General features: G+C 37.2%; 1 protein-coding gene across 1 annotated transcript; it reads right to left on the reverse strand.

The window, feature by feature from the left end:
- Window positions 1-9,531: 9,531 nt before the first annotated feature.
- Window positions 9,532-114,413, reverse strand: LOC150087510 (lysosomal cobalamin transport escort protein LMBD1-like). The gene is made up of 15 exons (XM_090372106.1): window positions 114,169-114,413; window positions 105,118-105,294; window positions 83,493-83,556; window positions 71,163-71,260; window positions 65,787-65,854; window positions 65,532-65,620; window positions 62,919-62,992; window positions 56,722-56,847; window positions 54,764-54,978; window positions 45,440-45,542; window positions 42,759-42,863; window positions 37,363-37,506; window positions 19,369-19,429; window positions 13,290-13,393; window positions 9,532-10,391 (listed from the first exon to the last, which is right to left on the reverse strand). Exons 1-15 carry the CDS (start codon window positions 114,226-114,228, stop codon window positions 10,278-10,280), a joined length of 1,602 nt encoding a protein of 533 aa, XP_090228232.1. The 5' UTR covers window positions 114,229-114,413; the 3' UTR covers window positions 9,532-10,277.
- Between the last annotated feature and the right edge of the window lie 7,475 nt (window positions 114,414-121,888).

Below are 121,888 nucleotides of genomic sequence, written 5' to 3' on the forward strand. Positions count from 1 at the left end.
TCTGTACTTGTTCTAGCAACTCTACATCCTTCCTAAAATGAGGCCTTCAGACCTGTGTACTCAAGGTGTGGCCTGACCATTGCCTTATACAAAGGGATAATCACCTCCTTGTCTCTGCTAGCAAAATTCCTATATATCATTGAAAAAACTCCATGACCTGCCCTGGCAGCCTGTCTACACTGCTGAGAGAACTTCATATCTGACTGCACAATTACTCCCATGTCTTTTTCATTCTCCACCTCCCTGAGTGTAGTATCACAGAGTTGGTATGTTTCTCTTGGGTTACTGCTACCCATATGCAGTACTTTGCATTTGTCAATGTTAACTTCAGTTGCCACTTCTCAGCTCATCTGCCTAACTTTTCTAGATCCTGTTGCAGTAGCATACTGTCTTTAGTGTGATTAACAATCTTGCCAACCTTTGTACCATCTGCAAACTTGGACATTAAGCCTTATATACCTTCATCAATATTGATAAATACATAAAACAACAATGGGCTCAGCACCAAACCCTAGGGAACTCCACTAATAACATTAGTCCATGTAGAGCAGTGTCCATTTATTACCACTCTCTACCGTCTCCCACTCAACCATCCCTTTATCCATCGCAGTAACTTGTCCTTAATGCCATACCACTCCAATTTGTACAGCAGTCTTCCATGTGCAACAGTATCAAAAGCTTTCCTGAAATCCAAGTATATGATATCAAAATTATTTTTAGCATCCAGTTCCTTTGTGATCACATCGTAGTATCCAATCAAATTGATCAGACAAGACGTCCCTTAAAATTAAATCATAAATCAGTAATCCCTGATTAATTCCCTATTAATCAGGGATTACTGTTACCCATATGCAATACTTTGTATTTCTCAATATTAAACCTCAGCTGCCATTCCTCAGCCCATCTGCCTAATTTTTCTAGATCTTGTTGCAGCAGTATACCTTCATTACTTCATCAATATCATTAATAAATATAGAAAACATCAATGGGCCAGGACTGAACCCTAGGGGACTCCACCAATAACATTACTCCACAAAGAGCAGTGTCCATTGATAACCACTCAACTATCTCTTTATCCAGGGCATTAACTTGCTCTTAAAACCACACTGTTACAATCTGCACAGCAGTCTTTTATGTGCAACAGTATAAAAAGCTTTTCTGAAATCCAAGTACTGTATATAATATCCAAATTATTTTTTGCATCCAGTTCCTTTGTTACTGCATCATAGTATGTAATCAAATTTCTCAGATAAGATTATCCTTCAACAAATCCATGCTGTGACTGCAGTGTAACTGGACTCCTGTCCAGATGGTCCTGCATTATTTCTTACCCGGTAACTTTCTTTGGAATAGAAGTTAAACTACTAAGAGATCTGTAATTACTCCTATCACCTTTTGATTCTACTTTGAAAATTGGAGATACGTTCATACTATTTCAGTCTACAGAGATGTACCTTGAGCCCAAAAATGCTCTCATGATTATGTTTAGGGTGTGCTTATTCTAACCAGAGGATGATCAGTAGCATTTCTAAATCCAAACCTTCCTCCATATGAGCACTCTGATGTCCTGATCCAACTGAAATGGGCAGTGTTTTGGTGCAGGATTTTTTTTCTTCCTGGGAATCTCTTGGAGCCATCATACCCCTAGACTGCACTCTGAATACTAAAACCGCCTATGCATCATGGCTGGTATTGTTCAAGGGTGGTTTGCCAAACACGAAAGTTTCTTCCAGGTGTTACCTTGGCCAGGAATTCACCAGATATGTACCCCATAGAACATCTCTGGGATTACGTGGATTGGCAAATCTGTTTTCATCCTCAACCAGACTTGTAGATCTATAGGACTCAATCCTGGCAACACATGATATGATACAATCAGTGATCACTGAACTGCAACCACCCAATCCATAATGGACAATTCTGCATAGCACAATATAAAAATCTGAACAGCTAATACACTAGAGCAGTGGTAATTTGCATCTGGTCGTGCAAATCCAAGTGATAAAGTAGTAGTTATGGGACATAGTAAAGATATCACCAAGTTTCAAAAGAGCATGATAATGCAAGCTCATGCATCGGGTGCTTCCATATCGAAAATGGTACATCTTGTCAGTTGGTCATGGCCCGCTGCGGTTAAGGTGTACAAAGAACGGTGTCAAATGGGTCAAACCACTTCCTGCTCACAGAACTGTGAAGGATTACCCAAGGTCAACGTTCACAGTGAGTGAAGGGTGCAGTGTGTTGTATGGGCTCAATGGTAGGTCACTATGTCAGTTGACATTGTAACACAACATGGGGAACACAAGAACAATATCTCAAATGACAATGTGCTGCACACTCAGATGTATGGGGGTTCCACAGAAGACAATTCAAAAGACATCCTCTCCTCCACTGATCATCGTCGACAGCAAATGCTGTGGTGTCAACAACTTTGGTTGGACAGTGGAAATGAGTGTACTAGCTGGTCGAGTCCAAATACCTGGTGCAACACACCAATGGATGTCTTCATGTGTGGCACAAGCAACGAGCCCATGAACCCATCATGCATGGTGCCCACTATCCAGGCTGGTGGGTGATGGTTACTTAATATGGGGTACGTTTTGCTGGCAAGAACTAGGACCCCCCATTGTGTATGGACCAATGTTTCACTGGCAAGTCTACCGGCAGCTTTTAGATCATGTGCACCTTGCCATGTTGCATTTTTCCCGGACAGAAACAAGATATTCTAAAGTGATAACGCAGCATGTCATTGGGCCTGCACTGTGTATGATTAGTTTGATGAACAGTGAAGATATCACCAAGCTTGATTGGCCTCCAAATTCTGCCCTCTTGTCAAAACTTTGACTAGAGGGCAGAAATGCTAATTCGTACATGTTCTCTCCTACCTTTACTTTATTAACTGAACACACCATGAATATTCACACTAATAGAAAAACTTATCAGCAAAAAGGTTTAAACCTCCCAGAAATATAATTTCTCAAATATATGTGGTATCAGTTCCAACCTAAATGATGCCTATTTCCACCTCCAAACTTTCCCCCCACCCCCATTACAACTTGATGGTTCTATTGCATCCCCAATGGTCATCAATATGAATTTGGTCAGTGTCGATCCATTGGTGATATATTGGCTTGTTACTCATCTTTGAAAAAAAAAGTCAGTGGAAAAGTCTGATGAAACAGGCAGTTGCACTTGATATGTCTAAGGCTTTTGAACATGTTTGGCAGCCTTCTAAACAAGCTCTTTTTACTGACTGCATCTTGTAGTTGGCTATACAGTTCTCTTCTGATTGCTTACCACATGTGATGATAGATAGCTAACTTCTTCACTGATGCTGTTTCTCAAGGTTTTTTCTTTCTCCAACCTTTTCCTCTTGTATATGAACTAGACAAATTCTTAGAAAGGCCAGGTGATGTAGGAAATGTTTTCGGCTGCACTGTTTAAGCATGCTTTCTTGCATCATTTTCCACTGTTAACACTAAAGAGTAATAAAGTTTAATTTCAATAATGATTAATTTTCAAATAAAATGCACAGAATGGCAACTCTAACTCGTATTGTCAATAAATGGAAGTTTAAAAATGTGAACCAAAACAATGCCCTCACTTTTTGAAAATTTCGTGAAGGCCACTTTCTGATTATAATTAAAGACTAACAAGAGAGGACTACAGATACATCATGATCATCTCGGAAAAAAATCAGTGATCATAACACATCCTTTTATGGCAAATTCCATTGCTTATAAATATGGTACAGCCATGTTTATATGCAATTTCCCAAAAATATTAAAAAAAAAAAAACAATCATAAACAAGCTTTTGATTGCCAACTGCTTTTTTGCAATTGGGTATCCAGCTTACTCTCTCTCTCTCTCTGACTGCTCACTTCGTGTGAAGGTGACCATTTATTGAATTTATATATTACTTATATAAAATGCTTTCTTGCTTCTTCTAATTTCTTCACTTAGGTTGTTTCTCAAGCTTCTGTTCTTTCTCGAACTCTTTTCTTCTTGTATATGAACTAGATAAATTTTTAAGAGGGGCCAAATGATGTAGGAAATGTTTTCCTACATCACCTGACTCCTAATTTTGTGCATTGTTTTATGGCCAGCAGAATATCTGTCATAAGTCTGTTCACCTGCATTGGCTGAAGTGCTGATCATCAAAAATAAATGCATGATGTTTTTTTAAAAGTCTTAAGTCTTAAGTTAAATATTGTGTAACTTTTATGTAACTGAATTTGGAGAACCAATTCTTTCAGTGCTATTTGGGGAATAAGTTTTGCAACAAATTGAAATTGCCATTTTGCAGAAAACTGGATTTCAGAAAATTCCAGTTTTTGGACAGCCAGATTTCAGACATTCTAATCATATAATGAAATTGCCACCCTGGCTGCTAATTGAATTGGAGATTCTGATTCCTCTAATTAACAGGATGAAACTGAAATATAGCGGAAAGAATGCAAATTGACGGTATTCAAAACACTGCTCAATTTAACATTTGACTGATGATCTTGAGAAATCTTTTTTTTTTTTTTTTGTTTGTAAATTCCCAATATATTGAGGGGATAAATATGTATTTATTTATGTTGTAATCAGGGCTCCCACGCCTGGATTTTTCCACCCAGATCTGGGTTTTTTGATTGTCATCTGGGTTGATAGGTTTTTTTCACAAAAATATCTCATTATCTGGGTTTTTTCGGTAATTTTTAATTTTAAGTCAAAATTTATTTTTATTTCTTGTAAATATAATTTAATATTTAATTTAATACATTTAATAATAGTTTACAATTTTCTTAATTGTATATTCTAACAATACTGATCATAATTTGTAATATCTCAAGTGCTTGTACAAAATACTACAAATGTAAAAGGATTTCAAAGTTTTCGCAGGGTTCTACACTATGGTTTTCGTTCGTGTTACTAACATGTATGCGCAGCCTATTGAGCAGGCAGAAGGCAGTCTTTCATGATCGTTTGTGGTATTATTGCATTATTTGGTGTGATTTTTACATTTATGTGTGTACTACATACAGTGATATAATAAATTTAAATTGTAGTGACTATTTCTATTTTATGTTAATGGATTAGTGCTTTATTTTTTATTTTATAGAACATTTTTCATTAAGATAACTGCTAACTAGCCATACCCACAAATTGCCCACAATTTCTGAAATTTGTTCCCCACACAGAAAGATGAGTAAACGGTGGTATACTCAAAATTTAGAAATGAATGGTTAGAAGATCCGGAATTAAAGGATTGGTTGAAAGAAGACAGTAATGAAAAAGGTGCGTCTTACTGTATTTGTTGTGAAATGAAATTAAAGAATGCCAATAAATCGATGTTACTAGCGCATAAAAATACAGTTAAACATAAAAAAAGTGAAAATATTGCTAAGACAAGTTCAACGTTAGACACGTTCTTCACAAAAAGTAAACCTAAGGAGAATGAAGAATTAGCAAAGGCAGAGTTAACAATTGCTGCACTCATTTCTGAGCATAATATTCCATTTGCACAATGTGATCACCTTATAGAAGCATGTAAGAAAGCATTTCGTGATAGCAATATTGCAAAACAAGTTCAGATGAAGGCGACTAAAGTCTCTTATCTTATACAAGATGGTATAGCCTATCATGAAAAAAATATACATTTCTAACATATGCAGAAACAAAAAGTTTTCAATGATAATAGATGAAAGTACAGATTTATCTTTATCGCAAGTTCTAGCTGTTGTTAGATATTTTGACATTCAAAAACTTGATGTTGTAGATGTGTTACTTGACATTGTTTGTGTCGAAAATGGTACTTCAGAAGGGCTTTATCAAACTGTAAAAGATCTTTTCATAGAAAAAAAAAAAACATTCAAATAAGTAATCTCGTTGGCTTTGGAAGTGATAATTGTGCTACTATGATGGGTACTAAGAGTGGATTCCAGTCGTTGCTAAAAAAGGATGTACCATCAGTATTTATAATGAGATGTGTTTGCGATTCTTTTGCATTACGTGCTAGTCATTCAGTCACGGTACTACCATCATATCTAGAAATATTTATAAAAGATTTCTCTTGTTATTTTTCCCGTAGTAGTAAAAGATTAAATGAGTTCAAAATGATTCAAGATGTTGTAGATACTGCTAAGCATAAAATCCCCAAATTAGCACAAACACGTTGGTTATCCTGTGGCAATGCAATAAAAATTATTATTGAGCAGTGGGATGCGTTAGTTCTTTATTTTCAGTCTCAATCAAAAATTGACAAAATCGATGGTGGAGGGAATATTTACAATACTATGATCACAGAAGGAACTAAGCAATGGTGTTGTTTTTAGGATATGTATTGGAGAAAATAAACTGCCTGAATATGGAATTTCAATCTGAGCATTTCAGATTGCACTTACTTCATTCAATGGTTTCAATTTAGTATAAAAATATTCTTAGTTTTTTCATAAAAAAGAAGTCATTACTTCGTGCAAGCTGGTTGAAATTGATCCAAGCAATGCAATAAATCATAAGCCTCTGAATAAAATATATTTGGGAGGCCGTTGTATGGCTTTATTAAATTCAACACCACTTCGTGACAGTGAAAGCAGGCTTAAAAATGATTAAAATTTCTTGTTGAACTTTGTATGGAAATCAGAAAAAGATTTTCTCTAAATGACGATGGAATTATCGCCAGTCTCAATGTTCTTGACCCAGCAGTGATACATGATCGTGCCAAATCGTCATCCTCAATTTTCCATTTAGCAATGCAGTTCCCTCACCTTGTTTCTGAAGACCAAATAGATCTTCTAGATGATGAATGGAGATCATTTCGTTCAAATCAAGATTTAGATCTCTCTTACAAAACCATCCCTGAGTTTTGGTATCTGTTACGTAATGTGAAAGATGGCTTTAATAATTCGAAATATGAGATTTTATCTAACTTTATGACCAGTCTAACTATTTTACCTCACTCTTCGGCAAGCGTAGAAAGAATCTTTTCCCAAGTAAACCATATAAAAACAAAACCCACAAACTCCCTTAAACCAGAAACAGTGAAAGATCGACTAATGGCAAAACAGGCAATAAATAGATCTAATCAAAATTGCTATACATGGAAACCTAAATCAGAATTGGTAAAAGAAGTCATACAAGGAACTTGTCATAAAAGATACGAAGAACGTTTGAAAAAAATGAAAGAACTTCAAAAAATAAATGTGGAGGGAACTGAATGGGATGAAAATTCTGAATACAATTAAATAAAAGATATTTATGCATGATAAGTTTTATCTTATTTGTGTTGCTATACTATATGATGAAAACTAGGTTTTTTTTGGGTTTATTTAAGTTGCAATCTAAGTTTTTTTAAATTTGTGAGTGGGAGCATTGGTTGTAATATATGTATTTTACTTTTTAGTTAATAAATGGAGTTTAATATTATCCCCACCTGTACCATTCCACACCAATTATTTTAAATTTCAGCATTTTCTGCTGTTTCATGGAACAGCGTTACTTTAGTTACACTGTTCCACAGTCAATCTCATAAATGGCAAGATGCATTTAATATCTATATTACTTTTAGATACTAATATTAATTACTTATATAAAATGCTTTCTTGCTTATATCACTAATTTTAAGATCCCAAGAAGGAATGAATCTGGTTAAACCCTCCAACTCTTTCTGCTAATTTTAGTTTCTAGATAGAGGCCAAATGCCTGGAACCATTTAGTCTGTTTATTTTGTACATATTTAACATATTCATACATATTTCAAAGCTTTGGAGGTAGAAATGCAATCCTTTAAAACTCCGTGCTTTTCTTTTAAAATTCAACACTGTTTATCCATTAATTGTGGTATAGTTATATAGTAATCAGTATCTTTGTGTGTGTTACTTGGCATTAATAAAAACATTCAGAAATTATTTTTGTTGGCAGGAAAATTACTAATTAATTCAAGAATGACAGAATTATTATGATTTGCAGTTTAATAAAATCTTTTTAAAAATTTCATTCTTAATAGCAAAAAAAAAAAAAAAAAAAAAGATTGAAGAGGGGGCTGTGCACCAAGGTCCTACACTGAAAAGGTCACAAAACCCAACAGTGCTTTACAGCTTTCAAACTCCTGGCCACATTGAGTATTATTGTTCCTAGTACCTGTATCATAAAGTAAAGTAAAGTGCAGCCATTATCAACCCACTGCAGGGTGGAAGCCTCCTCAACAATTCATGCTGAGGGAAATGGACCATAATCTGCCACGCTGGTCCAGTGCGGGTTGGCAGATCGACCGTATTCAGCAGTCAGGGGCTTGAACCCCAGTCTACTCAAAGAGCATGTGCTACTGCACTCCCGCTCCTGCCCACTCGGCTACGGAGGCCATACTCAACAGCAATAAAGAAATTTAATTAAGTTTAGTACCCCCCACCAAGAAAGTGCTATAATGAGTCAGGTGAGTATTCCTGTTGCTATTTTTGTAGATGGCCAGATAGGTGGAGGAAATAAGTAGAGAAGCCCACTGTACCGAGCATTATATAACTTGGAAAAGGGGGGGGGGAGAAAAAAAAACAATGTGATAGAAGTGAAGATATAATAAAGTAAACAAGTGGTAAAACCAATAACCACAAAAACTACTTTATTGACAAATATACAAATATTTTATAGAGACTTGACTATTTCTGCAATGTAGGCAGGAAACGGAAATGCTTTTCTTCATATTTTTTTTTTTTTTTTTTTTAATTAAAAGGACAGTCTATATATTTCAAATCTTTTAATGGGGTGGGTTTTATTATAACCAACAGCAGGATTTGAGCTCATGGCCATTTAGTGGCAGAACGATGCTTTAGCCAACTAAACAGTAGTATTGGAATAACTAAATAAAAAACACATTTTATAAATAACACTTGACATCAGTGATGCATATATATAAACATACAAGTGTTATATACAAAAAATAAATATGTATTAAAAAACATGGAGAAATGCATCTATTAAACAAGAATTTCATACATTTAAAATATTTTTCTTTTTTTAACAAACTACAAATATATGCAAGTTATTCTGTGCAAATTTCAAAAAATCACCCATTTTTAGTTTTTGATATAAAAGGTGCCAAATTCTATAGGGACACTTATTTGTCTTTACTTCTAAAATAATTGTGGATTTTTTTTAGAAGCAGGAAGTGCCAAGTTATGCTTTCCAGAATGGCTAGAAACCTGACGGCATAATAGTCACTAAGCAAAATACATTTTAGGATTAATATAATTATGTAATTTAAAAAATTTCAAATAAATTATGTTTTTGATATGAAAAGTTTTATTAACTGTGGCCATTGACACAATTAACAGGCTTTTAGATGTTTAAAAAAATAATTTTTTAAAAGAATTAAACATTAATGCTATTTCAAAAACTTAAAACATTTTTTCTCAGTAATAACCACTCGATGGCAGATGTCTCTCTCTCTCTCTCTCTCTCTCTCTCTCTCTCTCTCTCTCTCTCTCTCTCTCTCTCTCTCTCTCTCTCTCTCTCTCTCTCTCTCTCTCTCCTTCCTTCCTTCCTTCCCAACAATATATCAAGAAGGGCAGATTTTTAAATTAAGAATGATTTCGGTGGAACTGTTTTCAGAGAGATAAACAATACTAAACTTAACTATACACTTAAATGATAACCTACTAAAAAGCCAAATATATCTATTAACAACTATAATAACATATATCATCACTTACCATTGCATGTGGTCTTAATAAGGATAACTTTGAAATCTTTTATCTACTGATATATATATATATGTATGTATGCTTAACTTGTTCCATAAACTAAAGTACAGTGAACAGACAACACTATTACATATTTAGTGCTCTTTGACTCAGCAGCTGCCATTCAAACATCATTTTTATTCATACAAGAATAATAGCTACACACATAACATACAAAGTAGATCAAGTATGTAAACACAACCAACTTCTGCCAGTCCTACTAAAAGACACCATGCTCTAAATATTTCCATGATGTTTCTAAAATAATTTCCAGTTCAATAAATTTTAAAAATAAATTTATATTTTATATTTGTGACCAATTTGAATTACACGTACCAATGAGCAGGTTAGCTGACTACTTAAAATTATAATAAAAAAGAGAAACACTATGTTAGGAGTCAGTGAAAACTTACAAAGTGGGTTGCTTATTAAATATAAAAGACTAATTAGAATTTCATCTATATACAAATGTGTCTTCAAACTAAAGTTCCACTTCCACTCTGTAATTCTGTACATTTCACTTGGCTTTTACACATTACTCTACCTACTGTACAAAGCTATGGTCTGATTAACTCATCATCACTTTCTTCCAACTCATCACTGTCTACCATGCCATGGATAGAGGAGTAACGTCCACGAATCAGACAAATAATAAAAGAGAGTACCACAACCTAAATTGGAACACAAATACATTAGATTAAAAAGTTTTAACATCCTTATTTATAAAATATTTCATAACAATTCAAATGTATTGAATATATTCTGAATAAGATTGATATTCTTCTTTTCCTTGGTTGGATTACTGTTTTTAAATCTTCTGATGTCAATGTTTGCTCAGATCGTGTCAGTGAAATTATACTTGTAAGGATGAAATTCTTTATTCTACCTTAAAATCTTGTCCTTTAACTAAACCTTGGTTTTCCAATAAATAACTGTTTATTTGGTTTTTTGGAGCATTAGCAACTAAGGCCATATTGCTCCGGGATATGTGGTGGTCATTCCTTGACCTTTCCGCATCTTCCGTATTTGGTGGTGACGGGCTCGAACCCCGGTCTAATCAAGAAGTGTGTGCTATGCACTGCTGCTCCTTCCCACCTGGCTACGGAGGCACCTCCAATAAATAACCAAGGCTGGTGTATTTATTGTATTTATGTTCATGATAAGAATCTTGCATAATTTAATTGGCTTGCATCCAAATCTTCAGTTTCATTTTCTACCTACAATAATGCTCACAACAATTGTAAAGCACTTATTAATCAAGTCTAAACTAGATTTTGAACAGACTAAGAGTAGAAATGGTAGTCAAGCATTCTGGCCTCTTGCCAAAGCTGTTGGCCAAAACTTTTAACCATCTCTACTCCAACTGTTAAAACATGATGGTTCTATTGTCAGCTCAGCTAAAGATAAAGCCGACCTGCTAAAATCCTACTTTTCTTCTAACTCTCATATTGATGAACTTGATAAACCACCTTCTACCATTCCCAATACACTCCATTCCATTCAATGTCTTCTGTGGTTTTCCAGCAAAAGGATGTTAGAAAATTTTTTAACAATCTTGATGCCAAGAAAGCCAGGTACTGATGGTATTTCTCCAAACCTGTGCTCCTGAGCTTACTCCTGTTCTGTGTCACCTTTTTACAATCTCCTTCTGTTTTGAAATTTGCTCATATCCAGCCAATTCCTAAAAAGGTGACAAATTCCTGCCATCCAGTTATTGTCCAATTGTACTTCTACTATTTCTAAAGTAATGGAGAAATCCATTAACTGCCAACTCCTAAACTATCCAAAAACTTTCCATCTGATCAATAATCACCAATATGGATTCCATTAGCGTTGATCCACTGGAGATAAGTTTCCCATCTATGGACAAATTCATGGAAAACTTTGGAGGAATTCAAGCAGTTGCTCTTGACATTTCAAAGGCTTTCAATCGTGTCTTGCATAAAGGTCTTCTAAATAAGCTCGAATCTTATGGTTTCCAACTGATTTTTGTAACTGGGTATTTAGTTTTCTCTCTGATCGCTCACTGTGTGTGTGATGGTAGATGGCTCTCTGTCTCCTAACTTCTTCACTAACATTGGTGTTTCCCAAGGTTCAATTATTTTTCCTACTGTTTTCCCCTCTTGTACTTCAGTTCTTTCTCCAACTCTCTTCCTCTTGTATATTAATGATCTTCTTCCATTGACTGGAAATCCTATCCATAGTTTTGCTGATGACAGTACATTGCATTCCACCTTCCAAGCTTGAGAAACCTTGTCCTGCACAAACAGCTTCAACTTCTCAAATATTCACTACCAATTCCTTAAATTCTGATTTCCAGGTAATCCTCCAGTAGGACAAAGATAATTTAGTAAATTTAAATTCTTCAAAAACTCAGTCCTGTCTTATATCTTGCAAAAATGATTCTTCTGCTTATCTTTGAAAAAACTCAGATTTTCAGACAAGATCACATATCATTCTTAGGGATTACCCTGACTTTTAATCTCTCTCTTGACATAAGCACATCAAAAATATTGCTTCCTCTGTATCCTAAAAACTGGGTCTCCTCTTTTGCTCTCGGCATTATTTTTCTTCTCAACTACTCACTCTGTACAAATCTGAAATCTCCCCTACCATGGAATATTGTTCCCACATCTGGAGATGTGTCCCCAAAATCTTTCTCAGACTTTTAGACTCCATTCAAAAGAGGGCAGTTAAGTTAATTAATGATCTATCTCTAACAGAGTGTCTCCACTCTCTTTTCATAGATGTTATATTTCTGCTGATGCCTTTTCTATAGATATCTCCATGAGCACTGTTCTTCTGAATTGGGTTCTATAATTCCCCCCATCTCACTCTTCCAAACCAGTCTGAACATGTGCTACAACCAGTCAGCATCCTTTTACTGTCCAACTTCAAACTCACAGAACCAACTTTTCTTCTTACTCATTTATTCCTTCAACTTTTGTTTTCTGGAACAACCCTTCACACATATTTCCTGAAAATTACAATCTACATAAATTTAAGTGTCAATAAGTATCTTCTTTCGTTGTCTTCCCAACCTTCAACTCATGCACAATACTAAATACTATAGGCTCTAATATCTTTTGTTTGGAATTTTCATAAAAAATTGTTCTTAACTCTGACATACTGTATGGCTGGTTCCTGATTATGTTCCTTCATACAGTTTGCATAGTTGTCAGTGTTGTTACTCATGAGAGAAAGTACTCTATTTGCACCCCCAATCAATTTTCTTTATTTGTTTTTAATGGTTTGTAGGGATTTCCAGAAACATTATGACAGTTTCATTTTTAATGATGACTTTCTCAAAGAAGATAGGGGATAATCAAAAATATTTTTTATTGCTTGATTTTATTGTTTTATTTCTGTCCACTTACACCATTTCATGGACACATTTATGCTCTGCATCAATAAACAGAGCTAAACATCTGCATTCTTGTTTTTTTGGTTATTGTTATCACTCTAGCTGAGTCTTGAAGTGATTACAATAGGTAGCATCCACTGTATACATATATATATATATATATATTGGTAATTACATAATTTAAAGTTATGTCAATACTGCTTACCCCTAGAAATACCCATGTTGCCCAGTAATAGGCACTTCCAAAAAACCAAGCCTTGTAAAAAAACCGAAGGAGAAGAGAGCTACCCCTTGTCATGATGCATTCATCTGTAAATAAAACAAGTATGCAAAATTAAAAAAAAAAAAAAAAAAAATCTCAAAACAAATATAGACAACAAATAATTCATAAAATATAATCTCTTAATGATATAAAAATTCACATTACAAACTTTTATTTAATCAAAATACTATTAACAGCCAAAGTTATTCACCTGCACTGAATTCGATTAATTTTCTTTATATAGCACAAAAGCAGGCTAACTCCAACTGTATTGTTACTTTATCTCCATATTTTTGATATTGGAAAGTTGCCATTTGCAATAAACTACAGATATACTGATAATGAATAGCATACAAATCATCTGAGTATTTCAGCTTAAATGTAGGGGGATTCTTAATTAAGTATCATTTACTTTGGGCTGAGAAATTCTGGTGTTTGGGGATTTCATAAGAACTGGATGTTCTTCTTCTTCTTCTTCTGTGTTAAGTTATGGGCCTTTTTTTTTTTTTGTCATCAAACCTTTTTTTGTTGCATAATAGTATTAGCAATATAAAAAAAAATCCACTTAATTTACCCATTCTTGCCAAGAATTTGTCCAAACCTTAAAATTTATTCATTTACCCACTTCCACAACACCTAGTGGAAGATTATTCATACAATCAGTTACTCTTTGGCTGAATACAAATTTCCATGGATCTATTCTGTAACCACCTCTTTTTTATTTATATCCCCTTGTGTTTGTGCCTGAGTCATTTGTTGCTTTTCTGTGCACCCTTTCCAATAGATGTGTCCTTTCTAAAATAAGGTTTCCAAAACTATATTCCAGATGTGGCCTAACCACTGCTTTATACAACAGGATAATCACCTCCCTGTCCCTGTCAAAGCTCCTGTACATCACGGACATAACCTCCATTGGCAGTTCTAGCAGCCTGTTTGCAGCACTGATCAGATATATACATACACAGGGTGGGGCAATTTTAAAACTGTTTTCTGGATACCAGTGGGTGAAGAAGATTGCATTACCTGACAAAACTCTTGTTCATATTATGCCATTTAATAACCATTGAACAGTGGAGAGGTGCACACGCTTTCACCATCAAGGCATTTTACAAAAATGATGACACTTATGCGACCACTTAATGTTTACTTTAAGGTGAAGCATCAACATCTTGTGCTGCCTGCCCATACCATTAAAATATGGGCATGTAATTTTGAAGAAACTGATTCTGCTCTCAAAAAGAAGCATCCAGGTAGAATAAGAAGTGCCTGTTGACCAGAAGACTGCTCTCATATGGAACCAAAGTGTCCTGCATGTTGGCATGTACTGTCATTGAACTTATCCAACAGGAGTATATATACAACAAATACTGCTGCAGAACTTAAATTTCCAACCTTACAAGGTACAGGTATTGCAAGAATTACCCTTGTGATCTCCTTATCTGTAGAAATTTTTTGTCAAGTAATGCTAACTCAAATGGATCACAAAGACTTTATTCACAATATACTGGTGACTGATGAAGCTCACTGTCACCTAAATAGTTTTGTGAACAAACTAAAACTTTGTTATTGATTGGAAGGAAAACCAATATGTATTACTAATTGTGTTAACAATGGTAACACAACTGCAAACACGACTGCAACTTTTTTGAGTGATGAACTAGCTAGTTTCCTCAAGTTAATGAGGCCAGTTGGTTTCAACAAGTTGGCATGACATTCATACCCCCCCCCCCCCAAGAGTCAATGGATGCCATATAATTGCTTTTTCATAACTGATCTCCAGGAATTGTGATATTTCTTGGCCTACAAGGTCCTTAAGACCTGTTAGCATGTGACTTTTTTGTCGCCATTCACAGAATACTGAAGATCTGAAAGAAAAAAATTAGTGGAGAAATTGCCGGAATTCATTTGGAATACTACACCGCATCATGGGAAACATGCATGCATGGAAGACTAGAAGAATGCCTGTGCAGAAATGGAAGTCACCTTGAGGATATCTCCCAAAAATAAACAGCATTACTATGTATTTAAGATGGCATATTTGTAATTTGGCAAATACAAATTCTTTAACTACTGATAGTTTAAAACTGCCCATTTCTCTGCTTCACCCTGTATTATACTGCACATATATTTTTATATGCAACTAAAACAACAATTGGTTTAGCAGATCATATATTTGTTATCTGCTGCAGGTAAATTAATGAAATTATTTTAGTTCACATAAGAATAGTGTTTACTGCACAAAAAAAATGTGTGAAATGATTGTTTCAAAGCAGGTTTCTTTTACAGAACACCACCCAAGTATTTATTGCAACAATTATTATTATTATTAGTGAGAATTACACAAAGAAACAAGCTTATACAGCATCAGACAGAGGGGGGGGGGAGAACTCATTATTTACTACACCTGTCCATCCTCTCTAACAATATCTAATTCTTCCTTAAATTTATTCAAACTACCCACTTCCACAACAACAGATGGTACTTTGTTTCAACAACCAATTACTCTCTGGCTGAAAGAAAATTTGTGCATATCTCTCATGTAGCCATCCTCTTTCAATTTAAGTTTATGTCCCTGTGTCATGTGTGTGTGTTTACTTGAGGAAGAGTAAGAATACCATAATCATTAAGTGTACTCAATTCATTTAAACACATCAGATTTTCTGGCAAGTGTGTAGTTTCCGAGTGCTGCAATTTGCAGAACCAAAGTGTTTTGTGGCAAGAATACCCCTTTGTGCTCTTCTTTGCAGCTGTTCCAAGATATCCACATCTTTCTTAAAATGAGGCTTCCAGACCTGTATGCAGTACTCAAGATGTGGCCTAACCATTATTTATACAATTAAGAAAATTTCAAGAAAGGAGAACTGTTTTAAATCAAAACACATCCTACTTAGCCAATTAGGCTGTACAGTGGTTATTCTAGTTGGTAATATGCTAATAATAATAATAAACAAGGAAGTAATGGTCATCCAACAAGCTGTACATCAGAAGATATTTACAAGCTGAGGCCTACCATCACAAATAGCACCAAAAATCAACTATAAATTTATTGGTTAGAAATTTATGGGAATATAATGCTAACCTTTACCTCTTTCCATACAAAACTCAAACCATTCAAGCATTAACAAATGAGAAAAAGAAAGACAAATGGAGTTTTGTGAAACAATATTTGAAATGTGTAACAATGATAATGATACCAGAGAATGTAACATGGCAAAGTGTTATGGTGGCCTCAGAGGCTCAACTATCCCAGAAACAGAGGAAATAGCAATAATTGGTAAATCAGTCCACAATACAAGTAAAAGTGCAATGACCTTCATATAACTGCCACAGATGTTCTGCAGATAGCAATCAATATGTGGAACATACTGATAATATAAGTTTCCGCCATTTCATCAGGATGAGACAGAGGTATTGAAGTTATATCTATACCTACACCAGAGGTATAGGTGGCCTCAGAGGCCACCTAACACTTCGCCATGTTGCATTCTCTGATGAGCAAAAATTTGTTGACATTTTTTGTTTCTCTTCTATTTTTGTCCTGTACTGATCGATAAAATGGAATTTGAACACAAAATTGAAGAATGGTGGTTATTCACTGATTCATCTGAAGTAAGTTTGAAGACTTCAATACCTCTGTCTCATCCTGATGAAATGGCGGAAACTTATATTATCAGTATGTTCCACATATTGATTGCTATCTGCAGAACATCTGTGGCAGTTATATGAAGGTCATTGCACTTTTACTTGGATTGTGGACTGATTTACCAATTATTGCTATTTCCTCTGTTTCTGGGATAGATGAGCAATAGAATAGCACTATGTTGTTAAAGGCTGGCTAGCAAGAGAGGAATTTATTACTGAGAAAAATAATTTCAAATATGTGCTGTTAGCAGATCCTCAGTGTGTCCTTCTCTCTTGCCTACAAAACTGGGCTGAATGAAAAATAGTGATAGCACTGAACAAAGAAAGTGATGGTTTAAATTATTTAAAGGAAAACTTTCTAAAAAATTAAGATATATAAAACTCAAAGGAAACTTCATTATCTGCAAGTCAACCTAAAATTACAACTTTTGTTTTTATTTGACATTACAAAACAGGTGAATGCACTATTCGATTAAAAAATTAAATTAGTAATTTTAAGTTGACTTAAGCCCAAGCCTGTTGCTATCAGCAGGGGGAACATAACTTCCCTAAAAAAATGATAGAATAATAGAATATAATGTAGGGTAGCATTTATTATCATATTTCAACTTCTGCAGTGAACACCACGAACTTTTACTAAATATAGGAAGTCCTTGTTTGTTGCCCCATTTTTGTCATTCATTAATCCATTTCAACTTGTCTATCATGTGATGTGATAGCTCACATCAGGTCATGTTGCTGTTAAATCAGGTTTGCTTTTGTGTATTTATTGAAGGTTTCTCAAAATTTCTTATAAATCTCATTGGAACTTTAATGCTACTTTCAATTATTTAAATATTTTTGAGAATAATTAAAAAAAAAAAGTTAAAAATATCTTCAGACATTTTAATATACTTATGATTATTAATGATATTAATAAAAATTTTCTAATGAAGTTTATAAGTAAGCATGAAACTATACTCTACTTAATCTAAACAGCCTGGAACAGCAACTAATAATTCTGTTGGAAAAGAAAAAGACTAAAAACATGACTTGGAAAAACAGTTGAACATTTTTTGCAGAATTGAAGCAAGCCAGTGGACATTGAATGGGATTTATCCATGCCACAAATTTTGGTGGATCTGCTTGCAAAAAAAAAAAAAAAAAAAAAAAAAGGCCTGTTGGTATTTTTTTTTTTTTTTTTTTTTTTTTTAGAAGTGCTGCACAATGCCATAGCCAAGTGGGCAGGTGCGAGGGTGCATAAGTACACGTGACTGGGGTTCAAGCCCATGACTGCTAAATACAGTACTGTTTCTTGTATTCTCTCTCTACCTTGTGAACTTCTTTGATCATGTTGTCATCCTGGAGTATAAACAGACAAAAAAATGTTACTTCATGGGTTCCACCAAAGTGACAAGAACAAGAAGCAATGTGGTTATGGAAAGAATAGAAAACTTTTAGCCACCTGGATCGAGGATATGAATTAACAACATACGCCCATTAAGATGAGGATAATTATGAACAAGACACTGAGTTTACACCTGACTGAAAAGCAAGAATTTGGCACAAGTACAAATGAAGCAGCTTTTAATGCCAATCATGGTTACTTCGATCAATTTCTTGTTAAAAAGAATTTTACAAGAGAAAGATAAGAAAATAAAAAGATCGAAAATCAAATCTTTCTTTAAGAAAAATAAGGCCACAGTACCGAGTCTTTGCAGATATAAACTGATGAATTTTTTGCTTATTTATAGCTTACATTATATGAAGTTTATACTAAGGAGAAAAACAGCTGGAAATTTAAGAACACGAATTATGTAGGAGGGAAGGAAAGATGTCCACAGAGTGAGGAAGGGGTTGAGCCACCAACTGCTTTTATATTTAGTAATATTTTTATATTTTATTAAAAGTGATATAAAAGGTAAAGGTAAACTGCAGCCACTATAAACTCACTGCAGGATGGAAGCCTCCTCAACAATTCATGTTGAAGAATATGGACACTATCTGCCACACTAGTCCAGTATGGGTTGGCAGATTGACCGTATTTAGCAGTCAGGGGCTTGAACCCCGGTCTACTCAAAGAGAGTGTGCTAGTGCACTCCTGTTCATGACCACTCGACTACATGACCTTAAAAGAACATTTGTGCTTTTTATGCACAAAAATATATTCTTCCTCCCTTTGGAACATATCTTTTGTACAATGCATGTCACATAAGTTAATACATATGGAGGTTGATCGGCTTCACTGTTAATTTTTATTGTTTGTTGTGGTTCTAAGAATGTAACTATAACAAACAATGAACTTCCTGTATATGACAGTGTTTCATTTTTTCAAAATAAAGCCTTGTTTAATCATTTGTGTTTTCAAAATAATAGCATATGACATAAAAATTCAAAGTACCTGGTGGGGCAGTGGCATCACATCTTACAACTGCTGATGTTTGATTTCCTGAAGCCTTAGTCTAATAAGAAAAATAAACATATATAAAGCAAAAATACCTTCCTTAATATTAAAAAAAAAAAGAAGCAAATAAAGTACCTTCTTTTTAAATTCTCCATTTTTAAGATACAAATGTATTGCATTAAAAGTAAAATGATAGCTACATATTGATTTATGCTGTAGGTTGTAATATTTTTGATAAGCACTCATGTGGACAGTTCATTTTAAAAATGAAATGTTCAAGAAACTAAAGGGCAATAGCAACAATTTTTCACAGACTGCTAAATGGATATCTATATAATGAGATCAAATAAGACTGATATCATATTACACTAGCTGACAGCAATTACAGTTGAATATAACAGTCATAGAACAATAACAATACCAGTATAAACACTAATTTGTTGGCATTATGCTTTTGGAATGTAATGAATTAACGAATTAACTGTATGAACAACTATGAATAGAAGAAGATAATAAAGGAGATAAAAGTTGTTTGAAGAAAATATTATCAGTATAAAGCTGAATGCGTGAGTAATATTTTTGCCTTAATGAGATACAACTTCACTACAATGATATAAAACAGTGGGCAATTATAAAATCTCAGAATATTATCGCATAAGATAAATCATGGATTAGACATTATTAAACTTTATGATCCAAAATAAACACAACTAAGTGTCAGGAAACACAAACACTTCCCAATCACAGACAAAATTTTATACTCCTCTTTCTGCAGGAAAGGTTATGCTGATTCTAGGTGCTCAAGCACTTTGTTATACTTGAGGAATGCAACTTGACAAATAAGGGCTAGGCAATAGCTAGTTTCTGCAACAGGATAACTGCTAGACTGACTGCATATCCAAGAGATACTAATGACCACTGGACATACATCACTGAAACATCCATCCTATATTTCAATATAATTTTTGGGCATTGACCTTAAAATAAAAACTAAGAGCACAAAAATTTGGAGTGATATGGACGGAAAAAAAAAAAAAAAAAAAAAGTTGGCCATTACACTGAAGAGAACATTGAAAAATGGCTTGTTGCACATTTGTGAAGTGCAACAAGCTGCATTATAGTAAAACACCACTAATCTGGACTGGACTGCTTTCTTTTTTTGTGTATGCATTTTATTTATGCAGAAAGATTTTTTCTAACAAATTTAATAATGCAATTCAGAACTTCTTTCAGAATGGTTGCAAATGGTTAAAAGAAGTAAAATCATTTAAAAGGAAAAAGTAAATGCAAATGAAAACATTAACAGATTTTTAATTGTTATAAAATGCACATCCTTCTGATGAAATTTTATCATGTGCCTTTTTTTACCTTCCATTAAGAGTCTTCATTACAAACTACATGCCAGGAAGCTAAAGGCAGCTATGAACAATTATACCAAAGGAAACAATTGAAGAACTTGGTTTTCTTAAAGGATCCTGACAAGAGGAGAAAAGAAAATGGCCAACATTACAAATTATAAAATAAAATGTACTATTTACTACTGGACTGCTAGTTGGAATGAAGTATAGCAGAGCATAATAGTAAATGCATGGAAAAGCTATTAAATCAGGAAATGTTCTTATTTATTTTGATGGAAACAAATATAAAATGTCAGAAAACATTACACAACAGTGGTTTTTGTTTGTTTGTTATTTGGATTTTAGGAGCATTAGCAACTAAGGCCATATTGCTCCGGGAAATGCGGTGGTCATTCCCTGACCTGTCCGCATCCTCCGTATTTGGTGGTGACGGGCTCGAACCCCGGTCTAATCAAGAAGCGTGTGCTACGCACTGCTGCTCCTTCCCACCTGGCTATGGAGGCGCCCATAACAGTGGTGAAAAGGATATTAGCACTAACATTAGTAGTGGAAAAGGATTCAAGAAAGCAAGCTTATATAGCATCAGCCAAAAAGGGGAAAAAAAATAAATAATAATAAAACCACACCCCACGACACCCCTGGCAACAGTTTGTCCGATTCTTCCTTGAATTTATTTAAACTATCAACTTCCATGACAACAGATGGAAGTTTGTTCCAGCAATCAACCAACAGCTGGCTAAAGGCAAACTTCAGCACATCTATTCTGCAACCATCCTTCTTCAGTTTCAATTTGTGCCTCCTCGTATGTGGTCTGATCAAGAGGAAGCATTTGATCAGCACTGAGCTTGCTCAATCCATTCAAAGCCTTAAACACCTTAATCAGATCACTTCGCAGGTGCCTAGTTTACAGATGCTGCAATTTGCAGAACTGAAGCCTTTTTGGTAAGAGCACCCCCCTTTGTTCCCCTACCAACCTCGTTGCCCTTTTCTGTATTCATTCCAGCAGCTCCATATCCTTCCTAAAGTGAGGCCGCCAGACCTGTATGCAGTACTCACGATGTGGACTGACCACTGCTTTTTACAATGGGATAATCATCTCCATATCCCTACTGGCAAAATTCCTATATATCACTGACAAAGTGATATACAGGAATTCCCCATGAGCTGTCCTGGTAGCCTGTCTACACTGCTCAGAGAACTTCGTATCAGACTACACAATTACCCCCAGGTCTTTTTCATTTTCCACTACCCTGAGTGTAGTGTACCCCACAGTACGTTACTCTGGGGTTATTGCTACCCATATGCAGTACCTTGCATTTGTCAACACTGAATTTCAACTGCCATTTGTCAGCTTGTCTCCCTGATTTTCCTAGATCTTGTTATAGTGGTTTACCTTTATTAACATTAATCACCCTGCCAACCTTTGTATCAATTAAAAACTTAGATATTAAGCCTGATATACTTTTATCAATAAATTATAGAGAACAACAATGGGGCCAACACTGAACACCAGGGCACTTCACTAATAATATTAGTCCACAAAGTGCAGTGTTTGTTAATAATTACCCCGTCTTCTATGATTCAACCATTCATTTATCCATAACAGTAACTTTTTTTTTTAATGAAAACCCCAAATGAGTAATTACAGACCATTTAGTTTAACTTCTGTTCCGGGGAAAATAATGGAGTCACTGGTTAAAGATGCATTGCAGGATCATCTAGACAAGACTGCAGCAATAATTCAGACACAGCATGGGTTTGTTAAGGGAAAGTCTTGTCTGACAAATTTGATAGGATATTATGATGTGGTTACAAAGGAACTGGATGCAAAAAATAATTTTGATCTCATATATTTGGATTTCAGGAAAGCTTTTGACACTATTGCACATGGAAGACTATTGTACAAATTGGAGCAGAATGGTATTAAGGGTAAGTTGCTACAATGGATAAAAGGATGGCTAAGTGGGAGAAGACAGAGGGTGGTTATCAATGGGTGCTGTTCTTCGTGGACTAATGTTATTAGTGGAGTCCCACAGGGTTCGGTGTTGGGTCCACTGTTGTTTTGTATATTTATCAACGATATTGATGAAGGTATATCAGGCTTAATGTTGAAGCTTGCAGATGATGCAAATGTTGGCAGGGTTGTTAATGGCAGTGTGCTACTGCAACAGGATCTAGATAATTTGGGCAGATGGGCTAAGAAGTGTGAACTGAAGTTTAACCTTGACAAATGCAAAGTACTGCATATGGGTAGAAGGAACCCCAGAGAAACGTACCAACTGTGTGGTACTACACTTAAGGTGGTAGAAAATGAAAAAGACCTGGGAGTAATTGTGCAGTCAGATATGAAGTTTTCTGAACAATGCAGACAGGCTGCAAGGGCAGGTCATGGGGTTTTGTCAATGATATATAGGAATTTTGCTAGCAGGAAAAAGTAGGTGATTGTCCCTATGTATAAAGCAATGGTCAGGCCATGCCTTGAGTATTGCGTATAGGTGTGGAGGCCTCATTTTAGGAAGGATGTAGATTTACTTGTGCGTGTACTGAGAAGGGCAACAAGACTGGTGAGGGGAATGAAGGGATCCTCTTACCAAGAGAGGCTTAAGTTCTGCAAATTGCAGTGGCTGGAGACTAGGCACATGCACAGTGATCTGATTGAGGTGTATAAGGCCTTGAATGGGTTGAGCACGTTGAATTCTGATGGGATCCTTCCACTTGTTCAGATTATGAACCTAAGGGGGCATAAATTCAAATTAAGAAAGGACAGATGTAGAATAGATGTGCGGAAATATGCCTTTAGCCAGCGGGTGGTTAATTGCTGGAACAAACTTCCATCTGTCGTTGTGGAAGTTGATAGGTTAAATAAATATAAGGAGGAACTGGACAGGCATTTGGAGGGAATGGTGTAATTTTTTTTTTTGGCTGATGCTGCATAAGCTCATAACACTTGCTTTCTTGCATTATATGCCACTACTACTACTACTATTAGACGTGAACTTCTGTAGACTGTAATTTTCAGGAAATACGTATGAAGGAAGATTGTTCCAGAAAACGGCAGTTGAATGAATAAATGGGGAAGATGAAAAGTTGGTTCTGTGAGTTTGAAGTTGGACAGTAAATGGATGTTGGTGGGTGGCAGCATGTGTTTGGACTGTTTTGAAAGAGAGAGTGGGAATTATAGAAGCCAATTCAGAAGAACAGTGCCCATGGAAGTATCCGTAGAAAAGGCATGCAGCAGAAACAGTGCGTCTATGAGACAGAGAGTGGAGAGAGACTGTTAGAGATGAGTCTTTAATTAACTTAACTGCTCTCTTCTGAATGGAATCTAGACGCCTGAGAGAGGTTTTGGGGGCACCGCCCCAGACATGGGAACAATATTCCATGGTAGGGCGGATTTGTGATTTGTACAGAGTGAACAGCTGTTTGGAAGAAAAGTAATACCGAGAGCAAAAGAGAAAACCAAGTTTTTTAGATGCAGAGGAAGCAATATTTGTAATGTGCTTGGGCCAAGAGAGAGAGGAGAAGTCAGGATAATCCCCAAAAGAGATATATCATCTTGCCTAGAAATTGGAGTGTCACCAAAGATAAGCACAGGAGTAGAAGAATCCTTTTTGTGAGATTAAGACAGGACTAAGTTTTATAAGGATTGAAACCAACTAAGTTGTCTTTGCCCCACTGGAGAACCACTGCAGATCAGCATTTAAGGAATTGGTAGCAGATATTCAAGAAATTGAAGCTGAATGAGCAGGGCGAGGTTTCTCAAACTGGAAAGTGGAATGCAATGTGCTATCATCAGCAAACCTATGGAAAGGATTTCTGGTCAATGGAAGAAGGTCATTAATATACAAGAGGAAAAGAGTGGGGGAAAGAAATGAACCTTGGGGGACACCAGAATTAGTGAAGAAGTTAGAAGACAGACAGCCATCTACACCCTCAGCGAGTGGTCAGAGAGAAAACTGGATAACCAATTACAAAAAACAGTGGCAAATCATAAGATGGAAACTTGTTTAGAAGACCTTTAGGCCAAACACGATTGAAAGCCTTTGAGATGTCAAGGGCACTTGACACCTGTGTTTCACTGAACTTTTCCATTGAATTTGTTCATAAATGGGTAACATACCCCAAGGGGCTCACATCTGGTGAGTACGGGCTTGGCACACCCAGGGTTCTGAGCATATCATCATACTTCTCTTTCTTGGCGATTCCCTTCTATTTCTGACTCTCTCTCTCTCTCTCAGGGGTAACTCAGAAATTTTTTTTGGCTGGTGCAGCAAAAGCCACAGGCTTCCTTGCACCATATGGCTAATTATAATAATAATAAGCCAGAATATCACCAGTGGATCGACACTGACTTTTTTACACACCTGTCAGGCCTGCCTGAAGAAGGTAAAACACGTAATAATATGCAATGGAGACTGCAGCCGATCCCGATGCGGAAATTGCTCAGGACGGTCACTAATTTCTAAAATGACAAAGGTAACTAAAGAGCGTTACGTTTGTGCCCAATGCCAGTGCAAACCTGCCCCGAGGGTCGCCACAGAAGCTAACATGCTGCCAGAGCAGAATGACGACCCCGAAGACTCTACATCACTGAATACAGATGTTAACACCGTACAGTCACTAGATGGATCTATAACAGAACAAATCCATTCACTGCGCCTAAACCTGGAGGCAATAATGGCAGAACAGAGCAATCAAATCACTACCATTGTCAGAGGATAAATCATAGAAGTATGGTCCCGAATGGAGCATGTTCTGGTAAATCTTCATGTAGAACATGAGACAACGAAGGCTAAGCTAGAAGCTTATCTTGAAGGAAGGGGGAAAGAAATGCCACAGCGCTCCCTATCCTACGCCCAAGCGCTGAGGACAACTCCAGATACAACCGCAAGCATCAAACTACCATCAACAAAGAAGAAAACACTACTCAGCACGCCACATCTAGTCATAATAAAGCCAGTGGAAAACTCGACAATAGACAGTAGCGAAGCAGTAAAAACTACCGTTGTCCAGAAACTGGCCAAGGACTTTAAAACCACAAGAATAAAGTCCATCTGAAAAACAAGAAATGTTGGAGTAATCATTGAAACAACAACCAAGCAAGAGGCTCATTCTATCATCACCAATCCAACAGTCAGTACCCTAGGTCTTACAGCAGAAATCCCTAAAAAGAGAGGCCCATCCATACGTATATTTGATGTGGGCAAGGATATCACTCCAGAGAACATCACAGATGAACTCTTCAACAGAACTTCCAAGAATTAACTGACATAAGTAATGCCAAGGAACACATCAAACCAAAATATCACACTAGCTCCAAGTGTCCCCAGCTATACAATTGGGTGGTGGAGCTTTCTCCACAGGCATGGAACATCCTCAAACTACAGGACAGAGTCTTTATGGGTTGGAGCAGTCACCGCTTCTAGGAGCACGTGCCTGTTCCAAAGTGCTTCCGATGCTGCCATTTTGGGCACACCACCCACACATGCATGCAAACTGTGTCTACCTGTGGGCACTGTGCCCAAAAAGGGCATGACTATAATTCTTGCCCAAACAGATCCACAGATGCAGTTTGTGCAAACTGCAAAGCAGCAAAGCTCGATGCAGCACATTCTCTCAGGGACAGTAAGTGCCCTGTTTATCTAAAAGCTAAGAGGAACCAACAAATAAAGACCGATTATGGCAGCACGCCCTAAATCATTCAACAGCAATATCATAAAGTTTATCCAACTAAATGCCCAGCGAGCCCGTGCAGTAAGTGCCCAAATTAGAATCAGGGCCGAAGAGGAAAATGCTGACATATTAATTCTACAGGAGCCACATACCCATTCAAAGCTAGTCAGGGGATACCTCCTGACTTTCAAAATCATACATACAGATGAAGACACGCCCTGGGCTGCCATAGCTGTCCGTAACCCTAACATCATGGTTACAAGGATTTCCTCCCTATGCACTGCATGGGCGGCGTGTGCCCATGTAATTTGCCCGTTGGGAGCCTTCTACCTCATCTCCCTCTACTGCAGACCTGGCCAAGATATCACTCCAACAATAAATTATCTACGTACAGTCCTTGCTACACTTCCCAACAGCAAGATTATCCTTGGGGCAGATGTAAATTGCCACTCTCCTACCAGGTACAGCCTGACCACTGATCGCTCTGGGTGCCACAATGGGCAGCTTCTTGAAGATTTCCTGGCCACTTCTCCCTTCCTGGTTCTGAATAAGCCCAATAACCTGCCTACCTATTCCAGCACTCTGTGGGAATCCACAATAGATATCTCCATAGCTACATGATCCATTTCCAGCAAAATTTCTGGGTGGCAGGTCAATGAGGCCTGGACCACCTCAGATCACAGAGCTATTACATTTCAACTCAAGATCCATTGATCCAACTCCACCACCTCACTACAATATTAGTCGCTATGCCATTAACAAGGCCAACTGGGAAATCTTTTGCTCCACGCTGCAGTCCATGATCCAGAACCACAACTCTTCTGATCTTCCAGCACTGGACCCCAACCAACATCAAAAGCTCACAACAGAAATCATCATCCAGGCATGCAATCAATCAATTAGAAAGAAAAGACCAATGCCTAATGCCGTCCCATGGTGGTCCCCAGAGCCGGAGCACCTTCGCCGAATTGTACACTCCAAAAGAAAAGCCTTTCAGAGAGCTCGTACCTCTTGGCCCCCAAATGAGGTCAACACCCTCCGTGAAGAATATCGAAGAGTCAGAAACGACTACACCTCCCTTATAAGGCAGTGTAAAAGATCATCTTGGGAACGACTCGTCAAAACGACTGGCAATACTGAACCCTGGGGGGTGGTGTACTGCATCACCACCAACAAGCTCCCGAGGGGCGAAGTTATCCAATCCACCCTCACACCAAACGGCACTATGACTACATCGTGGGAGCAGTCTATGGCCAATATTCTGGACACACTTTTTGGTACAGATACTGATCCTCTGACAGTACAACAGCAAGAAATATGCCAGGCAAACAACATCTACTTTAACAATGCTGTAGAAGATCAATTTACCACCGATGAACTGCAGCAGGCTCTTACCAAAATGAAAGAGAGGAAATGTCCCGGACCAGATCTCACTGAACCCGAAGTCCTTAAAAAGACCGCCCAAATTAACATCCAGTTTCTACTCGACCTCTTCAATAAGTGCTTGTCCCATGGATCTTTCCCAGAAGAATGGAAAAACGCCAATGTAAAACTGATCATAAAAAATCCGTCTAAACCGCTCCAACAACCAGAGTCATATCGACCCATTGCCCTTTTATCCATGGTCAGTAAACTGAACGACTACTCCTAGTATGGCTCCAAGACCATTACACCAAAGCTGGGCTCCAGTCCAACTTCCAGTTTGGATTTCGACCGGGGCGTTGCACAGAAGACGCACTGCAAATGATCATCTCTGCAGTCTCAACTTCTACCTCCAAATACTACCTACTAATAGCAATAGATTTCACAGGAGCATTTGACAGGCTCTGGTGGGCAAGTATCCTTCGCAGACTTAGGCAAGTATACCATTAAATTTATACAAATGCATCGAAAACTACTTATCAAATAGGAAAATTACAATCTCCTCAACGTACCGAAGAATTACCAGGTCAATCTACAGAGGTTGCCCCCAGGGTTCAGTCCCTGGTCCTTTTTTGTGGAACATTGTCCTGGATGAGCTCCTTGGACTGGACTTAGGTCCTGTAGCTATACAAGCCTTTGCTGATGATGTGACCATCTCGATTGAGGCTGACAGCAGAGCTTCTCTGGAAGCCAGAGGAAACCAGGCACTTCAAATCCTTCAGAACTGGGCAGCCCTACACAAACTAAGACTCTCACCCCAAAAGACACAATCCATTCTCCTGAAGGGATCACTGCAGCCTACTAGAAACCCCACTATCAAACTTCAAGGCCAAACCGTCAAGCTAGTTTCTACGTTAAAACTACTGGGAATAGTACTTGACCCTAAGCTCACTTTCTCTCCGCATCTTGCACACCTCCACGCGAAAGTGAGAAACTACACTGCTCTCATCGCACGGGTGAGTCGTCGCGATTGGGGATTGAACCGACGCACCCTTAAGATTCTGTATAAATCAATCTTCCTTCCCTTCATAACGTATGGATCAGGGGTCTGGTTTCGCAGGGCAACTCTTTACAACAACAAACGTAAACTGGGAACCATCCAGCACACCATCCTTCTTACTATTACAAGGGCATGCTGCACAGTTAGCAACCCAGCCCTTCAGGTTCTTGCGGGCGTCCTTCGGCTTGATCTGGAGGTTTTTCGAAGGGGCCTCCACTACTGTCTATCCAGGTTTATACCAGCAACTATCCTTGGACACTCCATCAATAACCTGAATGAAATCAGGCAGGAAAAGAAAAAAATTGCCATCCTACTACTTCAGACCTGGCAGGACAGATGGACTGCTACCGACAAGGGCCTAATCACCAAGAAATTTATACCGTATGTGAATGCCGTATTTCCTAAATCTCCAACTTGGTTTTCTCCTGGTCTTTATACCACCTACCTCATCACTGGACACAGATCAATAAACCATAAATTAACATCCATGGGAATCATTGACAACCCCTACTGTGCATGTGGTGAAATAGAAGACTGGAACCATCTAGTATATACCTGTCAACACTATGAGGACCTCCGCAGCATCCTGTTTACTCGTATCCAAGATAACCCTCAAGGAAACGAACACTTATTCATCACAGAAGAAAACTACTACTATGAGTTTACCAAGTTTGCACAAGCCCTCTTCACAAGACGGAGCACCCTATTGCCAACACAAAATAGGAACAACCCAAACATCTGATCCTAACCTAACTGGCAAAACCGATCTTAACCTGGATAGGATCAACTGGCGCATGGACCACCTCATTCTTCAGTGGCAACTTGCACACGGCTCTCTTGCTGTCTTATTTATCGTCCTTCCCGGGTTCCCCTTTCAACTGATGGCGCTTATTGCTCCATTGATAACCTGGAGGATACCTTCGCCTACATCTTCCATATTTCTAGCTATACCCTCCTTTCTTGCGTACACTCTGTACTTCCCCGACTCTACCTTTTTTTTTTTTTTTTTTTTTTTTGTCTCCATCCAGGAAGCTCTGGCGACCCTGGCGGAGACAAGCCAGAGAATAATGGGCAGACTGGCTACCTCCTAGTGGTGTGTGCGGGCAACGTGGAGTCCCACTAGGGGCCCTGCGGCCAAATGCCAGGATACACAACAGAACCTAACGCAATATGTCATATACAACACACAACACTTTTCTGGCATTTACAGTAGTACTGTATTCCTTCACAGCGAACATATGGCGCAGATGTGGGAAACCACAGGTGACACCTGACCCTAATACTATGCACACTATGACAGAATCCATACTGGCGATCGTTAATCAGATGGAAGGTTTCTAGGTAGTTTTAAGAGTTGGCGGTTAATTGATTTTTCCATTTTAATTTAGAAAGAGTAGAAGTAATTGCAATGGGACGATAATTGGATGGGAGGGATTTGTCACCCTTTTTAGGAACTAGCTGGATATGAGCAAATTTCCAAGCAGTAGGAAAAACACCTTTTGCACTTTTTGAATAAGAAAGTGAAAAAAGGCGGCAAATAACAGGAGTAAGTTCAGGAACACAGGTTTTGAGAACAAGTGGAGAAATATCATCAGGACCTGGAACTTTCTTAGCATCAAGATTCGTCAAAATCCTTCCTTTTGTTGGAAGACCACAGGAGGCATTGAATGGAGCGTGTTGGGAATGGTGGGAGGTGTTTCAACAAGATCATTAATACATGAGTTGGAAAAAAAATGGGATGCTAGCAGGTCAGCTTTATCCTTGCTGAAGTGACAACAGAACCAGCTGGTTTTGACAGAGGTGGGAGGAGAGATAGGCAAAACCGTGCCCAAATAGCTTTGGCAAGAGACCAGAATGCTCGGCTACTATTAGGGCAAGAAGCAAGTTTTCTACTCTTAGCCTGTTCAAAATCTAGTTTGGACTGATTAATAACTGCTTTACAATTTTTGCAAGCTTTGGTGTAGGCAGAAAAAAACTGAAGAATTGGAAACAAGTCAGTTACGATATACAACATTTTTCTTTTCTTGAAGAGTCTTAGTATATTTATTGAAAACCAAGGTTTAGACATAGGATCAGATTTTAAAGTCGAGTGTGGAATAAAGGATTCCTACAAGAATAATTTCACTGACACAATCTGAGCAAATGTTGACATCAGAAATTTTGAAACAGTAATCAGATCAAGGAAAAGAAGAAAAGAAATCTCGCAGGTCATCCCATTTTGCATTCTTGTAATACCAAACACAAGAGGTTGGGAATAGCCATGAGATAAATGCTCCATTGGAGAAGAGACATTCACCAAGTTGTGATCTGAGGTGCCTAAAAGACCACTCACTTTGACCGTGTACTTAGAAGGGTTGTTTGCGAGAAAAAGATCAAGTGTATTGGCTGTATGGTTAGTATTGTCCCTTATTCTTGTAGGTAAATGAACAATCTGTGCGAGGTGATTAGAAATTGTAAAAGCCTCAGTGTCTCAATCAGCTGGGTCGGTGTGACTAGAAAACGGAAGCCAGCTGGAGCTGTGAACATTAAAATCACCAAGGAAAATAACCTCACTGTTAGGAAAGTTGGACAGGAGAAAGTCAAGTTGCAAAGAGAGGAAGTCAAAGAGCTCCAAGTGATTAGTGGAGTTGGGAGAACGGTAGAGACAACAGATGAATTTTACACAATGAGGTAGAGAGATTTTAAGCCAGAGAAGATCGAAAAGAGGAGATTCCAAATTACCAAGTCTCTGACATGGAATATGAGAACAGACATATGCACAAGTACCACTTTTGAGGCAAAAGGAATCATACAGCGAATAATTTGGGCAACCGAGATGAGCAGTGGTTAAACCAACCGATAACTGAGATTCTGTCAGAAAAAGTACATGGGGTTTGGCAGACTAAGTGGAAATGGATATCATTGAGATTAGAACTGAGACCACGTATATCTGTGAAATGAACTAGGAAGTATTTAGGAGGTTTAGATCTTTTCGCAGATAAGTTTGCTCTATTAGTTTGACAATTCATGGTGTGTTCAATAGTAAGAAAAAGTGTGGGGGGGACACGATGTATGAAGTAATGAAATTTTTGGATATGGTGCACACATGGTAAGAATATACCCAGATCTTTGACATAACATGGCTTCAACAATGCCCCACGCATATGCTACTTGGACTCCCTCCAGTCACTATCTGGCAGAGTAGAGGTAGCAGATTATACACTAGCTGATCCAGAAGTCTCCTAAAGAATTACCAATAGGTTCGGTCCGGCGTACTAACTAGCGGCCGGCCTGTGAACACCGTTTTAGAGCTGTACCCTCAAAATGTAAGGAAGTTTGGATCTCGTCACGGTGTTCATCATAACCTCAAAAGACATCAATCATACTGCATGATGGAAGAGAACTTGTCCTTAATGGTACACTGCTCCAATTTGTACAGCAGTCTTTTATGTGCAATGGCATCAAAAGCTTCCCTGAAATCCAAGTATCTATATATTTAATAAAGAAGCCGTTTTCTTTCGTCAGTCTTTTTTTTTTTTTTTTTGTAGTGGTTGGCGCATCGGCTTCTGTGGCCATGGTGCACCTCCCAAGGTTTTTGCAGTACTTTGATCCAAGCCCGAGGCGGGATTCAAACCAGTGACTTTTGGGTTGCCAGGCAGGCACTTTACCCACCCGGCTAGCCCAGTCGACTTTCGTCAGTCAGTGTGAACAATAGGCTTAACCAATTGGGCTGGAAGTGGTCTCAAATTAAAGCTATTTCTTCCTAGGTGTGCACAAAGTTGTTAAAATTCAGAACAGTTTTATTTTACGGAACAGGCCAGTTTTGTACTACAAATGAGAATATTTTGTAGTATAGAACTGTAGTACAATAATTCACTTCATAGATGGAGCCACAGGAAGATGTTAACTGTTAAACAATCAGTTGTCTAGGTTGATAAGCATTTTTTCAGATTAACAATTTGCACGTTAGCACAATCATGTCCTTTGTTTCAGAAAAAAATAAAAAAATAATCTCTACTAGCACTGCCTACCTTAAAAGGAAGAATTAATCATTAGTATTCCATTGCACTGCTTGCTCACTATATGTCCTCAAGTTGTGCACACGAGCTCATACGCTCAGTGTCATTTGTTACGTTTAGTACGTTTAAACCATTCAGAACTCATCATTTTATCGTTATCAACTTCGAGTTTATTTGTTTTTTTTTTATGGTGAGTAATAATTTTAGGATTTAGAATTATGTCACAGTCAGGAAGACGTGTCTGCCACCACGCTACTCTGAATGATCGTGTTGAACGTCATTGTGGTGAAAAGATACATGCCTTTTAGTGTTTCTGCAAATGTATTCAGGAATTGGTCTGAAATGGTGAAATCAAAGATTATTTATAAGTTTCCTCAGATACAAGAAATGATAAAGGATTCTATGTACTGGTTATCTGCTTACAACATAAGGATTCAACACGTACCGGCTTACTTGCTTACAACAAAACATGCACTACATTTCGTTAGAACAGCCAGAGAAAGCTTTATATTTGCATACATACTAATGAGGGAACAATATAATTTAAAAGAGAAATTGAGGTATGCATTAGTTTCAGATCTGTAGTTGAGAATTTTTTTTAGAGATAATAAAGATCCGGACTACTAGACTACAGTTGAAAATATGTTGGCGAACTTCAAGAGGTTGGACCACATTATTGTCACGGTACATGTTTACACTTCCAAAAATGGCACTTCCACATTTGGAAGTGTAAGTGAAGAACAGGGTGAGAGGTTTAAACAGGACATTAAACACATGGAGATGAGGTACCAGGGGAGTTGAAATGTCAACATCAGGGCTGATATTTGCTGGATACTGAAGAGGTACTGTACAGTAGAAGCATCGGCAAGAAAACAAAACAATAATAATGAAAGTTTGACCGAGTTTTTATAGCGAAAGGTGAGTTTTTAGTGTACTTTTTTAATATTCTGCCCTTTCCAGTAGTATTTTATAGAGATGACAATGAATTGTCCAAAATTTTCAGGAAAATATCAGGCATTAAAAACTGTGCTACCAATTGCAAAATTTTCACAAATAAAACTTCTAAATACCTCCTAAATACTTCCTAGTTCATTTCACAAATATACGTGGTCTCAGTTCTAATCTCAATGATATCCATTTCCACTTAGTCTGCCAAACCCCATGTACTTTTTCTGACAGAATCTCAGTTATCGGTTGGTTTAACCACAGCTAAAATATAGCTATTTGCATAGAGAATAAGGTTTTTAGTGTATTTTTTTAATATTCTGCCCTTTTCAGTAGTAGTTCATAGAGTTTGTCGGTTATGAAACATTAAATAGCTAGATTTTGATACATGACCTAGTGTAAAAAAATATGGAGGTTCTAAAATCTCAACTTTATTAGACAGTTGGACACACAACTTGAGTAGTTGTATTAGTGGGTCTCCACTACTCAACTTGTCTCCAACTAGTATTTTATAGAGATGACAATGAATTGTCCAAATATTTTTAGGAAAATATCAGGCAATAAAAATTGTGTTACCAACTGTGAAATTTTCACAACAGGTACAGCTAGTACTTACAGGGTCGTTTTAAGACTTCTCAGGGGCCCTGGCGAATTTCCATTATTATATAATATATATATTAATAATAAATATAATATATAATTATATATATATATATATATTATTAATTTATAATCATAAGGAAGAATTAAATTTGTTAATTATTTTCCTAAATATTAATATTTTCATATTTTTGGCACTTGAAACTATTTAAAGAAAGCCAAAAATATTATTCATATATCATTACGTTCGTGTTTGCTCTGCTTTCGACCACAATGTAACATATGGGACAGAGGGTCTTTTAAAAAACTATTTAAGATCAACAAGTGAGGCCCCCAGTAGGCCAAGGCCCTAGTGTCCGCCCATGCATTAAAACGGCCCAGAGTACTTACTTATCTGTTATCAATCCAGCTTCTTGCCAGATCAATAAGGAAACCATTTTCTTCGTAGCTGAAATCCAAGTTTATGATATCAAAATTATTTTTTGCATCTAGTTCCCTCATTATTGCATTGTAGCATCCAATCACTGTTTAGACAAGGTCACCTTTAATCAAATATATGCTGTGACTGCAGTATAATTACATTACTGTTAAGATGGTCCTACAGTACTTCTTTAACCAGTGAATCCATTATTTTTCCTTGAACATTAGCATTAGTAGAGGCATATGATGCAAGAAAGCAAGCTTATGCAGCATCAGCAAAAAAAAACCCCACTCCCATTTCACCCCTCCATTCATTCGAAATACCTATCCAGCTGAGCCTTAAATTTATTTAGGCTATCAACTTCCACAACAAGGGATGGAAGTCTGTTCCACCAACCAACTACCTGCAGGCTAAAGGCAAATTTCCGCACATCTATCCTACATCTGTCTTTCCTCAATTTGAATTTATGCCCTCTCAGGTGATTATTCTGAGCAAGAGGAAGAATCCCATCGGCATTGAGCATGCTCAAACCATCCAAGGCTTTATACACCTCTATCAGATCACCTCGCCGGTGCCTAGTCTCCAGACACTGTAATTTGCAAAACTTAAGCCTTTCTTCATAAGAGCAACCCTTTGTTCCATTCACTAATCTTGTTGCCCTTCTCTGTACTTGTTCCAGCAGCTCTACATCCTTCTTGAAATGAGGCATATGTTCATTATACGTATTGCCTTATACATGGGAATAATCACCTCCTTATCCCTGCTAGAAAAATTCCTGTATATCATTGACAAGACACCATGAGCTACTCTTGCAGCCCGTCTGCACTGCTCAGAAAACTTCATATCTGCCTGCACAATTACCCCCAGGTCCTTTTCATTCTCTACCACTGTAAGTGTAGTACGATAGAGTTGATACGTTGCTCTGGGGTTACTGCTTCCCATATGTAGTACTTTACATTTGTCAATGTTAAACTTCATTTGCCACCTCTCAGCCCATCTGCTCAACTTTTCTAGATCCTGTTGCAGCAGCATAGTGTCAGTAGTGAACAGAAGATAAGCTAACAGTTCTGTAATTATTCATGTCACCTTTTGGTTTCCCTTTGTGAATTTGGGATACATTCACATATCTCCAGTAGGGATCTCTCCTGAATCCAAAGATGTTCTCATAATTATGGTTAAGGGTTTGTTTAACTCCTATACTACCTCCTTTAACATAACTGGATAGATCCCATCCACCACAGGCATCTTTTTTTACTTTAACAGTTTCTCCTCCACTTTCCTCCCGGTTATCACAAAATCATTTATCTCCCTTTTAAAAATTTGATAAATTTCTGGCATCCCCTCCATAAAGAAATCCTCTGTGTGAATATAGATGCAAAATACCTATTCAGTTTGTCAGCAACCTGAGCAGGATCATCAAGTGAACCAAAGTGATTCAACAATTTCCTTCTATTGTTAATATAAGTAAAGAGGCAGACACTTCTCTTAATCTGCCTTAGCTTATCTATACTCCTTTGTGACTTGATTACAGACCAGTTTATATCTACCATACGCTTTCGTATCACCTGATAATTAACATGCATCCCATGAATTTTTTGATGTTTGCATACAATCATAAAGAAAAGTACTGCTCAACCATAAACACACTTTGAGACAGGGAATATGTCATGATGGTTTCATCACAAACAGAGGTATGGTTGAACTTGTCTAAGTTTAGCCTTGCAATCACTGTTCTGCATGCAGACGTATACAGTGTTATCACCAATGTGGGTTTGTAAGAATTATTTAAGTTACTGAAATGAGAGTAAATTAGCTCTTTTATTTTGGGTTGCACAAATATTGAATTGCCCAATATTTCGAAAAGGAAACTTGAAAACATTTTCAGTAGCTTTAATTTGTCAAAACATTCCTTATATTTTCAAAGAAATGAAATTACCCCACATGGTACTTTTGTGCCTATAATCCCCCCCCCCCAACACACGTAATAAAGTATTAGTTCACATGTGATATTTCTGTGCAGAAATCCTCTGTTTTGATTGAATTCTGATCCGCAGTTCACCCGAAACACAATTTTCTTTCTTTCTATTTGCTGAAATAATTAATGTATTTAACGTAATTTATATTGTTTATTTAAGAGTTGAAATCCAATAATACCAATCCATAAGAGACTTTAAATAACAAAAACTGGTAGTGTCAGGAGTTATGATCTTACCACCTAATGGCATAAATCAGAACTTATGTACAACACATTGAATTATTATGAAATTTATTCGTGAGAAATTTTGTGAAGGTTTTTCGTTGGATGCGTACTTTTTGCAAACAAGTAATTTTAGTCAAATCCTACTTGTTTGATGGTAGATTAGTAGCAATACAACTATGAGCTTATTTCTTTTGTATTAAAAGCACATTAATAATTAATGTTATAAGTTATATATAATTAAATCTATGGTATCAAAAACTCGTTGGTGGTCATTAATAAATTTTAATAAACTTAGTAATGAATTTATCTGACAATTTGCTATATCACTATTTTATTTAGGATGCATTTTAACAAAGGGTAACTCAGAAACTTACCACATAGGACTGGCTGCCATAAGTTGTATATTGTGGAGCTACATTAAATAGCATAATATTTATGGCCAAAACTGTATACATGAGGGTTGCGCATAGCATTATTAATCCTTGAGGATGAGTTCGGCGACGTCTTATCTTATACATCTGAAAAGAAAAGTTTTTTGATATCCAGATATAAAGCAGCTTAATATTATATAATTAATAATATTAAGTATTGACAAGTATTTCAAACCGTCACAGTATTGACAAGTATTTCAAACTGCCACAGTATTGACAAGTATTTCAAACTGTCACAGTATTGACATACAGTATTTTGAACTGTGTGTCAATGCTGTGAGAATTGGCACACAATCTAAAAGAGCTTTTGAAACAAACCAGAGTAACTTATTTTTACTTTCTGAGGTATATAAATGAAAATCTGGACCTGTGATAACAAATTTTTCTTCGGGTGTTACATTGCCATTCAGTGCAAATTTATCCTTCAAATTAAAAATCTCATTCCTCCTCAACAGCTTACTTCCCAATTCACTTCCCAACACAATCCATACATGTTTATTGGGATTCAGATTACGGCAAATACACTCAGTGATCATTCAATTGTGACCACCCCATCCATAATGGATTATGCTGCATAGCTCATAGTATAAAAATCTGAACAGCTTCGTACTCTAGAGCAGTGGTAATTTGCATCTGGTTGTGCAAACCAAAGTGATAAAGTAGCAGTTATGGAATAATTGCTATTTTATCACTTTATGTGCATGATATCTTTACTAAAGATATCATGCAGTTTCAAATAGGCATGATTGTGGGAGTTTGTGCATCAGGTGCTTCCATATAGTAAACAGCATGTCTTGTCAGTTGCTTGTAGCCCACTGTGGTTAAAGGTACAAAGAATGGTGCAAAAAGGGTTGAATCACCTTCTGCTGACAGAACTGTAAAGGATGTTTGTGGCGAGCATAAGCTGCAGTGCATTGTATGGGCTGAATGGCAGATAACTGTGCAACAGTTGACATCACAGCAGAAGGTGTAATATCCCAAATGACAATGAGTTGCACATTCTGACGTATAGGGTTCCAGAGCACACAACCCAGGAGACACCCTCTCCTCAACGCTGACCATTGTCACTGGCGAATGCTGTGGTGTCAACAACATCCTGGTTGGAAACTGGAAGACTAAACGAGTGTGCTGGTTGGATAAATCCAAATACCTGTTGCAACACACTGATGGGCACCTTTGCATGTGGTGCAAGCAACTCGAGGCCACGGACCCATTGTACTTGGTGCCCACTATAGTGGGTGTTAGATAAGAAGAGAAACACATAGATTAGACAGCAAACTCAAGTAAAGGACATTCTTATCAAAACTAAAGAACTAAAATGGTCTTGGGCAGGACACATAGCTCGAAGACATGATGACTGTTTGTTTGTTTGTTTTGGTTTTATTGGCGCATTAGCTACTAAGGCTATAATGCGCCAAGACCAACATGATGACAGTTGGACTAAGAAAATAACAGAATGGTATCCAAGAGGAGTAGAAGAAAACCTGGAAGACAAAGGCGGAGATGGATAGATGAAATTCATGAGTTTGTGGGTAGTAAATGGATGGCCAGTGCTCAAAACAGAAGGAACTGGAAAGTTGCTGGAGAGGCTTTCATCCTGCAGTGGATTGAAAATGGCTGTGATGATGATCCAAGCAGGTGGTGGTTGCTTAATATGGGACACATTTTTCTGGCAGGAGCTGGACTCCTGGTGTGTATGAAGCAATGGTTCACTGGTGAGGTCTACCGGTAGCTCTTAGGAGACTACATGTACCCTGCCAAGTTGCATATTTCCCTAGACAGAAACAGGATCTTCCAAGATGATAATACACCAGGTCACTGGACCTGCACTGTGCATGAGTGGTTCGAGAAACACAGTGAAGACATCACCAATCTTGACTGGCCACCAAATTCACCTAACACATGATTTAAATCCAGTTGGACACTTGTGGGATGTTTTGGAATGGGAAGTGAGGTGTACGGACATGCAACAATAATCTATTCTGATACTGTGGAAAGCCTTACAGGCAGCATGGCTGTGGATCCCTAAAGATGTATTCAGACATCTAGTGGGGTCAATGGCTAGGCAAATAGTGGCTGTTATTGGAGCATTATAGTGACTGTTATTGGTTTTTAGGAGCATTAGCTATAGTTGCTAATGCTCCTAAAAATTCATTTTTTATTGTCATTAAAACAAACATAGAAGTCTGCACCTTTTGCCTGAAACCATGATTCCACTTCATTGATGACTTCCTGAGACGAATCAAAGTAGCGGCTGTGCAATGGTTTCTTCATTTCTTGAAACAAGAAAAAGTCTGACGTTGCTAGGTCAGAAGAATAGGGTGGGTGCTGCAGTAGTTCAAAGCCACACCGGGCAACAAAGTTGGTGGTGGCAACGGCCATGCGAGCTGGTGCATTGTCTGACAGAAGACGGACACCCTTGGTTAACATTCCATGCCTTTTAACCCTCAAAGCATTTTGTAACTTTTTCAAAAGATCCCTGTAGTATTCTCCAGTAAGTGTGGAATCAGGAGGTAGGTAATCTGTCAGGATAACCCCTTTTCTGTCCCAAAACATGGACAACGTCACCTTCTTCGCAGATGGAATGGTCTTTGCCTTTTTGGGAGGTGTGCTTCCACCGCTTTGATATGTCTTTAGTCTCTGGATCATACTGGTACACCCAGCATTCATTGTTTGTCACCAACCGATCAAAAAAAGTTCTCAACATCCGCATTACATAAATCCAACAGTTGGTGAGAACACTGTATTCGACACTGCTTCTGCACAGGCATCAGCAATCTTGGAACCCATCTTGTGGAGACCTTAGACATATGCAGATGGTCATGTAAAATGCTGTGGGCAGACTCATAACTAATTCCTACTTCATCTGCAATGAAATGAATTGTCACATGTCTGTCCTTTGCATAAGCAGCTGGTGCCGAGTCTCACTATCTGTGAATGATGATGGCCTTCCTTCTCTTGGCTTGTCAAAAACACTTGTATGACCGCACTGGAACTCCCATTTCCACTTTTTTACACTATCATAGGATGGACAATTCTGCCCATACACAGGCTTCATTTCTTCATCAATTTCCTGAGCTTTCTTGCCCTGCAAATGTAGGAACTTGATCACTACTCAATACTCCACTTTGTCAACCATAGCATCCTTCCTCAGATTCCGGGCTCCACCTCTGGTGTACAATCACCTATGGGATTTAAATTTCATGTATTAGTTACTGAATATGTAGACAACTTATATTAAAAACAGCATCTTCTTACTGATGTTTTATCTAGGTCAGGGTACGAACTTTTTGATACCCCCTCGTAAAATGGACTTTCCACTAGGTGAAAGTAAGAAAACAGATCAGCAGTTGCAGCCTTTTTCTACTCTTTTTTTTCTTGAAGCCTTTTTTCTACTGTACTCTGAGCCCAATATTCCATCCTTGTAGCCAAAGCAGATATTCATCACATTGTGGACTGAGAATGTTGGGAGTGCCTTTGTCCTAGTCTCTTGGCAAGGATTCCAATTTTAAATTATTTCTGAACTGTTGACACTGCTCTCCCCAATACATTTAGCCATAATGCCACTGTTGGCTTCAAGTCTTCATACCTTCCATTGCAGGGAACTTTCTAAATGTGGGTTTGGAAAATGTGCATATTACGGATCATCTCTTTGGTCACCAGAAACTAATCAAATTAAGCTAATTAATTAATTGTGCATCTAATTATTTAAGAGTATCCCTTGTCCAATTAAGTGATACAACAAAGTTATCAAAAGTAATTATTGTCATTATTCTAGGGCTGGAGTATTTTCTTTTTTTTTTTTCTTTTCTTTTTTTTGGGAGGATGGACTACTCACATTTCAAGATCACACATACAGGTCAATGACAACTTATACAAAATTTGTAGTAAGGCTATGAGTTTCCAGGAGGAGAAAATTCATACAAACCTTAGCTGAAACTAACTCGGCAAGCCCATAAACATCCCTCATGATATTGACGAGATTCAAACTCGGACCTTTTCCACCTGGTGAGGGAGGACTGTGATTATAACCTTTGTAATACTCACGAGGGTACTTTTACAGAGAGATGCAAGAATGTTATGAAGTGGTGGAGATTTTTTGTAGAACTAGAAATTTGTGACTGTGGTGTTGTAAGACTATAGAACTTTAAAAACCAGGAGTAAACTGTTGGTTAGCTTTACAAGCCCAAACCAACTTATTCCATTGTCTACTGTGAATGCACAGAAAGGGGGGGGGGGAGAGGGGAATAGTGTAAACTCATTAAAAGGTAAATTATTCTCTTTCCACTCATTTAACAGAAACAGGGCCATATCCTAGCTCATTTCATAAGCTAATGAGTTATTTTAGTCTTTGCAAGTCAAGAAGGTCACTTTCTTCTATTCTGATTATTATTGGTAGATGATGCAAGGATGCAAGCTTATACAGCATCAGGGAAAAAAAATAAAGCTACTCCACCTCATTTTTCTCTAACAATCTGTCTAATTCTTCCCTAAATTTATTCAAACTACTCACTTCCACAACACCAGAAAAGAAGTTTGTTCCAACAATCATTCATTCTCTAGCTGAAAGCAAATTTTCACACATCTATTCTGCAAGTATCCTTTATTTAAATTTATGTCTCCTTATGTATGTTGTCTATGAAAGAGTAAGGATGCCATTAGCATTGTTTACTTCCATTTAAAGTCTCAAAGACTTCAAATTTTAAACTAAAGACTATTTATGTCATTCTACAGTGTGGATATGGATTTTCTTTTCTGTCATGAATTGTATCATCTATGGCCTATCATCTATAAGCCAGGTGTTCCTGACCTTTTTTACCTGTGATCCTCTCTAAAAAATGCAATTTTCCCCATCTTCGATCCCCTTATCCAAAAAAATACACATATTTTAATTTTAATGGATGAATTGTAAGAAAAATTTCTTACTAATAGTTAATTGTTTATTAAAATATAAAATTATAATATATAGGTAAGTAACAATATTATTATATTTGCCTGTCGACCCCGATTCGACCTCTTTCAAGACAAACCCCACTGGGAATCCCTGGGCTAAGCTTATAAATTAAATGGTGGACTAAGCTTATAAATTAATTATAAATTAAATTCTCCAACATTGCTTCCTTGCTTCATATCCCAAATTCAATCCAACCACAATCAAATAGTTAATGCAAAAAAACATGATCTATATTATATATCTGAATTTTTATAATAATAAAAACAGCTTAGGTAGCAAATTTATGTTATCAGAACTCATATAATAGAAAAGTCATTAATAAAAAAAATCATTCGGCCAATATCAGGCAAAAATCAATACTAAAAATAAATAAATAAATACGTACCCGTAAAAACAAGAACCATATACCTAGATGCTGCATTCCAGAAATAGTACAAAGGACCAAAAATAAGAGGATTATTGCATATAAGATGTAATCTAGGGGAAAAACCTGCAAATAAATAGAAAAAAAAATAATTAATTCTGTAATGATAATTAACACGAACTTTAATTAAATATTACAATTTAATTGTCAAGAATTTACAGAAAAGGTTAACCATAGAAGCGAAGCTGATTGACTTTCAGGATTATTATTATTAATAGCCATATGGTACAAGGAAGCCTGAGGCTTATGCTGCACTAGCAAAAAAAAAAAATCTTGCATTGCGCGCGCGCACGCACGCACACACACACACACACACACACACACACACACACACACACACACACACACACACACACACACACACACACACACACACACACACACACACACACACACACACACACACAGAGAGAGAGAGAGAGAGAGAGAGAGAGAGAGAGAGAGAGAGAGAGAGAGAGAGAGAGAGAGAGAGAGAGAGAGAGAGAGAGAGAGAGAGAAGTAGAAGGAAATCACCAGGTGATATCCAGCTCAGGACCCTGGGTTTGCCAAGTCCACAAGCCAAAAGGCATATTAAACGTTGATGAAACATCTATTTTTTAAATGTTTGCCAAACGAGACACTGATTTTTAAAGATAAAAGTTTAGGTGGTAAAAATAGTAAGGAGACAATTACAGTTTCGATTGGTGCAAATATGGCTGGTAATGAAAAACTGAAGCTTTTGGTAATAGGCAAAAATAAATAATTCCAATGTTTCAAAGGAGTAAAGTCTTTAGAGTTGGGCAACTACGACAAAAAATCTTGGATGACAAATGAAATTTTTGAGCAGTGGATTTTAAATTTCGATAGAAATATGACGAAAGAAAACAGAAAAATCGCGTTGATTGCCAACGACTGCCCAGCCCACCTCCTTGGTAATTTTGAAACTTACGAGTGTGAAGCTTGTTTTCTTCCCTCCGAATACTTCGTCTAAACTGCAGCCAATGGACCAAGGCATTATTAAAAATTTGAAAATGCACTACTGAAGGTGCCGAGGATGCAACAGAATCATGAGGTTGTAACAGAGGAAGGAGCAGAGATGGATAGAATCAAGTTTTCTACTTTTAGCATGTTCAAAATCAAATTTGGATTAATTAATAAATGTTTTACAATTGTTATGAGCTTTAGTGTAGGCAGAAAATATTGTTATGGACTAGTTCATTCTTTCTAGAATAGACTAGAACCATTTCAAATACCCAAAGAGAGATATACCCTTGTACTGTCACAAGAGAACATATGTATACTATTATAACATGTTAATATCATATTACTATGTTGAAATGGCATACCATATTTAACATTTTAGAGGAATGTAATGTCTACTATTTATTTGTTCAGTTCTACAAATTACTATTAATTTTATTATAACAACAAAATATTCTTTAATATCTTCAATCAAAATATACAGAGGTGAAATAATTATGAAAATAAAAATGTATATATACACACAAAAACTAAAAAAATTATTAAATTAAAATAACTAAAAACAAAGCAAAAACAAAGTAAAAGCGCAAATAAAATAAATGGTCTTTACCAGCATTCCAGAATGCGGGATGCTTATAAAAAAATTTAAAATAATTTAGAGCAATGCATAAATAAATGAACAGATGAATGAAGCTGTACCAAAACAGGATGGGAGATCATATGTCTGGTAATAATCTGCTCAAAGACAGGGTTGATGTGAAGGCCAAAGTTGGTTAAAGCAAGTGAGGTTGATAGTAATGTAAAGTGATTCAACCAATGTGCATTGATATGGCTGAATGGCATGAGCTATCATGTAAACTTAATAAACTTAATCCTAATTAAGTTTAGAACTGGAATTAGAATTTAGGATTAGAATTATTTCAAAAATGTTCAGCCAGAGGGTAATCCTGAACATCCACCCTGCCTCTTAAAGAGAAGTTAAATGTTTATCTGTGCAATCTCGTAGACATAGTTTGACCAAATAACAATCATTTCAGTCAGAGAAAATGGTATGATAAATCAACCCACTCTGCATAAATAGCTGAAAGGGTGGTTTCACCTGTGAGAACTAATAACAAAATATCATGGGCCCGAGCTGGAAACAATGGATACCCTCTGCTCACAAAATCCATTCAATAATACAGGAAAAGCCTAGATAGAAAGAACGAATGCTGTGTGGTCTACAACAGAGGATGGTCGATCATGAGCATATCTATATAAAAAGAGATCATTCATGTTGTGTGAATGACCTCTTGTTGTCTGTGCTTCAATGGGACCAGGAGGGGCAGTGGAGGCTTTGTGTGAATATTCATGGGCATAAATTGTGTGAACTGAACTGCACAAAATGATTTTCTACACATAGGAGTTTCACTGTGGACGCCAATGCTACCATGTCTTTTATTACTGCTTTTACTCGGTGTTTATTTTACTTTTACTTTATTTTCATTCAAAAGTTTTGATATGTGCACATTTTTATCTTTATTTTTACCTCTGTATATTTTGCTGGTTGAATTAAAGAATATTTAGATGTCATTCACTTTCTAAGGCCTCTCTCATTCTATTATTTTATTATAACTTTAATAGCTTTTTTTAATACTGTAATTTAATTAAATTAAAATTTCTTTCATTAAATCATTACTTACCTTTTCTGACTGCACCAAAACAATATCCAAAGGATTTGGTAAAGTAGCATTAGGCAAAGCATAACCCATTTTGTAGCCAAATGAGTACAGAAGTCTGTCAATACTAAAGGAACCAAACATTATGTTAAAAAAATCCACATCAAATATATTTTATAATGTAAATGCAAAAACATTAATGTACTTGAAATAATATTTTATTTTTTTTTTGGTGAAAGAGAGGTTAACATTATTTCATATAACATTTTAATGCAGAGATTTTATTTTTATTTTCCTGTCCAATGTACTACATCTGAATTCTACATCTGGGGTACACATCAAAACCCTATCTTTGTAATAGAGGTAACAAGCAGTCTCATTTTAGAAAAATCTCATGGTTTGCAAGAACATATTGTGTAAGGTGACCATTTTTTTTGGGGGTTTCTGGGGACGGACCCTTTTTTTTTTTTAAGGGCCCATCCCCTACTCCTGGTAGAGGATGAGTCCTTTGATGGGCTATATAAACGCCCTCAGCAGGATCTCATCTGATTATGCCGCGGACTGGCACTGACTGCCATAGAACGGTCATCAGCTCCAACTACTGACCATACCGGACGGTGCTTAACCCCACAAATCAGAGAGATGCACTCTAACACGAGCAGCCATTGCACAGCCTGACGTGGGACCTTAAATAATACTCATTCTATAGTAATAATAATCATTTTACTTGAAACATTTATTTGATTATGTATTATTTTTGTGTTCATTTTAAGAAGACTTGTTAATTTAATGTTAGGATAATGTTTTATTTATATCCAATTTTCTAAAACACATTCTATATAAAATAAAAATATACTGGATTAGAATGTGTTGTTTTTTTTGTGTTTGAATATTTGAAATATGATACTTGAATTTTTCAGAATTTTTAACCATGTAATTTTCAAATAACTAATACTTTAAGAATTCATAGTTTGTTTCATTGTTAATTAACGCACATAATCTTTACTGAAGGCAACTAACCTTCAGACCAACATAGTAAGTTAAAATCATTGAAAAATATTTTTTAACTTTATAGGATATCACATTGCTGGGAGATCAGGAAACATTTATAATGCCCGATCAAAGTAATAAATTAACACATTTTTATCACTTTTATTTAATCCAATTAATCACTTTGTCTATAACATATACATTTGCTTTCTCTCATTTTGTTTTTAGCTATTTTGCTATCTTTCAAGGGTACCTGATACAAATGAACATAAATCTTAAACTTAGCAAAGCACAAAAATTAAAATCATTTTGAATCTGACTCTTAGTTAAATTTAGTTTAAAAATAAATTCAAGTAAATCTAAATTCATGTTTTTCACTATGAATAAGCAACTCATGAAATGAAAAATCAAAAAACCACATGCTAATAGTATGAAACTGAATAGAATGAAACTGAATAGAATGTAAGAAATAAAATTCAGAGCCTTAATAATTGGCTTTTAGAAATAAGATAAATGAATTGCACATTAAGATTCCTTCGGATTCTCAAACAAGTTTGGTCAATATTAAAAATATTGATAGATAATAAACAAGTACATAAAAGTTCTCTTCTTGCCCTTTTTGATGTATTCTGCCATGTTTTGGTAATAAATACAACCTTTAATCTAAAATAAATCCTTGATATGCATTGCTACTCATCCCAAGTCAGATGTATTCACCTTTCCTAGCCATTACTTTAAAAGACTCATTTCCTTTGCAGATTATTTCCGTTAAGAGATAGCTACCAATTAATAATCATGTAATAATTGTAATGTAACAGTGTATTTACTGGTTGTTATCTCTTAATACATTCATCTTTCTTATATGACACAATAAAGATGTCAACATTTGAGATGTGGTAGCCTGAAAAACCACCGTACAATGCTAGACTTAGACCAAAGTAGTTACATGACTAAATTGATAATCAATTAGCTAAGATGCCACCAAGAGCTGATGCATCTCTGATTAACTGGAAGACTGCTGTACAAATTGGAGAGGTATGGCATTAAGGGCAAGTTGCTACAATGGATAAAGGGATGGTTGAGTGGGAGACAACAGAGAGTGGTAATCAATGGACATTGCTCTTCGTGGACAAATGTTATTAGTGGAGTTCCCCAGGGTTCGGTGCTGGGCCCATTGTTTTGTGTATTCATTAATGATATTGATGAAGGTATATCAGGATTAATGTCCAGTTTGCAGATGATACAAAGGTTGGCAGGGTTGTTAACGACAGTAAAGACAGTATGCTACTCCAAGTGGATCTAGATAAGTTGGGCAAATGGGCTGAGAAGGGGCAACTGAAGTTTAACATTGACAAATGCAAAGTACTGCATATGGGTAGCAATAACCCAAGAGAAACGTACCAACTGTGTGGTATGGAGTCTTGTCAATGATATATAGGAAATTTGCTAGCAGGGACAGGGAGGTGATTATCCTGTTGTACAAGGTAATGGTCAGGACACACCTAGAGTACTGTGTACAGGTTTGGAGGCCTCATTTTATGAAGGATGTAGAGTTGCTAGAACGAGTTCAAAGAAGGGCAACAAGATTGGTGAGGGGAACAAAGGGGCACTCTTACCAAGAAAGGCTTAAGTTCCGCAAATTGCAGTGCCTGGAGAGTAGGCACCTGCGAGGTGATCTCATTGAGGTGTATAAGGCTTTGAATGGGTTGAGCAAGCTGAATGCTGATGGGATTCTTCCTCTTGCTCAGATTAAGAACCCGAGGGGACATAGATTCAAATTGAGGAAAGACAGTTGTAGAATAGATGTGGGGAAATTTGCCTTTAACCAGCGGGTTATTAACTGGAAATTGATAACCTAAATAAATTTAAGGCTGATCTGGACAGGCAATTTGGAACGAATGAAGGGGTGAAATGGAGGGGTTTTTTTTTTTTTTTTTTTGGCTGATGCTGCATAAGCTTGCTTTCTTGCATAATATGCCTCTACTAATGCTAACTCTCTTGCCATCAGTAATGCACTGAGTGTATTCACCACAATTTGCCTAGCACGTTTTTGTATTTATAGTTCTATGCTGTTTCAAATGTATGAAGTGCATATGTGAATTTTTTTTCTTATGATGATGGCAATAATTTAACACATTCTGGCATGGTATGTCTATTGGGAAAGCATGTTTATGTTTATTCTGATAGTATATAAGATTTATTTGTGAAAAAAAAAAAAAAAAGACTCCTACTTTGTGTGTGGGGTGGGGAGTGTGTAATAACATTCTCTCAAAATATAATTCAGGAAAAATATACATATATATATTTTTTTAATATTTCACCAGCAATGATTTTTTGGTGCTGGTGAAATATTTTATATAGTTACACACAATACAGGATGTATCAGAAGTCTAGCCCCATTGAGAAAATGAAACAATATATATTTTATTTATTTATTATTCATATTAATTGCCATTTACATCCATACACATATGAATTCTTGTTTTCTTTCAGTATTGTAATATTCCATGGTTTTGGGCTAAAACTATGGACTTCAGGTATCACCATAGAAAAAATTATAAGTGTTTTTGTAACTTTAAAAAAATACCACATATTTCCTATGGATCCATACCTCTAATATACCCTGCATAATACTATTATGGTATGTAAATATTTTGAATTAAAATAATATATTCTATTTAAATTTATAAAATTTAAGGTATACATATACATACAGAAAATGAAAAGTCACTGAAATTTATAGAAAACTCAATACTGGACTTTACATACAAAGTGAGAAAAAAAAAAACACTCAACATTCAGACAGTTAATGATCTTTAGTTCAATGACAAGCAATACACAGATAATATTACAGTAATTTAATTTTAGCTTACTTGAAAAAGTTTATGTAATGCCTTAAAACTACTCTGTTTAGGTTCATTAAACTTATTATGTTTGTCAAACAACTTGATACAACATATGTAATTATTAGTAACCCTTCCCTCTAGCTTATGGTGAAGGACTGAACTACTGTTATACAACTATGAATTTATTATTAATAAATTAATAATAAATTTAATATTAATAAATTCATAGTTTAACTATGAAGTTCAACTATTATTTATAAATATTACTTTAATCTCCCTTTCAGAATGAACCAGACCACTGATTTATTCTGAAAGAAAATAAAAATTTAGATATGATCATTCATTTTAAAAGGATCATATCATATCCTTTGCTTTTTAACAATGCTTCAAGAAGTGAAAATTAACTAGTCACTTTGAATTAAGTTTTGAGTTTAAAAACTGAAGAATATCATCAGATATAACATTACATCTATTATTTGATACCTATATAGCTCATTCAGTTACAATGAACGCAATGAATGAGATGTTGTTGATTCAAATTAATATTAGCATTAGTAGAGGCATATGATACAAGAAAGCAAGCTTATACAGCATCAGCCGGGGGGGGGGGAATCCCTTTCCCATTGCACCCATCCATTCACTTCAAATGTTTGTCTAGCTTTTCCTTGAATTTATTTAACCTATCAACTTCTACAAAAAAAGATGGAAGTTTGTTCTAGCAATCAACCACCCACTGACTAAAGGCAAATTTCTGCACATCTATTCTACAACTGTCTTTCCTCAATTTGAATGTATGTTCCCTCCAGCGATTAATCTGCCCAAGAGGAAGAATCCCATCAGCAATGAGCTTGCCCAAATCATTCAAGGCCTTATACACCTCAATCAGATCGCAGGTGCCTAGTCTCCAGATACTATAATTTGTAAAACTTAAGCCTTTCTTCGTAAGAGCAACCCTTTGTTCCATTAACTAATCTTATTGCCCTTCCCTGTACTCATTCCAGCAGCTCTACATTCATCCTAAAATGAGGCCTTCAGACCTGTATACAGTACTCAAGGTGTGGCCCGACCATCTTATACAAGGGGATAATCACCTATTTATCCCTGCTAGAAAAATTCCTATATATCATTGACAAATCACCACAAGCTACTTTTGCAGACTTTCTGCACTGCTCACAAAACTTCATATCTGACTGCACAATTACCCCCAGGTCCTTTTCATTCTCTACCATCATGAGTGTAGTACCACACAGTTGACACGTTACTCTGGGGTTACTATTACCCATATGCAGTACTTTACATTTGTCAATGTTAAACTTCAGTTGCCACCTCTCAGTCCATCTGCTTAACTTTTCTAGATCCCATTGCAGTAGCATACTGCAACAACCCTGCCAACCTTCATATCGTCTGCAAACTTTGACATTATAGATTAAGACATTAAGCCTGATATACCTTCGTCAATATCTTTAATATATACAGAAAACAACAATGGACCCAACACTGAACCCTGGGGGACTCCACTAATAAAATTAGTCCACGAAGAGCATTGTCCATTGATTACCACTCTGTCTTCTCCCACTCAACCATCCCTTTATCCATAGCAGCAATTTGCCCTTAATGCCATATTTCTCCAATCTGTACAGTAGTCTTCCATGTTTCCATGTGCAACAGTACCAAAAGCTTTCCTGAAATCCAAGTATAAAATATCAAAATTATTTTCTGCATCCAGTTCCTTTGTAACCACATCATAGTATCCAATCAAATTGGTCAGACAAGACTTCCTCTTAACAAACCCATGCTGTGTCCAAACTATAACCGAAGTCTTGTCTATACGATCCTGCAGTGCTTCTTTAACCAGTGCTTCCATTAATTTTCCCGGAACAGAAGTTAAACTAACAGTCTGTAATTACTTGTGTAACCCTTTGATCCTCCTTTGTGAATTGGGGCCACATTTGCACATCTCCAGTCCATGGGTACCTTCTCTGAGTCCAAGGAAGCATTCATATTTATGGCTAAGAGTTTACTTACTTCCTTTGCTGCCTCCTTTAATATAACTCCACCATCCCTGGTGTCTTTCTTATGTTTATCTTCAACAATTTCTGTTTCACTTTGCTCTCAGTTATTAGAAAATCGTTTAGTTCACTGCAAGAGTTTAATACACCTTTGGCATTCCAACTCCCTGAGTAACTCCGCATGTAGAAATGTAGATGCAAAATACAGTAAACCCCCGCTATTCGCGGTATCTGTATTCGCGGTTTCGCGTATTTGCGGTCGCTGATTTAATATAAAATGAAACCTAAAAAAATGCGAATTTTAAATCGCCGTGAACATTTTCCACCATAAAAAACATGGGCGTGGCTAAAATTATCTTTTCCGGTCAAAACAGCGCTCAGTTGGTGGGGAGAGAGGGGTGACAAACTTGCGAGCGTTGATGTTTCTCGCTAATCCTTGTTCAGTATGTGTTATGCACTTGTCATGGAAGGTTTCGTCGTTTACTTTTAATTTATATGCTTATAAATTGAATAAATTTATCAATTTATAAATTGATATGCTTACAAAGGTGACAAATCTACCGTTTTGCAGTGTAAAACAGACTTTTTCGAGTGTGTTAACGGAAGAAAGTGACTTTATTATGGACAAGTTCTTTCTAACCCATACAAAAATATGGCTACGAATAACAAGGGAAATGTGAAAAGATCAAAGAAGGTGATGACATTAGCGAATAAAATTGAGTTATTAGATAAAATTTCTAATGGTGAAAGTGTCTCCTCAGTGGCAAAACATTATAAAATCAATGAGTCAATGGTACGATCAATCAAAAAATCGGAAGAAAAAATCTGCCGTAGTGTCCGTGAAAACACGCTAATTGCTTCAAAACTTTGCTCTGTAACTCGTGATGTTAAATTAGAAAAAATGGAAAAAGCTTTAAATCTGTGGATAGAAGACTGAACTCAAAATAAAATTCCGTTAAGATCACTCATCATTCGTGAAAAGGCAAAACTCCATTATCAACACTTTAGCGAAACTGGGGATAGCAGTGGCGGGATAAGTTTTTTAGCTAGAAAAGGCGCTGGTTTGAAAGATTTGTTTGAAATTTCTAATAAATATTACATTTAATATTAAATTGTTTCTTATTTTCATTTCGATGCCATATGCTTGCATTTCACTATGTACATAGTCATATTATGAAGGTACATATAATACATACATAGACAAAATTTTAGACTAGTTTTCCTTATACATTTCATACTTTGGAACGGAACCCCTTTATTACTATGGGAGCCATAACTCAGTATTCGCGGCATTTCTCAGGAACGTAACCCCCGCGAATAGCAGGGGTTTACTGTACTCATTCAGTTTGTTAGTTACCTGAGCAGGATCATCGACAGTCAAACCATCAATATCAAGTGGACCAATCTGATTCATCCCTTTCCTTCTAGAGTTTACATAAGTAAAGAACTCTCTCTGCTGTTTTTCTTTGCATCTTTTGCCAAGGATTCCTCGTAATCTGCCTCTGCCTGTCTAACCTCTTTTGTGACTTGATTATAGACAAGCTTATATCTAATAGGTGGCACAGAAGCATAGGCTTCTGTGCCACCTATTAATTTATATGTATGCCATGCATTTTTCTTCTCTGCCACATATCTCATTAGTTCATCTGACATCCATTTAGGCCTAAACCTTGAACAATATTTCTTAGTTGGTACGAAAAGCCTAGTAGCTTCCAAGATTAATTCTTTGAATGTTTCGCATTTAGAATTTACCTTTCGTAACATCAGTTGATCCCACTGTATAGAATTTAAAAAATCTCTGAGACCACTGTAGTCACCTTTACGAAAGCAAAAACCCTTCCCTTTACCCCTGATGGCAGTTACCTCTTTGAGTAAATCCCACTTCAGCACACTGTGATCACTGCCACCTAGTGGTTCCTTTATCTGCAGAATCTTAATGCATAAAGAATCACTACTGATAATCAGATTAAGAGTATTACACCCTCTGGTTGCCTCCTGAACATGCTGCTACGGAAAACAATTATCCAATAAATCCACAAAAGCCTTGCTTGTGTGTGAGTGACCAACCCATAAGTTCCAGTCAATATCTGGGAAATTAAAATTCCCCATTATAAGGCAATCTGATTTTTTGGCCCACTATTTCTCTGTGCAGTTGTTCATTATACTCATCAGAATCATTATACCTATAACACACTCCTACTCTCAATTTTGCTTCCGCAGTGCTTATATCATACCAAACTGACTTAACACTGAACTTCCTTAGATTTATGTGTTTCTTAACTAATAGCATAACCCCTCCTCCCTTCCTATGCATCCTTTCTGTACACACACTGTACTCTCCAAATTCCAGTTCTGCATCTCTGATATCCCAACAATATCTGCCTTTGACGTTTTGACCAACACCTCAAATTCATCAAATTTATTTACTAAACTCCTAGCATTGGAGTACATGCAAGTATATGTGCACCTGTTCTTACTCTTAGTTACCCTAACACAACCCATGTATTTACTTGTTCCATGATGACTCCCAGCAACTGTTGAAATCCCCAGTACCTCGCTTTCCAGGCTACAGCTCATTCCAATAGAAGCAGTGCAAGTATCACTTTCACCTCTGCCCGTGGCTACCGTTAATCTATTATTCTGTGAATCCCCCCAAAGCTAGCAGTTTTCTGACCCACCTATCACTGCCTTGATAGCATCAGCAAATATTCTTGCAACTGATGCTATCGAGGCAGTGTTAGGTGGGTCAGAAAACTGCTAGCTTGGGGGGATACACAGACTAATAGATTAACAGTAACTGCTGACAAAGTTTCAAGTGATTCTTGCACTGCTTCTATTGGAATGAGCTTAGCCTGGAAAACAAGGTGTGGGGAATTTCAGAGACTGCTGGGAGTCATCGCAGAACAAGTAAATACATGGGCTGTGTTAGGGTAACTAAGAATAAGAACAGGTGTATGTATACTCCTAGCATTGGTGTATACTTGCATATATACCAATGCTAGGAGTAGTAAATTTAGTAAATAAATTTATATGCCACTGATTGTAAGACAATTTAGCTTTGAAAGAACAAATCTTTCTCTACAACTAATACTTAGGTTTAAGGCATTTTAACTTCTCTAAGCAAAAATAATGAAATTATAAAATTGAGGAACAAATTTAATTAAAGACAGCTTTATATTATGAGATTAAGCACATTTCAGAAACATTCTTGGTCACCTGATCACATGTATACTGCATGATGCATGTGATCAAGGGTCCGACAAAAGCCCTGATGTTTGTGCTTAATTATACCAAGATGATTACTATTTCCCCCCCCCCATCCCCAAAAATATCAGTGGTCATTTTGACACAGTGTATCATATTCATAGGGCCTTCTTTAGCTATGGTTATAATAATAGGATTAAAATGTGAAATAAACAAAAGGGAAAATATCTTTTACCTATATAATTGTGTGCAAAACATACTATAATAAGAATCTGAAATCAAGTAAACTATAAACTTACTTAGTCAACAAGAGTGACAACCATAACAGAAAACCAAAAATTGTTCCAGTAATTCCTAACATTATCTGAAATGGCCTGATGCACACACGTAACTTATACCATATACTTTGTTTAACTTCTACAATGTATTTTTCCTCTCTATTAAGTAACCGCTCTGTCTCTTCCAAGTCAGCAAGGTTAGCTCTCTCTCGTGCTGTCAACTTTCCTCTTCTTTCCTGTGTAATAAAGTTATTAATAATTTGTTAAGAAAAATAAATCAATTGAAACTATTTAAAACTGAAGAAAAGAACATGATAGGAGAGTGATAATAATACTTACTGGAGGTATTGCTTCCTCCATTATCAGATTATTATAAATAATCAAGCATTTAAAAATCAGGGAAACTTAATTCACAGTTAGAAGTGTATGATTTATGATCACTTCTTTTCCATTATGATTTTTATTTATTTGAAAATGTGATGTTCCCTCATGATTTTTGGAAATGTGATTTATAATAAACTAAAGCAGGAGAGGCATACTGCCAATGATGTCAAAAGCCAGCACAAGCCTGAGGAAAAACATCTTCACTGGACTTGCTTTTTTTTCTATAACTTATGTCAATGGTCCAGGGCAGCTGATCACCTCGGAACCTGGCAAAGAGTTGAATCTGGTTCCTTTTGAACCAGGGAACTAGTTCAGCACCTTGCTAAACTTTGCTAACTGCTCAACTTTGTCTTGATAACATATATCCAAAGTTGAATTTGCAACATCAGTAAGAACACAACATGATTTAGCATGTTACACTTGCCTTTGACAGGAAATTAACTTTTCAGTCTAATTTCTACTTTTGGGGCTCATTAAACCATTTAAATTAGATAAATAATATGGATTCTAGTTTCTTAATTTTTAATAAATTTTGAATAATAAGCTAATTATTTTCTAATCTCTTAAGTCTTTGATTCCCAGTTCAACACAGAAATCATCAATATTTAAAGGAAATATTGATGATTTCTTCTCTCAAAATTAAATTTTGAAAGAAGAAACAGAAAAATCACTGTCATGGAACATATTTTGAGACAAGCCATTAAAGGTTAAAAGTTAGAAAGAATCCAAATATAGTAAAAATTGGTCAAGGTGCTGAAAATAATAAAATGCATATTTTCTAAATTAATAATTCATGTTTCAAATACAGGGTGTTTCAAAACTGATGGTCAATAATTTAAAGGTGAAAAGTAAAAAAACTAAAATAAGCAAAAAAATCCCAGTAAACATCGAGCCGCAAATGAACCGTTTTTGAGATAACGAACATGTTCTGTTAAGATCCACCACTGACTATGGGAGCACTCTGGGAGAGTAGTCTGTATTGCTGAGACCTTGTACACGCTGGATATGGGAAGGGTACAGTAATTGGCGATGTAAAATTCGCCCCACACTGCAATGACTCAGTACACGCTCTTGCAGAGCAACCCTCCTTGTCGAAATTCCTGGATTTTGTTCTATTCTTTCTAACACCCTTTCCTCAACATCAGATGTTATGCTTCTGGGCCTACCTGCACATATTCCATGTGCGAAGCACCCACGTTCTCTAAGGCGTTGATGTACCCTGATGAATGTGCGCCTGTTGGACTGCCTTTGGCAGGGAAATGCTTCTTGGTACAAACGTGCAGCCTCGAGTGCACTGCCGTTGGCTTTACCATACATGAAGTGCATGTCCGCATACTCTTTGTTGCTGTAACCTCTTTGACAAGTACTAGTATGCCTGTTATGTCTCAGAGCATTGGGGAAAGGAGAGAATGAGCATAACCCAACCTAACCTAACAAACAAGTCAGTGGTGGATCCCAACTAGAAATGTGCAATATCTCGAAAACGATTCACTTAAGGACCCATGTTTACTAGGCTTTTTTTGCATATTGTAGTCTGTACAGTTCACCTTTAAATTATTGACCATCACTTTTGAGACACCCTGTATAACACTCACTCTTTCCTTGATTGCTGCAATTTGAGCAGAAGTGCTTGCTTTATCTTGTATGAGAGCATCATGTTCAGCTGCAGTACTACGGGTTCCTCGAATCAGCCCAACTGGCAAAGCTGCTAAACCAGTTCCCTAGTTTGAAAGGAAAAAATGCAAGAATTTATTGTGCAGTTTTAATCTTAACTTTTATAATAAACTGCTTAAATTAGTTTAAAATCTTCCATGCTTTGTAACCATAATATGATACATTGAGCAACTTCAAATAAGGTACCTCTGTAAACATATCAAGTATAATGCAACAAAAAAGTAATATAAGATTTATAATTGGATTTATTATCCATAAGGCTAGTTGAAATTAATGGTTTTTATGATGCAAAATGTTGCAGTTAGATGACCATTTTTTCATTTGTTAACAATGCATTATTCAAGTAGAGAGTGAACAAAAAATAACTTCCCACGATGAATTTAAATTTTATAAATAGCAATAAAAAGAAAAGGAAACCTAAAATTCTGGAACTTACCTCCCACCTGCTTGTGTTAACACACACCTGCTTGCGTTAACACACAAGCAGTTAAGAGGTAAGTTCTGGAATTTTAGGTTTTCTGATCTTTTTATTGTCGTTTCAATCTCAGAACTTACGGTTATCCATAACATTAATATATTTTCTAATTATAATTTGTTTATTATTCCAAGGGAATAAATATTGCAAAAATCTATATGGGGAAAGGTATTCATAGCCTCATTTCAAGCATTTGATGTGGTCACCTTCATTTTAAATTGTTAAGGCTAGTCAAATAAAATTACCCATAGGGTGGCTAAAAAAGTTTATGGATAAATATGAAACCTGTTTTGTTTCTGTAAAAATAAATAAATGGCTGGGTTTTGTAAATGCAGGCCTACAGGGGATTTAAACTGGATCTTCACAGGGACAATTTAAGACCAAAGGTTACTAGAGAATATATTCTTGACTAGTTACACTTCAATGGAAACGAGGTGGTGCTCCATCTTACTGGAATATGGTTCTATTATGGATGCCTTGTTTCACTTAATTCAGGCAGTATGATATAGACAATATCCTAATACATTTTTGCTTCATTTACTATAATAGTAACTTTTTTATCATGGGGAGGAATTTCAACATAAACATGGGGGAGGGATTCTCCTTTCTTAAATGACACAATTGTGAGTGTTAAAAGTACTACGAAGGCAGAAATGAACTTTGTTTATCCACAATAAACTAGGGTAGTCTAGGGTAGCAAAATCCACCCTACTTACATTAACAGATGTTAAATTTATCTCCATTGGCCTCTCAAGCAATTATGCTCTGTCTGGGTATACAACATTTGTGGATATATATTTTGAAGTAAGTTTTGATATGTGCAGATGGCAATCATTACATCTCATATAAAAATATTCCAAGTACAAACATAGAACACTTATGTGCATCTTGAGGAAAGATGGCAGTGTTTTTGCAGCATAAGAGTCTAAGATGAACGGAAAGCAAGCCAAAAAACTATGCACACAGTACATTTTGCAACACCTAAGTTACAGCTAGAGATAACGATGACATATATCACCGCATACAACAGGAACAAATGCCTACTGTGTGCTACTTGAGCATCAGAACTTGGAATCATAGACTGGAAATTGACTTAGTTATCCAATGAATTCCACTTCCAACTGCACGCCATGGCAAGCTTAAGGTGTGGTGACAATGTTATTAAGCATGACATTAGAGTGCCATTAGCATTAGTAAACGCACATGATGTAAGAAAGCAAGCTTATATAGCATCAGACAAAAAAAAAAAAAAAAAAACTCATTTCACCCATCCACTTGCTCCAAATGTTTGTCTAGTTCTGTCTTGAATATATTTAGACTTTAAACTTCTACAAAGACAGATGGAAGTTTGTTCCAGCAATCAATAACCTGCTGGTTATAGGCAAACTTCTGCACATCTATCTTACAACTGTCTTTCCTCAATTTAAATTTATGTCCTGTCAGGCATAAATTTAAATGGTAATTCTTCAGGCATAAATTTAGATGGGATTCTTCAGGCATAAATTTAGATGGGATTCTTCAGGCATATATTTAGATGGGATACTTCAGGCATAAATTTAGATGGGATTCTTCCTCTTACTCAGAATGAGCAAGAGAAAGAATCCCATTAGCATTGAGCATGCTCAAACCATTCACGGCTTTATACACCTCAATCAGATCATCTCGTAGGTGCCTAGTCTCCAGACTCTGTAATTTGCAAAACTTAAGCTTTTTTCATAAGAGCAACCCTTTGTTCCATTCACTAATCTTGTTGCCCTTCTCTGTACTTGCTCTAGCAGCTCTACATTCTTCTTAAAATGAGGGTTCGAGACCTGTATACAGTACTCAAGGTATAGCCTGACCATTGCCTTATACAAGGGAATAATCACCACCTTATCCTTGCTAGAAAAATTCCTGTATATCATTGACAAGACACCATGAGCTACTCTTGCAACCCATCTGCACTGCTCAGAGAACTTCATATCTACCTGCACAAATACCCCAGGTCCTCTTCATTCTCTACCACTGTCAGTGTAGTACCCCAGAGTTGATACGTTGCTCTGGGGTTACTGTTTCCCATATGTAGTACTTTACATTTGTCAATGTCAAACTTTAGTTGCCACCTCTCAGCCCATCTGCTCAACTTTTCTAGATCCCGCTGCAGCAGTGTACTGTCATTAACAACCCTTCCAACCTTTGTATCGTCTGCAAACTTGGACATTAAGCTTGATATACCATCATCAATATCATTTATAAATACAGAAAACAACAATGGACCCAACACTGAACCCTGGGGGACTCCACTAATAGCATTAGCCACGAAGAGCAGTGTCCATTGATTACCACTCTCTGTCTTCTCCCACTCAACCATCCCTTAATCCATAGCAGCAATTTGCCTCCAATGCCACACCGCTCCAATCTGTGCAGCAGTCTTTCTTGTGCAACAGTATCAAAAGCCTTTCTAAGATCAAAATATATGATATCAAAATTATTCCCTGCATCCAGTTCCTTTGTGACCACATCATAGTATCCAATCAAATTGGTCAGACAAGACTTCTCCTTAATAAACCCACAGTGTCCGAGCTATAACTGAAGTCTTGTCTAGATGATCCTGCAGTGCTTCTTTAACCAGTGCCTTCATTAATTTCCCTGGAACAGAAGTTAAACTAAGAGGTCTGTAATTACTTGTGTCGCTCTTTGATCCTCCTGTGTGAATTGGGGGTCACATTTGCAAATCTCCAGTCAATGGGAACCTCCCCTGAGTCCAAGGAAGCTCTCATAATTATGGCTAAGGGTTTGCTTACTTCCTTTGCTGCCTCCTTTAATATAACTGGATATATCCCATCCACCCCAGGTGACTTTCTTATGTTTATCTTGAACAATTTCTCCTCCACTTTACTCTTAGTTATTACAAGATTATCTAGCTTACTGCCAGCGTTGAATACACCTCTGGCATTCCCCTCGCTGAATAACTCCTCATGTGTGAATGTCGATGCAAAATATTCATTTAGTTTGTTAGCTACCTGAGCAGGATCATCAACAGCCAAACCATCGATATCAAGTGGACCAATCTGATTCATCCCCTTCCTTCTAGAGTTTACATAAGTAAAGAACTCTTTGCTGCTTTTATTTGCATCCTTTGCAAACATTTCTCGTAATCTGCCTTTGCCTGCCTAACCTCCTTTTTGACTTGGTTACAGACCAGCTTATATCTATCATAGATGTCCGTGTCACCGGTTAATTTATATGTATCCCATGTATTTTTCTTCTCTGCCATATGTCTCATTAGTTCATCTGACATCCACTTAGGCCTAAACCTTGAACAATATTTCTTAGTTGGTATGTAAAGCCTAGTAGCTTCCAGGAAAGTTCTTTGAATGCTTCCCATTTTGAATTTGCTGTTGTTAACATCATCAGTTGGTCTCACCGTAAAGAATTTAAATACGTCTCAGACCTTTGTAGTCGCCTTTACGAAAGCAAAACCCATTCCCTTTACTCCTGATGGTAGTTACCTCTTTGAGTAAATCCCACTTCAGCACACTGTGATCATTGCCACCTAGTGGTTCCTTTATCTGCAGAATCTTAATGCATGAAGAATCACTAATGATAATCAGATCAAGAGTATTACTCCCTCTAGTTGCCTTCCGAACATGCTGCTATAGAAAACAGTCATCCAATAAATCCACAAAAGTCCTTGCTAGTGTGAATGACCAACCCATAAGTTCCAATGAATATATGGGAAATTAAAATCCCCCATTATAAGACTCTCTGATTTACTATCCCACTCTATTTCTCTGTACACTTGTTTGTTATACTCATCAGAGTCATTACGCCTATTCATATAGGCCCATAACAACGCTGAGTTGGTGCCTGATTTCCTCACACTCCTTGCATTGTGCACACACACAAAGACATTCCCTTTGGCAATATCATGTCTCGTTCCTGATTGTTCCACAAACATCAAACAAGCAGTACATTTCACAAGGCTGTGATTCAGAGGACAACCGCACCCCTCAGTTCTCCCCTGAGCCAAGCACTCCCATTAGCTTGAACCTTTTGCTTTGCTGCTCTGGTCTGAGTCATGATTTCGATTCAATTTCAAATAAAATTTCAATTTCAATACAAAATTACAACCCTAAACTTATATCCCAATGCAGTTATAACACTATATATATTTCAGTATTGAGTATTATCTCTGAGTTACATTATATGACTTCCGTATCTCCTATAAAGTTATATGTATTAATTAATAATGTTATGTTTGTAAAATCTAAGTTGTTATATGTATTTAGTTAAAAAAGTACAATTTGATTGACAATGAAGTTTAATAAGATTAATAAATTTTACTGATTAATTGATAATACTATACTATATTATCTAAGCTAACAGATTTCTAATACAGTGCTACGTGTTTCGCTATCTAGTTTTACATTAAACCTTATGCTATCTAGGGATATATGTTGTATAGTATAATAATGGCGGCAAGTTATGAATGGTAAATCTAAGGACACTAAGTATTACTTAACTTGCAAAATTGCGCTATCTAAATTCAAAATAAACCAAGGAGCTTGACTAGGTCTATAAGCTACTTATAGAAAATAATTTAATATAACAATTAAGTCATAAAACGGCTAAATATAATTAAAAACTTCACGTTCGCCAGAGCTGCAAAAACTCATTCAACACGTGGATTGGATACTCTTACCAATAAAATTTTTGTACCTCTATAAAAGGCACTGAAAGGATGTTAATTCCAGCTGAACAGTGATCTGTGTGGCAATAATTTGCAACTGGCTTCATTAACAGTTGAAGAAATAAAAAAAACTTAAAAAAAAAAAACAAAGTATCCTGCTCTTGGCATAACAAGGAACTGAAAGTCTATGGATGACTGTGCAAATCACACTAATAGATAATGGGCAAGTTTCCTCAAATGGGTTTCCACTTAACTTTTCATACATACAATTTCTGATAATAATTTGATAATCTAATTGAAAAATAAACTGCTCTAAATGATGAATCTCATTTCATTAGATGAAACAAGATTCATTACTTCTTCTCTATCCATAAAAATCCTCATTATTCCTGCATATCATGGAAACAGAGGACAGTTACATCTTTCTTTCCAGTCACTTCATTTTATCAAAATTCTCTCCTTACTTTTAGCAACCCACACAGGGGAATAAATATTCTGTCTTTTATAATAATTAAAATATCATATTTCACTAATTACGAGTAAAATGAATATATTTAACAGTAATTTAGAACTCTGTAGATGAAAACTATACTATATGGGATTTGCTGAATAGAAACATATGAATGTGTAAATCTTGCAAAAAAAATAACTAATTTTAACTTCCTACTGAAGAAACCCCCAAGATGGGGGTTTCTTCAGTAGGAAGTTAAAATATATAAATAAAATAAAATAAAAATAAAAAAATAACATATAGCTTTCATGTGTAAATTATGCAAAGAAGCATATAATGAATATATTTTTTCATTGTATGCAGTAAAGTGTGCCTTATAACTATCTACCTATGCATAATAGTATCCTATTTAGATCACATTAGAAATTTGGTCTTATATTAGCAATTTACCTTGTTTCACATGTTATACAAATGTTTTATAATTATAATGATAACAAAAGAAAAATAATAATTTACGTACAGTGTAAAATATAAGAGTCAGCATCCCAATTAGGCTTAGAATACCACATACAAAATTCAAGGAATCTTCACCTCCTATAATGAAAAAAAGTTATGTTACAATTTGATTTTTTACTCCAAAATTTTATTAAAAAATATTTTAAATAGTCAATATTCTGACAGCAACTTCATCTTAAAATAATATGCAAATAAATTAAAAAGAAATTGTTTGTTCTAATGACTGTCATTCTAATGGGTCTAGGAGCCATTTTTCACAAATTAATGTATTCTGTGACAGTATGGTGAGTTTGCCACTTGCTACTCACTTATAAAGGTTGGGGTTCAAATCTTGTTGGACGCTGGAGTAATTCTTAAAGTCCTCTTTGTGAAAAATATGCACATCAGCTCCTGATGTGCATATACACTTGTACAAACATAACATACACTGAGTGATCACTGAATTATGACGACCTATCTAATACTTCGTAGGTCCTCATTTTGCCCCCAGTACAGCAGCTATCCGGCGTGGCATTGATTCAACAAGATGTTGGAAGCGTTCGGAAGGTATAGCCAACCAAGCTGTATGTAATGCGGTCAGCAATGCAGGTATGAAGGTGACTGGTGTATGCAGACACCTGATATGCCTTTCCATAGTGTCCCACAGGTGCTCTATGGGATTGATATTGGGAGTTTGGAGGCCAATCGATATGCTGGAAGTCAGAACTGTGTTTCTCAAACCATTCCTATACAAAAAGCGCATGATGGCTCAGTGCATTTTCATCTTGGAAGACACCATTGCCATTTGGGAAAAAGTGTAACATAGCGGGGTGTACACAGTCAGCAAGCAGTTGACGATAGCAGAGACCACTGATACATTGTTCCACATGCACCAGGGGTCCAAGTTCCTGCCAGTGAAATATGCCCCACACTATACAACTGCCTCCACTGGCCTGCACTTTTGATACCTTGCATGATGGATCAAGAGCCTCATGTTGTTGATGCCAAATTTGTACACGGCCATCCATGGTGTGGAGTAAATAACATGACTCATCCGACCAGCACACCTTCTTCTAGTCTTCTAACGTCCAATTTGCATGCTCTTTGCATCAGGTGAGTCTTTTACGCCGATGAACCTTGGTTAGGAGAGGATGCTGTAGGGGTTGTCTGCTGATATAGCCCATATGTGCAAGTGTGCGATGCATGGTCATGCCAGATATTGTTTCGGGTTAGCCCATGTTGTATTGGGTAGTCAACTCTTCAACAGTGCCGCACCTGTTTGCCTGTATGAGTTGGACCCAGTGCTCACCTCTAACATCAACCTTTTGCTGACTTTTGCAGTTTTGCCGTTGGGTCATTGTTTGGCCATTTTGACGGCAGTCCACGGTACACTTTTAACTATGGTGGCTCTCAAACACCCCACCAGTTCAGCCGTTTGGGAAATCGAGGCACCAGCTCATCGAGCTCCCACAATCTGTCCTTTATCAAAGTCCAATAAATCCTTCCTTTTACCCATCACGCTTGGAATTTTACTACTTACTGAACCACTGACACCTTATCTATGCTACATAGGTCAACTAACTCCGCACTCTTGTACCTCACATGGTCAACGGGTCGCATTCAGTTTTCATAGGGGTGGTCATAATTCAGTGATCACTCAGTGCATGATGTGAATTAACACACTAACTAAAGTAGTTGATATGCCAAAATATCTCCAAAACAACCAACCATCACAAGTTAATATCACACCTCTTAATCTACAAGTGGGCATGCCTTATCCACAAAACATGGTGGAAACATTAACGTATAAATGTGTGATATTTAATAACCTTGAGTAGACACTTAATAGTTTAAAATTGTTCAATAAAGCAGTAAAGTTTGCAGGATTATATTTTAACCCAGGTATTGAAATAATTTGAAAGTTTTATACATCTCCGCATTAAATTAATGCACAGTTGTCATACTTCACTTACTCAGCGAGTTTTATCTGGCACAATTAATGTAGACGAGTGATCGCTGCATGCTTATCTTGAAGGTTTGTTTCTTGATTAGCACTATTCACATGTGATGACATTAACATACAGATTCACAGTCATATGTTCAAGTTCACCATGCACTCTCTTTAACCATGTAGGAATATTAAATACACCTTTGTGTCTTTGCTTTTACTGTTCCCTGCTTTGCCTATATTCTCCATTTGTAATGGTATAGGGATTGTCCACTTGTCACTTGTTTGGAGAGATCTCAGTTCAATTCCTTCCAAAGATTGGAAGAATTTCTAAAGTTCTTTTCAACTGAGGCTATAGTTGTGATCACAAGGGTAGGGTTTCCTTGTGAGTTATTCTGGGTTTCTGCAGCCCACACAACATGTAAATCACCCCACAATGCACATGTGCACTCGCGTGCGCGCGCACACACATGCACACTTCTAGACGTAATACACAATGATACAATATAGTTTAAGTCACAAATGCACCTAAAACCTAACTACAAGTTTTGACTATATACAAGTTCAGCAGCCACATTTATGAAAATTCTATCTGCCATATTTCTCTATAACTCGATACAGCAACAATTTTTTATTAAAGACTACTTCCTTATACATTTTTTTTTTATTAACAAGTGCTAAGATGCTTACTGTTCTTTCCTAGATCATCTACAAGGAATTCTAATCTCTCCCATTCTGTACTGTTTACTGGAGGAGCCTCTCTTGTTGGTACAAAGGCACTACAAAGAAACAGCATAGTTCTAAAGATTGCAAGCAAGATCTCTTCAACTAATTAATTTCTTTAACATTATTCTGAAGTTTCTAACTTTCCAACTCTTTGCTAATCATACAAAACATAACTATCTGACTAGCAAACAATCATGAGTATATCTAAAATTAACTCACCCAATTATCAGAAAAACTACAGCAACCAGCATGAAAACAATGGTATACTTCAGGGCATTGCATATTCTCTGAAAAATGTTTCACAAGGTTAAACGTTCAAGTATTTAATATAGCAGAAGCTATCTAGTCTTAGAAAAACATTCAGTAAACTGCAGAATATCCTTATTACTATTGTGGATTATTGTGTGACACAGAGCGAAATGGAGACAGAATAAATAATGACAAATTTAATACTAATTGGAAAACACACATATTAAATTAAATGCATACAAAAGCTTTTGGTTAGTTTGTTAACCTTCATCAGTCAAACTGACAGTTAAGAGTGTGGAACATGAGGGCGTGTACTGCCAGTCATGTGTATGAACTGCGTGATGTGATGGTTAATTGTTGGATGTTGAAGCCTGTGGCTGTGACACATGTGAATGTTGCCAACGTTTCTCATTCATCAAAATGGCTGCTTCAATGATAGGGTTGACATGACATCCACTGCTCCTGTTGGCTGAGGTATTAGAGCACGTTAGGGTGGATGTCGTGTCCACCCTATCATCGAAGCAACCATTTTGATGAATGACAAACATTGGCAATGTTCACATGCGTCACAGCCACAGGCTTCAATCCAACAATTAACCATCACATCATGCACTTCATATACATGACTGGCAGTACACGCCCTCATGTTCCACACTCTTAACTGTCAGTTTGACTGATGAAGGTTAACAAACTAACCAAAAGCTTTTGCATGCATTTAATTTAATATATGTGTGTTTTCCAATTAGTATTAAACTTGTCATTATTTATTCTGTCTCCATTTCACTCTGTGTCATGCAATAATCCACAATAATAATAATGAATCCAGAGTGCACAGGCCTCTTTAATCATATGCAGAATATCCTGTACTATGTGTTTGGCAGTGAGAAGGCTTTGGTTGCCTCATGACAGAATGACTTATATATCCAGCAGTCATACCAAATATACTACTTTAAAGCAAATAACATCAACAAAGGCTATTCTGCTATTTATTTAAAATAGCAGCCACTACTATGATAGTTTCAAGATTTACTGATCTCTCACCAGATAGCTAGTGGTTGCAATTAGTGCATCCCTGACAACTTGTGGATAATGAATCAGTTCTATAAGAATTGCTATATGGTGATTTAATGTTTAAAAGGCACATTTTGGGATGATTTGTAGATATAAGAAAGTCATTCTTTTGTGAGTACCAAGACCATAGCATTTGCTTACAGCGGTCATAAATCTGCTGGGTGCCAGACCAGAGAAGGTAAGATAGTCCTCAGTTTATTGAAAAGTTTCATATAATTTCCTATTAAAATATAACCAATTTTCATATCTTATATAGTTATAAGGGTGCATTAATCTAGACATTAATCTCTAACTGGTTAAAATACATTTCAGTAATGATATGTGTTGTGCTTAGTATTAATAGTGGCATATGATGCAAGGAAGCAAATTTATATAGTATTATGCAAATAATTCAAATTTTTGGCTAATACTGTATAAGGTGTCTAATTATTTGTCTAATCCCTTCCTTAAATTTATTCAAACTACCCACTTCCACAACACCAGATGAAAGTCTGTTCCAACAATCAATTACCTGCAGGCTGGAAGCAAATATTTTCACATCTATCATGCAACACCCTTTTTTAATTTATGTCCTCTTATATGCATAAAACGAGCAGAGGAGGAGATAAAAATTGTAAAAAAAAAAAAAAAAAAAAAAAATATATATACAGTCTGTCCTCGTATAGCACGATAGTTGCGTTCCTAGAAACCCTCGTGCAATGCAAAATCGCGCAATATAAACAACAGGCCCTATTGGAAAAGTAGGGTTAGGTGCCGACCACCCAAGATTGAACACACATTTGGAACCAAAACATTACCAAACACAATAAATAATCGGGTAATTTTAATCGTTATAAAATACTTACGTATTTTATAACGATTAAAATACGTAATAAAAATAATATTATATTATAATAAAGTATTTTTTAATACTAAAAAAGTATTTTTTACGAATAAAATACGTATTTTATTCGTAAAAAATTTATTATATTAAATAAAATAGTCGTAATAAAATACTTACGTATTTTATAATACGTAAGTATAAATTATAATACGTAAGTCGTAATAAAATATTGCTAATGCTTTTGCTTCTATCGTAAGCAAACTTGCTTTTTGTTTGATTTTCTATCCAAACAGATGACAGCCGTTCCATCTCTTCCAATTCTTGTGTCTTAATCTAATGGATATTAATTACACTTTGAGTTGTTCCCGCTATGAAAGTTGTTTTTATTTTCGCTGCATTCTTTGTAATTCTCGGCGTTGCCTCATTTAGGTCTGTAGCATGTGCAATATCACGTGGTCTTTCATTTCACTCAAAGCGTTTCACAATTTCGTATTTGTTCTCTATCGACAGAAGAGGACTGGCCATAAGCCTTACGGGGGAAACCACGGTGGGCCGGAGGCCGGTGTGATTTTGGCCATAAACCGTGGTATGAGGCCACTATAAATTTTCCCGGGTAAGAATTTTTGAGCCAGTCCGCCTCTGTTTATCGATATTGCTTTTTTTTCTCTCTCTCTGAATCTGCAGTGTCTTCGCCAGGACGCTTCCTTTTCACACCTTTTAAGTATTTTACTAATTTTTAGGGAATAAAGCACAATTACAAAACGAGGTGGCACGCTTGATACACATAAACAAAGCTGCGCGCGTGTAGCAACTGAATAAATAACACCGTAAAGGCCGAGATACACTATTAATTAACACCTCACATTTTACTAAAGCACATTTCTGGAGGTTACTACCATAAAACAATAAAAACAATTTCCAGTTGCGTTTCTGCTAGTGGAATCTGTTATAAACTGGTAGTAAACTCCATCTAATTGCATTTGCGATTATACCGATAGCTGGAATTGTGTTGGTTTTTACGTTATTATGGTGAAATGTGTTTCCCCTTCACTGATATAAAACATAAATACATTTTCAGAATCTTCTTCATTCCTATCGTGTTGCGTTCAGTTGGGGTGATTCCGCGTTCGACTGCCATTTCTTGTAAACACAAAGGCGAATCGTGTATAAGCGAATTCGGTTCGTGTTATATAAGATAATGTTCCCCTATTTATAAATCGTGTATGATCGAATTCGTGTAATGCAAACACGTGCTATACGAGGACCGACTGTATATATATAAATATAAATAAAAAAAAATGTCTTGGTTATGTTCTGTTCTGTTCTTCCATATTAGGGATATCAAAGCTTTGCATCTCTTGCCTTGAAGTGTATGTGGACCAAATCTAGAAAATTTTCACTGAAAATTCTTTAGTCACTGTCATAATTCCGAGATACAATAAGTGTTTAGGTTCTTTCTATCAATGACAGTTATTAGCTCATGATTATTTCTATGATAGAATTAGGTGTGCATGGTGGTAGTAGTAGTGGCGGCATGTGATGCAAGAAAGCATGTCTATGAGCTTATGCAGCATCAGCCAAAAAAAAAAAAAAAAAAAACACACCATTCCTTCCAAATGCCTGTCCAGTTCCTCCTTAAATTTATTCAACCTATAAACTTCCACAACGACAGATGGAAGTTTGTTCCAGCAATTAACCACCTGCTGGCTAAAGGCAAATTTCCGCACATCTAATCTACATCTGTCTTTTCTTAATTTGAATTTATGCCCCCTTAGGTTCATAATCTGAACAAGTGGAAGGATCCCATCAGAATTCAGCGTGCTCAACCCATTCAAGGCCTTATACACCTCAATCAGATCGCCGCGCAGGTGCCTAGTCTCCAGCCACTGCAATTTGCAGAACTTAAGCCTCTCTTGGTAAGAGGATCCCTTCATTCCCCTCACCAATCTTGTTGCCCTTCTCTGTACACACTCAAGTAAATCTACATCCTTCCTAAAATGAGGCCTCCAGACCTGTATGCAGTACTCAAGGCATGGCCTGACCATTGCCTTATACAGAGGGGCAATCACCTCCTTTTCCCTGATAGCAAAATTCCTATATATCATTGACAAAACCCCATGACCTGCCCTGGCAGCCTGTCTGCATTGCTCAGAAAACTTCATATCTGCCTGCACAATTACTCCCAGGTCTTTTTCATTTTCTACCACCTTAAGTGTAGTACCACACAGTTGGCACATTTCTCTGGGTATATTTATAGACTACGAGTATACAAAACACTCAGTATATACCTCCATCCCTTTCAACTTAATATATTCTATTAGGTGACAGGAAAACCCATTGCTAAACATTTCCAAAATTCATCAAAATCGTGTTCAGTTGAACTATCTCTGTGACAGTGACTTTCCCATCTACAAGGATGCCTTCCAAACATTTTTGGATCTTATCTGTCACTGCAGGAGGAAAGCATTACAGGTCACTGTCTTTCATCAATGCTTGTCTCTTTGTCTCTCTCTCTCTCTCTCTCTGTTTATATTTCTTCATCCATCTTCATATGTTGCTGACATCAACTGTCTTTATGCTACACATATTGGACAGTGTGTTATGGATGCCATTAGTGATGCATATTTTTTTAAGTATGCAAACCTTCATTTAAAGTAAAAAGTCCAGGTCAACTTTGTACTGTTTTGTATATACACTGTATAGCTTATATAATAAATTAATAACAAATGAAGTATAGTAATATATCATGTTAAAATATTGCCAAACCTGTCAATAAAATTTGTGAAATTGTCTGAAATTTGTGAAATTCCTTTCTGACATTTGTATCAGTGCTATACTACACATCAAAATACTAAAATTGCTATTCTACACATCAAAATAATCAAAACTATAGCATGTAAGTACTATAGTATTCGTTAAGTATCAAAATTAATAAGAAATATGCAACTAAATCATGTGCAATGGAAACACTATAATTTTATGAAAATAAAAAATCGTACTGTGCTATACTGTTCACCAATACAATAGATAAATGTTGGAAATTATTATTTTATTTCTTATTCATTTCACTTTTGACGATTGAATAAATCTTGATACTATTGAGTAGTACACAATAGTATCAAGTTTAACAAAAAAAAAATTGTGCTGTTTTGCACTGTTCACATACTGAACAGTGCAAATTTTTGTTTTGTACTGTTTTGCCTGGCTGTTGAAGTTGAGCAAAAATTTTGTAAGAATGATATTTGTAAATTGGATGTTTATACATTGTCATATCATAACAATATATCTATATTGTTATCATATGACAATGAATGCAATTTATCTTTAATTTCAAGAAACATTTTATTTTCTCTGCAATATGCAACAAATTAATGGTAGTTATACTCAAATACTAAATTACTATTACGAAAGATGGCAAGATAGAGAAGGGGGAAAAATAAAACATTACTTACATCACATGTTTCTCCACCATCATCATCCTTTTCTTCATATGCAAAATACACAAAGGGTAGAAGGAAAAATACAAAAAGCAGCATAACAGCATACAAGCCTATATAAAAATAACAAAAAATTACAAATGCAAACAATGGTGCCAACCAAGTAAAGATCTAAAAGTCACAAACCAATCTGTACTGATTTCAAATAAATAAATAATGATTAAACTAGGGGGCTTTGCCCTCTGCTTGCTGCGCTCGCTTCTTTTGATAAAATAAAATACTTACAGGAGCTTCCAACACTGTGTGCGTCTCTTCCTTGGCTATGAATACATAAATATGTTACATATGGAAATCAAGAATGGTATTGTGTGATCATGCTAGATCAACAAAGCGTGTACACGAGGTTTATCTAGCATGATCACGTTAAAATAGAAGCTTGTTTCACCACAGTAAAACAAGCTTCTGTTACATATTTTAGTATTTGCTACGTATTACCATGTAACCTGCATCCCTCTTCTCCATTGGCTGAATAAATATCACTAAGAGGAAAATTATTTTAATGTAGAAAGATATTAAATATAATAATTAAAAATATAGTAGACCCATGATTATACAGAGTTTTTGGGAAATAAATTTTCCTGGTAAATAAAACTCTGGATAACCCACAAAGTGAAATAACTTGTATATGACCTTTAAATGTGATACAAATGTAAATTCATTTATATAAATACTGTATTCATATTTATAAAAGTATACTGCAGCATGAGATTTGACAAAATTTCATACAAACAAAATATTAAAAAAAAAGAAAGAAAAAAAAAAGGGAAATAATGAAGTTTGCCTTCCTGTAAATGGTGCTGTGTAAATTTCAGAGCATGATCTTATCAGCAAGAGTCTTCTTGTCGTTCCAGGAAGTTAGATGAAGATATACTCAAGTTGACACTTCAGCACCTCTCTTCATGTTTACTGATGAGTTGAAGTTTGTATTCAATATAAAGAATAATCCTTTTCCATTTTAACATGATGGATACACTGGGATGCAAATTAAAACAACTTGAAGAAGTTAACACAGTAGGCAGAAGGTTTCTGAGGAATTCAAGGGTCTAGCCTACATGTAGATATGTATAGTATCTTATGTAGGTTGGCACCCAAACGTCAGTTAAGCCTACTTGGTACACTGTGATGAATACAGAACTTTGTATGTAAAACGTGAGAAGTGTGTGTGTGTGTGTGTGTGCGCGCGCACGCACGCATGCGTTATAAATGTATTGTTTAGCTATACCACAACTATATCACAAAAGGTGATATAGTTGTACACGTTGGCACGAATGATATTAAGAGTAGGAGACCGGCGGAATTACTTAGCAAGTACAGGTCACTGCTGAAAAAAAGCCGTGAATTAGGGTTGAACTTGAAAGTGTCTGCAATTCTGCCCAGACACGATAGGAGGGAGTATATGATGAGAGCCTTGTCGATCAATTCGGCCCTGGAGGGATTGTGCAAGGCTCAAGGGGTAGAATTTTTTTCAGCCTGGACTGTACTTGTTAACAGGAGAGATTGCTTCTACAGGGATGGGATACACTTAAATAGAAAGGGTGCAAGAATTTTTGCTGATGCTGTCGAGGCAGTGTTAGGTGGGTCGGAAAACTGCTAGTTGGGGGGGATACAAGGACTAATAGATTAACAGTAGCCACTGGCAGAGGTGGAAGTGATTCTTGCACTGCTTCTATTGAAATGAGCAGAAGTCTGAAAAACAAGATGCAGGATATTTCAGAGACTGCTGGTAGTCATTGCGTTACAAGTAAACACATGGGTTGTGTTAGGGTAGCTAAGAATAGAAACAGGTGCATGTATACCTGCGTGTACACCAATGCTAGGAGTTTGGTAAATAAATTTGATGAATTTGAGGTATTGCTCAAAACATCAAAGGCAGATATTGTTGGGATATCAGAGACGTGGTGTCACACAGATATAAGTAATGCGGAACTGGAATTTGGGGAATACAATGTGTATAGAAAGGATAGACAGGACAGGAGGGGAGGAGGGGTTATGCTATTAATTAAGAAACACATAAAGTCCAAGGAAGTGAAGCCAGTCGACATCGATGGACAGGGCAGTGCCGAATCAGTTTGGTGTGACATAAGCATAGGGAAATCAAAATTGAGAGTAGGAGTGTGCTATAGGCCTAATGACTCTGATGAGTATAATAAGATATTGTACAGGGAAATAGAGTGGGCCAGTAAATCAGAGAGTCTTATAATGGGGGATTTTAATTTCCCAGATATTGACTGGAATTTGTGGGTTGGTCACTCGCACACTAGCAAGGCTTTTGTGGATTTATTGGATGATTGTTTTCTACACCAGCATGTTCGTGAGGCAACAAGAGGGAGCAATACTCTTGATCTGATTATCAGTAGTGACTCTTCATGCATTAAGAACCTGCAGATAAATGAACCACTAGGTGGCAGTGATCACAGTGTGTTGAAGTTGGATTTACTCAAGGAGGTAACTACCATCAGAGGTAAAGGGAAGGGTTTTTGTTTTCGTAAAGGCGACTATGATGGTGTGAGACAGTATTTAAATTCTATACAGTGGGACCAACTGATGATGTTACCAACAGCAAACTCAAAATGGGAAGCATTCAAGGAACTAATCTTGGAGGCTACCAGGCTTTACATACCAACTAAGAAATATTGTTCAAGGTTTAGGCCTAAATGGTTGTCAGATGAACTAATGAGACATGTGGCAGAGAAGAAAAATGCATGGGATACATATAAATTAATGGGTGACATGGAAGCCTATGATAGATATAAGTTGGTCTGTAACCAAGTCACAAAGGAGATTAGGCAGGCAAAGGCAGACTACGAAAAATCCTTGGCAAAGGATGCAAAGAAAAACAGAAAAGAGTTCTTTACATACTTGAACTCGAGAAGGAAAGGGATGAATCAGATTGGTCCACTGGATATTGATGGTTCAACAGTTGAGGATCCTGCTCAGGTGGCTAACAATCTAAACGAGTATTTTGCATCTACATTCACGCATGAGGAGTTATTCAGGAAGGAGAATGATGTAGGTAAAGTAAACATTGGCAGTGAGCTGGATGATTTTGTAATAACTGAGAGGAAAGTGGAGGAGAGATTGTTGAGGATAAACATAAAAAAGGCACCTGGGGTGGATGGGATCTATCCAGTTATATTAAAGGAGGCAGCAAAGGAAGTATGCAAACCCCTAGCCATAATTATGAGAGCTTCTTTGGACTCAGGGGAGGTACCCATAGACTGGAGATGTGCAAATGTAACCCCAATTCACAAAGGAGGATCAAAGGCTGACACAAGTAATTATAGACCTGTTAGTTTAACTTCTGTTCCAGGTAAATTAATGGAGGCACTGGTTAAAGAAGCACTGCAGGATCATCTAGACAAGAATTCAGTTATAGCTCAGACGCAGCATGGTTTTGTTAAGGGCAGGTCTTGCCTGACCAATTTGATTGGATACTATGATGTAGTCACAAAAGAACTGGATGCAGGGAATAACTTTGATATTATATATTTGGATCTTAGAAAGGCTTTTGATACTGTTGCACATGGAAGACTGCTGCACAAATTGGAGCAGTGTGGCATTGGAGGCAAATTGCTGCTATGGATAAGGGGATGGTTGAGTGGCAGAAGACAGAGAGTGGTAATCAATGGACACTGCTCAACGTGGACTAATGTTATTAGTGGAGTTCCTCAAGGTTCAGTGTTGGGTCCGTTGTTGTTTTCGGTGTTTATGAATGATATTGATGATGGGATATCAAGTTTAATGTCCAAGTTTGCAGATGATACAAAGGTTGGCAGGGTCGTCAAGGACACTACTGACGCTATGCTGCTGCAACAGGATCTGGAAAGGTTGAACAGATGGGCTGAGAGGTGGCAAATGAAGTTTAACATTGACAAATGTAAAGTACTGCATATGGGAAACAGTAACCCCAGAGCAACGTATCAACTCTGCGGTACCACACTGACAGTGGTGGAGAATGAAAAGGACCTGGGGGTAATTGTGCAGGGAGATATGAAGTTCTCTGAGCAGTGCAGACGAGCTGCAAGAGTAGCTCATGGTGTCTTGTCAATGATATACAGGAATTTTTCTAGCAGGGATAAGGAGGTGATTATTCCCTTGTATAAGGCAATGGTTAGGCCACATCTTGAGTACTGTATACAGGTCTGGAGGCCTCATTTCAAGAAAGATGTAGAGCTGCTGGAACGGGTACAGAGAAGGGCAACAAGATTAGTAAATGGAACAAAGGGTTGCTCTTACGAAGAAAGGCTTAAGTTTTGCAAATTACAGAGTCTGGAGACTAGGCACCGGCGAGGTGATCTGATAGAGGTGTATAAGGCCTTGAATGGTTTGAGCATGCTCAATGCCAATGGGATTCTTCATCTTTCTCAGAATAATCACCTCAGAGGGCATAAATTCAAATTGAGGAAGGACGGATGTCGGATAGATGTGCGGAAATTTGCCTTTGGCCAGCGGGTGGTTGGTTGGTGGAACCGACTTCCATCACTTGTTGTTGAAGTTGATAGCCTAAACAAATTTAAAGCTCAACTGGACAGGTATTTCGAACGAACGGAGGGGTGAAATGGGAGAGGGTTTTTTTTTTTTTTTTTTGGGCTGATGCTGAATAAGCTTGCTTTCTTGCATCGTATGCCTCTACTAATGCTAATGCTAATGTTTCTGGCTACTTTGCTACCAGGAAGGCAATCACCTGGAAAGCCTGCCCAGTGCATCTAAGCCATGAGGAGGTGGGCCACAACTACGAAAGAACCATAGCAGACCTCGATATCTCATACTGAATTATCCCAAGGAAGTTTGGGATCATTAAAAAAATAGTAATAAATAAATAAATAAAAATAATAATAATTGTCAAATTTCTATTGGTCTGATTTTAATGAAATTTGGCATGGTTTGACAAAATTTTTAAAAGGTCCAAAAAAAAAAATGTCACGAAAATTCATTTTCTGGGAGTAAAACTGTTATGTGTGGATGGACTGGTGTTGAATCCACAGTGTTTGCACTGGGTGGGGGGGGGGGGGGAATGTAAACTCTGGGGGTACATATAGTATATGTGTATATTTTTTTATTATGTAATATTTACAAAAGCCCAATAAAATGGAAACTGCAAGGTGTTTATTGTTTTATGGTTGTGATCTCGAGAAATGTGATTCAGACAAATATCACAAAGGCATTCAAAATTGATTCTTACAAAGGGTACTAGGAAAGTTTTGCAATACAGCTTTGTTTATTTAATTTTTTCAAAGTAATTTCCTCTACATTCAATACACCTCTCCATCCTCCGAAACCAATCTTTAAACCAGTTCTGCCAAGTTTCACTAGGGAGTAAAGCACACTCGTTGTCCCAAGCCCGTAGAAGGTCCTCATCACTGGAAAACCGCCTCCCTTTTAGCTTCATTTTCACATGCGGGAACAGTGCAAAGTCGCAGGAAGCAAGGGCTGGACTGTAGGGAGGGTGCTCGAGAAGTTTCAGTCATGTCGTGGTCAAATATTCGGTGCAGGCTTTGGCGCGGTGAGCTGCAGCATTATCGTGATGGAGGTACCAGGTGTCCATTCTTGACTTTGGCCGCAGGTTCTTCATAGATCCAATGACTTTAGGCAGGCATTGTTCAGTATACCACTTAGCTGTGACTGTCTTCTGCGTGTCCAAAACGACACGTTCCACAATTCCACTCAATTTGAAAAATACAGCTATCATTTTCTTCTTTACAGATCGGGATTTTCTGACAATTACGGGTGTGTCGTCATCATCAAAGACCCAAACTTTGTTTTGAGCCTTGGTCGGCAGATCGTAATAGTACAGCCAAGTCTCGTCACCTGTCACGATGTTGTTCACATACCGAGATTGTCCCTTATCAAACTTTTTTAACATCTCCCGGCACCAAGTCACACGTCGTGTCATCTGCTCTTCAGTCAGTTGATGCGGCATCCAGAGAGAACAAAGTTTCTTCACGTGCAAATGATCTTGCAGAATCGAACGAATTGCTGGTGCATTTAGGCCCAAAGTATCCTCTATCTGTTGGTAGGTCACTCGCCTGTTTTCGTCAAGCATTTTCCTCACAGCAGTAACGTTTTCTTCCGTAACTGACGTTCGTGGCCTTCCCGGCCTCTCAGAATCCTCCAGAGTGAAATTTCCCCTTTGGAACTCTCTATACCACCTGAATATCGTTGTACGATGTGGACAATCATCATCTAGTGCAAGAGTCATTTCTTCTAAGCACTGGTCTATGGTTAAACCACGCACGAAATTATACCGCAAAACTGTCCTTATCTCATTTCGTGACCACGATGCCATCGCAAGCACTTTACACTCTCACTACTAATGAATAACTGAGCCCATCGACTTGGCGCGGCGGCTACTATACACGTATAAACATGTCTCAACATGCAGCAACAAGCAGCTTCCTGTGATTCATTGTTGCGTCATATTGCAAAACTTTCCTAGTACCCTTTGTATAACTGAACATACGATTCTAATAAACAATGAAAATGTAATGCATTTTAATGATTTGATTTGGTTTTTTGCACTCATAATTGCTTCCTCACTTTATGAAATGCCCACTGAAACTTCACTGCCAACCAAACCCTAACTTCACTGAAAGAGTATTCCACCCCATCTGCATGACTTTGAGTGATCTTATTTGTAAAAGGTGGCAAGGATAAAATAATCAAAGATTGGAAATCCCTGTGATCAGCTGAATTTTCTCATTTCAGTTCCCACGTTTTCTTTGTTTCATTTTTCCATATGTACGTATAGCTTTATTATTTCTTTGTCCTTTGAAGGGCATTCATCAAGGTAACCTGGCAACGGATGATCTCACCACAAACTACGTATAGTACAAATACATATGTAATAAAAAGGTTATAAAATGTATTTTTGTAGGCTGCAAACCAAGTCATTGTCTTGTTTGAGGTATACAAATAAAAAATTAGCCACAAGTAGACTCTTGCTGTGAAAAAAAACAAATACAGTCGGTCCTCGTATAACACGTGTTTGCATTACACGAATTCGATCATACACGATTTATAAATAGGGGAACGTTATCTTATATAACACGAACCGAATTCGCTTATACACGATTCGCCTTTGTGCTTACAAGAAATGGCAGTCGAATGCGGAATCACCCCAACTGAATGCAACACGATAGGAACGAAGAAGATTCTGAAAATGTATTTATGTTTTATATCAGTGAAGGGGAAACACATTTCACCATAATAACGTAAAAACCAACACAATTCCAGCTATCCATATAATCGCAAATGCAATTAGATGGTGTTTACTACCAGTTTATAACAGATTCCACTAGCAGAAACGCAACTGGAAATTGTGTTTATTGTTTTATGGTAGTAACCCCCAGAAATGTGCTTTAGTAAAATGTGAGGTGTTAATAGTGTATCTCGGCCTCTACGGTGTTGTTTATTCAGTTGCTATACGCGCGCAGCTTTGTTTATGTGTATCAAGCATGCCTCCTCGTTTTGTAATTGTGCTCTATTCCCTAAAAATGAGTAAAATACTTAAAAGGTGTGAAAAGGAAGCGTCCTGGCTAAGACACTGCAGATTCAGAGAGAAAAAAAAAAGAAGCAATATCGATAAACAGAGGCGGACTGGGTCAAAAATTCTTACCCGGGAAAATTTGTAGTGGCCTCATACTACGGTTTATGGCCAAAATCACACCGGCTCCGGCCCACCGTGGTTTCCCCCGTAAGGCTTATGGCCAGTCCGCTTCTGTCGATAGAGAAAAATATGAAATTGTGAAACGCTTTGAGCGAAATGAAAGACCATGTGATATTGCACGTGCTACAGACCTAAATGAGGCAACGCGGAGAATTACAAAGAATGCAGAGAAAATAAAAACAACTTTCATAGCGGGAACAACTCAAAGTGTAATTAAAATCCATTAGATTAAGACACACAGAAATTGGAAGAGATGGAACAGCTGTCATCTCTTTGGATAGAAAATCAAACAAAAAGCAAGTTTGCTTACGATAGAAGCAAAAGCATTAGCAATATTTTATTACGACTTACGTATTATAAAATACGTAAGTATTTTATTACGACTATTTTATTTAATATAATAATTTTTTTACGAATAAAATACGTATTTTATCCGTAAAAAATACTTTTTTAGTATTAAAAAATACTAAAAATACTTTATTATAATATAATATTATTTTTATTACGTATTTTAATCGTTATAAAATACGTAAGTATTTTATAACGATTAAAATTACCCGATTATTTATTGTGTTTGGTAATGTTTTGGTTCCAAATGTGTGTTCAATCTTGGGTGGTCGGCACCTAACCCTACTTTTCCCATAGGGGCTGTTGTTTATATTGCACGATTTTGCATTGCACGAGGGTTTCCAGGAACGCAACTATCGTGCTATACGAGGACAGACTGTACAGGTGACCCCCGCTTAACACTGATAATTCGTTCCGGAAAAACAGAGCACTAAGTGAATCCGCGCTAAGCGAGCGCTGCATTCCCATAAGGTAACATATGCATTTGTGAGTTGCGGTCGGTGCCGTAGGATATTTCCTAATCAATAATACACGGTAGTGAAAAGATGCACAAATGTCGGTCAAAATATTTAATATTCAAATATTTATACATATAAAATATTCTCCATCACATACGTATATAATTATGTAGTAACTACTTATGTATCAAAATTAAACTTAAAATTCCAATTAAAATCATGAATTTAATTGATCTAAATTGATTTAATTTAACTGATGAATTTAATCATGAAAAATTTGTCGATTTTGGGTTGAATTTTGGCCCTCTTCCAAATAAACTAAAAGGGGTATTAATTTTAATCCCCCCCAAGCGTTACCACCCAACAATAAAGTCAACCAATCCTTCGCTGCTTTGAAACCTGGCATGTTTTTTTCTTCTTTCAATATGAAACTTCTTTTAGGCATTCGTTTCCACAAAAGTCCTGCTTCATATATGTTAAAAACTTGTTGATAAGTATAACACATAATACCCCTCTTCAATAATTTTAACAAGTTCTTTTTTGAAAGTTTTGGCTCCTTGATCTGCACTAGCGGCTTCTCCCTGGATTTTAAATCTATTCAACCAGCCCTTACTAGTTTTAAATGGGTCAAAATTTTTTTTTTTTAAGGTGAGTTTTCTTCAGATCATCATATAGGCTAATTTTTCTCTCTTTTTTATTATTATTATTATTTTTTTATAATATTTAACTTAACTGAATTCTGCATTGGATATTATCTTCAATAAAATTAGTTAGTGTTTACATTTCAATCCTAATAGCCGGCCTAGCACTAGTTGCTTGCAGTGGAACAGCTATCTTTCCCGCTGCTAAAATTAATTCTTTATTTTTTTTATAATTGTTCTTACAGTTAAACTTGCAAAGTCCTAAATTATGGCACACATCCGGTTGTCTTTGACCGGAATCGATTTGCTTCAAAACGTCTAATTTAATTTTCAAATTTAGTCTTTTTCTTACATTTATAGTTTTCGTACTGCACCCAGACATTGTTGCTTTTTCATTCCTGTCGGTCATTATTAGCTCTTCGAAAATGTAATTGCATTGGTTGCATTAATTACGATACAATGTTAAAGTAAACTGTCCATTACGCACAATGTCTAATACTGTACTGAGTGATGACTAGACTTCGGATAAATGCATATAACGCAAATATTACAAGCAATATACTTCATCATTTTTTTAAAATGTTGATCTTGTAACTACGTAACAAGTCACTGTACTGCAATTAAATTAGCGCGAGAGAAAATTTCACTCAGTGTAGAAAAATTTCTCAAGTTGGCCGGGGAAACGTTTTAACCGTATTTTTATATTCATTTTCAAGCTATCGACTCCATCAAATGAAACAATTTCGTTAAATATGCCAAAAATGCAATCTGTAAAAGAGCGTTATAGTCATCTGTGACAGCGTTATAGTCAGATATGGGTTATAATATAAGAACAGTTATAGCTCAGACACAGCATGGTTTTGTTAAGGGGAAGTCTTGCCTGACCAACTTGATTGGATACTATGATGCAGTCACAAAAGAACTGGATGCAGGGAATAACTTTGATATTATATACTTGGATCTTAGAAAGGCTTTTGATACTGTTGCACATGGAAGACTGCTACACAAATTGGAGCAGTGTGACATTGGAGGCAAATTGCTGCTATGGATAAAGGGGTGGTTGAGGGGGAGAAGACAGAGAGTGGTAATCAATGGACACTGCTCATCGTGGACTGATGTTATTAGTGGAGTCCCTCAGGGCTCAGTGTTGGGTCCATTATTGTTTTCTGTATTTATAAATGATATTGATGATGGTATATCGGGATTAATGTCCAAGTTTGCAGACGATACAAAGGTTGGCAGGGTTGTCAAGGACACTACTGACACTATGCTGCTGCAACAGGATCTGGAAAGGTTGAGCAGATGGGCTGAGAGGTGGCAAATGAAGTTTAACATTGATAAATGTAAAGTACTACACATGGGAAACAGCAACCCCAGAGCAACGTATCAACTCTGTGGTACTACACTGACAGTGGTAGAGAATGAAAGGGACTTGGGGGTGGTTGTGCAGGCAGATATGAAGTTCTCTGAGCAGTGCAGACGGGCTGCAAGAGTAGCTCATGGAGTATTGTCAATGATATACAGGAATTTTTCCAGCAGGGATAAGGAGGTGATTATTCCATTGTATAAGGCGATGGTCAGGCCACACCTAGAGTACTGTATACAGGTCTGGAGGCCTCATTTCAAGAAGGATGTAGAGCTGCTGGAACGAGTACAGAGAAGGGCAACAAGATTAGTGAATGGAACAAAGGGGTGCTCTTACGAAGAAAGGCTTAAGTTTTGCAAATTACAGTGTCTGGAGACTAGGCACCAGCGAGGTGATCTGATAGAGGTGTATAAAGCCTTGAATGGTTTAAGCATGCTCAATGCTGATGGGATTCTTCCTCTAGCTCAGAATAATCACCTGAGAGGGCATAAATTCAAATTGAGGAAAGACAGATGTAGGATAGACGTGCGGAAATTTGCCTTTAGCCAGCGGGTGGTTGGTTGGTGGAACAGACTTCCATCCCTTGTGGTGGATGTTGATAGCCTAAATAAGTTTAAGGCTCAGCTGGACAGGTATTTTGAACGAACAGAGGGGTGAAGTGGAAGTGGTTTTTTTTTTTTTTGGCTGATGCTGCATAAGCTTGCTTTCTTGCATCAAATGCCTCTACTAATGCTAATGCTAATGCTAACAGCGTTTCAGCGAATCAGCGTAAAGCGAACTGCATTATAACGGGGGCCTGCTGTAAAGGGAACCTGAAAATCATAAAGCAAACTGCCAACGATTGAAATAGTGGCTGCAGCAGACTCGTCTCTCTGTTCAGACACTGTTTAGCCCTTCCCTTGAAAGCTGCGGGACTCTCTAATTACAAGTAGCATCCATCACTGCGGAACCAATTCAGGCAAACCTATTCACAGCCTGTAATCCAGTTGTTGTCTTGTTTGCGATATACAAACAAAGAATTAGTTAAAAGTAGACCGTTTGTGTGAAACACTATCAAGAGATGGTTTGTGTGAAAATAAAGGGAACCTGAAAACCATAAAACAAAAATACTGACGCTTCAAACAGTGGCTTTTAGTTACAATTTGTGCAGCCAGAAATATTTCCTATTCAATTATTTTGAAAATTTCGTGTCTTGAATTTTAGTGATTTATTTTCACTTTAATCATGATTATTATTAATCACGATAATCCAAAAATCACCTAAAACCTTCTACATAACACTGGTGGTGCGAGTACCACACTTTGGGAAACATTGCTTTAATTGATGTGATTTTTTGTTTTGTGTTTATTTTTTTTTCATAAATTTACTGTATTCATGTTTTATAATTACAACATTGTGTAAACTGATAATATGTCCCCTAAAGAGTGCAGTAAGAAGAAAATTTCAATTAAAATTAAACAAAAAATGTGGCAAAAATTTAAACATCTGAGGCTTTGGAACAAATATTAAAATAAAAATTACTATTTTTTACTTGGTGGGGGGATTTTATACCACCAGGGATGAAACTCACCCCAGCCATCCCCTTGGATTCAACACTGGTGTGGACAGATAGACATGGTGAAGACAACAGGGGCATTATGCATGTATGCTAACATGACTAATAACAGGTTGGTTCTTATAACATCTGTTGACAGCAGCAGCAATATTTTTGAAATGCACTCTGTGTGAGTATACACATAATTAGTTGATATCAATTCAAAAATGGAAGAAAATATTGTTTTACACTGAAAGGAAAATCAAACTTACTGTAGTAAGTGTATATCACTGAATTTTCGACTGACTGACGGGTTTCATTGTCATTTGCCCAGTCCTAAATAAAGAGAATCATTATTTGATAATTATATAAAAGTAAGACTTCACAGTATTTTATATAAATATAATCTTTATACTTTGAATAAGCTACAGAAAGCTGCTAAACGGTATCATCATCACGCAGAAATACATCAAATGAAGTCATCTGAAATAAGAGCATAGTCAGAGATAGTACAAGCTGAAGTTTTATAGACAAGTTTAACCACTCTGTATTTCATTTGGTCACTGTCAGAAGATTCCAAGCCAGTCTCGGAGCTAACTGCTAGAAAGAAGAATAAGACTATAATGTACAACAAACTACCTCTTGTTTTGGACACTCAGGCTTGGGTCCTGGTCATAAGTAGTTGAAATTACATGTTAAACGACTTCCCCAAAGCAAACACTCTCTAGTGCAGATGCAGACACTTTGATAACTGCACCTTTTGATTTTTAAGCCTTTCTGCAATGGAAACAAAGGTTTTTTCAAGGGTAACATTTCAGAGGAACACGTTCATTGCTGGTGACATACATACACGCGTTTTCATAAGTCTTCATTTAACCATGAAGGCAAGTGAATGTCAAGGTTATTATAGTAACAGTGATACTAATTAGTCTTCTGATAGCCACAAATTACTTATGGAATAGATTGCAGAATATTTTGTTAGTACGCTCACCACTGCTGATATAGAATTTACAAACTTTGTTTCGACAGTCTGAAGCAGTTCCGCTGGAATTCACATCACTTAGCAGGGCAATAAAATTGTAAACTTGAGAGACGCTGTTGCTGAGAGAGAGAAAGGGGAGAATTTTAGTGTGAATGTGAGAATCAGTTGTAATACAGTACTGTATGATAAATTTCTTTAAAAAAAAAATTAACACTACAAATGGGCTCTAATGAATTTACATTTGCATTACAGTCCTCTAAAAATGCATGCTACATTAATAAAACTGTCAGTCAAACTTATTCGGACACTTTGATTGAAACTGCTCCATAGTCTATCACCACTAAACATATGGCATGTCTAGATCTTCAAAGTGTAAAAAACTGACTCGCATTATTGGCACTACTATCCATCTATTCTGTGAGGCTCAGTATTGTTTCCTCAGTATGTGGTTGTTACAGTACTGCAGTAAATTTCAAGTGGACAGATTCTGGATGATTGTGAAATTCTGTGCAGAGTTCAAGGCACGGGTAAGAGTTTACATACTCATACCCACCACTTTGCTTATTGGATGCTTGAAGTGGTGAACCACATGTTTAGTCTCTAAAGCAAAGTTTCCGGCATCCCCCTCCCCCCATACTTCTCCTTCAACCCATGCACGGTACTAAGTACTATAGGTTTTGATACCTTTCGTGTTTGGGGTTTTCATAAAAAAAAAAAAAAAACTGTATTAGAGTATGTCTAGAAAGCAGTTAACTTTAAAGAAAAAGAAGTGACAGAATATTTTAGAAAAGAAAAGTGTGGAGTTCATAAGTTAGCTCATCATTTCAAAATTGAAAAGACTTCAGCAGCAGCAAGAAACTTTGTTAATACAGTAGCATGGAAATGGAAAGCAGTACCATACATTTTCTCATGGCAAAGTGCCTTGCTGGATAAACTGATATTTGAGTTGTTTAGTCAGGTACCAGTCAAAACATTATAAGCTCTGGGCCTATGATTCAAACCAAGGCTATAGAAATTGCCAAATAAACTGGCACTATTAACTTTAGATAATCTAACAGCTGGTTAGGTAAGTTCGATAGATGTCACAATATTTCCTTCAAAGCAATTTGTGAAGTGTCCACTGATGTTATCTGGAAACAGTTGTTGAGTGGTAAAAAAAGGTGCCATCAATACTTGTTGCATACTCACCAGAAAACATTGAATGCTGATGAAATGGGTCTTTTTTTTCATGCAGCTCTGGGTAAAACAATGCCTCAGAGGGGAAACGTGCTGGAGGTAAAGTGGTAAAGGAGTGTCTAACTGTACTTTTATAGCAGGGATAGGGTTTTTAATAAGATTTTTTTTAGCAGGGATAAGGAGGTGATTATCCCCTTGTATAAGGCAATGGTCAGGCCACACCTTGAGTACTGTATACATCTGGAGGCCTCATTTTAAGAAGGCTGTAGAGCTGTTGGAACGAGTACAGAGAGGGGCAACAAGGTTAGTGAATGGAACGAAGGATTGTTCTTATGAAGAAAGGCTTAAGTTTTGCAGATTACAGTGTCTGGAGACTAGGTACCTGTGAGGTGATCTGATTGAGGTGTATAAAGTTGAGCATGGGTTGAGCATGCTCAATGCTGATGGGATTCTTCCTCTTGCTCAGAATAATCACCTGAGAGGGCATAAATTCAAATTGAGAAAAGACAGTTGTAGGATAGATGTGCGGAAGTTTGCCTTTAGTCAGCGGGTAGTTGATTGGTGGAACAGACTTCCATCTTTTGTTGTGGAAGTTGATAGCCTAAATAAAATTAAGGCTGAGCTGGACAGGTATTTGGAACGAACGGAGGGGCGAAATGGGAGCGGTTTTTTATTTTATTTTTTGGCTGATGCTGCATAAGCTTGCTTTCTTGCATCGTATGCCTCTGCTAATGCTAATATACAGGCATGATGGGCACTTGTGAAATACCTCTTGTCATAGGCAAATCTATGAAACCATGGTGTTTCAGAGGTTTGGATTTAAGGAAACTCAATGTACACTGGAAATAAAGACAATAAGGCTTGGATGACTAGGAGATAATGATAGAATGGCTGATCCAGTTGGATAAAAGTGATTTTCCAGAATAGAAAAGTTATTTTATTTCTTGACAATGCCATATCTCACCCACACATTAAACTGAATAATGTTGAAATGGTGTTTTTTTCTTCCAGCATCACATCTATTTCTCAACCACTAGATCAAGGAATAATTGCAAACTTTAGGGTTAAATATCAACAAATGGTTCTTAAACACCTGATTTCAAAACATGATGAAAAAAGCTGTTCAAAACTTTGCAAAAGTATAGATGTACTAGATGCTATAATCTGGATTAGTGCAGCATGGAATGACTTGAGCTCCTCTACAATTAAAAACTGCTTCCATAAAGCATGATTTGATTTGAGTGTTAAGTGATAGAGACTTTGCAATGCAGCTGATGTGTCTGTACTTAATGGCTTGCTATGGACAGTAGGAAATTCTTCACTATGTGGTGATGAATATGTTTCTGTAGACTCTAATACTGTGACATAAGCACTGATGCAAAGGACATTGTACATGAATTTATGAACAATGAAGAACTTATGGAGGAAGAGGAAAATGAAGATCCTGAAAAGGATAAACAGCAGTGTGACGCCAAAAATATGCTGATGCAGTAGATTATGGACCTCTGGGTTATGGTCCCAGCACGCTTCCACCACATTAAAAGAATTATATGTGAGCAAAAAAATTATGAATATGGAGTAAAACTAGTGAGTGATATAATTATCCACAATGAAAATAAAACTGTCAAAATGAAATACTCTAAACAAAGCAATTTATATCAATTTTTTAAAATTTTTTTACTAAAAGTTAATGATATTTTATAGTAAATAAATAAGTTTATTTATTAAAAATTAATTATGCATTATTTATTAAAAGTTAATTGAAACACAAATGTATAATGACAAGCATTAAAAAAAAAGTCTGTGTTAAGCAACCAGTTACAGAGAATTTTATTTTTCCGAATTACTGAAACTGAATACATGTACACCGACCTCAGCAAAGCGGACACCTCCCTATAGCAGACACTTTATTCTGTCTCAGTGGTCCGCTATAGTGTTTTCACTGTACATGAAAAACAGCAATAAACTGTAGGTCTTGAATAATATAAATTATGTACATAGAAGAGATTATATAGTCTGTACATCCTACATATCATTCCAATGAATAAACAAAATTTTTTTTAATTAGATCATGTTATGCAATAGAGTATAACTTTTCCCAACTGAATGTACATGTACACTAATTAATGGGCATAATTTTAGCTAATATTACATAGCCTTTCAAAATTATGAAAAAAAATCTGTTTTTTTTGGCTTTGCCAGCCAAAAAAACAAAGGAAAAGTTGTTGGAAGCCATCCTAATTTTCATAATTTTTAAAAGGAATAGCATTAGCTATTGTATGATGCCAACAGTCTAACTTCATTTATCATGGCAGCTCATACTGTAAAACTTAATTTACAGTTTTCATTATATAGTTGAATACTGTTACAGTGTGGCACTCGTGTGCTCCCATCCTTTTTTGGATTTTTGTCTTTCCAGCCACACTATCCTTTAATCAGTATATATGGTGGGCCATATTAAATTGCACAAATTATTTCTCAGTTTACTGAGAAATAATTAAATATAAAAAAAATAATTATCTCTCAGTAAACTGAGAAATAATTTGTGCAATTTATGTGTGGTATGTGTGGTATGGTTGTTTATTGGCGCATTAGCTGCTATGGCTATAGTGCGCCTATTCGTAGTTATATCAGAAAATAAAGAACGTAACAATTCAAATTCATTTCAGTTCTGAGAGCTATTCATAAAAGATTATACACTCTAATTTGTTTCAGAAAGCAGAAAAGTTCCTTAATATTTGCCTCCTCTCCTATGATAGGATGTAGTGTCAGCGGTTCTTTAAGATTAGCCAGATTTTGAAGTGTTGCAGTACGATGTGTTTGATAGTGTGGACAGTCAATCAAAATATGTTTGACTGTTAGATGTTCAGAGCAGTGTGAACACTGTGGAGGATCATTGCCGGTAAGTAAATGGAGGTGATTCAGATGGGTATGCCCTATTCTTATCCGTGCGAGTACCACTTCTTCTCGCCGAACTGGTTGAGTGCATGAGTGCCATAATTTTGGATCCTGTTTCAATTGAAAAAGTTTGTTATTTGTTTCTTTATGCCATAGTGCTGTCCACTGTGCATGGTATGCTGTTTGAATTATGATATTATAATCAGATGCTGGAATGAAGGCAGAGGTTAAGTCTAAGGTTGATGGATTTTTAGCAGATATATCAGCTAGTTCATTTCCTTTTATGCCTGAATGTGCTGGAATCCAGCAAAACTTCACTAGTTGTTGACGGCTGTCAATTTGCAATAGCAAACTCCTGATTTTAATTAAAATATGGTGATTCTTTTGAGAGGGATTCTGCATTGCTCTAATTGAGCTGAGAGAGTCAGTGTAAACTATATATTTTTCAGATGGATGTAGAGTCAAATTTTCTAGGGCTAATTGTATTGCATACAGTTCTGCTGAAAAGTTGGTATACTCAGGTGGAAGAGAAGCTGATATGATAGCAGAGGGAAACACTACTGCTGCTCCAACAGTTGAAAGAGATTTGGAACCATCCGTATATACCGGCAAGAAGTCAGCACAGCTTTGAAGATGGCTAGCATGGAGTTGTTGCACATTCAGTGTCGGTAGGCGATTCTTTCCCCATTGTAGAAAATAAGTATCACAAGTTAGTTGAGGAAACGAGGTCCACGGAGGATGAGAGTAATTCTCTATCTGTTGCCTATTGTGGAGAGGAACATTCCAGTTCTGTGATATTTCAAGAAGCCGTAGGCCAGCTGGTCGGATTTTACCTGGTTTGTTTCTATAGAGATTAATTAGTGGTTGATTAAAAAGGTATGGCTGAATAGGATGAAAAGAGCAAGTCTGTATTTTGGCTGCATATTTAAGTAACAGCATTTTTCTGCGGAGATGCAGGGGGGACTCATGAGCTTCAATGTATAGACTATGAGTTGGAGATGTCCTATACGCACCAATTGCAATCCGCAGTGCATTATGTTGAATAGGATCCAGCCAGCATAGTACACTCCTCCGGGCAGAATCATAAACTGGAGCACCATAATCTAAACGGGATCTGATCAATGCTCTATATAAGAGCAGCAAAGTTGTACGGTCTGCTCCCCAAGAATGGGCAGATAAACCTCTTAGCATGTTGATCTTTTTGAGACAGGTAGTACGTAACAATTTAACATGCTCAAAGAAATTCAGCTTACTGTCCAGGATTAGTCCCAAGAATCTGATATTGCTGGCAATCGGAATGGTGGTATTTGATATCCGAAGTTCAGGATCCATATGCAGTTTGCGTTGATTGCAAAAGTGGATCGCAACTGTTTTTTGTTGGGAAAGACGATATCCATTGCGCTCAGCCCACTTTTGTACTTTATTGAGAGATATCTGCAATTGCCTTTCAATAGATCTCATATTCTGTGAATGGCAAGAAAGAGAGAGATCGTCAGCGTAAAGGTACGCCTTTACAGTATTTGGAAGTTCTTTTGTGATAGAATCAATTCTGAGGGCAAAGAGGGTTGCACTCAAAACTGACCCTTGTGGTACTCCTTCTTCTTGCAAGAATGTAGTAGAAAGGGAATTTTGATATCGCACCTGGAAAGATCTGCTCTTGAGGAAGTTCTTAATAAATATAGGCAGGCTGCCACGGAGACCATGATTATGGAGGTCACGAAGAATTCCATAATGCCAGGTGGTATCGAATGCTTTCTCTATATCTATGGAGACCATAACTAGGTGTTCGTTTTTAACAAAGGCATTGCGAATTTCGGATTCAGCCTTGATCATCAGATCAAAGGAGGACCTGTTTTGGCGAAAGCCATGCTGACTATTACTTAGTAGATGTTCGCTTTCAATGATCCAAGCGAGTCGACTGTGGATCATTTTTTCAAGAATTTTACCGAGGCAACTGGACAGAGATAGTGGTCTGTAACTATTAGGATTGGAGGGGTCTTTTCCAGGTTTCAAAAAGGCCAGAACTGTAGCATGGTGCCAAGAAGTGGGATAAACATTTCCCAGGAAGATTCGGTTAAAAAAGGCTAGCAGCATTTGTAAGTTTTCCTCATCAAGGTGCTGTAACATAACATAATATATCCCATCTGGCCCAGCGGCACTGTTGCGTGTTGTTCTGATGGCTTGCATAAGTTCACATTTTTGGAGTGGCTGGTTATATGGAAGTAGCAGTGAAGTTCGAAAGTTGATGTGTCTCTGTTCTGCGGTGCTCTTAGTTTTCTGAAATTCCGGAGAGTAGGTGGAAGCAGCTGAGACGTCAGCAAAAGTTTTGCCTAAGGCATTTGCTATATCCAGAGGAGCAGAAACGTTTAGACCATTGCAGGAGAGAATTGGGGAAGGAACAGTTGGAAACTTCCCGGAAAGCTGCCTAATTTTCTTCCATATTAATCGTGGGTTCGTGTTTCTATTGATAGTGGATGCAAACCGAGTCCAAGAATCTTTCTTGGCTTGTCTTTGAATGAGACGAGCTTTTGCCTTTAGTTTCTTGTATTGAATAAGATTAACTGTAGTTGGAGTTCGCCGAAATAAATTCCATGCTTTATTTTGTTCTTTCTTCGCTTTTGTGCATTCCTCATTCCACCAACAGTTGAAATGGCGTCGAGTCTTTGAATTTGATATTGGAATTGAGCTTTTAGCTGCAAATAAAAGGCAGGAAGTGATACAGTCGGTAACTTCATCTATGGGATGTAGTTGTATAATTTTTTTGTCCAATGTGATTGCTGATTGAAATTTGTCCCAATTAGTTTAGAAAATTTCCATTTCCTGCAAGGTTCGTCTAATGGTGGTTGTGTAGTCATCAGATTACAAACAATTGGAAAATGGTCGCTGCCCATGGGATTATCCAGAGCGGACCATTGCATGACTGAAAACAGTATTGGGGAGCAAATCGATAGGTCAATGGCAGAAGTCTGTCCATTAGGTAACTGTATATGGGTGTGCGAACCACTGTTAAGAAGAGTGAGGTTTTCTTTATCCAGCAAAGTTTCGATCAGTCGGCCGCGTCGGTCTAATTTAGTTGATCCCCATAAAGGGTGGTGGCCATTGAAATCCCCTAGCAGGCAGATAGGGGAGGGGAGCTGTAATAAAAGTTCTTTAAGATCAGAATAAGAGTAAGTATGATTTGGTGGGAGATAAACTGAGACTAGAGTTAAAGCAGTCTGACTAATCAGATTTGATTTGATTTTTTGATTTTGATTTTGGTAGTTGTTGGCGCATCGGCTTCTGTGGCCATATTGCACCTCCCAAGGTTTTTGCAGTACTTTGATCCAAGCCCGAGGCGGGAATCGAACCCGCGACCTTTGGGTCTGACTAATCAGACGCACAGCGACAGCTTCGATTCGGGTTTGGAGAGTGATTTGCCTAGCTGGAATCCTTGTGTTAATTAAGATAGCTACACCACCTCGAGCAGAATTGGATGTATTCCGATCTAGTCGATAGATTGAGTAGTTTTTTATGGAAATGGAAATTTGAGGAGTTAAATAGGTTTCTTGCAGGCAGAAACCAACTGGAGAGTAGCGGTTAATTAAGTAATGAATGTCGTCAATGTTGCCACGAAAGCCTCTGCAATTCCATTGCAAGATGTTAGGCATTACTTGAATTTAGAAGAAGAAGCTGTACCTGACGTGGATGTCTTATGGCGTTCTGGCTTTGGTTTGTCTCTTTTTGGAAATGTAGGGTGACCTGTGTCCATATCTTCTTCTTCTACAAATATTTCCAGAACCGGATCTTCCTGTTTGGGAGAATACTCTGAATGCATCGATGTGTCCTGAATAATCTTTTTTGTAGATGAATTAAGATTATTTGAAGTAGTAGCAATCACTGGTGGAGGAGGAGATTTTGCTGGAATTTTAAGAGGCGTATTACTGGCTTGGTCTGAGTGCTTCAGGGTATTGGACTCTTGCTGAGAGAGGACAGCTCGAGCCCAGTCGGAGATTGATATGTTATGTGGAATGGTAACATCAGTTTGCGTGGCTATTGTCTGATATTTCTTTGCGATACTGGCATAGGTACGGTTATGTATAATGGGTGCAACTAATTTTCTTGCTTCCTGATAACTAACTTTATTTTCAACTTTATATTGCATAATTTTTTTCTCTGTTTTCCATCTCTCACATGTCTTAGAGTAGGCCGGATGGTTGCCTTTGCAGTTGGGACAGATCATTTCTTTCACTGAACAATCACTTTGAATGTGATCAGAGGATCCACAGTTGGGACAAACTGGGTTGCTTCTGCATGTCGTTTGAGAGTGGCCATACTTTTGGCATTTATAACATCTCAACGGATTTGGTATAAAAGGACGAGTGCGGCAAAGAAGATATCCTGCTTTTATTGATGAGGGCAGATTTGGACTGTTAAAGGTGAGAATTATATTTCTGGTAGGTATCAGTATATTGTCTGTTTTGACCATAATTCTTTTTACAGCGATGACATTTTGTTCCTTAAGTTCTTCTTTAATTTCTTCCTCCGTCACATTCATCAGGTCCCAACTAGATATTACACCCTTTGATGTATTTAGGGTTGCATGTGGAGTTACGTTAACTGGAATACCAGCAAAAGTTGTCATTTTTAGTAGTTTTTCAGAATGCCTGTGGTTTAGAGTTTCAACAAGTAAGTCCCCTGATTGCAGTCTCTTAACCGTCTTGGGAGACCCTGCAATACTTTCCAGATGTTTTTGGATTAGAAAAGGGAATAGCTTACTGAGAGGCTGTTCTGATAGTGAGTGCATTATTAAAAATGCTGGTAAGTCTGTCACCGAGGGATTTGTTTTCAACCTCTTTGCTTGTGACGAGTCATGTTTATTTTCGGTATCTGGTCAACAGCTTGTCGACTCTATAGTTGGAAACATATTTTTTTCCATGTTGGCTCCTCTTAGCCCCTGGCAGATGGACTTTTCTGCCAAGGTTACCGGCCCCGCCACGGGGAGGCAGGAGCAGTGCCTGGTGTGACCAAGCGAAGTTAGTAGTGATTAGTCTATTAAATATGAAAAAAGAAAGGTTACTTTCCTTTCTTGCTCTCGATCAGTACTTTTGAAAAAAGAGCTGCTATTAAATAAAAGGATTTATTAAGGAGAAGAACGTAAAAGAGAACTAGAATTCACCTTTTGAGAATCGCAGTGAAAGCACAGAGAAATCGCTTAGTCACAATCGCTTGGCATCCGGGGCCTGCAATTTATGTATGACAACAGTTTAATTTTTTTGGAAATTAGTTATGACAATGTAAAGTTTAATATAAAAAAAACACATTACAAAGTATTTTAAGATTTTTTATTAAGCTATGAAATATTCACAGCAAAAAATATTATTAATATTAACAACTATACTGATTTTTATCAGTATAGTTGTTAATATTTAAAAAAATATTTAAAAATAATTAAAAAATATTTAAAAAAATATTATTAATATTAACAACTACAGTATACTGATTTTTCATCAAAATATCCTCTATGAGATTTTATCACTGCCTTGCATAGACGTGGCATTATGGAAATTAATTTTATAATAATGTCTTGATTAACATTATTCCAAGTAATCTGCAAGGTTCCCCATAAATTTTGTGAAGATGGATGACTTTGTGGACTTGATAGTAGATGATCCATAAAAGCTTTATTGGGTTTAAGTCAGGCGATTGGGGTGGTGGCTACACCATAATTTGAAATACCCCTTCCTGTTGTTTATTTTCTAGAAAGTCCCTGCACAGATAAAGAGCTTTGGGTCATCATCTTATTGTAATATAAAATTTCTTCCAAAAAAGTTGAAGTCCAGAGGATATCGCATTATGTTCAAGAATGTTTTTACAGCCTTCTTTTCTTAAAATTCCTTCAATTCTGACGATGTCACCTACTCCAGAAAAACAAAAGCAACTCAAGATCACGATGGAACCACCAATGTGCTTGACTGTAGCCACTAAACAATGCGGAACCATTTTTTCTTTAGTTGATCATCTCACATAAACTACGCTCAGACCTAAAAATTTCAAATTTAGATTCATCTGTCCACAGTATGTTTTCCACTCTTCAATTGTTCAATGCTGATGAACTCTTAGCAAGACAACAGTTTCTTTCAATTTTCCAGTTTTAATAAGGGTTTTGGATTGCTACACAAACATGAAGCCCTGCTTGTTTAAGACAAAGATTTACAGTGGACATTGATACAGCAATTTGTTTCTGTTAAACTCTGCTCCAATTTCAGGTAGAGTAAGTCATTGATTGTGTTTATAAATCAGTGTTATAGTCCTATCATGCTTCAGTTGTTATGTGTAGTCATCCTGATCGTAGTTTGCCCTTTAAACTGCCAGTCTCCTTGAATTGTCGATTCAAAAAAACTGGCAGTTTAAACTACTTTCCTCAGCACCTTAGATGCACTATCACAGTTGATACCCCTTTAAATGGAACATCTACTTTTTTTTCCAGTACTTCTCGTGGAATAACTTTCTTTTCATGGCGTTATAATAGCACTTTTTTCAACACTCAGTCCTTACTTCTTGCTATATTTATCACAAAACACGCAAAACTTGCACAAACTGTTTCTGAATGACGGGTGTTTGATTTTATAAGTTACAGCTGTTACTCCTCAATTTATATTATTGCAAAATACTCTAGTATCATTTAAAATCTTCTATAACATTGAAACAATACCCCCACTTTCTAGAATATTGTAGAATCACATACAATATTCTATCACATTCAGGAGTCTTCTACACCTTTCTGGAATATTCTCAAATGTTCTCAAAATTTCTTACCAATTAAATAATATTTATTAAATACTATTTAAGTTTTTTTTGATTTTTATGCATAATGGAAAATATTTTAATAAAAATTAGTAAACAAGTTGGTCCCATTTTAATAAAAACTTTGAAAGAAAAATGAAATGTGATTCTAAAAACTGTTCCAAAATTAATAACATTGTTTTTAATGATTTAAGAAACATATATATGATTTTTACATTTAGCAACATTCATGATTAACACCATAAAATGACATATTTTCAAGTTTTAATGATATTTGGACAATATAGTACAGGCATACCCTGATTAGCATTACCCTCTTTAGCTTTGTTTGGTTATTACAACCCCTGGCACCACCATGCTGTGACGGGACTAATTGTATGTATATCATGCTGCAATTAAAGATTCTATTAGTGCTCTTGCAACTTCGAATTCAATTGCTCTTGCAACTTCGAAAAATTCATTTTTATTAGAAATTAAAAGAAATGACAAAAATTCTTACACTATATAATGCAATGATATGATGGTACATATATTTTTATTTATTAATTAAGTTTTCTTTTTTCATAAAAAGTCAAATATATACATAGTTAACAGTAAGTACAGTAGGTCCCGTTTCACGATGGTCTATTTTAACTTTTCACATTAATGACTGTTTCAAAATAAATACCTGAAAAAATTGAAAATAACAAAAAAATCACAACTCAGTAACACGTTGTAGCAACACCTGCAAGTCCAAACAAGGACTAGGCGTATTTGTTTTTTGTGGTGCATTGTGGTGGAATGATAGCTATGCCAAGAGTTATTATTATTATTATTAATAGCCATATGGTGCAAGGAAGCCTGAGGCTTATGCTGCACCAGGAAAAAAAAAATTCCCAAGTTACCCTGAGAGAGAGAGAGTCAAAAGTAGAAGGAATCACCAGAAAGAGAAGAATGATGATATCCAGCTCAGGACCCTGGGTGTGCCAAGCCCATACTCACCAGATGTGAGCCCTCAGGGTTCTTTGTTTACATTCAGTGTGCCATGTTCGTTTCATTGTGAATTTTCCCTCAATTGTTTAACGGGATACACAGTGTTATTTCTCATTAATAATAATTTTTGTGTAACTATGAGCTCTAAGTGTAAGGCAGTTTCTTTGCTCTTTATGAGCTCTAAGCACAGGGCAGTTCTCTGTGGGGGGGGCAAAAAGAGTGTAAAAGACTAACAGTTAAGGAGAAAATGGATGTGATCGTCACATGGAGTCGGGTGAGCATCGGTCGGATATGTGTAAGGCTTTGAGTTTAGCACCTTCTACTGTATCAACAATTATGAACAATGTTGATAAAATAAAGTGCACACACACACAGGGATAACAAGTGTGTCATCCTCCAGAACAACTTATTCATGCAGTGAGACAATGGAAAAAAATGGAGAAATTTTTAGTGTTGTGGATTGATGATATGAACCAAAATAACATTCCTCTTACACAGGTGGTAATTCTGGACAAGGCAAAGTCGTTATCTGACGAATTATGTGAGGAGTCTGGTAGCAGTGAAACATTTACGGCCAGCAAAGGGTGGTTTCTTCAGTTTAAAAACTGTTGTAAAATTCACAATGTGAAAGTGTCCGGTGAGGCTGCTAGTGCTGACATTGCAGTGGTGGAAGAGTATCCTTCCGAATTTAAACACTTAATAGATGAAGGCAACAACCACCGTGATTTAGTTTTTAATGTGGACGAAACGGGTAGTGGAGTCATCACTTAAGTAAATACGTACTCAAGTGATGACTCCACAGGATCAAAGTAAAATTTTATTTTATTAATTATTTTATATATAAGTATAAATAAAACATGTGCATTAAATGTTTAAAATGTTAAAAATGGTGGAAGAGTATCCTTCCGAATTTAAACACTTAATAGATGAAGGCAACAACCACCGTGATTTAGTTTTTAATGTGGACGAAACGGGTAGTGGAGTCATCACTTAAGTAAATACGTACTCAAGTGATGACTCCACAGGATCAAAGTAAAATTTTATTTTATTAATTATTTTATATATAAGTATAAATAAAACATGTGCATTAAATGTTTAAAATATTTAATTATTTATAAAGAACAGAAGTATTAGTGCATACTTGGAAAAATTTTGGGAATTTTGGAACCTATCTCATTCAATTACATTATAATTTGGTATTGTTTTACGACTTTTCATTTTAAGACCCTGTTTTGCTGGAAGGTAACCATGTCATAAAACGGGTCCTACCTGTAGTTGGCATTATTAACTGAATTTCCGATTTTAAATTTTCAGTTGTTCAAATGCATCCAACCAGTTGTCCTTAAGTGAAGTGTGGAAGTTGGTTAAGGCCGAAATGATTGAATCCATGTGATCAATTTAGCCAATCAGAGTGCTTCCCACATAGGTAGTACATGCCAATCAATGCTCTCCTCTCAGTCAGATCTTACCTCATTCTGCAACGATCACGTGTGTACACATTCTTATATAGGCATAAATTTTTTTTTATTTTTATTACTCATCATGTCTGGAAAACAGCCTACAACTTCAAGTGCTGATAGTACATCTAAGGTGCTGAGGAAAGGCATTTCTTTGAATTTAACACTGCAAATGTTAAGACGATTGGAAGCTGGTGAACGTCAGGTAGGTGTAGGTACTTCTTTGAACATGGCTAGGTCCACAATTAGAAATGCAAAGAAGATAAAAGCTTCAGCAATTATGATCTTTAAGTTGTCTGTGAAGAAGGGTGACCCATTCCAGAAGCCATTTGCTCGAAGAAATGGAAAGACTTTAGTATCTGGGTGGAGCAATGGAACAAGTCAACCGATAATAATGGAAAAGTCAAGGAGCATCTTCAGACACATTCAGGAAGAAGATATGTCAGAAACATTTGCAGCCATCAGAGGTTGGTTTGATAGATTCAAATAGCACAACAACCTCCACAGCATACGTATCTCTGGGGGGGGGGGGGGGGGGGTAAAGCTGCTAGTGTGAACACAAAAGCAGCCCAGGAATTTCCCGCAACTCTGAAAGTCATCATCGAGTGTCGGAGCTACCCTCCCGAGATTGTCTTCAATGTCGATGAAGCAGGCTTTTTTTTTTTTTGGAAAAGAATGCCACCTTCTACTTTCATCTTCAAAGAAGAGAAATGTGCAGGATTCAAGATTGGAAAAGACAGATTAAATCTCTTACAAGAGGGAAATGTTTCAGGTGACTAAGTTACAAGCCAATGCTTGTGTATCATTTGGAACCACCACAAAGTATGAAAGGATTTTCAAAATCACATCTTTCAGTGATTTGGAAATCAAAAAAATAAGGCCTGGGTGATGATTGATATTTTCCAGCAGTGGTTTGTTTCATATTTTTGCCCTGTAGTAAAGTGCTATTGTGAAGAGCACCATCTAGAACAAAGGGAATTTTAGTGTTCAATAATGCTCCAGGCCACCCCGAGAGTCTAAACACCTTTAGGACCTGCATTCCTGTAGAGGTGATTTACTTTCCACTCAACACCACTTCATTACTCCAAGGAGTCATATTGAATTTTAAGGCCTACTACCTTCACCACACCTTCAGACAATTCGTAGAAAACAGATAGTGAAGATAAACAGTCGATAAGGCAATTTTTGAAAAATACGTCATGAATGCTACAGACAATATCACAGCAACATGGCACAAAGTGACTCAAAACTGCATGAACAGAGTATGGAAGAAGCTATGGCCATAAGTGTGCAACAACTTTATAGGATGTGAAGAAGAAGAACCAGTCATCAAAAACATCATTGAACTGGCCAGTGAAGCAGGAATGAAGAATGTTGATGTGGACAATGTTGAGGAATTACTGCAGTCCCACTTAAGCCTTACTAATGATCAACTTCATGAATTGGCAAAGAAGTGCATACAAAGTGGCCGCCTCTGTAGCCAGGTGGGAAGGAGCAGCAGTGTGTAGCACACGCTTCTTGATTAGACTGGGGTTCGAGCCCGTCACCACCAAATACAGAGGATGCGGAAAGGTCAGGGAATGACCACCGCATATCCCGGAGCAATATGGCCTTAGTTGCTAATGCTCCTAAAAACCAAAAAACAAACAAACAATAACAAGCTTACAGAATGAAACTAAAGACCCTGATGATCTTGATGCAGAGGAGGAAATACCAGTGAGAAACCTTACCACAAAATTGCTCAGTAGCAGTATCGCCACGACCTCCCAAATCACGGACCAGTTTATCAAGAATGACCCTGACTGAGAGCGAAGAAGCAAGGCAAAGAGTTGTTCTCAATATGATGTCCTGCTATTGAGAACTACTTTGTGAGAGAAAATTAAGAGGGTTTTTTCTTTAAGTAGAGTCAATCCTTGACTTCTACTTCAAGAAAAATTAATTCTTCAAATGACTTATTCATGATATATACTGTACATTATTCAATGAAGGTAATTACGCTATTAATCTATGTTTATATAACCATAAATTACTGTATATAATATTTCTCAGGTTGAAAAACATGTTATAAGGAATGCATCTCCATTTTTTTAATGTTAGAATGACCCCATATAGTGCTGCTTCATTTTGTGCTCCATTTTCTAGGAACATAACCTGAGCACTAACCAGGGTATGCCAATATATATAAAAGTATGTACTGTACTTTTATATATACAGGTACCTCCGTAGCCAGGTGGGCAGGAGCAGTAGTGCGTAGCACACGCTTCTTGATTAGACCGGGGTTCAAGCCTGTGACCATCAAATACGGAGGATACGGAAAGGTCAGGGAATGACCACCGCATGTTCCCGGAACAATATGGCCTTAGTTGCTAATGCTCCTAAAAACCAAAATAACAAACACTAAACAAACAACAACAAACAATTGCTGAAGTGGAGGAGAAAACAAGAAAAAGTTTTTCTTGTTTTTCAGTAATTGTAATTCATGAAAACATGAATCCTTAATGTTTGATCGTTAGACTCTATTAATAAGAAATAGACTGTAAATGCTATATAGGTGAAGTGCTTTTATTTCAAGTGACTTGATCAGGATAACCATGCAACATGCCTTTAACATTATATTAGTCAAATACATAGGCAAAGTGTTTCTGCTTTAGTCTCAAGATGAAGAGATTGGCTTTATCTTTGGAGAGGACTAGATTTCTAACGAGGTCATTCAACCAACCTTGAGTTGAAGATGTAAGACATCAGAGCTTTGGTTCTGATGTCTTACATCTTCATCTCATTCCATTTTATCTTCTAAAGAATCTGCTCCATTCTTGAGGCATTTATCATCACAGAATAACTGATTGGATAAACAACCTTGTGCTTGTTGTTCACTAAGAATTCAGTTATACAGTCTCATTAAAAAAGTAACACTCACCGTGGTCTTTTGGCTCCTTCCATATCATGGGTATGGAAAATGGCACCAAATTTTTCCCATTGTTCAACCAGCCACATCTTTGAACAAGTAGTATATATAACATTAACATGTAGTAAGCCTTCATAACAGTACAGTGGTTTTGCCATTTACTTTGAGAGGTTTAAAGTACAGGCAGTTCCCGCTTTACGAATTTTCGCTTTACGAGTTCCCGGGTTTACAAGTTTTTTTTTTTTTTCAAGTATCAACAAAATCGAAAATATGAAGATATGAAGGGAAATATGAATCGAAGGGAAATATGAATCGAAAATATGAAATAGGAAGGGAAATAAAGCAAAAGAGCTAGGTGAAAGGTACAAGTTGTTCTTTAAGGGAGCGGATGAGAGAGGAAGAAATGGAGTAGGTATTGTAGTTAATAAGGAGTTAAAAGATGGAGTGTGTGAGGTTAATAGGAGTGATAGGATTATGAGCATCAAACTGGAAGTGGGTGGACACTTGACGACAATAGTATGTGCGTATGCCCCGTAAGTAGGATGCGGGGAAGAAGAAGAAGAAAAGGTCAGTTTTTGGATGGAAATGGATCAAGTGGTCATGGCAATACCTGAGAAGGAGAGGTTGATTGTTGGGGTGATTTTAAATGGATATTTAGGAAGAAGCAAGAGAGAGGAAGGAAGAGTGTATGGAAGGTGGAGTATTGGGGAAAGAAATAGAGGAGAGAGGATAGTAGAACACGCAGTGGCATTCAACCTGGCGATAGTTAACACCTACTTTGAAAAGAAAGAAAGCCAGCTGATAACATACAAGAGTGGGGAAAGGACAAGCCAGATTGACTATATCATGTGCCGTAGGAGGGATCTAAAGGAAATGAGGAACAGCAAGGCGATAAATGGAGAAAGTGTGTCTGCACAACATAGACTGCTCGTGGTCGATTGGGAGGTTGCAGTGGACAAAAGTAGGAAATATTCAAGACAGGGAGAGAAAAGGATAAAATGGTTGAGATTGAAAGAGGAGGGTTTGAAGAAGGAGTTTAGGGAAAAGGTGCTAAAAGGAATAAAATTACCGGAAGACGTGCAAGAGTGGTGGAAGTTAAATAGTTGTATCATAAGGAAAGTTGGAAAAGAATTGTTGAGAAAAACATCAGGAAAGGGAGTGCCAGAGGGAAAGGAGGCATGGTGGTGGAATGAGGAAGTGCAAGCGGTGATAAAACAAAAGAAGGAGAAGAAGGAAAGATGGGATTTAACAGGTAGCCAGGAAGATAAAGAAGCATATAAATTAGGAAATAAGGAGACAAAAAGGGCTGTGGCAATAGCAAAGGCCAGGGAAGCAGACAAGGCCTATGGGGAACTGGAAAGGAAAGATGGAGATAGGCAATTGATGAGAATAGCCAAAGCAAGAGACAAGGCATCAAAGGACTTCTCATCAATAAAACAGATTAAAGATGAGAGGGGAGTGGTTATACAGGACAAGGAGAAGGTTAAGGAAAGGTGGAGAGACTATTTTAAGAAGTTACTAAATGAGGAAAACCCAAGAGCACTAAGCGAGGATGGAGAGACGAATGAAAGAGTAGTGGATGGCATAAGCAGGAAAGAAGTGGAAAGCGAGCGCACTCAGAAAAATGAAGAGGGGGGAAAGCAGTAGGTGCTGATCAGATACCAGTAGATGTATGGAGAAGTCTGGGAGAAGAAGGTATCGATATCCTATGAGACTTTATGGAAAAACTGTGGCAGCAGGAGAGGATACCCAATGAGTGGAGGGAAAGTATACTTGTGCCAATCTATAAAGGAAAGGGGGATGTGCAGGAATGTGGGAACTACAGGAGAATAAAGTTAATGTCTCATTTGATGAAGATCTGGGAAAGAATTGTGGAAGGAAGGATAAGGCAGGAGACAGAAATAGGAGAGGAACAGTTTGGTTTCATGCCGGGAAGAGGAACAACAGATGCGGTCTTTGCTTTAAGGCAGGTGATGGAAAGATACAGGGAGATGCAAGTAGAGTTGCACATGGTGTTCATAGACCTGGAAAAAGCATATGATAGAGTGCCTAGGACAAGAGGTATGGAGATGCATGAGGGAGAAAGGTGCATCAGAAAAGTACATAAGGCAAAAGAGCTAGGTGAAAGGTACAAGTTGTACAAGTTGTTAAGAGTAGTGTAGGTATGACTGAGGGGTTCTCTGTAGAAGTTGGACTGCACCAGGGATTAGCTCTCAGCCCATATCTGTTTGATCTGGTAATGGACGTGTTGGTGAGAGAAGTGAAGAGTAGAGCACCATGGAGTATGCTGTTCGCGGATGATATCGTACTATGCGAACCATCTCAAGGAAAGGTAGAGAAGAAATTGGAGGAATGGAGGAAAGCGTTGGAAGAGAGAGGCATGAGGATAAGTAGAACAAAGACAGAATATATGGTATTAAATGGAGAAGATGAGAGCTTTATAAAACTGCAGGAGGAAAAGCTACCATCAGTTAAGAAATTTAAGTATCTGGGATCGAACGTTGAGAGGGATGGCGGACCGATTCCACATTGCACTCTATACAGCATAGAGTGCAATGTGGATGGTTGAACTGGAGAAAGATGAGCGGGGTGCTGTGTGATAAGAAAGTAAATTGTAAAATGAAGGGAAGAGTGTATAAAACTGTGGTTAGACCTGCATTGATGTACGGTGCTGAGACATGGGCGATTACAAGAGCCCAGGAGAAAAAGATGGAAGTGGCGGAGATGAGGATGCTAAGATGGATGTGTGGTGTGACGAGGAAGGATAGGATAAGAAACGACTACATCAGAGGTACGGTTAAGGTGGGCCTCTGAGTAAAAAAATGCAGGAATCCAGGTTGAGGTGGCTTGGACATGTGGAATGAAGTGAGGAGTATGTGGGAAAGAGATGTGAAAAGTTGTAGGTGATAGGGAAGAGGAAGAGGGGGAGACCTAAGCTGAGATGGAAGGACAAGGTGGCAGAGGATTTAAAAGAGAGAGGAAGCCCAGGATAAGGAGGAATGGAGGAAAATAATTAAGGACGGAAATGCTGACCCCATATAAACATGGGAAGAAGGCAAAGATAAAGAAGAAGAACATAAGAACCAATTTTGAATGCCTTTGTGATATTTTTCTAAAGCACATTTCTGGAGGTCACTACCATAAAACAATAAAAACAATTTGCACTTTCTGGTTTACTGGGCTTTTTTGTTACTGCAAGCAATTATAACTGGGTAGTAAACTCCATGTTATTGCATTTGAGAAAATACCGATAGCTGGAATTGTGTGAGTTTTTAAGTTATTATGGTGAAATGTGTTTCCCCTTTACTGAAATCTTCAATCATATAAAAAACAAAGTTTCAGAATCTTCTCTTCATTCCTTTTTTTTTTAAGCTTTGTAAACTTGTTACTCTGCACAAATCGTATTAGTTGCAATTTGTGCATTCCATTAAAGAATGCTTATGCATGCTATTGAAATTTATAAAGAAAGGAGAAGATTATCTTGGAGACAAATGCCTCTTGAAGCATTTCTGAAGAAGACAACTCTTTGTGCAACAAACCATCGAGTGCCAAGCCAATAATGAGTGATAAACGAGTGTGCATTTAGTCGATGATGAAGAATAAACATTCTTTAATATTTGTAGAATAAACATTCTTTAATATTTGTAGAATAAACATTCTTTAATATTTGTAAGTCATAAATAATTTCTTTATTATTATAATTTGCTTGATTTTACAGGCTACATTTTCATTTCTTTGGATAAATCAATCATTGTTTAAACAAACTAATTAGCTAACTAATTTCACTGAGAACGTAACCCCTATTTTTAACATTATGTCTATGGGTAATATTTGTAAAATAATAAGAGGAGTTTACCTCAATATACATTTTCATTTCATTTTCAGACAGTATGAATCAGAGCTGTGTCTGATTCATACTGTCTATGGGTAATAAATATCTGCTTTACAAGTGTGCATTAATCTGTACTCCAAAGTACTCTTCAATCAAGAATTTTCAAATATCTGTCATGACTGTAAGCTGTGATAGAGTTAGGAACAAGCCACATAGATAGATGAGTTTGTTGGGGTGATTTTTACATTTCTGAGGCATTAAGATGAGTGTTTTTCAGTAATTTCCCACGTCTTACCTTAAATAATTTATAATCAAATAACTGAATTATGAAATAACAAGGATATAGAAGGCCTGACGTAGCTGAGTGGTCAGGAGCGAGAGTGCACAGCACACGTTCCTTGAGTGGACAGGGGTTCAAGCCCATGACTACTAAATACAATAAATATTTGTATTGACAATTTATCGTAAACTCTACTGACTTGGTTGTCGTGCTGGAGTATAAACAGAAAAGTTAATTTAATTTAATACATTCAAACAGTTACATAAATAAAACAACAATAATAATAAATAAATAATAATTATATTCATTTAGGTTGCCGAATAAATATGTAAGTAGTATAAGTAGTCACGGGGTTCAAGCCTATGACTACTAAATACGATAAATATTTGTATTAACAATTTATTGTAAACTCTACTGACTTGGTTGTTGTGCCAGAGTATAAACAGTCTAGTCCATATTTTTATTTTTTTCCTCATGAAAAATACTTGTTGACCTATTAATTAAGCACTTATAAGATGTATTCAATTATAAGTTAAGATGTAACCTATGTTTTAAACTATAACTATTCTGTAATCTGTAAATATAATAATAATAAAAATAAATAATACACACCTTAAAGGTCCCATTTGGAAATTTCATAAAAGAGACAAGGAAAATATCTACAGGAAGGAGCAAAGATGTCAGCAAAATTACAGTTATCCCAATTGTTGACACCAAAGCTGAGCAACGATCACTTTCATGATGATTCCAAAAATAATATACAACAAAACCTGAGAACACAAGTGTAAGCTGGAAGACAGAGAGAAAAAAAAAAAATTAAAGTCAAACTATTCTTAAGTGTGGCATGTTAAAGTTTTAAAATTTAAATAAAGTTTATTTTTTTTCAATCTTTTTAAGAAGTAGATCAACTTTTAGCTGTAATTTTTCTGCTGTACAGCTTAAACTCCGCTAAAAAAAAAAAAAAAAAAAAAATTTACTGCCCCAATAAGAAATACTAGCAAACTCAAAATAATATAAATATTATTATTCCAGAAACTGTTTTTGAACAGTAATGGTACTTGTTCATCCTTTCTCAATTAATCGCCTCTATGCTTTGACATTTGAGAATCTGCAGATAAAAGACCCACTAGGTGGCAGTGAACACAGTTTTTTTTTTTTTTTTTTATGAAAACCCCAAACACGAAAGGTATCAAAACCTATAGTACTTAGCACCGTGCATGGGTTGAAGGAGAAGTATGGGGGGGAGGGGGTGCCGGAAACTTTGCTCTAGAGACTAAACATGGGTTTCACCACTTCAAGCCTCCAATAAGCAAAGTGGTGGTTTTTCACCGGTTGATGAAAGTCATCTACCGCCTACAGTGCACTGATGTGGGATTTACACAAAGATGTAAATACCATCAGGGGTAAAGGGAAGGGTTTTTGCTTCCATAAAGGTGACTACGGGGATCTGAGATTTTAAATTCTACACAGTGGGGCCAACTTATGATGATGTTACCAAAAGTACATTCAAAATGGGAAGCATTCAAAGAATTAATCTTGGAAGCTACTAGGCTTTTCATACCAACTAAAAAATATTGGTCAAGGTTTAAGGTTTAAATGGATGTCAGATGAACTAATGAGACACGTGGCAGAGAAGAAAAAGGAATGGGATACATATAAATTATCAGGTAACACAGACAGCTATGGTAGATATAAGCTGGTCTGTAATCAAGTCACAAAGGAGGTTAGGCAGATTACGAAAAATCTTTGGTTAAGGATGCAAAGATAAACACCAGAGTTCTTTACTTATGTAAACCCTAGAAGGAAGGGGATGAATCAGACTGGTTCACTGGATATCAATAGTTCAACTGTTAGCATTAGCAGAGGCATATGATGAGAGAAAGCAAGTTTATATGGCATCAGCCAAAAAACCCTCCCATTTCACTTAACCATTCACTCCAAATGTTTGTCTAGTTCTGCCTTGAACTTAGCATTAGTAGAGGCATTTGATGCAAGAAAGCAAGCTTATGCAGCATCAGCCAAAAAAAAAAAAAAAAAAAAAACCCACTTCCACTTCACCCCTCTGTTCGTTCAAAATCCCTGTCCAGCTGAGCCTTAAACTTATTTAGGCTATCAACCTCCACCACAAGGGATGGAAGTCTGTTCCACCAACCAACCACCCGCTGGCTAAAGGCAAATTTCCGCACGTCTATCCTACATCTGTCTTTCCTCAATTTGAATTTATGCCCTCTCAGGTGATTTTTCTGAGCTAGAGGAAGAATCCCATCAGCATTGAGCATGCTTAAACCATTCAAGGCTTTATACACCTCTATCAGATCACCTTGCTGGTGCCTATCTCCAGACACTGTAATTTGCAAAACTTAAGCCTTTCTTCGTAAGAGCACCCCTCTGTTCCATTCACTAATCTTGTTGCCCTTCTCTGTACTCGTTCCAGCAGCTCTACATCCTTCTTGAAATGAGGCCTCCAGACCTGTATACAGTACTCTAGGTGTGGCCTGACCATCGCCTTATACAATGGAATAATCACCTCCTTATCCCTGCTGGAAAAATTCCCGTATATCATTGACAATACTCCATGAGCTACTCTTGCAGCCCGTCTACACTGCTCAGAGAACTTCATATCTGCCTGCACAACCACCCCCAAGTCCCTTTCATTCTCTACCACTGTCAGTGTAGTACCACAGAGTTGATACGTTGCTCTGGGGTTGCTGTTTCCCATGTGTAGTACTTTACATTTGTCAATGTTAAACTTCATTTGCCACCTCTCAGCCCATCTGCTCAACCTTTCCAGATCCTGTTGCAGCAGCATAGTGTCAGTAGTGTCCTTGACAACCCTGCCAACCTTTGTATCGTCTGCAAACTTGGACATTAAGCCCGATATACCATCATCAATATCATTTATAAATACAGAAAACAATAATGGACCCAACACTGAGCCCTGAGGGACCCCACTAATAACATCAGTCCACGATGAGCAGTGTCCATTGATTACCACTCTCTGTCTTCTCCCCCTCAACCACCCCTTTATCCATAGCAGCAATTTGCCTCCAATGTCACACTGCTCCAATTTGTGTAGCAGTCTTCCATGTGCAACAGTATCAAAAGCCTTTCTAAGATCCAAGTATATAATATCAAAGTTATTCCCTGCATCCAGTTCTTTTGTGACTGCATCATAGTATCCAATCAAGTTGGTCAGGCAAGACTTCCCCTTAACAAAACCATGCTGTGTCTGAGCTATAACTGAAGTCTTGTCTAAATGATCCTGCAGTGCTTCTTTAACCAGTGCCTCCATTAATTTTCCTGGAACAGAAGTTAAGCTCACAGGTCTATAATTACTTGTGTCAGCCTTTGATCCTCCTTTGTGAATTGGGGTCACATTTGCACATTTCCAGTCTATGGGTACCTCCCCTGAGTCCAAGGAAGCTCTCATAATTATGGCTAAGGGTTTGCTTACTTCCTTTGCTGCCTCCTTTAATATAACTGGATAAATCCCATCCACCCCGGGTGCCTTTCTTGTGTTTACCTTCAACAGTTTCTCCTCCACTTTACTCCCAGTTATTTCAAGATTCTGTAGCTTACTGCTAGAGTTGAATACACCTCTGGCATTCCCCTCGCTGAATAACTCCTCATGTGTGAATGTCGATGCAAAATATTCATTTAGTTTGGTAGCTACCTGAGCAAGATCATCAACACTTGACCCATCAATATCAAGTGGACCAATCTGATTCATCCCCTTCCTTCTAGAGTTAACATAAGTAAAGAACTCTTTGCTGTTTTTCTTTGCATCCCTTGTCAAGGATTTCTCGTAATCTGCCTTCGCCTGCCTAACCTCCTTTGTAACTTGGATCTATCATAGGCTTCTGTGTCATGTGTTAATTTGTAAGTATCCCATGCATTTTTCTTCTCTGCCATATGCCTCATTAGTTCATCTGACATCCATTTTGGCCTAAACCTTGAACAATATTTCTTAGTTGGTATGTAAAGCCTAGTAGCTTCCCAGATAAGTTCTTTGAATGCTTCCCATTTTGAATTTGCTGTTGGTAACATCATCAGTTGGTCCCACTGTATAGAATTTAAATACTTGTCTCAGTCCATCGTAGTCGCCTTTACGGAAGCAATAACCCTTCCCTTTACCCCTGATGGTAGTTACCTCTTTGAGTAAATCCCACTTCAGCACACTGTGATCACTGCCACCTAGTGGTTCATTTATCTGCAGATTCTTAATGCATGAAGAATCACTGCTGATAATCAAATCAAGAGTATTACTCCCTCTAGTTGCCTCCCAAACATGCTGATGTAGAAAACAATCATCCAATAAATCCACAAAAGCCCTGCTAGTGTGTGAGTAACCAGCCCCCAAATTCCAGTCAATATCTGGGAAATTAAAATCTCCCATTATAAGACTCTCTGATTTACTGGCCCACTCTATTTCCCTGTACAGTTCCTTATTATACTCATCATATTACCTCAAATTCATCAAATTTATTTACTAAACTCCTAGCATTGGTGTACACGCAAGTATACCTGCACCTGTTTCTATTCTTAGCTACCCTAACACAACCCATGTGTTTACTTGTAAGTTTACTTGTAAACTTATTTAAGTTGCTGACCTCCACTACAATAGATGAAATTTTGTCAAACTATCAACCACCCACTGGCTAAAGGTGAATTTCTGCACATTTATTCTATAATTCTTTCCTCAATTAGAATTTATGTCCCCTCAGGCAATTAATCTGGGCAAGAGGAAGAATCCCATCAGCATTGAGCTTGCTCAAACCATTCAAGACCTTACACAACTCAATCTGATCGCCTCGCAGGTGCTTAGTTTCCAGAAGCTGCAGTTTGCAGAACTTAAGCCTTTCTTGGTAACGCCATTCCTTTGTTCCACTCACCACACTCACTGCCCTACTCTGTACTCATTCCAGCAGCTCTACATCTTTCCTAAAATGAGGCCTCCAGACCTGTTTACAGTACTCAAAGTATGGCCTGACCATTGCCTCATACAAGAGGACAATCACCCCCTTATCCCTACTAGCAAAATTCCTATTGACAAGACACTATGAGCTACTCTTGCAGACTGTCTGCATTGTTCAGAAAACTTCATATCTGACTGTACAATTACTCCCACGTCCTTTTCATTCTCTACAACCCTGAGTGTAGTACCACACAGTTGATACATTACTTTGGGGTTACTGCAACCCATATGGAGTACTTTGCATTTGTCAATGTTAAACTTGAGTTGCTGCCTCTCAGCCTATCTGCTCAACTTTTTCAGATCCTGTTGCAGTAGCATACTATCATTACTGTCATTAACAGCCATGCTAATCTTCGTATCGTCTGCAAACTTAGACAATAACGATGATATACCTTCATCAATATTATTGATAAATAGCGAAACCAACAATTGGCCTAACACCAAACCCTGGGGAACTCCACTAATAACATTAGGCCATGAAGAGCAGTCCATTGATAATCACTCTGTCTTCACCCACTCAACCATCCTTTCATCCATTGTAGCAACTTGCCCTTAATGCCAAACTGCTTCAATTTGTACAGTAGTCTTCCATGCGCAACAGTGTCAAAAGCTTTCCTGAAATCCAAATATATGATAACAAAATAATTTTTTGCATCCAGTTCCTTTGTAACCACATCATAATAACCAATCAAATTTGTCAGACAAGACTTTCCCTTAACAAACCCATGCTGTGTCTGAATTATTGCTGCAGTCTTGTCTAGATGCATCTTTAACCAGTGACTCCATTATTTTACCCAGAACAGAAACTAACTGGTCTGTAATTACTCGTGTCACCCTTTGATCCCCCTTTGTGAATTGGGGATACATTTGCACATCTCCAGTCCGTGGGAACCTCCCCTGAGTCCAAGGATGCTCTCATAATTATGGCTAGGGGTTTGCTTAGTTGCTTTGCCACCTCCTTTAATATAACTGGATAGATCCCATCCACCCCAGGTGCTTTTCTTATGTTTAACTTCAACAATTTATCCTCCACTTTGCTCTCAGTTATTACAAAATCATTAAGTACCCTGCTACAATTTAGCATTAGCATTAGTAGAGGCATTTGATGCAAGAAAGCAAGCTTATGCAGCATCAGCCAAAAAAAAAAAAAAAAGTAACATAAATAAATAAAAATAACCACTTCCACTTTACCCCTCTGTTCGTTCGAAATACCTGTCCAGCTGAGCCTTAAACTTATTTAGGCTATCAACTTCCACGACAAGGGATGGAAGTCTGTTCCACCCACCAACCACCCGCTGGCTAAAGGCAAATTTCCGCACATCTATCCTACATCTGTCTTTCCTCAATTTGAATTTATGCCCTCTCAGGTGATTTTTCTGAGCTAGAGGAAGAATCCCATCAGCATTGAGCATGCTCAAACCATTCAAGGCTTTGTACACCTCTATCAGATCACCCCGCTGGTGCCTAGTTTCCAGACACTGTAATTTGCAAAACTTAAGCCTTTCTTCGTAAGAGAACCCCTTTGTCCCATTCACCAATCTAGTTGCCCTTCTCTGTACTCGTTCCAGCAGCTCTACATCCTTCCTGAAATGAGGCCTCCAGGCCTGTATACAGTACTCTAGGTGTGGCCTGACCATTGCCTTATACAAGGGAATAATCACCTCCTTATCCCTGCTAGAAAAATTCCTATATATCATTGACAATACACCATGAGCTACTCTTGCAGCTCGTCTGCACTGCTCAGAGAACTTCATATCTGCCTGCACCACCACCCCCAGGTCCCTTTCATTCTCTACCACTGTCAGTGTAGTACCACAGAGTTGATACGTTGCTCTGGGGTTGCTGTTTCCCATATGTAGTACTTTACATTTGTCAATGTTAAACTTCATTTGCCACCTCGAAGCCCATCTGCTCAACCTTTCCAAATCCTGTTGCAGCAGCATAGTGTCAGTAGTGTCCTTGACAACCCTGCCAACCTTCGTATCGTCTGCAAACTTGGACATTAAGCCTGATATACCATCATCAATATCATTTATAAATACAGAAAACAATAAAGGCCCCAATACTGAACCCTGAGGGACTCCTCTAATAACATTAGTCCACGATGAGCAGTGTCCATTGATTACCACTCTCTGTCTTCTCCCCCTCAACCACCCCTTTATCCATAGCAGCAACTTGCCTCCAATGCCACACTGCTCCAATTTGTGCAGCAGTCTTCCATGTGCAACAGTATCAAAAGCCTTTCTAAGATCCAAGTATATAATATCAAAGTTATTCCCTGCATCCAGTTCTTTTGTGACTGCATCATAGTATCCAATCAAATTGGTCAGGCAAGACTTCCCCTTAACAAAACCATGCTGTGTCCTAGCTATAACTGAAGTCTTGTCTAGATGATCCTGCAGTGCTTCTTTCACCAGTGCCTCCATTAATTTTCCGGGAACAGAAGTTAAACTCACAGGTCTATAATTACTTGTGTCAGCCTTTGATCCCCCTTTGTGAATTGGGGTCACATTTGCACATCTCCAGTCAATGGGTACCTCCCCTGAGTCCAAGGAAGCTCTCATAATTATGGCTAAGGGTTTGCTTACCTCCTTTGCTGCCTCCTTTAATATAACTGGATAGATCCCATCCACCCCAGGTGCCTTTCTTGTGTTTATCTTCAACAATTTCTCCTCCACTTTGCTCTCAGTTATTACAAGATTCTCTAGCTTACTGCTAGAGTTGAATACACCTCTGGCATTCCCCTCGCTGAATAACTCCTCATGTGTGAATGTCGATGCAAAATATTCATTTAGTTTGTTAGCTACCCGAGCAGGGTCATCAACAGTTGACCCATCGATCTCAAGTGGACCAATCTGATTCATCCCCTTCCTTCTAGAGTTTACATAAGTAAAGAACTCTTTGCTGTTTTTCTTTGCATCCCTTGCCAAGGATCTCTCGTAATCTGCCTTCGCCTGCCTAACCTCCTTTGTAACTTGGTTACAGATCAACTTGTATCTATCATAGGCGTCCGTGTCACGTGTTAATTTGTATGTATCCCATGCATTTTTCTTCTCTGCCATATGCCTCATTAGTTCATCTGACAACCATTTAGGCCTAAACCTTGAACAATATTTCTTAGTTGGTATGTAAAGCCTAGTAGCTTCCACGATAAGTTCTTTGAATGCTTCCCATTTTGAATTTGCTGTTGGCAATATCATCAGTTGATTCCACTGTATAGAATTTAAATACTGTCTCAGTCCATTGTAGTCGCCTTTATGAAAGCAATACCCCTTCCCTTTACCCCTAATGGTAGTTACCTCTTTGAGTAACTCCCACTTCAGCACACTGTGATCACTGCCACCAAGTGGTTCATTTATCTGCAGATTCTTAATGCATGAAGAATCACTACTGATAATCAAATCAAGAGTATTACTCCCTCTAATTGCCTCCCGAACATGCTGATGTAGAAAACAATCATCCAATAAATCCACAAAAGCCTTGCTACTGTGTGAGTGACCAGCCTCCAAATTCCAGTCAATATCTGGGAAATTAAAATCCCCCATTATAAGACTCTCTGATTTACTGGCCCACTCTATTTCTCCGAACAGTTTCTTATTATACTCATCAGAGTCATTAGGCCTATAGCACACTCGTACTCTCAATTTTGATCTCCCAATGCTTATGTCACACCAAACTGACTCGACACTGCACTGTCCAGCGATGTCGACTGGCTTCACTTCCTTGGATTTTATGTGTTTTTTAACTAATAGCATAACCCCTCCTCCCTTCCTATCCTGTCTGTAGACATTGTACTCCCCAAATTCCAGTTCTGCATTTCTTATATCTGTGTGACACCACGTCTCTGAAATCCCCACAATATCTGCCTTTGATGTTTTGAGCAATACCTCAAATTCATCAAATTTATTTACTAAACTCCTAGCATTGGTGTACACACAAGTATACATGCACCTGTTCTTTTTCTTAGCTACCCTAACACAACCCATGTGTTTACTTGTACCCCAATGATTCCCAGCAGTCTCTGAAATATCCTGCATCTTATTTTCCAGGCTGCGGCTCATTCCAATAGAAGCAGTGCAAGAATCACTTTCACCTCTGCCAGTGGCTACTGTTAATCTATTAGTCCTTGTATCCCCCCAATCTAGCAGTTTTCCGACCCACCTAACATTGCCTCGATAGCATCAGCAAACAAACCTTCTGCCATTTTCAAACCTTAATAATTCCTCATGTGTGAATGTAGATGCAAAATACTCATTATTATGATACAATCTTAACAGGAAAGACATCATACGGTGTTTTAATGATAGGAATATCTCTTTTCTTATACAAATTAGAGGATATGCACATAAATTAAGCAGACTAGATTTAAGAAAATTCTCTTTTCTTGTAGGAGTAGTAGCATTACGTAAATTTAAGAAATGGAGGGAGGGAGAGAGAGAGAGAATCATTGAGTAAAGTAACTTTTTTTTTTTTAAGGTAAGACTGATACCGAATAAACCTGACTGCCCATAAATTACTGCCTTTATTAGTAAAAGTATAATAGCAGTGATGGAATTGGATTTTTGTCACTAAATGTATGGCATTAATTACTATAAACTTTTATTTTTCTTTGACTACCAGTATAACATACTACCAACAAATCCCCATTTCCATCCCTGCACAAAATATTTTCAATTAGACACACTTACAAAAATAACTAAAACGAAAGGAACCCATCCAGCAGCTGCAACGCCATCAGGAAGAGCCATTTCTAAATGTCAACACAAATCACCACTCCCAAGATTAATTAAATATATGTACAAATAAGCGATTAGCCAGGAACAATAATATGCATTTAATCCATTCAATGGCTTACGTACGATCTAACTGCACTGAATTTTGAAATAACGAAATGAAAACAAATATCTTTAACACATCAACTGACAATCAACATCTCGTGATAACCGCAGTGTTGCTAGCGAAATACCCAAATTCCCTAAAGATATCATCAACATTCCCTCTTAATCATATTCGAATTCTAATTGTACAAAAAAAAAAAAAAAACTGCTCTAATTTTAGCTTTTCTAATAGTGGCGCTGCTAAAAGCTAATTACTCAATTTATTTTTGAGCTTTCATTAGTCAGCAATGCTAGCGGTGAAAAAAATATTTCACTGTAAAAAATTTATATTTAAATTCTGAAACTACAGGTAGTTCTCGCCTTTACGAGTTAATTCGTTCCTCGCGCGCGCTCGTAAAGCGGGAATTTATTTCCCATAGACATAATGTTAAAAATAGGGGTTACGTTCTCAACAATGAAATTAGTTAGCGAATTAGTTTGTGTTAAAACAATGATTGATTTATCGAAAGAAATGAAAACGTAGCCTGTAAAAAAAGCAAATTATAATAATAGAGAAATTATTTATGACTTACAAATGTTAAAGAATGTTTATTCTTCATCATCATCATCGACTAAGTGCACACTCGTTGATCACTCATTATTGGCTCAGCACTCGTTGGTTTGTTGCACAAGGAGCCGTCTTCTTCAGAAATGTTTCAAGAGACATTTGTTTCCAAAATAATCTCTTTTAATTAAAAATTTCACGATTGTATGCATAAGCTTTTTTTAACGGCACACACAAATTGCAACTAACACCATTTGCGTGGAGTAACAAGTTTACGAAGCTTAAAAAAAAAGGAATGAAGAGAAGGTTCCGAAAATGTATTTCTGTTTTTTATACGATTGAAGATTTCAGTAAAGGGGAAACACATTTCACCATAATAACATAAAAAAACCACACAATTACAACTATCGGTATTTTCGCAATGTAAGAAGGTCGACTTTACTACCCGTTGCTTGCAGTAACAGAAAAACCCAATAAACCGGAAGTGAAAATTGTTTTTATTGTTTCATGGTCATGACCTCCAGAAATGTGCTTTAGAAAAATATCACAAAGGTGTTCAAAATTGGTTCTTATAACGGAACATATGATAAAGATGAAAGTGCAGTGCGTTTAATTGTTTGAATTGGTAACTAATACAATTTATAAACCACGCTCACGCCCTTTTATATGGCCTAAGTTCACGCTCGTGACCTTAAAAATGACATTTTAGAGAGATAAATAGCTTAGTTATACAGCGAAAATTTCAATTTCCTAGATCCTGAAACGAATTACCAAAAAACAATGTGTTATTGGGTTCACATTACGGTATTTTAACGATACGATGGTGTCTCTGGAACGGATTAATATCGTAAAGAGGGGTTCACTGTATTGTATAGCTACATACGTTATTTGAAATGCGGTATTTACGGATATTTAACATTAATTTTTTGCAATTAATGTTCACATTTTCGATTTTGTTGATAGTTGATACTTGGGGGGAAAAAACTCGTAAACCAGAGAACTCGTAAAGCGAGAACTGCCTGTATCTGAAAGCGCCATATTAAAGAATCGGAGCCGTGTGTGCTGGAGACTAGGCACCTGTGAGGTGATCTGATCTGATTGAGGTGTATAAGGCCTTGAATTGGTTGAGCACGCTGAATTCTGATGGGATTTTTCCGCTTGTTCAGTTTACGAACCTAAGGGAGCATATATTCAAATTGAAGAAAGACAGTTGTAGAATAGAATGCACTGAAATTTGCCTTTAGCCAGCGGGTGGCTAATTGCTGGGACAAACTTTTAGAGGAAATGGTTATGTGAAATTGTTTTTTTGGCTGACGCTACATGAGCTCATACGCTTGCATCATATGCTTCTATTACTAGTACTACCAGCAATAGGACTTCTCAACGTCCTAGGGAATTTCAACTCTCATAGACAAAGTAACGCATAAATTACATCTTAAACTGCAGTTAGTCTGAACCTTCAAATGTGGATGTAAGATACTTTGTACTTCGCTGCATTTTAAAATGGATGATTTTACCGAGTAGTGAAGCTGCATCAAAGTTGGTTTCAAATTAGGGGAAAGTGTAACTGAAATTAATAAAATGTTAATAATAGCTTTTGAGATAGATACTATGTGTTCATTCAAAGACTTTTCAGCGGTTTTTGTGAAAAATACCTGAGTTCGGTTCCCATTAATGATGCCAGGAATTTTTATGTGATTTTTTTCACAACGTTGCTGAGGTGGTTGGTCTCAGGCAAAGGACAGCATGGATTTTTCTCTCGGAAACTCGGGTCTGGTGTTCTAGCAAAGTGACAGGGAACACATGCAATTTGAATTCATATTATATACTGCATAATACGGCCAAGTTGCTGATGTGACTGAAATAAAAAAAAAAAAAAAAAAGTGAAATTGTTATTTCTTATGTGACCTATCAATCGATGTTAACAAAAAGTTTGGGAATGTGACGTGTTTATGCCTCGCATTCTCACTGATAATCACAGAGAGCAGCGAGTTCTCGCATGTCACGATCATCGTGAAATGGGATGCTGCTGGCCCACATTTGTTTACCAATATGCCATCATTACATGCGAGGAATCGTGGTTGTGTTGTTATGAATCCGGAAAAAAAAGGCCCAGCCCTCTTAACCGAAGACTTCGTGTTCTCCAGAAGGCTCAAACAATCAAGGCGAACAGAATCAAATGTTAAGCTCATGTTTATGGTAATTTTGCCTCACAGGGATTTTGTCTTTAAAAATTTGTCCGCATAGTGAATCGGTGAACGGGAAATACTACCAAACACTTGTGTGGCAACTGTGTGGAGTCATTAGATAACGGGCGGAAAATTGGGCCTCTGGGAATTGGCACTTGCATCATGACATCGCCTCTGCGCACACATTCAAGAATTTTTTTGCGAGGCACGTCATCTCTATTGTTCTGTAATGCTGTATTTATTGGATTTAGTTCTTAGTGATATTTTTTCAAAACTTAAAGTCCAGTTGAAAGGTCAAATATTTTCAAACTGAGGAAGTTATTCAGAATACGGCAGAAGAACTATTATCAATTGCAAAAGGAGACCATCAGATTTCTTCCAAAAGTGTTGGATTCGGTGTATACCGAATTTATTATGGGTTACCGCATACTGTTTCTTTATTTCACTTTTAGTTATACTTTAAGTTATTAATTATCTTAATTCACTTTCGATTAGAATCTCAAAAGTAAGTATATTTCTATATAAATGTTAGAATTAAAACTAAAACTGTCATATTAGGGACACCCAGTAACTACCGTATCTACAAATTGATCAGAAAACACATGCATAAGTAAGTTGCATGTGTTCTCTGGTAGATTTGCCTATTTTTGACCTTCATGGGTAGCACAGTTGGTATAATCACCGTTCTCCCCACACCAGGGGTAAAGGACCTGAGTTCGAATCCTGTCAATTTCGCAGGGAATTTTTATGGGTTGTTTTTACAACTCGACTGAGTTAGTCGATCTCAGTCGACGGTAGCGGTAGTTTTTCTCTAGTTTAGACTCGGATTTTTCGTCCAGCATACAGCAAATCGGCCAAAATGCATACGTAATTTACAGATATAATTCGGCGCAATAAACCACTAAGTTGCTGATGAATCTAAAACTCTTTTAAAACGGCCTATTTCGTTGAACGAAAGACCCGAGTTTTCGGGGTAAAACTTTGTTATCCAGTCCCGAGAATGAAAAGAAGTCCATAAAACTTCGTCACATCACTGACAGGATTCGAACCTGTTCCTTTTCCACTTGAGGTAGGGAGGACGATGATTATATCTATTCTGCTACCCGCGAAGACACGTGTTAGCACTAGTTAATATCCGAAATGCATTTTACAGTTATACACTGGTGTTCAAAAAAGTGCATCACCCCTTAAAATTGCAATTGTTCGAATAACGTAAGTATATGGAAATATTTCTTACAGATTGCATCAGATAAGATTGACATATTGCATCAGCTGTTACTTTCAGCTATATAAGCACGCTCTGCAAGTGTTGCACTCATTCCTTGCTTGTGTCAGGATGGCGAGTTACGTGCACCTGACGCCACGAAGAAAGAGTGCTATTATTGCTCTACGTGAGAAAGGATGTTCTTCCCGTCATATTGCTTATAGAGTGTCTTGTAATCAGTCGACAGTGAGTAGATTTCTTTCAAAACTAAAGAATACTGGTTCTGCTGACAGGAAAAAAGGAACCGGACGCACACGAGTCTCTACGCCAAAACAGTACCGCGTTTTGAAGTGCTTATGCCTTAAAAACCATAAAACGTCTTTGTCTGAGCTGAAAAGAGAATGGGAAGAACATACAGGAGTGGTAGCAAGTCAGTAACAGTCAGAAGACTACTTTTCAAAAATGGACTTATCATCCTAAGAAGAAGCCCCTCCTCACACAAAAAATGAAAAAGGCCCGATTCATTTGGTGTAAGGAGTATGTCAAATGGACTCCCGAGCAGTAGAAGGCAGTTATTTTCTCGAATGAGAAGAAATTCAACCTGCATGGCTCTGATGGGAGAAAAACGATTCGCCGTAGACGTCATGAAGAATACCATCCAGACTGTATGGTGTCTACAGTCAAATTCCCTACCAGCCAAATGTATGGGGTGCATTTCGTATCACAGAGTAGGTCACCTGCAGTTTATAAAAGGTTCCGTAAATGCCAATGGATACCTGGCTATATTGAAAAGCAAACTGCTGCAGACCATTTCAAACTGCCAAGTAACTCCATCTTTCAGGATGACTCTGCTCCTTTTCATTGGGCGAAAAGTATAAGTAGGGACTTCTGTAGTTACTTTAGCTTTATTTCTGCATTAGAGGTTCGACAGTAATGTGTTTACATTTGTTACAGGTGAAAAAATGGTTGGAAGAACGACCCATCACAACTCTTAGCTGGCCAGGAAACAGCCCGGACTTGAATTCTATAGATAACTGTTGGCATTGTGTGGAATCTGCAGTTGCCAGAAAGAAACCAAAGACCCTTCGTGAACTTCAGGAAGACATAATTCGTGTTTGGAACCACGAATTATCAGTTGATTACCTTCAGAAATTGATCTTTTCAATGTATCGACGGTGTGCTGCTGTCATCAGGGCCAGAGGCGGTTCAACTAAATATTAGTTTGCATCTGGTGAACTTTTCATTTTGTTTTCCATTTAAAATGATAAACTGAAGGCTTCTGATAACATTTCAGCCGTAATTGTCGTGTTTACCAAAACTGTTGTATAAAGGTTGCAAATGCTCATTTTGGAATATTTTGAGAGCACTTCTCAAATTTATTACTTTGCGTTGCCTTAACTATTAAAAAATATCTTTCGGTTATATTTCTATTTGTGATGCTAGTAATTAATGTAACATACCATTGTGAAAAGGGGCTAGCAATGTGAAATTCCTAAGTGATGCACTTTCTTTGAACACTAGTGTATTTCATGCGTGGATAATCACATCTGAGAATCTTTTTAAAGGCCTGTTGGTACAGTTGAAAACTAAACAGGTTGGAAAATGAAAGAAAAGAATTATAAATTATTTATAATGTAAAGCAGTTATAACGTATAACACAGCACAAAGGGATCCAGATGAACAATATTTTCAAATGAGCACTGGTAATCGGTTTCAACTCTTCTATCGATAATGTTCTACCTTAGTTTCTCTCCTGCAGAGTCCAAGATCTGTGTATGCATTATTCATTATTCCTCTCGTGTTTTGCCTTTAGCCAGCGGGTAGTTTATTGGTGAAACAGACTTCCATCTTTTGTTGTGGAAGTTGATAGCCTAAATGTAGGTGGGAAAACAGCGCTCATGTTATCTTCTCAACCAAGTATGTAAAACCAGAATGTAATTTTGAAACAGCTCGTGAATTTCAACTGGCGAAATCTCTTCCAACTCCCCGTAGACGATCTCTAGAAGCACTTTCGGATACATTTCAATTTATTGCTCTTGAGGGTGCATCAAAACGCATCGAAATTTCCGATCGATCAAATTCCTGGTTTAGTCCATAAGTAAAACATGTTTTCAAGAACAAGCAAAAACTCTTCAGAAAATTGAAAAAAAACTGAACACCCCCAGATTATATTCAATATAAAGAAGCTAGAGCACGGTTCATTCGAGTGAAACGTCAAGCTCATTATGACATGGTGCGATCACATTTAAATAAACGAAGCAGAACATCTAACAAGAAAAGGCGTACGGATATAATACCCGAGCACATCTTCTCATGGACCCAAGCCACCTTTGGAACTCGTCTGGCAGAAAATAAAGTTGACAGTGAAGCCAACACAGAGGAGTTCCAAAGGTGGCTTGGAATAAAGCCACCTTTGGAACTCCTTTGGAATAAAGCCACCTTTATTCATCTCAGGAATAAAGCCACAATTGGGCCTGATAAATTCCCGCTCTTCATGATTAAGATCAGCAGTGTATACATCATAGATCTGCTCCTTCACATTTTCCACAAAATTTTAAGTGAAAACCGCTTTCCGACGATATGGAATACGTACTTCGTTAAACCTGTTCCCAAAAATAACAATCCGAAATCCGCCAAAGACTACAGGCCGATTGCAATTGGATGTTCCCTTCAAAAAATATTTGAGAAATGCATTTTAAATACCATCCACCATCACTGCTTCGGGCATAGACCGGAGTACCTTCATTCAGTGATCCCACAAAGATCTACTACCACGAATATTATGGAGACTCTATTTCGAATCCACCACGCCCTTAACTTCAGACAGCAATTAGATATTATCTTCTTAGACGTTGCATCCAATTTCGACATTATATTCATCTCGGCTATTATTATCATCTTGGAGGAATATTTCCATATAACTGGGCACGTATTAGCTATAATAACGAGTTCTTTGAGGGAGAGACTTTCGACAGTATATTCATCTCGGCTATTACTATCATCTTGGAGGAATATTTCCATATAACTGGGCACGTATTAGCTATAATAACGAGTTCTTTGAAGGAGAGACACATCACTGCCATAAATGGAATGTCCAAAGGTAAGGTGGTGTCCTCTCTGCTACGCTCTTTGCAACAGCACCGCATCCTTTCTGACCCAAAATCAAAAACAATTTGTCGTATATGTAGCCGATTTGAAATTTTTCATCACCTCGAATGACCAAAACAAATCCTTACAACGCAACAACGAAGCAAACTCCAAAATCGCGGAGTTGCAGGAATATCTTAATTGCATGGGGTTCCGACTAAATGGACCCAAGATAGCACAAGTGGTTTTCACCAACAAGGTAATAAAGAACCACATATCAATGCACGTGAATGGCAGAGTGGTCAAAAAAGTCAGGACACATATTGATCTTTGTCTGAAATGGGACGAAAACCTAAACTTCACACGCCATTTCGGACATGTAAAGAAGAAAACTTACGCGGCGCTATGGACCTCCAGACAGAAACTGATAGGTATCAGGAATCCTGACCTTATTAAACAATATATTTTACGATGCATCATCCCCATCCCTCAGTACGCATCTCAGATTTGGTCTTCTGTCCCAGATGGCTTTCTTGGGTTTAGAGT

Source organism: Mastigoproctus giganteus, chromosome 4 (genome assembly GCF_048544385.1).
Source record: "Mastigoproctus giganteus isolate SK-2022 chromosome 4, ASM4854438v1, whole genome shotgun sequence".
Lineage (NCBI taxonomy): Eukaryota > Metazoa > Arthropoda > Arachnida > Uropygi > Thelyphonidae > Mastigoproctus > Mastigoproctus giganteus.

Coding starts and splice junctions, on each gene's coding strand:
- LOC150087510 (XM_090372106.1), bottom strand. CDS start 114,228: ATGGCTCTTCCTGATGGCGTTGCAGCTGCTGGATGGGTTCCTTTCGTT. Junction 83,557..105,117: donor TTCCAAATGGGACCTTTAAG/GTGTGTATTATT, acceptor CTCTTTATTTAG/GACTGGGCAAATGACAATGA. Junction 10,392..13,289: donor CAACATGGGTATTTCTAGGG/GTAAGCAGTATT, acceptor GTTCCAATTTAG/GTTGTGGTACTCTCTTTTAT.